General features: G+C 38.0%; 1 protein-coding gene across 3 annotated transcripts; it reads left to right on the plus strand.

Annotated features, from left to right (window-relative positions):
• Positions 1-56329: 56329 nt before the first annotated feature.
• Positions 56330-121454, plus strand: SLC12A2 (solute carrier family 12 member 2). 3 transcript variants are annotated; one of them, XM_074855381.1, is made up of 27 exons: positions 56330-57132; positions 74727-74846; positions 76781-76856; positions 77438-77533; positions 78881-79020; positions 80543-80653; positions 83674-83782; positions 84214-84341; positions 84430-84514; positions 88412-88560; positions 93326-93433; positions 97086-97209; positions 98564-98665; positions 99935-100090; positions 100694-100793; positions 104163-104274; positions 107272-107412; positions 107614-107720; positions 109674-109753; positions 111118-111255; positions 111940-111987; positions 113517-113636; positions 113792-113903; positions 114382-114468; positions 115984-116119; positions 117566-117633; positions 118535-121454. In XM_074855381.1, the coding sequence occupies exons 1-27, from the start codon at positions 56542-56544 to the stop codon at positions 118668-118670; spliced, it is 3480 nt and encodes a 1159-aa protein (XP_074711482.1). In that variant the 5' UTR covers positions 56330-56541; the 3' UTR covers positions 118671-121454. The 3 variants fall into 3 exon arrangements, with proteins under 3 accessions (XP_074711482.1, XP_074711483.1, XP_074711481.1); XM_074855380.1 differs by having other exon boundaries at positions 56331-57132; positions 111115-111255; XM_074855382.1 differs by lacking the exon at positions 111940-111987 and having other exon boundaries at positions 111115-111255.
• Positions 121455-121896: the final 442 nt, after the last annotated feature.

A 121896-nucleotide genomic window follows, 5' to 3' on the forward strand; every position in this document is an offset into this window, starting at 1 on the left:
AAACTCCTTCTTGCGTCCATCTGCATCACTGGGCCAAAGTTGTCTGCCTACCTGCACGGCTTCTTTCTTATTACCATTTTAGAACACAAGATGTACACACTGGATAACCTATCTGCTATTAAATGAGTCCTAATGAAACCTATTAGGAGATGAGTCTTAATTTTCTGAAAATAAAGCACAAAAATAAAAGGTAGCCCTTGAGTGAACTGGATAAACAGTCTGCCACCGTCTAGTTCAAGCAGGTTTTTGGGACTGCATTTGCCTTTCATGTATATATTACATGGACAAATTAGTAATACTAATGTAGTGTGATGTGTTTACTTATGCATGCCTATAGCAAGTTATTGTGTCATTTGCCCATACAGTGGTTTTGTCTGCGTACAGAATCATTATAATTATATTTTCAAATGAAGTATGTACTCATTGTGCACATGTGGGATAACTGTATACACAATTTTTTTACTATTTGGACTATGCATTTTCTTCAAGTGAACATTTATCTTATTCATTTATCCACCCAATCCGCATAAGTCTTCCTTCTGAGTGACAGCTACTGTAGCCTGCAAATTATTTTGTTCTTACCTGCACTAGAAAATATGTTTGCTGGCATTTGTACAGCTCTATCTATACACCAAGTTGTATAATCTGGTAATGTCAAAACACTCACACCTTCTCTTCATTACATTTTCTATGTGGTTAGAGTGCAAAGCCTCCACAGCTGAGATATTCCCTCTAGCAGTTTAGCTATGGCAGCACAGTCATAACAACCAATCATTTCCACAGCTTTTGGGGTAGTTTTCCGGCTGACATTGAATTCAGTGTTACTGTAGGTGAATTTACAACGGTTAACATCACCACTTCAAAGCTAGCCAATTTTTCCTTACTCTATGCCAATCATGATACTGTAGACATATGCAAAGACAGGCAGGGAAGAAAAAAAAGGGAGAAATTAATGTCACTGTGGGCATTTGGGGATTTGTTTGTTTGCTTTTGGTGGGATGTTGGTTTGTTGGGGTTTTTTTCTTCTTTTCTGAGAAATTAATTTTGTGGTATAAGATGCTATGTCAATGGCAAGGAGAGAAGGATAAAAATGATAGCTGAGGTGAATGTTAAAGTAGCATTAAATTGTTTTCTCTGTTGTGTCAGAGTGGAAGAATCTGTTACTTGTAGATCCATTACATAGCTGCAAGTGGTGGCAGGTTGTAACTGCAGGTAGGTGGTCTTAAACCATGGCATAAACCCGTCTGTACAGGCATCTACTGTTGATGAGTCATGTGCCACCATAGCTCCCGTTTCCCGTTACCAGGTGCTCTTAGTTTCTATTCCATATACATAAGCAGTCTCACTACTTAATGTTTTCTGCTCAGGGAGCAGAAGCACACCAAGACAGGATCAAGCAGGGAGCACAAGCTCAGCAGAAAGGGAAAAGTTATTGAGGTATTTGTGTAGCAAGTAGAAGACTGAGGGTTATGAGACACATCCCAGATTGGATGAAGCTAGAAAGGGACAAGAAGTTGAGAGTGTAAGAGGAGAGTGATGACAAGTGGGCATAGTATTGTAGTGGGGAGACTGAAGTTGCATGAAAAATAGGTACGAAAAAATTGACGTATATTCCTTTCTGTGCACTTGTGTTAACTAGTGTATTTTAAAGGATTGCAGGTGCATGACTACCACTCATACCATATAATCAAAGTATGGTGTGGAAGCCCTGGTATAGTACTCCTTGAGGTTCTTCAATGGAAGGAAATTTGGTAAAGAACTTGGGAATTATTTGTTCACAGTAATCGAATTATCAGACAGCAGTAAATACTTCAAAGTCCCCAGCCTTTCAGAATCAGACTTGGGAAAGAGAATATGATATTTAGTGTGCTGAGTAAGGAAAAACACTGCATTTATTTAGACAACAAGAAAAATAACAGGAAAGTCATTCTCTCATAGGCCTGAGAATCCTTAAGGATTTAAAACAGGGATTGTCTTTCCACAACATCATATCTCAGGTGCAGGTGGAAAGGTCATTGAATGAGAGTCACAGACTAGATTTTTCTTAACTATGGACAATGCGAGAATATATAAGTCAGAGGGGCTCCCATATGATTTTAGCATAGTCCTGGTTTGGATTAGATTGGATAGCCTGATACCATCCATTCCTATTTTACCAGGATTCATTTAACTGTTTATTCCTGAAAAGTTAGATTTCCAACTTACTGCTTATGTCTCATGTGGGGATGAGGGACTACATGGAACAAAAAATCAGCTTAATTTACCTTTGTAGATGTGTACTGATACGTTGCAGGTCAGCATACTAATGATACTTGAGCAGGGAAAGCAGCTGCTGAAAGCTGCACTTCAACTCTGAAGCTACACAGGGCCGTTGTGGGAATCAGTGCTCCCCAGAGAGGAGATGCATACAGTTTCAACATCTTCCTTTTTGCTGTGGAAAAGGGAGTGCCATAGAAACTACTCTGTCATTCCTGTTACTTTCTGTTGGTTCTTTATCTGAGCTTCAGAACAATATTATTTGAGGAAAAAGGTAGAGTTTAGCCCAATGTAATTCCAAAAATTCACTATGTATGGTGCCTCCCAAAAGTCTTGAATACTGAAGATCATCCTGCTCAGAGTGGACTTCACAGATTTCAGAGGACTTTTCTGAAGAGGGAGATTTCCTTTGGAACCCTTGCCATAATACTGCCTTCTATGTATTACTGCTGCTGATTCCCAAAGTAACTGCGTTACAGTGGTTCTGTTTGCAAAATTTTAAAACTCTTTTGGGATATAATAGCTACACAAACATTAAAATACATTTATTTTTAAAAAAGTGGAAATCATACAGCTTTGTAATGGTAATAGACCCATTAAACTGGACTTTGCCTGCAGCTTTCACTGGGGAACAAGAGGATGATCAGAGGAACTGGATTTAAGCTATGCATTCCTACAACAGCGTGTCTGACAGCTTGTTTTGGAACATCGTCTTATCATTTTTAATAAACAAGGATTAATGAGAAGAAACAAAAGCAGAGTAACAGTATCTGCAAACTCAGACATTAAAGGATCTGAAAGAAGATAATTTGTCCAGTGAGGAAGTAGTGATGCTGTGGGTTTCTGACATTGTATTTTTCCATCAGGCAGCAACTCCTCTCTCACCTTCATGAAGTCACATATTGTGATTGTCTTGGAAATACAGTCTCCATTCTGTAATGATTGGGATGCTTTCATGTTTAATTTCTCTTTCAATAGTCTTCTCTTTCATGAATCACTATTACCATAACTTGAGCATAATCATGTGGGGGAAAAAAGAATTTTGGTCTAAAAATCAGAAGAATGTGGAGCTTTATGGTTCCAGGTTTATTCTCTTTTATTTTAAGAGGAGAAACTTTATTTGAAATTAGATGAATGAGAGAAAATCAGGGATCTTACATTTTTAGAACTTGCTGGGGTCCTTTCACAAACAGCAAGTTAGTTGCTAGGAGACTCAAGTATTATTTTATTTTCAAGTTGTTATCAAGTGTATTGCAACTAATCCCATGATTTATTATCTTTACCACTGGAAATAAATAGCCCTTCATTTGCTGCTTCAACCTTTCCTGAAAAAATATTCTTTGGATGAACCATAGATCAATACAGAACCACTGTGAGCTATTTGATGAAATATTTTCATTGGTTTCAGTGGAAGATTAAGTGAGGCACTAAGGACAATTCCTGAAAGGTTCTTAGCATGAGTTCTGTCTGATATTCTTTCAGTTTCATAGTGCTTGGTGAATGTACAGAACCTAAACTAATTTGGACTGTAATTCATGGTCCTGGTCATAAGAAGGATAAAATATATTCCTGCCTCTCAGTTTACAACATTATGTTTTCAGGCGTTTTTATAAAAGTGATATAGCTATCTATGTCTCAGTATTTGTAGTCTGATCTGGCAGAGGAGTGTCTTTATGCCAGTGCATAGCCTCTTTAATTCTCTTGTACCATCAAATTTTGAGAGAGCAAGAAATAGCAAAGAAACATGTATTTCTAAATATACATTAACTTCAATGAGGCCAAGACATTTAACGTATCTTAACAAATCTAATATATCTAATATGGTAATATTATAAAATCATTAAGTGTTGTCCTAACTGTGGAAATAGTAGTGGTTATAAACGTTTCTCTTTAGTTTTTAATTTAAAAAGTTTGTTTTCACAAGTTAGCACTCTACCTCTTTTTTTTTTTTCCTTTGGGAAAGAACTAAATAAATCAGGAAGTTGCATTTTAGCTTTCTAGCAGTTTGATGCTGTAGGAGTATTGCTATCAGAACTGCCTCTGAAAGTTCAGTTTCTTATTTTAATTCTCCTGTAAGCTGTATTTTTTTTTTTTTTAATACCATCAGGTAAAATTGTAGTCACCTTAGTATATTTTCTATTAAAATCAAAGATAAATAGAAATATGTGACTTAAATATTTATATCAAAATATTTTCTGGTATTTGATTTAGTGCAGTCAATATAATTTTTCAGTGTTGTGCTGAAGAATAAGAATTAAAAAAAATTGCAATTGTCTGTTTTCATTGGTCAAAAGGAAAATCAAATCACATAAATAAGAACGGTAGTTTTGTCTAACAAAACCATCAAACTATAGAAATAACTTTATCATATAAGTTTTCTTTTTAATTATTAATTGTGGAAAACATTACAGCTTTTTTAGGGCTTATCAAAAAGGTATTTTTCTGTCTTCTGAGCACGCTTGCTAAAATTAAGGGATTAAGTCATTGCTAAAATTGCTAAATCTTTTACAGAGTAACTTTAGAAGTTTCACTTACACTTTCAACTAATTTGATTATTTTGACTATTTTTTAATTAACTAACCAATCCAAACAGTGTCAAGTGCTGTGCAGTCAGAGAGCTAAACATGAATCCAGTCCTTCAGAACTTGCAGTTTTACAAAGATACAAATTCAACAGTTGAGCTAAAATATGATGCATCTGAATCCAAATTTCAGCTGGTGACCTTAGGGTAATATTTAGTTTAGTAGGAATAAGTCTGTTGGTACTGAGAAGAGAGACATTGTATTCTTCACAGAGAGCACAAGGCAGTTTAGAGTCTCACAGAGGTTGTTGAAAGTCATCCTGCTATGCTCAAGCATTGCAGCTGATCTGAAATTTCTATCACTGGATCTCTGGTTAGTGGAGTAACGTACATAATATATAGTGCTACAATGTCAGATGCTGTGAGTGGCATATTAATGACACTAGAAAACTTGGGTTTTTTTATTTGTTTGGTTGATAGGCCTGTTATTTTAATGTACTGTAATTCTTTAATTATTCCTCTGCATTACTATGCATTTGTGTAACCACAATAAAATGCAATTATGAAATGTGTAACATGTAAAAAATTATTTAAATATGCATACTGATTCAAAACACACAATGGTCTCTTAAATACAGAAGATAAAAAAGAATATTTAAAAAAGCCAAAAATCCTCATGCATCTTCCACTATTTCTATTTCCTGTAGAAAGTTTTATATGGATCAGGCTGAGGCATTCTAAGGAATTGGATTGTTCTGCTTTTATAGGTAAGCAAAATTAAACATATTAAGGATTACATTTATGATTAGAATGTTAGTGCACTTTGGTGAGTTACCCATATATGCAAATAGCATACAGTTAAGGGGTTCACAATGGGATCAGCAGAAAAAATGTAATGCTTTCAGTAACACTGCACTATGGAAATGAGTCATTTTATCAAAAGGAACCAGCAGGAATACTAGACCTCTAAAGCTAATCTTATTTTTAAGACGTGATATGTGTATGTCAGTAATTTACCTCAGAGTTGCCTACAGTAATGAAATTTTGAAAGTATTATAAATCTGATGTGGAGACATTGCAGAGGTTAGGCATGAATTAACCTAGAAGAATTGCAAATGACCTCTGTGTGCACCCTAATTTGCCTTATTGAGCAAGCTGTGGTGGGGGGACTGAACACTTAACTCTGTCAGCAACCTAAATGAAACATTACATATTGCTTTATCATCAACAGCAGACATACAAGGGTTTTTCACATTCTGCTATACTTCTCTAGTACAATATGCTGTAAGAAGTTACACCCTGCTTTCAAATCCAGTATATGCAGTAACAGCTGCAGAAAAACACTGATGTGGCTCCACTGCAAAAGGATAAAAGCCTAAAGCAGTGGAAAGACTGCTTAAGTGTTTGAGCAGTGTAGAAGCTAGTTTTTCAAGTTTCTTGGCAGTGTACAAGGCAAGCTACTGATAAATATAGAGTCCAGCAGTAGTGACTACACGGTCTCATGAACAAGGACTTGTTTTAAACATTGGGTGGAAATATTTTTCATAGTGTTCAATCTACGTCTTTCACTGCTTGATGTGTCACAAGGAAGGATTCCTACCTTATATAAATGCCATCTTCCTCTGAAGAATATTCAGGCTGATAGTATTAGAGAGCAAATAATGTTTCTATAATATCTTTGAAGAACAAGATACCAAATCCATCACAGCATCAGGAAGAGAATTCCTTATATTGCCCTTTAATTTGGACTCTAAACTCTTTTTGCTCATGTTTGCACAGCAATATTTTAATTGAAAATTGGAACTCCCAGATGCTCTAATAATGCTAGTAACAATATTTTGAAGGAATATCCACAGTGATAATTCTCTAATTTGGCATAAAAGCAAGGGAAAGAGCTCAGAGGTTCTTAAACAAGATTAGCAGACAAAAACAATTTTCTGTACGTGACTGAAAGATTTTCTCTCTTTTTCATGCTAAATAATACTTGTTTATTAGTGATCACATTCAGATTTCTCTTAATAGGGAGGTTATCCCTATTAAAGAACAATATGGGATGTCAAAGACACTCAAGATGTAGGAAGACTTGAGGATACTGATAGATGAAAAATTGGACATGCATCGGCAATGCGCGCTCACAGTCCAGAAAGCCAACTGTATCCTGGGCTGCACCCAGAGGAGTGTGGCCAGCAGGTCAAGGGAGGTGATTGTTCCCCTCTACTCCACTCTTGTAAGACCCCACTTAAGAGTACTGTGTTCAGCTCTGCAGCCTCCACCATAAGAAGGACATGGACCTGCTCAAATGAGTCCAGAGGAGGGCCACAAAAATGATCAGAGGGATGGACCACCTTCCTATGAGGACAGGCTGAGAGAGTTGGGGTTGTCCAGCCTGGAGAAGAGAAGACTCCTGAAACACCTTGTTGCAGCCTTTCTATATATAAAGGGGGCTTATAAGAAAGATGGAGAAAGACTTTTTATCAAGGCCTGTAGTGACAGTACAAGGGGAAATGGTTTTAAACTGAGAGAGGGTAGATTTAGATGGGATATAAGGAAGAAATTTTTTACAATGAGAGTGGTAAGACACTGGAACAGGTTGCCAGAGAACATGTGGATACCCCATCATTGGATATGTTCAATGTTAGGTTAGAGGAACCTTTGAGCAACCTGATCTAGTGAAAGATATCCCTGCCCATGGCAGAGGGGTTGAACTAGATGATCTCTAAAGATCCCTTCTAGCCCAAGTCATTCAATAGTTCTATTCTATGGTCATTGTCTGCTTCTCTGTTCACAAGATTACAGCCTGTTTCAGTTGTGATTTCCTGTTTGTTCCTTCATAACTTTGGCCTGGGAAATTGATTTGACCTGAAAAGTGTCAGATGAGTTACTGCTGCTGAATAACAAGATGACTTGCCAGACTATGCTGCGTAAAGACACTTACCTTATTTAACTCATTGATTGTCTGAATAATAAAAAGGCTGAAATAATCAAGTCTTTACCGAGCAGCACTGAACAATATGACACTGAGTACATGTTTTCAGTGTAAAATATCACCTGAAGATTACTTGCCTTCTAACAAAATTGATCACAAATCTCAAAACAAAAGAAAATGCTCATTGACCTTTTTTCTTGACCTCAGAGAATGTTGAATTGTACAGTTGAAATGAAACAAAAACTGTAATTTCACATTTATTTTGGGGTTCATAGGATATATAAATGTAGCACTAACTAGTTTCACCAGCTTCACAGCATTCTTGTGCCCAGATATCAGCATGAGGATGCTTTAAAGAGCCACAGAACCAGAACTGGTTTCTTCACTTTTCTCCAGGTAAGGAATAAATAAAGTTGTTTTAAAATAATCAGGGAAGTACAAACTTTAGAAATCCCAAGTCCCAACCAATAAAAAAACTCACAAAACTTGCTATGATAACCTAAGGGGCCATTTTTCAAGGTGATTCAGATGTTTCAGGGCAGTGGGGCAGACAAAAAATTACGTTGCTTCCATTGGTTTAAAAACCTGGCTTTCAGTCATGTGTACTGTACTTAGCTGTGAGAACACCTGCGGCCACTATTTTTCAATCTACATTTTTTCTGAAGTTCTTTAGGATATATAATTGCTGTGAATCCTGTACTTACCACATTAATATGCTTCCTTCCCACTGTCTTCCTGCTTTTGTTGTACATCATTTTCAGGAACTGGGGAAAAGCGTGATTTTTCAACAGTATGGAAAAAAGTTGGATACATCTTGGCATTTGCCATTGTTTAAGAAGCTAATAAATCATCAGATATTCAAACTTATTCTATGGTAAGCCCCAGAGATTTTTCAAACTCTATTCCAAATTATTCTCTGTCAGTGTCATCATAGTTGCTAGTTGTTTGCAGTAGTGATAGCAACCTGTATTCACACACTTGGTATCAAAATACTCAGTGGTAAAAAAATTCAGAAAAAAAGGGAATTAGAAGTCTTCAGATACAGCTGGTCTAAGTTTAACTTCAGATTTCTAGCAGGAACCTGCACTTGTCAGCATTGGTTACAATTCTTTAACCTGCTTTCTTACTTTTCTAAAAATAAGTAACAGAGTGACTAGAGGAAAAGGAAATTTCTCACTTATTCCAAGTGAAATTAGAATTGAAGAAACCTTTTTTAAAAATTTATTTTAAAGGAAAGCATGACAGAAGAGCTCTGTAAAGATCTCAGACCAGTGGGGAAGAGAGACTCAAGTCTCACCGTAGCGTAAGATGAAGCAACTGGAACAAAGTTCAGAATAAAGTGAAAAGAAGATGCAGCAGCTGGTAGCAGATTTTAAGTCCAAGGCTATTCTGGTTGCTAAAATCTCTTAAAAGTATTTATCAAAAGTACCAAATGGCAATAATGTCAGGATAAACCTCATGGAAACTTCTGAGAACTGGAACTTTCTCAATTGAAATTACCAAGTTTACAATGTGATGTCAAATCAGCTAACGTCTACACAGTTCTCAGAAGCAAAAGGTAAAATAGTATGTTTTCCAGAAATAAATATAACTTCTTCCTGCTTCATTTTATCATTTGGAAATAGAAAACCAACAAATATCAAAGCCAAATCAGAAAATGGAGACTTAATGATAAGTTTAATCATATAATTAGCAAGGTATGAATAACCTTGGATGAGGCAGACACAGTATCAGTTAAACTGGAAAGAATGTGGCAATCACACTCATTAGAGAAAGCGCTGAAAAATAAACAGAAATTCTAGAGTTCAAAGTTATTAAGCAATTGCATTTAAAGGAAGAAAATCCAAACTATGTGTTTCTCTTTGGGAGTTCTAGTTATTGAACTGACTGCAAAATTACTGCTAAGCAATAAATTAGCCTGAGAAGTTTCTTTAAATATTCTCTCAATTTTGTTGCCATTGGTTTTTTTATTTTTTGTCTGGAACACATTTCATTAACACTTAGTAAATGTTTATAACACTAAAAAAGACAATCTAGGCAAATGTGGTGGGATAATTCCAGTCAAGTGGGCAAATTCCCTAAGGATGTTAAGATTACAAAACTACATGAGAAAGCACAAGATCCATACTTTTCCCATGTCTGTAGTTGACTGAAAAAATAAATAGAAATATTAATTAATGATCTACCTTGCTCAGACAGCTTGGTGGGAGTAATCCTTGGGAAGAGAAGATTTTTTAAAAGGGAAAGAGAAATTCCAATAAATCTAGAACCACACTGTGTCTGACCCCTGTACAGAATGCTGATGAGCTGAACAACAGCCTTACAAATGTTATGGGTCAGTCAGAGTTGCAGTCTAAGCACTTTCCTTCTTCTTCCTCGGATGATTAAAACCCACAGGCTGGGCAGAAGTATGGTCCTGATCACAGTTCCTCAGCAGCTTAGGGCAGAGGAAAGGGGAGGCATGTTACTCCTTGCAAAGCAAGGTCTTTTTGTACATGTCTGTGGGCTTGGGGAAGACTTCTGATTCTTATATGATCTATTGTTTAGTGGCACAGTATAAAACACTAAAATATGAAATAATATTCATACTCTGCAATCTGTAAGGATAGCTTGTATCTTTACAGATAGCAATCCTTTTTCACAATGATTTAAATGTAGTCTTTCTGCTATAAAGATTCCAGATGATGTAGAATCTCTCCTACAGACTGTCCTAGAGACTGATGTACAGTCTGTCCTAACTACCACTCATGATTATAGTTAAGTCTTTTTTCCAGGTCTACAGCTTCTTTAAGAACCATAAGTTATTTCATTTAATGAACCATTTATTCACAGTATGATGAAGAATGTTTAGGTAGACTTTGTATCACTTTAAGGCGTAGAAAGTGAGTTGTATGAAGGACATTAAGAGATATCAAACCGCTGAATGGATCCCATTATGTAACAGTTTCATTTTGTCACATGTCATGAGATGATATATCCGTAATGCCCATTGCCCCCTTTGGACTTTGAGGCTGTTGATAGTGTATAGAATCAAACTCAGTGTTGGTAGAAAAAATATGTATTCAGTTTGCCACTAGAGAAATCTGCTGTGATAGAAACTTCTTTGTTAAACAAATCATAGCAGTTTTGCTCTAATTTTTTTGTAAAAACAAAAATAAAAATTGGAAAATGTTTAAAAAGTATCCAAAGGCCCGTTTTCATTTTTTAAATGTAACATTTATCAATAATTTCAAAATAATTACTTGCTTTTGAAATTTATTACAGTGTTTCAAAGGTATTTGAAGTCCAAATGAAATATTTCACATTTATTAAAGAAAAATACTTATGCTGATCCAGTTTGGTATTTCCAGACATGTGAAATTATTCATGAGCTTGAAAAACAACTTACTGACAAGCCACAACTAAGATTGTGATAGAAAATATGAATTCATAAACTATAATAATTAGCAAGACTTATAATCTTTCATAAAACAGTGAGTAACTTCAGTTAGTCACAGAACAAACACCCTGTAGTCATGTAAGAATTCAGTAAATTCACAGGAAAGTAAAAGCTTTTACAGAGTCAGCAAGTCTCCTTCTGGAGTGATAAAGCACTATTTTCAAAGCCACCACCATCAAGATATATGCACATACTCATACTAATGAAAGGCTATAACCTGCAACTTCATTTGATGGATGTTGTACTGATTTCACTGGGAGTCTTGAATAACTATGACCCAAAGTAAGTGAAATGTACAGAGCAAACAGATCTTTACATTTCTACGTACTTTACAAAGACCAGCAAGCATTAAGATTCTCACTGGGCAGATCCAAAAAGATTATGACTTTCAGTAAAGTTACACAGGCAGACAAGCAGTTATGAAGCTGGGGGAAGAGCTCTGTTCTGACATGCTCTGAAAGCCCTGTCTTCCACGTTTCCCATCAGAAATTATGCAACTGTAGGAGGGTTGAGGAACTGTTCAGAACAGCCTCTGTCTGATTTTTGTACAGCATACCTATAAAAATCCCAAAGTGCAATATTTTTGACTTTTAGAACGACTGGATTATTGCTGGTTATCCCCTAGGTCCTGACAAAGCAAAGAGCTTAAGCATCATTGTTAACCCCTTTGACTTCAATGAGCTTTGAGTCAGTTGCTTTTTTGTATGCATACCCTTTATTGTAAATGTTTTCTGATGCAAAACAGAGTCTAAGCTGGTTGCATTGCCTACTTGCATACAAATTCTGTAGTTGTTTTTTCTTCATGGTTAGTTACCAAATCCAGAAGCATGGGACCTGTTCAAAGTATCCAAGCCAGCATCTTATCAGCTAGCACCCCATGTATGCAATATAATATAAGTGATGATGTGATCCTGTGAGGAATTTGGTACCCTTACACATCACCTCTTCTTTGGAGATAAACATTGAATATCTTTGGAGCGGTTATATGAAAGAAATGCCCTACTTAAATGCAAAAAATGTTCATTCTGTTAAAGTTCTTCCTGTGATTTAGAAACAAAATGTATGAGTTTGTGACTGTAATTGCTTCTGCAATAGAGTATAGTGTAGTATTTGCTTTATTTAAGAAAATTTCAGCAGGGTAAGCTAAATGTTTAGTTAACATGTACAGTTAAAACCCCCCACAAAATAAACCCTTTCATTTGTACTGTACCTATAGAAAACATAAACTTCAATCAAGAAAGACATTTAGAAAATGTCTTTTCAAAGTATTCATGAGGAATTCAGCTTAAAAGTTAAGCTGACCACTTCCGCAAGTCTACCACTATTTTATTTCACAGCTATAAATAGCTGAACACATGATATGAGGTTGTTTCTATTTAGGATAAGCAATCGTTCTGATTTCACTCTACTCCTAATCATTTAGTTCCTTTTTTATATCACTTTGCCTCAGAAATGTTTAGTGTGAGAGGAGATCATCCCGTATGTACAGACATGCTAATAACTAGTTTCAACATTTGATGAAAGAAAATCTCAAATAAAAATATTTCACAAACAGAAAAGGCTTTGCCAGTAGGTCTTATCTACAGCAATGTAGGTATGAATGTATTTTGGAGGAAAAAATACTTTTCATCAATACTTGACTTATGATTGTAATGTTTTTCACATTAATTTCATTCCAAGTTGTATACAAGGGAGTGAGAACGAGAATGAGATTGAGAGCATTTTACCAGTGACCTTGGAAATAAATTAGAGTACTCACGGAAACTATTTCTCTTGAATTAAACATAGTAAAAAAGCACCATTTCCCAAAGATGTAACCAAATAAACAGTATGCAGAGGGGATACATGGGAAAAGCAGTTGAGACAGACAAGCAAGTAAAAGAAATACAGATGATGTATGAGTCCCTGAAACTTAGAAGATGTCTGAGTTGAAAAGTGAGCATTGTCGTTAATACTAAAGTCATAAAACAGGTTGTCAGATATGTGTGAGGACTATGGAAAAAGTAAATTACTAAACTTTTCCTAAGCCTTGAATGAAAAAAATTGTTAATTTTTAATGAATATATCACTGAAAGAATGTTTGTACGAGGATGCAAATAACTTTGCACTTTACTGTGTTTTGGTTCCTTCTAAAGAATGGTATAATGAGTATATACCAGCTGTGAGAAAACAGAACAAAACCAACATAGGAAAGAAGAAAAAGGGCCTTGAATACAGTCTCTCTCCCAGACCATTTCCAACTTGTTTTAGGAGCAGGAATGCTCTTCTGGATGAAAGCGTTTGCAATAATTTTCTGTAAGTGTAACCCACTCACTCTTGTATCTATAAAAGTAAGCATCTCTTGTGGAACTGTCAGTTGAATAGTCAATGAAATAGCTTAAATCACCCGGATTTTAGCCAGCTTTATTGCTGGTTTTCCTTCAAGGCTATTGTCACTTAAGGATGTTACAGTTAGCCTGCTGTCCCCATGCCCCTCCCCTCTGCCCCCTGCTTTCATGGAAAGCATCAGGGTGGCACAGTGTGAAGCCAGCAGCTGCCACATGCTGAATTCTGTATGTAGCTCTGAGTGCTCCATATTGAAAAGCAGTAGGATAAGAAAAGGTTCGTATAATCCAAACAAAGCAGATGATCCACCACCAGAAGTGGCATGGAGGCAGGAACATGTACCCTGGAGCTCCTCACTTTGGAAAAGTCTGACAGTGGTCCATAAAAGTCAGAAAGGACAGGGAAAAGGCAAGTAGGCAATGACTGTTGATTGCCTCTTCAAATACAAGAATTAGGAACCATCTAACAAAACTATGGTCTGACAGGTTCAGCTAAAACAAAAGTGAGGTAGGTTAGGTAACTTCTTGCCCAGGAAGCAGGGAGGGATGAAAATTTTCATGTATTCAAAAAGTGACCATAAAAACTTAACAGAAGAAAAATCCAGCAAGGCTTATTAAATATACGGGAGGAGTCCTTGGAGTGGCAGTTACTGGAAGCTGTGACTTTTCTTGGAAAGTATTATTACTAAGTGATGTTTCTGTCCTTTGTTCTTATTTTAGGCATCCAATGTTGGTGGCCATTTTCTGCACACTCTCCACTACTCCAGTTGTTTCTGTTGTTCAGCTACTCCAGTTGTTTCTGAAGATTTTGAAACTACAAGACTGATACTGCTTGTTGCTGTCATTTTCTTAAATTTTTGCAAGTATCACTGCATCTGTCATGATGATTGCAGTGCTCTGCCACTGAAGGTATAGCAAATATCTAACTCTTTTCCAAACAGGACGGATTCACAGAATCACAGAATCATCTAGGTTGGAAAAGACCTTGAAGATCATCCAGTCCAACCATCAACCCAACACTGACAGTTCCCAACTACACCATATCCCTCAGCGCTACGTCGACCCGACTCTTAAACACCTCCAGGGATGGGGACTCCACCACCTCCCTGGGCAGCCTATTCCAACGCCCAACAACCTGTTCTGTAAAGAAATACTTCCTAATATCCAGTCTAAACCTTCCCTGGCACAACTTGAGGCCATTCCCTCTTGTCCTATCGCTTGTTCCTTGGTTCAAAAGACTCATCCCCAGCTCTCTGCAACCTCCTGTCAGGTAGTTGTAGAGGGCGATGAGTTCCCCCCTCAGCTTCCTCTTCTCCAGACTAAACAACCCCAGTTCCCTCAGCCGCTCCTCGTACGACCTGTGCTCCAGACCCTTCACCAGCTTCGTTGCCCTTCTCTGGACACGCTCGAGTAATTCAATGTCCTTTTTGTAGTGAAGGGGCCCAAAACTGAACCCAGGAATCGAGGTGCGGCCTCACCAGTGCCGAGAACAGGGGTAAGATCACTTCCCTGTCCCTGCTGGCCACGCTATTTCTGATGCAAGCCAGGATGCCATTGGCCTTCTTGGCCACCTGGGCACACTGCTGGCTCATGTTCAGCCGGCTGTCAATCAACACCCCCAGGTCCCTCTCTGACTGAGAGCTCTCCAGCCACTCCTCCCCAAGCCTGTAGCGCTGCTGGGGGTTGTTGTGGCCCAAGTGCAGCACCCGGCATTTGGCCTTATTGAAACTCCTCCAGTTGGCCTGAGCCCATCGCTCCAGCCTGTCCAGCTCTCTCTGCAGAGCCTCCCTACCCTCGAGCAGATCAACACTCCCACCCAACTTGGTGTCATCTGCAAACTTACTGAGGGTGCACTTGATCCCCTCATCTAGATCGTCAAGAAAGATGTTAAACAGGAGTGGCCCCAAAACCAAGCCCTGGGGGACACCACTGATTCCCAAGAGTGCAGGTTTGATTCACTGTAGCCTTTTGGCAATAGCTGTCCTTATCCCTCAGGATAATTTGGAAGTCCCCATTTCTCTCGTCCATTTTGGTACACTGAAGTGATACTCTAAATTTGACTGCTTTATGCTTAATTAGCAAAATCAGTGAGCCTCGCAGATAAGAACTGTCATTTATGTAATAGTTTCCCTTCACAATAAATCAAGTTGAATTTCTTTAGCATATTTATTCTTACACTTTTTAGGGATTATTTAAAAGATTCCATGCAAGTAGCCATTTCTTTGTACGCATTAGATAGTGGTTTTCCTCCCATTTGCAGGTAGGGTGCAGCCAGAACTTGGCTCCTTGTGCCTTGCTGGCAGCCTCCTCTCCTCACGCACTGGAGGACCACAGCTTGAGAGGCTACTATGGAATTCAGCCCAACTAAACTTGGTATTTATTGTGATGCTACTAATTTATTATGCCAAGAAGGTTAAGTGAGCAGTTTTACAATGAGCTAGGAGGTGGGCTGTGTGACAGAGCAACTGTAAGTAGAAAATTCTGCTTATTGCTGGTACTGACTTCAGCTGAGTGCTTACATGAAGCCCTGGATCCAATGGAAAGAGGAAGGCCCCAAGAGTTGGATTAAATAGGGCTGCAGCTGTCAAAATAAGCAAGTCAGGTAGCTTACCTGGTGGAGCCTTGAGCACTTCCCATATACAGACATCAAAAACTAGTGAGTTTCACAACTCAATCAGATGGATCACAGATCACAATCAATATCACAAACAGGAGACACACAGATTTGTTTTGAACTTCCCTGCAAAAGACTAAGAGGAAGTTTCTGAAACTGTCTGAGGTGTCTGAAGAGGGTCTAGATATTTCAAGCACAACATGCACATGTCAGCATCTGTGCTAACATGTGGTATATACAGTATTGTAGCCTAACTATATGTAACCCTGAAAATTTTCTTGCCTGAAGATCAGTGCTTTGATCTTTTGGAACAGAAGTGAATCCTACATTTAATACTATGTAACTACATTTAATATTACGCAACTCCTCAGTTGCTATTTTCCCATTTTTCAAATTTTCTTTGCCATCTATGAAAATGGTAATCAAGCTGATCACATTGTATTTGTGCTTTTTGCATCTCCTGAGCATATGAGGAAAAAATGCACCAGCTAACTGAGTTAAAAGAGTGAACCATTCACTTTAGTTGCCAGGGGGAAAGTCAGAAAAGGCTCCTCAAACTTTTTGTTTTTTAAAGGGAGGAGTTATTTTTCCACATTCCTGTAGGTAGAGACTAATAGCACTCTCTTACACATTTAATAGAGGGGCACAAAGAAATTTCCAAGCACCACTGAGAACAAGCACCAGAGTTTTGACTGACTTGACAACCCTGTTCAAACTAACAGGAAACACTAAAAAAACTTCTCGCATACAGATTATTCTGTTCCTTTGATAAATACAAATATAAATAAATATAGTAAAACCACCACCATTTATAGGCGCAGTTTTATGATTCCAAAAGTAGCTGTAAACAGATCCTCTAGGGCAGGCATATTCCCTACAGGACTGAAGCAAAATTCCTACCGTGTGATCACAAATTATCTTGTGCCTCAGAATAACCTCATTTACTGTGGAACTCTTTTTTTCAGCCTTGTTCCGTTGTTGAGACAGCCAGTCATGGGAAACAGCAGTTAAAACACTCCTCCTAACACGTTGTGGGAAGAGTCTTTTCAGTTGCTACCATGACTACAAGATATAAGCCAGAGTCATTGTTTGTTACGATTGTAGCTGTGCTGAGCCTGTTCGGTTTTTTGGTTTTTGTTTTTTGGGTTTGGGATTTTGGGTTTTTTTGGTTTGGTTTGGGTTTTTTTTTAAATCAACAGCTGTTGCATATGAGTGAAATTAAATCATGTGTGAGGCAGATATAAAGTGTAGGATTTTTCTAATTCAGGAGTATCATGCTGATATTTCTATCTTGTCTGTGGTCCAATCTCTGATCTTTGTTATCACCATACTCTAAATACAGAGTAACACCTCTAATTGTCCTGCGTCATTAAAAAGGATATCAGAATGTGTAACTTCATATGGATAATTTGAATTATACTGGGAATTACAGAAGTGAGTTAAGTCTTCACACTTGCAAACTTTGCCTTGGTTTAGAGATGCATTTTCTAAAACTAATGACATTTCTGGCAATCTGTATTTGTGCTTTATTTAAATCATATTATCCTCTGAATTAATCAGATTTATCAGATTTATTCTGTGTGGATTTGGTATCAGTCATTCACAAGCAATTTCCAAAATAAGATCAACAAAGAGACGTGGTGTAAAAAATAAGGACCTTTCTCTTTTTAACTATAAGGTTGATTTGGGTATCTTTGTTGATATTTCTAGTTTGAAGAAGTTACTTTTAAGTATCTGGACTATAAGAAAATCTGTCATGTATTTGAAGTGAGGCCTCTGTACCAAGGACTACTTCCATATATCTGGTTAAACCATAGCATAGGATGCAAGAAGTTGGTCCAATGCTACCTTCTTTTTTTTCAGCCCCATTTGGGCAACAACAGAGGTAATCCCAGTTCCTAGGGTAAGTTAAAGCAGATCCAGTATTCCTTTATTGTATATGAACTGAGATTATTTCCTCAAATAGTTCTCAAGTGACTTAATGCTTATGTTGGTTAATACTGCTGTTAATACAGTCTAGCAAGGGTTTTGATCCAGAGCAGAAGCCAAGGCAGTAAATGTGATATGGTGTGATATTGGATAAGACAGTAACTTCTTTGAGGTAGCTTTTCCTGAATGTAACACAGAGAACTGAAATATAAAAAGTACTATCAGGTAATATTTTGCTTTTTATTTTCTTCCCATTTCTAAAAGCTGCTTTTCATGGGTACATTTTCAAAATACACGTAACGATAGTTCTGACAGGTATTTATCACAAAAAAAAAAAATATGGCCAGTATGTGTATTCCTCTCCAGAGAATTTTCCATATTTCTGCATTCTCCTTTAAAAATGGTGTAAAACAACATGCTTGGCATCCCTAGATCAAATATGATTAGTCTCTAAACATCCACTTCCTTAAAAAAAGAAAAAAATCAAAACTCTGCTTATCTTCCATTTCATGTGAACAGTCATGTAATACATGTTCTTAAATGCATCCATGACCTTAGTTAAACTTTACAGTGCAGGCTCTTATTTTCCATTTTTTCCTTTCTGACAGTGCTGACAGTAAGCCAAGTGAGCAGAGAGAATCCCTATCTTGATATTTACTGAAAGGTTCATTAAGCACATCACTTTTCCAGAACTGAATTATTCAGTTTCACAAAAGCATATGGAACAGAATACTTCTGAAAGAATCTCCAAATATCAGTTATCTATTTACTCGCAAGCCTTAGCATATTTCTGAATGTAAACAGACTGAAGATTTGTTAGTAGGGAGAATACTGGATGACAAATTCTTGGGTAAAATTATTTACAGGAAGATAGGAAATGAGTCAGAAATCGCAGGAAAAAATAGCTATCTTACAGACATCTGAATAAATGTCCAAAACCCTTTTTTTTTTCCAGATAGAGAAAGGAAGGGGAAATGTATCAATAGGAGTTACAAATCACAAATTCCTAACTTCCTTCTTAGCTGCATACCAGCTTTGTCTTAAACTTCTAGTGCTAGGCACCAATGGGTAAAACAGGCAAAGGAGAAAAATTTGCTTTATTTTGTATATTAAAGACTCCTTGATGCAGACACTGAATAGAACTTGAATAAGTAATTTGCTCTGCGTCTGAAATTCTTTGGAAGTTTCAATAACACTGTACAGAAAAGGTTTCTGAAAGCTGCTTCAGGAGCTTTTGATATGCTATGCAGAATGCATTTTCATATGCTAAGCAGAATATCAGAACAGTTGGTATGTAGTGACTACAGTTTTACATGCTAGGAGGAATCCAAAAGGTTCATGAAGAGAATATTTACTTATTTCTAGGTTTTATCTTGGTAAATAAAATGTAGAAAATATGGAGAGTTAAAAGTGTGGAGGCAAGCTTGAAGACTAAAAAAAAAACCAACTTTATGCTCTTCCATTTGCTCTAAGAAAGATATCGGGGCACACAATCCCTAAGTAACATTGTTTAAACTTACATATTTCAATAAAATGTCTTTCTAGTTGAGGGAAAGAAGATTTTAATAGCATCATCCAGTACATTCTTTTGGGATGACTTGCTGTTCACATGAGGCAATACATGAGAAGGATGTCTTCCTGTGTTCTCAACTCTCTCCCTCTCCTTGGTATCCAAGAGATACTAAAAAGTCTGTGAGACTCTTGATTAGGTCAAGGGGAGAAAGTTCCTTTCTAGTCAGAAATTTCAAGTGTGTAAAGGACAGGGGAATACTGAGGATACCTTTGATGATACATTTTTCTTTTTCTAAACAGGTGAGAGGGACTCTTACTTCTAAGATGTAAGTTTGCAAACAACATCAAGTTGGGTGGGAGTGTTGATGTGCTTGAGAGTAGGAAGGCTCTACAGAGGGATCTGGACAGGCTGGATCAATGGGCCAAGACCAACTGTATGAGGTTCAACAAGGCTCAGTGCCAGGTCCTGCACTTGGGTCACAACAACCCCATGCAGTACTACAGGCTTGTGGAAGAGTAGCTGGAATGCTGCCCGGCAGAAAAGGACCTGGGGGTGTTGGTTGACAGGCAACTGAGTATGAGCCAGCAGTGTGCCCAGGTGGCCAAGAAGGCCAATGGCATCCTGGCTTGTATCAGAAACAGTGTGGCCAGCAGGACTAGGGAAGTGATCATCCCCTTGTACTCGGCACTGGTGAGGCTGCACCTCGAATACTGTGTTCAGATTTGGGCCTCTCACTAAAAGAAAGACATTCAGGTGCTGGAGCATTCCAAAGAAGGGTAATGAATCTGGTGAAAGGTCTAGAGCACAAGTCTTATTAGGAGCAGCTGAGGGAACTGGGATTGTTTAGCCTGGAGAAAAGGAGACTGAGGAGAGACCTTATTGCTCTCTACAACTACCTGAAAGGAGGTTGTAGTGAGGTGGGTGTTGGTCTCTTTTCCCAGGTAACAAGTGATAGGATGAGAGGGAATGGCCTCAAGTTGTGCCAGGGGAGGTTTAGACTGGATATTAGGAAAAACTGCTTCTCTGAAAAGGTTGTCAAGCACTGGAACAGGCTGTCTATAGGGAAAAGGTTGAGTCACCATCCCTGAAGGTATTTAAAAGACATGCAGATGTGGCACTTAGTGACATGGTTTAGTGGTGGACTTGTCAGTGTTAGGTTTACAGTTGGACTCAATCATCTTAAGGGTCTTTTCCAACTTAAGTGATTCTATGATTCTATGTTTCTATGAACATGAACACAGAAAGAAAGGGCTTGCTTCTCCAGATAGTATAATTAAGTAAAAAAAAAAAAAAAAAAAAAAAAAAAAAAAAAAAAAACCAACGCATTTGTTCATACAGTCAAGTTTTACTGGCATAGTATAGTAGAGTTCTTATTGCCCTTACAGAAAAATTGGTCAGTTCCACCATGTAGAGGAGCTTCCATGCTGCAGAGAGGACCTATTTTTAAGGTCTTTTCCCAGATTTGGAAGATAGGAGGGGTGTGGATCTTTTTCAATTGAACTGTTGTAATTTGTTTTAATAATCAGCCCTTTAACAGTAATTAGATCCACTCTGACATCTTTATTTCCATTTTAGCAGGTCAGTTTATAGTGTCACAGTCCACAGATCCATTCTATTAAAACAACTGAGGAACATCTCTTTCTCTTAGCCCCAAGAGAGCACCTACATCCACAGCTCTAAACCATTACTCTCAACAAAGCAAGCTCTTTGAAAAGATGCTGATTCCCTGACCACTCCATTATCAGGAGTAATGGAGCAAGGCAATCTGACTGTAAATTAATTCACACAGATTGAGAATAGATTGAGATATATTTGGAAAAAGAAGTACATGTCAATCAAATCTCACTTAGAGAGACCTTTTTCCCCAGAGTACCTATAACTTATTTTTATTGTAATCCTCAGGTACACATACGTCAGCAGTAAAAAAATCCAGCACAAATGGCAGTACAGGCTTTAAAGAACAAAACCTGCTTATATACTAAGAAAAAACATACACAGATGAGTAATGAAGTCTGGTGTTTTTTTTAACATAGGCCTGCTTAGGTTAAATTACTAAGATTATATTTGTTGCTGCTCCCCAAAAGCAGCATCAATAATTGAGTTACATGCATATTTAAATCCAGAGATGCTCTTGCCTAAAATTAACTCCAACTTTGACTGTGGCAGAATAACTATCTTCCATTGTGTGATGGTCCCGGACTGTGATTTGGCAAAACAAGCAGAAAATTACCTAATTGATTCTCTGTACTCTTCTTCATTTATTTCAGTCTTCCCAAAACTGCAGAAAAGTATTTCAGGTATGTAACCTATACTTTAGATAGTCTGTGTTCCCTTAGAAATATTACTCACTGAAAATAAGTACTTAGAGTATTTTCATATCAGAACAGCTCAAGCCCTTCTTTTATAGTTCCCAGAATGGATGATCACAAAATGAATAGCCAGGCAGTATTGTTATGGTATCACCTGATGTTAGACCTTGTGCATTATTTACTGTCCATCACTGCAATTATATTGCACATACAGAAAGATCCTAGATCTTCCTCTAACAGTCTCATATTTTAGGACTTCTTTTAATGTGATTTAATCACCTTCCAAGGTCCTCTGTGTATTTGGTCTTGCAACTTTTTAATATGACTATTTCATCTTTGAGTACTTATTAGCATTAATGACCTGCCTCTTGGTTGTTTATAAATGTTGTTTAATAATGTCTGGTGAAGTTAGTTAGTAGTTTTCCTAACTGAGGAGGAGGGTAGGAAAAACTTAACTTAAAATTAATTCAGAATTTACAGTTTTATAATATTCAACAGGCAATTTTTTTCAGAATATTTAGGATGTAATAGATCATTGAGAAGTCAGACTCTTCATTTCAACTGCGGCAGTCATTGTCCAAGTCTGCTGCAGATCAGACCCTAAGTATTTTAAGTTCAGCTCCCAGAATGCAGAAATGCATAGCATCTGAGAAAATGTGACTTGGCCAGCATTGCATATCATGTTTTTATTCAAGGTGACATTCAAGTACCATGAACATGAAACTGGTTTTTTTTTTTTCTCCCTGGATTTTATTTTGCTTGATTTGTTACCTACTTTTGCTTACATGCAGCAAGTTACACAGCAAGACTCTAGATTTCTTATAACTTGAAAGGCTAACACAAGTATATGATACTAGGTATGTAATGTATGCATTATGTATTCTGGTACAGATTTACTATTTGTTGAATAAACATTTCAGATGTTAGAATTTTTAACTTTGAATAAAATTTACAAATTAGTTCTGCTATTAGGTTAGTTATTAATTATTGGAATGCATTTGAAAAGTTTGAGAGTCCAGTCACTGCCTATGGATTCCTAGCAATGCATATTATTTTGATAATGTAGTTTGAATACACTTACTTAAGCTTGCACCTCTAATTCTGTGATGTATGATTCCTAAATACTGAAAGTGAGTTAATGTACATATGTGTGTACATCTGGACACAAATGCAATTGTATGGAACCAAAGTTCTGGTGTCTGAAATACCAGTTTAAGCCATGTATTTCACAAACTCTCCTCCTAAAATTAATGTAATGGATTATGCTGTTCTTCCAGACATGTAGCTGAAACAACAGTAGGCTTCATTAATTAATGAGAAGGAAAAGAGAGAAAAGAATCAGCTTATCAACAAATACATTCAAGAGTTTAGTCATAATAAGGTGCTCTTACCACCACGTGAAATTTCAGGATACAGGATTGAGCAAAATGGGGTACAGCTTTCATTTTAAAGGCTGGGTACTGTTGAAATTTCTCTTCCACAGAGAAGAGAATTTAGTTTACCTTCTGAATTCTCACCAGGCTGAAACTTGCCAGCCAAATCCAGTTCAAATATCTGATTTTCAGGTCCCATTAGTCCAATATGTATGCCTTTTTAGCTGTTCATTGGTGAAAATCTATGGAGTTTTAGAGTAATTTCTCTAAATTGGATAACTTCCATGTGTAATCATAGTTCAGTCTTAATTGCTATAGGTGCCAGCCTTCTCTTTCCACCTTTGAATCGAGTGCATGTTCTGTTTTACAGTTTAATTTAAAAGCCAGAAAGCCATTTAAAACATCTGATAATCCCAACAACTGTATACAGTTTAAAGAGGTGGTGAGGAGGGAGGGGTTGTAGAGCTATATTGTAGTTTTAATGATATAAATAAGCACTAGTACAGTTTCTTGATTCATCTTTGCTTATAGTGATGGGGTTTTTAATATTATAACAGCATTTGAGGACTTCAAGCAGGACTGAGTTCTCATTCTGTAACACCTTGTGCAAACAGTAAGAAACTGTCTACTGAAAAACCTCTGGTCTAAACTGAGACAATAGTAGAATCATGAAGAGAAGATAAGAAGTCATAGAAAAACTGTGATATCTAATTGTTATATAGCCAACTGTTGATTATCTTAATGTGTTTGTATACTTCTGATTAGCTTTATTTTTATTTATTACACCTTTCTGACAACATATAATACATGTTTGAGTATTATATACACAAAATTTGCCAATATGATAATATATACACAGACTTTGCCAATACACACAGAAGCCCAGACTGCATCGTCTATATTACAGACCATCTCTTGTCATCAACGACCACCAAACTAAGCTGTTTTACAGATAAATCATTGAAAGATGCTTATCCATGCTTCTTACAAAAAAGCCTGAAAATATTAAGAGCAAGTTTAAAAGCTGATCTTAATAAGAGTAGTACTGTATGAGTTCTGCAACATGCCTTAGCAGCTAACTCTCACATTACTGCAGCATGTTGACTGGAGCATGACAGTTCAATTTCTCATACAACGTAAACCAAGCAGATCTGTGCAGCTGGTAAAAATTATAAAAAATAAGAGAAGTGAAAATCCCTTAGGTTGTCTTTGGCCTTCTGTCCAGCAAAATAAAGAGAACCCATGATTGACAAAAGATGTAGCTTCATGTTTTATTATGCTTGTGGAATTAAGACACTCTTGTCTCAAAAAAGAAAATGTGATATTCTTCTTGATCCCCTGCACAGGGAGTTACTAGAGGTATTTGTTTTCAGTGACTAAGCACTGGGTTAGCAGAGCAAATCATCTGTTCTGGTTGAAAGTGTTTGGCTTTAGCCTGTAAATAACCAAGCACATTTTCAACACATAAGAATCCTGAATTGCATTAATTAATTCAGGAGACATCACAGTTAAAGAAAATGTGTCCTATTGATTAAGTTCTTGGATGGGAATCAATGGCTTCATTGCTTGGACGTATTAATTCCTAAATATCATCACTGTGGCTTTCATTACAGGGAAATTAATAGATTGCACATGGCTGAGTGAGATATACCCAGGAAACCAGTCACTTAGAATGAATGTACAGTCCTTCATGACTTCAGCTGTCCTGCTGGTGTTCTGCAAAATGGGGGAAAAGAACATACCTGAAGGCCCTGATTCACAACTGACATTCAGTCTGACCTCTCTTCCACACAGCATGAAATGAATATGACAGGCTGTGTGTTTGTATGGCTTTAGAATATATGCTACTGTGATAAATTGACAGACAAGATGATCAAACCGAGGGGAGAAAACAAGGAGATGCAGTTTTGGTAGTTTTAGGGAAATCAGATGGTTTGACAAAAACTTTTTTCACTGAAAAATGGGAGATTTTTGAAACTTAACTAGAAATGAGTTGTCAGATATATTTTCCTGCTCTCTTTTCTTCTTTCTGTTTCATCCCATTATTCTTTTTCACCCACTGAAGACAATGTAATGTAGTATTTAGGGTTTTTTTCCCCTGTTTCCATTTGAATGTTTTTCCAAGTGAGGAAAGATTGGCGAAAGAGAAACAGATTACTTGTATTTTTAACTCAAATTTTCTATTTTTATAGCTTGGGAGTTACCTATTCTGCCACACGCAGTTGCAAAAGAGAAAGAAAAGAGGAGAAAACTTAATTTGCATTAAAAAAATCATAGTGTTCTGGAATGAAAATCAGAAAATGTTTTTACTGAAAACCATTCCCTTTCTTTTCTTTCTAAGCACTCCAGTTACAGGAGGTGTGGAGTTTCTAGAATGTAACATAAGTATGAACTATGCAAAATCTTGAGACACTGGACTCGAACTAAATGTTGCCTTCATCTACAAAGAGGAGAGCTCTTTGGTGATGTCCCTAAACCTGGTGGTAACACTGATGGGGGCACTTGTCAAGTGGGCTGTTATTGTGGAATTGCAGTGTGTTTGGGATGCTTCAAAGCTACAGTGTGTTAGCATACCACACTACCTTGTTTTGTTTAATGAGTTCCTTGGGTTTGTTTTTCTTTTCCTATCTCTTCTGTTCCAAAAACTTAATTGCCTCATGTTTTTATTCCTTCTTTCAGTGCTTTTCTTCTAAATTTTTGTTCTGTAAGGAGAAAAAAAAATCTTTCTGAAATAAAGATGAAACTGGTCAATAGTTACCATTCAGGAAATATGACTGACTCACTATACAATCACCTATGCAGCGGCTACTGCCATCCTATTCAGTATAAACTCAGTGACAGAAATTCTATGTTGTTTAAGCTGGTAACGGCTCCAAATGACCATGCAGGCGCTTGCAAGCTCCTGAACTATTCCCCAGAATGACCTCTCTTGGTGCACCAGTGGGTTAAAGTACAGGCTTCCTTGGAGCAACAGCCTACCTGTATCAGATCTTGCTTCACTCTGTGGTGGGTGTAGTATGCAGGGCACCCAAGAGCTAGCACTACCTTAAAAATGTAAGCATTGCAGGCAGATTCCTTCCTCAAACACTCTGCAAGCACAGTGTACCTTTTTTACTGTTTTGTGCATCAAGAGTAAAAATTAGAAGAGCAAAGATAACATTATATATTTCCTAAAGTATTTAAAATTCCGAAGACTGCCATTTCTATATCATCCTATATAGCCTCCAGTTTCCAGAGTTAGAAACAGTTATTCTACTTGACATCATTATTTGGTAGCATCGATGAACACATGGTTGAAAATGTTTTTTCTCCAACTAACAGGGAGCTGGATTCCTGATGTTCAGAGTATGCAGACTGTTGAAAAGATAAATAGCGCTGCTCTATTAACATCTCAATGAACTTACTGAAAAGCCCATCAGATGTCTTAAATTCACATTTCACATGTGCTGAACAGTTTTGTTTCTTTTACATTCCTTTGAAGTCCTTATATGCAAAAGATCATCACAGAATTTTTTTTTAATCTCAAATATTAAGAGCAGTTGCATGTCTGACTCAAGGCATGTTACTGACTGCTGATATATGGCATACCAGAGAGAAAAAAAAAGTACCAGGCCTTTATCATAAACACCACCTGTTTCAGAAACTGTCAGTCACCAGCTTTTTGAACTTCTCATTTCATTACAGACATGGCATTGAGAAGGAGGAAAGGGAGCTGGGGAAGGACAGAAAGATTTCAAGACAAAAGCTCCAAAAACAAACTGCAGTTTCCTTCCAGCCTGGGGTGTACACCAGAAATATCCCTGCCTGAAACAAAGGAGGGAGGAAGGGTGACGTTGAATTTTGTGTTTTAAAGTCTGTCTCGATTCCACATGAGCATTTATTATAGATCAGGCCTGAAACATAGTTATTTCTGCACCAGCACAGATGAGACCAACTTGTTTCAACATTTGTTTCATAAAATAATTTCGCAGTTTCAGAGGCACACCCTTAGATGGACCATTTCTATGGTCCATTTAATCTGTGGGATTTATGACAAATATGAAGGAACTCAGTTTTCAATCTAAGTCCCTTTGACAGGGATTTTGGTAATACCTTAAAAAACTGTGTGGGAACTGAGTATTTAACTCAGATTTTCAAAAATTCTGTCCTTATATTGTAGTTTCAGGAACTGAATTCAAAACTCCATAACTCCGTCAGACTCACTGATTAATAAAGTGAGATGAAGGCATTTAATTTTTCATGGTAGCTGTTCAGATGGGATAATTATCTCTAAAATGATGTTAAAGAAATAGCTCCTTCATGATGTCAGTGCAGAAGGCTAAGAATATTTTATGGAAATTTTATCTTATCACACCAAGTTATGGATCCTGGAAATATTAATACTGTGGATTGGCATTTTCGTTCACAGAACTTCCCATGGGTCAAGCTTGAGAGCCATAAGCAATATTATTACTTACTCTTGATTTTTTTCTGGAGCAACTTAAGTGGTGTACATGGGTTGGAATACTTCTCAGATGGTTTTTTGCCCTCTCATTCTGGATATATGGATGGAGAGGCATTTACTGAAGAGTTCTTTAAAAAAGGACCTTATGAGCTGAGAGCAATCTCTGCACCTTCAGAAAGTCCAATGAACTGGGGTGCTAGAATTCTGGGACAAGAAATAGGAGTGGTTTAATTGCTTGTATCACTGTTTTCAGTGTGCAAACAAGCTTTATGACCAAAGACTGTCATATCACTAAACTGTTTAATAATATAAGAAATAGTATCTTAAGGACACTTGTGCTGCTTAAGAGGAAGTAAGTACTGTAAGGCACATTGAAGGCCTTAAAAAGCAACATTGGTTTGTTATGATTATAATTCATATTTATGTCACTTTAGTTGTTATAGACTCAGAAAATCCAGACAAAATGAGTCATCCTGGATAATATTCAAAACCTCCCACATACAACTTGGAAAAACCTGTACTTTATAAATATATATCTATATTTATATTTTAAATATTCTACCCATTTTGTAGAGTTACTGTTTGATATCCTGTTGCCTTCATGTTGCAAGAGCCTCAAAATGGGTAGGAGTACCTTCCTATTAATATATACATTACTGAGAAAACTAAAAAATTCATAGGAAATCACTGGTATTCTGGTACATGGTGCAGACTGGAATTCAACTTCTGATGATATAAGCCCTAAGTGAACAGGAATGAAATATTCTAAAGTACTTAATACATCCCAGAACTGCCACTGAGCTACAACCAGTAACTCCCTGTGAAAAGTGGGTACAGTGACATAGGCTCAAGCTGAACTCGAAGAACTCTATGGACATCCAGTAAAAATTACTTACATCTGTATCAGATATTGAATCATACTAAAAAAGCATCATTTAGTTTTTTGGATCAAAGCTGGAGAACCCTATGCTCTGCTACATCTTTACTGTTCTTGGCAATGTTCCTTTAGTTGGTTTTTCTAGAATCAGGAATAGATGCTTTATTTGTATGTTTCCCCTGTGCATATCATGGATGATAAAACCTTCACTTGAAATCATCTGATAGTTAGCTGATTTGTATAGTATCTAAGACAGTGAGCTTTGTAACTATACCACTTATTGCTCCCTCATTAGGCACTACTGACTGCCAGTCTAACTTGTGACTAAAGGAATTTTAGTTTAAAGGTCACAGTGTTTGGATTTGTTTTGTTGATAATCAGAGGGAATCCTGTGTCCAAATACAATACTGGGACCTTGGTAAAACTGTCACATCTAACCTTATCACCACTGTACCAGTTTTCACATGTTATTTCTGGTTCTGAACGCTGAATAAAATGTGCTGTTATGGTATCTAACAGACAATGGAACCTCACAGCAGATTATGAACTGCTGGATTCTTTTAAAAATTATGCTGGCAAATATTTAAGTGTGGAGGGTGCCCTTTTTAGAAACTTGTTTACCCACCTACTAGATTCTCATAATCTGTCTTTTAATTTCTGTATATTTATTGGATTCTGACAGAAAGTTGCAAAACATGCCTCTGACAATTGCATACATTCAAACACATTTAGATTGCACTTGCCTTAAGCAATTCAGTGCTGTGAAGTTATGTAAAAGACGAGAAAAAAACCTGTAAACTAAAAAAAGAGACAATGTTCTGTCAACTTCAGAAACACACAGTCAGTCAAACACTAATGCCAAATATGCTAAAGCAGTGGAAAGACCCCGAGCTTTATACGTCAGCATTCCAGTATCTTTCACAAATGGTTCTTGCAGCTTTGGACTCATGGAACAAGAAGACACAAGACATCAATATTCTCCCTAACTATAACAATAAAATCATATGTCACTTGGAATATGAATTTATTTTCTCTGTTTTATATGCAGGATAAATATTTCCTAATGCATTAAAATGTTTGGAAATATATGTGGAGCAGTGCTGTGTCAGTGAAAAACATATTGGAATAGTATCATAATCATATTGATCTAAACGTAAGTGAGAAGTAAGGTATGTAAGGTTTCTCTCATATTTTATTTAGTCAGCTGGAAAAAGATCTGCACAGAATTTTCTAGCATTTAAATAGTTGACTTGATTGGCTTAACAGGACATCATTTCCTTTTTTCTACAAGAAGATAACCAGCATTCACATATCACCTTGCCATGATAATTAGTATTGGCACCTGGTTCCTTCTTACTCTAACAGTAGAAGGCATAAAAGAGGCGCCAGTTATGCCAAGAGGGAAAGATAGAGTATGACAGAAATTGTAATTTTAAGGAAAAGCGGGTGGAAGTCCCTAATATGATTAAAACAAGGAATTACTTAACAAAAGAAAGTACAGTGACCTATTTCTATCATAAGTATTAATTATGACACTGGTGTTTCTCAAGCAGAGCACTTCCAGTGCACAGAAGATTCTCCTTGCAAAATCCATTGAATAAAAGGATGAGAAAGTGTGGAACTGGCTACCCAATAATTTGAACAAGTGTGCCTTTTCTCTGCATGCTGGCATGGCTTCTTGCTTGAATTTAGTAATGCAGAAGATTTAAGCTGTCAGTTACATGTAAGGGTTAAGAACTCCAAAAGGATTTATGATCTCTGTGCAGTCTCCAGGGAGAATAAGCGGACTGTTCCCTGCCAAAACACTCCTAAGCTGCCCTGCAGTGAGGAGTGTTACAAGAAAAGTACTGGAGTTAGACAGGGGGAGGGGGAATACCAAAGGAATAGGGAAATGCAACTGTCAGCATCTTACCTGTTATGTCTATTCTCCATTTTCCAGTGTACTTCCTTGTTTCTTTCAGGAAATGTATTGTAAAATTGACTAAAATTTAATGTTATGTTTACTTAATTCAAGTTAGAGAGTATCAGTATATCTTCTGCTGCATACAGAAACTTCCTTAGAATAATGAACTTGAACTTAGAAATAATGAACCACTATATTACAGTCTTTCAGTGTCTGAAAATCTGCAAATACAATTTGGTTTCAGCTTCTATCATTTCGGTATTAACTAAAGAAAAAGCTTCTGGAATTATCACTGTCTAGTCTCTTGTCAAAATATAATCATACTGTCTGCCTTCCCCTCAGCCCCAGTAACGTTTGCACAAATTTATCAATCAGCAAAGGTCTTTCAATCACTAATTTCTCAAAGGCTTTGTGAATGGGTTGTTGAGAGGACAGAAACCCCAGCAGAGGAAAAAACCTGTGATTTGATTACAGATTTGCAGTTGAGACAAACTTTTTATGTGCCCCAGCTGTGTGAAGCCTCCAGCTGGAAGAATACATATCTTTTTAAACATCAAAATCAAGCACTAACCATAGTTCATTCATCCTATTGCTTGCTGAGCAGTTTGCTTTTCTGCAGCTGCATTCAGATTGTGGCAAAGGTGAGGGTGATGATAAAGGTTTACAAGAGTTTAAGCTAACCCATATGTTTATTCGTGCAATTCATATGATTTGGGTTAGCTCTTTAAAAACAGTCCACTCAGCATTGAATCTGCTGCAATAAGAGTATGTTCAGTAGGGGTCAACCCAGCCTTGAAAGTAAAGGGGGTGTTGTTTCTCTTTGCACAGTTCTTCCCCATTAGTGATGATGAAGCAGTGTTTTGTCAGTCCCAGAAAGAGAGGAAAGCAAGCCAAAGGGAGGGTTTCACTATCTGATGCAGGGAAGGGCCAGGAGGACTTCACCTGAATAGCCTTTTCAAGCATGATGTTGCGTGTCCTCACTTGTGTAGCAGTTTATATCTTGTTTGCATAAGGTGTGTGAACGAGATGCATCTTTCCTATGAAACAGGAGCATTTCTGTACAGTTATGTAATAAAGGTATTGGCATGTCTGTCTGCATGCCTAATGCCAAAGGAAAAGGAGAATTGTGTCTGAAACTGGAGGAAATGAAAAAGCATAAAACTCCTCTATAACTCCACATTAAATTTCTGTGCATCTTTGGTCAAAACCGTTTCACATTATAAAACATTGGCAATAGGAAATGCAGTCTGGTGCAAGTTATGCACAAACAACCTGACTGTGACTTTGGATATGCTATGCAGCCCTGAGTACTGCTAAAATTGGGTAAGCAGGGAAAGAATTTGATACCTCTGTACGTTAAATTGGCTCCAAAACACATCTTAGTATATCTGTGAAGTAATTTTCTTATTATTTCATTGGGTGTTTTAAGAAAACAAGCATCCATGTGTAACAATTCATAAATAGGGTAAAAAAAAATGATCACAGATTACCTAGAGACTCAGTTTTACCTGAACTCTGTGATCTGGCACGGTTTGGGTTAAAGTAGCTGTCCAAATGACTCATTTAACCTGGACCATTACATTGGAAAAGAACTGTCCCAGAAGGATATTAATGTGTTGAAGGTACGATTTAGCAAGACCCAGGATGCTTGTTCCAAGCAAATAGGCAGTTTCTTTATGGAACACATGTATTTTTGGATAGACAGTGCCATAAGGAACTGTAGGAGGATAGCAGATTACAAGCCAGGATCTCAGAGAAAGTCAGAGGCGGGAAACAAGCAGAAGAATTCATGGGGAATCTGTCTATATCCAAAAGCCTCTTTGGAATGCCTCTGAAGTTAAAAACTGAGAAGATAGAGAAGAAGAGAGACAAGCTAATATATTTTCAAATTACATGATATTTTTATTGTTATCCCCATCCCTTCCATGTCAGAGGTAACAGCTTCATAAATTTTACAACTGTTTTTGTCAGGAAATTAACTGAAGCAGTACTGCAGCATTCCCTTTTTCTTTTAGTTCCAGTGCTGAGCCTCAGTGTCAGTCCTGTCACCCTTCAACATCTGACTCAGCTCCTCTTCCAGGCAATGCAGGATTTTTTAGCCTTGTCTGAATCCCTTTATAGCATGGTTCCTCCTGTAAGTGGGCCAGAAGTCCACGGCAGATGGCTGATAGCAGCTGACTGCATTGTGTCTCTAGTCACTGATGGAATATGCATAAAATTTAAACTAAGAATATGAAATATGAAACAGTAAAGCAATCACAAAATTATGATGAATACAGTTCCTTCCAGCATTTCACTGATAGACACTAATATCAGGGTATTTATTAAAGAAAGATGGAAAAGCATCTTAATATTTCTTCTTTCCTCAAAGATACTCTCAGGATTTGTTTTTTAATCTAGTGCTTTAGTTTTGTCATCTCAAAATCAGATGACAGTAATTTTCCTGTATTTCCTGACAAATTCTCCTATAGTCTTCCTGTTCTGGAGTATGGCATTTCTTGGGATTTCTTTTCAACTATTTTTACCTTTTGAAAGTTAGATGTCTTGTATAAATGAATCATCTAGGTGATGGAAAGACAGGCACTTTCCATCTAAGATTTCTATCTTAAAGTGACAATCATCCACTTTCAGCACTTAACTCTCTCCATTAGCTTAGTGTGAGAATAGACAAGTAATTTAAACTTGAGGTTTAAATTTGGATGGCTAAAGTTAGGGGTCATAAATCCCATCCTTAGAGACTTTAACAGCAACTTAAGTGACAATTCTCTCTCTCTTATTTCCAAATGACTACGGTTTAGGAGTATTTCTAATTGCTGATGCCATACACTTCTTGTAAATGATCCCAAAGCAATCAGATGTGAAACCAGTTCATAAATATTTGTTGAGAATAGAAAAAGCAAGCCAAACTTTTTTGTTCCCTTGAAGATTTTAATGGTGTTCATGGATAGAAGGGAAATTTGTTACTAATTTGCGGCAATTTCTTGTAACAGAGGAGGATACTTTAATCTTCATTGGCATTGTTTTGTAGATTGAATCTCTTAATAAAATTTAGCAGACCTGATTGCTGTGTTACAGAAGAGGCCATGTTTTCAAGCTGCAGTCACTAAATCTATAGTAGTTTAGTGTCAAAGAAGTATGTGTTTAGAGCTTTGGTTAGAACTCAGTTTTGCTGAAGTTAATTATGGGAGAGCAAGCCTAATTTACAAACATATTATAATATTGAATTATCAGCAATTCAGATAAATCAGTCTGTAAGTGGATAGCTTTTGTGATCTCTCAAACAAACCATTGTGGTCAAACACTGTTTCTTAAAGGTATTTATCATTAATTACATTAATGTCCAGAAGATGTTCAGAACACGCAAACTGACCTCACAATATTTTTTTCTGGTCAGTATTAGGATATTCTAAATATTCTGCCTACATTGGCAAGAGTTAGAAAGGGGAATATAAGAATTTTTTAATCAAAGCTCTGTTTAATGGTAGAGCTCAGTTTGAGATGCATGCCATTTAATTTTCCTAAGCTGAGTTCTGATACTGCTACTGAAGTGCAACGGGAGCCTCGATTATCACAGGAAAATCTGTTCCTAGATATCTTTAATTGACTTTGGAGGATCGGGGGATGCTCTTGAAAGCTCTGATATGAATGGTTATTTGAAGTTACCCTCAAAGACAGCAGCAAATCTAGAAACAAAGCCTACTTATTCTCAAGCTGCCGTTTCAAGTATTTTTTCTGGTTTCTAGGATTAGCTTTGTACCACAAAATTGGGGCAATTATAATTACAAAATACCAACATCTTGTGCCTTAAATGCATTGTGTATTCAAGGGAGTCCTGGATGCATAGATGAAATTCCCAGAGACATTCACAAATCAGTGTAACACTTAAGTTTTGTTTACTTCCATAGTTCTCTTTTTTGTAAATCACTAACTGAAATAACCAATTTCTTACCAGTAATGAAAAAAAGCAAACATTATTTGATCATGACTTTGATTCATGACCTTGCTCAGAGAACAAAACAAAAGCTTAGAACTACTTAGCTAAAACATGTACTCAAAGAAAAGAAAGCTTCACAGAGCTTTCTTCATGTCTCTTTAGAAAGTGGCTGGCAGGCAAAATGTATAAGGAAGAGCCTCAGCAGTGAGTTCTGCAGTATGGCCTTTCAGTCCATCTAAAAGCATGTGCTTGACACAGGTTTCCCCACATTTTATAAGGCAAGAGCAAGAGAAAGGCCAATTCCTTGAGCTTAGCTGATCCAGAGATTGCAGCAATGTTTTTCTTCTTGCAGCTGGGAGGATGCTACTATCATTTGATCCCTAAAAGTGTACCTAGTGAGAAAGCACTATAACATTTAGGAAATGTCTTTCTTTAACAGTTTTGTTTGTATTACTTCGGAGATATCTTCCATCTTGCTAAACAGTGACTTCATCTGAGAAGCTTGCAACAAGTCACAGCCAAGTGTCAAAGAATACAAACAATAAGACAGAGAGTGTAGAAGTTCAATATTTACTTAGTGCTTTAAAATAGAACATCTATTCCAACATACGTAGGGTTTAGATGACACAGAAAAGGCAGAGCACTCATCTGAGAATCAGTGCACTATGCAGCTATCATTACCCTGTAGCTTTCCCCTTTCTGCTTTAATGAGATTTCACAAGCAATTGTGTTTTCAGGTCTACACATTGCCTTATACTTGTCAGAGTCATGTTTTGGTCTGGAATGTTATTGAGAGGAGAAATAACTGGAGGATGTGTGTAACATCAAACATTGCAGATTTGTATAAAGTTAATTGATTTATTTTTTATGTTTCCCATGACTGACTTACAGAATTTGGAAACGGGTCCAAATCAATACAGTTAAATATATGTATTGTGTAAATATGGCCACATCCCAAAGAGAAGCATTAAGTGGGATGGCACTGGGCACTAAATAGATTTTTGCTGATGTTCTGTACATCAGTACATCCTGTAAAAAGGAAAGATAATTATATATGTGGGTACTTTTATGGCCCGTTTTTCAGAAATTAGAATACTAACAGCTAGTAGGTTTCTAGTTAATCTACTTGAGTGCAGGTTTAGAGCTTTGCTTTAGTCTTTTATTGCTCAAAATCTTGGCCACAGATATTCAGACGCTGTTTTCTAAATCCATGCCTTTATGTTCCAGACTGCAGTTCAGAAAAAGGATAGCCCAAGCCTGCACCACAAACTCCAGGTGGTCCCACAGCCACTGGTGTTTCAGCATTTTGCTGGGAGGTTCCTATACACTACTTGGGAGAGTTGGTTCTCAAAGGAATGGCATTTCAGAAGATAAGTGAGCACGAGCTTGAAAAAAAAGCTTAGAAGGGTAGCTTATGACTAATCTGATTCAGGCAGCTGATAGGCATGTCTCTTTCCCAAGATAATCAGCCTTCAATCCTTTCCTGGTGGTAATAATCATTCAAGAAGCTTAGTCTGGACCTGCTAAACCCCCATACCTAACATTCACTCACATTGGCTTTCTCCCATGTATTCCTTAAATTACAAGTGTTTTCTGCAAGAGTCCTCTGTTATCTCTCACCTATTAGAGACCTGTCTTCTCTCATGATACAGTTAAGTTATAGTTACCAGGCATGTTTTAAGAGTGCCAATGGTAAGAAAAGGCTGCCTGGGGCTCATGTTGCAAATAGTTAAACTGTGGCACCCGTAACAGTCTATCTCACATGGCCCTTTATGCTACAGTGAAAGCTTCTGGGTAGTCCTAATCCTCAGGTGTGCCAGGAACTATTTTATTGTGAGACCCAGCTGCAGAGTCAGCCACATCCAGTCCAGCCAACACCCTAACTAAATCTATTGGAAGCTCCTGCCATCTGCCTGTAAACTCCCAGTGCTCTTTCTTTTAGCACCTCCATGTGTTTTCTGATGTCCAAACTTTGCAAACAATTTGACGGATGGTTCATAATATCAGGAAGATTGACTTACAGAACTGTGCATTTTCATCCTAAATAATCCACTTCAGGGGCCTTGGGACTTTTTGAAGTTCAGTTCTGCATAACGTTTTAGCCCTGGGGAGGCACACAGTGGTTTCTAAATATGAAAAGGCAGAAAAAAAAAAAAGTGGTAGCAGACAGTCATCTGAGTAATTATGAGGTTTTGTGCTGGATCATGGTGGGAACGAAACCTGAAATTGCTATCATAACTTGCATGTCAGCTTCTCTTCATCTTTTTATTAATTGTGTTTGTTCCAGTAATGACTAAAGAGCAAACATGAACAGGGCCTCACTTATCATTGTACAAAGTTAAATACATAGAATTGTATATTGTTGCTTTTTTAGTGGTTTATATCTAAAGTTCATTTGGAGGCTCTCTGAAGTACATGTTGTCCTGCTTGCAGCCAGCCAGTCAGCAAGCTGAACAAGCATTCTGTGCTATGCAAAACTGATATTCTGGTAACATTGCACCTCTAAACATTAGGCTGAAAGCAATTTACCTGTGTACAAACCTGCCTGTCCTCAAATATGAAAGCTCATGTCAATGTGGAAGTAAAATGATAAGAAAACTGGGACTAAGTCAAAATTACTAGAATCATTCTATTCAACACAGGTGTTGTGGTTTAGCCCCTGCCGGGGTCTGAGACCACGCGGCCGCTGCCCCTCCCCCACAAAGGGAGTGAAATACAAAGCCCCAAGACTGAAATAAGGAAAGGTTTAATACAACAGTGCAATAGCAACACAACCAACAACAACAATAACAATAACAGTAATAGTGATAGCAATGAACAGAGCAAAATAGCTACCAAATACAGCAGTTTGAAGCACGATGTACAAAACCACGAGTGCACCGCGCTCCGCGCCAGGAAAATGTGACCTGCCAGGATGTGACGTCAGCATGGTATCTGAATAACCCGGCTAGAGCTCCCCCCCACTGCTGGGGAAACTTAACCCTATCCTGGTTAAACCAGGACAACAGGTCAGCATAATTCAAATAAATATAAAGTTTAATAATGCTCAGCAACACCTTGTGTGATATGATTCTCCAGATCCACCTTGTTCATATCAACACTTGATTGATCCTCTTGGGAAGGGTCCCTGCAACAGGAATAAAAAATCCACTCACTTCTGCTCAGGCAAATTTTCAGAATACTTGTTTCTACTTCTGCTTCATCTATTAGTTTGTAGGCCTGCCATAAGTATTTGAGTGGCCCTGTCCATGTGCACGTAGTGAGAATGGATTCATGGTGCTCGAAAAGCAGACAGTTACACAAGTACAGAAATGTTGATATTGGCAACTGTCTGCAAGGGAACCATCTGTCCAAGGGGGCAAGACCCTAAGACCGTTTTATTGTTAATAACACTACCAAAATATGAGTGTTGTTTCCAACTCCCCCACTATTGGATGTCTTCTGAATAGTTCAGTACCCTCAATATTACTACACATATGGCTTCAAAAGATCTCAGCCTAAGGTACATTCTTCTGTCTCCCTCTGTAAATGTTTAATTACTGGCTCACAGCATAACATCCAGTTGACAGAAGTATGCACACATCCTGGTGTCCACATTTCCATTACCTTATAGTCACACGATATTTCATGAATGCTGAGTTAGAAGACATTTAAACATTTTGTATCACAGGTAAATCACTGTGTAGCATATTGGGTATTTTCACAAAGATATGCAAAAATTCACACAATTATCACAATCTTTTAGTGTCTGATAATTAAAATTCCATTTAATAATACTGTAAATATATTGATATTCATAAAAATAATGTAAAAAATAAACTTTCAAAATTCAGTGATCCACTTTATAGAAATGTGACATACAGAAAAGATATTCCTGCATTATAAAATGTAACAATGCATGGAAATATTTATACTGCATTTACCTTAGACAACGTAACTCTAAGTTCTGCTGAAGCATGTAAGATTTTATCAAGATATGTCAAGTAAATTGTTCATATTTGGATCACAGTAATACAGCAAATCTAACCCAATATTAAAACCACAGCAGAACGCATATAAAATCTTAACAATTCTGCCTGATAGATATTTGTAAGTGGTTTGTTTGGATGTGTGATAGTTTGCTGCATTTTTAACATTTTTAGTAGAAAACAAAGAAGCTCTACACTCCAGAGGTCAAAAGAAATGTGAAAGCGCTTATCAGTTCATGAACGTGTGGAAAAGACGGCACCGTCTCTAGCTTTGTTATTATTAAAATCAGTGTTTCTGTAGAGAGTCACTTAGCCGCTTGTTCAACAAAGTGCTTTAGCATATGTCAACATTTTAGCACCAACTAATTCTATTCCTTCTCACCAAAACATCTATACAGTTTTAACAAAATTTAAATACGTATAAAAATTATAAGTTGAAATGTTTTGCTCAAAGCAACTCTTCTGACAGAGAGTTTTACATCACCTGAATGGACATGTCATAAATTGAACAGAAGCAGACTTCTTTCACTCTGGGGATATTTTTGATATATCAGTTTTAAAATAATTTAACTTTACTCATACAGCATTTAGTTTGATGTTACGCTACTTCAATTAATCAGTTTTGCTATCAGTTATTCATGAGGGTTAGATTTATATTTTAAATTTAAAAAGGAATAAAAATCATACTTCAGTCCATGTCACAGTGAATGCTACACTAAAAAAACAGGTTTTGTCTGATGCATATTTCTATCTTTCAACAATGTAGATTCTAATATTTTAATCTGATTTCCACCAAAACTTAATAAGCAGCACATTTCAAGCTCCAAGGAAAATCCTGTATTCCCCAAAATGCAAGTTATCAAAGTACTTCATAGACCTAACAATAGCCTTCTGGCATTAACAACCTAAAATGCAAACGACATCCGTTGGCTATTTGTTAATTATGTTTTTGAATTGCTTATGGCTCCACTGGAGTACATATTCCAGGCTCTGATTTCTATTAATAGATGCCTGCTTTGGAAAGCATAAAAAACCCTCTGTACTATCCAGCCTTTTTATACTTAAGACAGCAAGCCCCCTTCTTTTAGATCATCTACTATCAGTACAGTACAGCAAACTGCAGCTTTCTTGTAATATATATGGAATATCCCTGTGAATGCACAATGTGTAGTCCTCTAAGCATTGTGAAATCATTTGTGAGCACTTCAGAAATGTGGAAGACTGATTAATTTGAGACAGCAGTTATATTTAATGCTTTCATAGACTTCAGTGTTCTGTAATCCTTCAAGAATAGGTTAGGTTCAGTTCACAGGGATGTTTATCGTAGCTATCTAAATGTCTTGAGATTAGACTAGAAGGTAAATAACATAAAGCGAGCTTTCTTACTAGACATCTATTAATTTCTCTTTTGATCACTCAGAAACAATTCAAGTGCAATCAGAGTCTGAGCCAAAACCTGCAACTGTGGAGCTATAACATTTACACAATGTTTTGATAACGAGTATTGAATTTCAGAGAGTTCTGACAAAAGCTCAGGTCTGCTTTTGTTTTACCTCTTCAGCTTTACTGAACTGACTGAATCAAAGAAGGGCCATAAGTATCTAAGTTTTCTCCTCAGTTTTAGGACCACTAGGAATGTAACCGCTAGTCCATATTACAGGAGCTCATATTCTGTCCCACCATCACTGTTAAGTCCCTGTCTATTTCTACATTCAGGGGAAGGAAGAGAGACAATGAAGTACCTACTTCCCCATGAATGTTTCCAATAGAAAATGTAACATATATTTTGAAAAGTAAGAAGATGAGAGCAACAATGGTTTAATTCTGAAAATGCTGTGGAATGATCTCTTTAGGAGATGGAATATTGCTACGATAAAACCAGATATTTTAAAAATTACAGTAGTTATTCATAAACTATTATTATTGTGGTGTAAGAAATAATATTAAATTAATTTATCTTTTTGCGTAACTAGGAGATAGTCCCTTAAGAAGTCTTATCATGTATTTCAAAAAATGTCCTTGAAAAGTATATACTCACTGCAGACACAAACATTTACATGTTGCAACTCGTGGTACAGATTAAAAAAAATTCCATAAAAACATATTACGTACATATTGACAAGTCGGATAAGAATGTAAAGACCAATCCAGGAATATGTATCTGCTACTTTTGGCATGGAATAAGCCTGAAATTACACCTGCCCTGGCTAGGTGAAAGATTGTCTAGGTATGAAAAGGCAGAGCAAACACTAACAAAGAAGCTTTCATGTGAGGAGCTAGTGAACTATGTGGTATGAGGGTAGGGCAGATAGAAACATCTGCCCAAATGAGCTCTCCAAGGGCAGAGCATCAAAGCTGGTTAAACACTAGAAGAGAGCGAGCCGGTGGAAAGTCTACCGTTGCTGGTTTTATTATATTAGACAAACATGTACCATGAATGTCATTGGTGCAGCTGATTTGTCTTACTCCAAAGCAACAATTACACACCTTCTCAAAATCTATTTTCCTTCCTCCCCACCCTGCCCATTATTGTTCTCATGATCATAGTCCACTGCATTATTTTCTTGGTCAAATTTAGCTCCCTAGGTCATCTTCAGTCGCTGGAACTCAGGGCTATAATAGCTCTACTGCTTTCTTCCCAGAGAGAAAAAGAATCAAGAAGAAACCTGGACACACTAACTCCAGAGGCAAAAGTTTCATTCTCCATTGGTAGAATTCTGTGTAAAACAGCTCTCTTCTCACAAACTGGGTAACAAAAACGTGCCCTCTCCTATCCTTGCCTGACAGGCTCTGCAATCCTGAGTCTTGATCCAAGCACCAACGTAACTCTTCGGTTTGTGTGCCAGCTACCTAATTTTACAAACTTTAGAACTTAGCTGGCCTATGTGCTCTCCATAGCTAGTAGAAGGAGTCAGGACCCTCTGGGGGTGATTAGACCTTGGCTAGGCCAATTGCCTTCTAGAAGTGCTCTCCCCACCAGTTTCAGGCTGACTCTGGGAAGACAAGACGCCTCAGCTGAATGGATTCATTCATTTCATGTGAATTGAGGCTTCTGTGCAGTAAAATAAACGAATTTCCTCAGAGAATGGGATTGCAAAACTAAAGGGCTCTTGGAGTTAACCTTTAACTTGAATAGCTAATCCAGTGTTTTGTATACTGGGGATAGGCAAGTTCCTAGTGTTCCCAGGAGAAGGAGAAGGTGCTTTGGCACAGCCAGGATGTAGGATGTTGACAGTGGGAGGCAGTTCAGATGGGAACTCTGGAAGAGGCTTTTCTGTTGCTGTCTTTGGGCAATTCCCACACAGACTACTCCTGCAATGCAGACTACCCACAAGGATAAACAAGGAATAAAAGCAGTAAATCTATACACAGAGAATGGCTCTTTGCGTGCTAAAAGTTATGTTTATGATGATGGCTTGGTAAGCCTGGTGGTGGGGAGCAAAAGAAAGACCTGACTCTTACTGACTGTGGGGAGGGAGAGAGGAAGCAAAGAAAGAAAAGGGACCACCTTATCCTGGCAGGAAAACAGTGGGATTTTCCCTGCATCTTTTCCCAAGTCAGAACACCACTGAGGAAGTGTCTGTTTAATGTAGTTCTCTGAAGGTCGTCTGCACCCTGGAATCTTTGATGTACAAGGTGGTTACACCTGTATTTACCAGGCATGAAAAACCAAAGTACAGCATTTCTTTTGTGAAATTAAGAAGGTAACAAATGACTAAGACTCAATTAGCCACGCAGCTTATAACATTTTTGGCAAATATATATGTGTACATGTGTAATTTTCTAATACTGTACTGCCTAAAACAGAGTAACTGTCATAATTAATTCATATTTAACTAAAGATTCCCTACCTTTCTGCATAATATTTTTTTTTTTTTCAATTTGCATTTCCAGCAAAGTTTTAATGCAAAAGTGCTGATGTTTTATGCTCCTTATTTATCCATAGTGTTGATGAATTGCTGGGATATATTTCAGTTAGTGTATTGTTATGATGAACCTCTACAACTATTTCTGAAAAATCATTATTTTGAAAAAATGCTAGTTTGTATTTAGAAAATAAATCTGGCATAAAGATATCAACTTACAGACCCACTAACCAGATTCAGAACAAGGCAAAATGATATATACTACTGAACCAGTCTCCAAACCTGACAAGAACTTGAATAGAGGTTATAAAACTTCACAGAGAGGGCAGGACTAAATTAAACAGATTGATAATAAATTTTGACCTTAGGTTTTGGTTTTTTTAAAATAATAAATTAGCCAAGGATTTCAGCACTATTCAATTTTTATAAATTGGATTAAAAAAAGTGGTACAACATAAATGTAGGTTAGAACTGAGATAATCTCACTACAGAATAACGGAAAAAATAGTCAGCAGAATCTATGTTTTATCTCAGCACTCTGTTTTTGACAATATCTCCAAAATTACTCCACTGGTAACAATAGTTCTGAAATTTGACCCATGTCCAAGTCAGAATGCAGGTGAAGAAATAAAGAGTGCCTTCAATTGCGTGTGCGAAATGTTTAATGTCCAATATGACATTAGCCAGACTAAGAACATGAATTTTAGTACATCTGGATAGTACAGAAAGAGGGACAGCACAGCTGCAAAAAATTAAAACGTATTATGTATTGTAACTTTTTGTCCTGGATTTCTAAACTTTCTGCCTTTGGCCCTGACCTTTCCTTCCTGTGCATACTGGATAAACAAAAACCAAAATTTGTACTGCAGAACTCTCAGCGGATCATATTCGTATTTATAAGTCAGTTATCTTAAAGGAATCTTTATTCATCCACCAAATGAATATTTTTTATCAAAAGAATAATTTTTTTTCCAGAAACGTAAGGGCTACATTATGCAAAGCATTCACAGCTTTCACAACAGTTTTAATGTAAATTTGTTTTCTAATGTCATTGTCCTCAGTGCTAAAATCATTACATTATATAATGTTTTAAAATCACTCTGGTTTCTTTGAGAAAAGTTATCACTTTTCCTTGAGAACAAATTGATATATTGGGGTTTTTTAATTGAAAAAAAAAAAAAAAAAGAAATATCATGAGAAATCTGATTAAAGAGAAGATGTGCATGCATGCAAAATGATTAGATTATGGAGTCAAAGTTGCAGTTTTCACAGAGTATTGCTAGAAAAATAAATCCAGGGAAATTCAGTGTGTCATTACTCAATTCTATCTACAGTTTCTATTAAAGAGCAACTAAATAAATAACCTTAGTGAAAACATTTAAACATGTCCAGTGAGAAATGAAATATTTCAATCCGGAACTATAAACCTCCTTGTTAGGTTCCTTTTTTTCCATGTACCGAACGGCAAAGTAATGTTTAATGAGGGATTTCTTTTAACAATCTACCTCTGTTTGCCACAGCTCTTAAACAAACTGCTTGACCTTAGTGGGCCTGGACAAGTTTAATGCTAAATACACTCTACACTCTTCAGTGCCTTGCTGAATAGCAAAGGAGATGAACACATGCTTACATAATTTGCTAAACTGGGTGTTGAGCTATGTATATAATATAGCCATTCAATTGAGCAGATATATTATACATCCATTGATTTCAATACAGTACAGGTCATTAAGCAGTTTTAAAATTCAGTGGCCTAGAGGAGTACTGAAAACTATAACCTGGGATCCGATAGCTTTCAGCCTGCTAAGACCCAACCGGTAATACTGGACAAAGACCAAGAAGAAAGACAGAAGCAAAACAAGATAAGAAATATAAACCAGAATACTAACAATAGCTTTAGGAGAAACAATCAGACAGGGATTCAAAATTTCGCTTGTAAATGAGACAAGACAGTGGCAGAATGGAGGCAAATTCTCTTCTAAGGTGTGTCTTTGCTATGGAAGGTAGCTGGTCACACAAGAACAACCTTGTGAGGTTTGTCATTATGGGGCCAACCTGTAATGTTGGCCAAAAAGTAATGAAATGTCGGCCAAAGTTGAACAAAAAGTAATGAAGAATCAGTTATCATTTCCATTACAAAACAAAACAAAAGACAAATTTAGATATTTTTGCATTTTGACGTTCTAGTTGAGAAGGATAACCAGATCTCACAATTAGAGGATGTGCAGAGACAGCTGCAGGAAAGTATTTCTAATGCATTTCCTTCCAGCCCATTCTGAAGATTAAGGAGTGCCTATGATATTAATTCCTTTTGACATAAATGGGTGATGACAAGACTGCAATGTGTAAGGGTGATGCTTGCCATATGTTTTTTGACACAGTTAAAGTAGCTATTTTTGAAACTGGATAAAACAAATTTTACAATATTACATGTGGGGTAGAAATGAGCTATAGTTATAGCAGAAGTTCTTCCTCTTGGTCTAAATGAACTGTTTACAGGATGCTTTGAAAATATGTACCGGTTAACTGATCAAAGCAGGAGCAAGTTGGTATCTGTTTTGCTGGAGTTTTATGTACCTTTCATCAAGGAGGAAGAAAATCAAAAGAGTACATTCCCTTTTGAACATTCCTACCAGAATTTGCATCAGATTTTGTGCCTCCAGTTTAGTTTTCCAGTATTTATAAAGGTACCTGATGACCACTTTTGCCACCAGCTGCCTCTGAACAAGGGTGTTTTCCTAGGAGCAAAAGCACTATATAAAGTAAGATAGTGCAATGTTTTTATTGGTCATTTGAATGGCTACTCCTTTCTTCCCACCTACCTTAGTCTATGACATCTACATCAACAAATTAATTATGCTGTATTTATGGTATATAAATATAATTACTTTTTAACTTAACTGATTCTCCCACTCTAGTAGAAAAGTAGACTGTAGCTCCCTATTTTCCCTCTTCCATTGCCTTCCAGCATTTTGCACACGTCTACTAAGTCCCTTTCTACCTGACCTCTATAAAGAACCACAGCCTTTTGAGACTCTCATTTCCCCTCTTCTAAGTACTTTTATTCCTCTAAAACTGGAAACCTGTGTCTATTGTTGAGTTTTTTTTAATGCAGACTAATCAGTTAGAGCTGTCTGTGTGATTTCAAATGGAGATGAGTGACAGACTGAATATTATAACAACTTGCTGGGTTTTTATCCCTTTTTTAACTGATGCTGCACCATGACAGGGGTTTTCATTAGCTGTGTTAACATAATTTGGTTTTTTTCCCTTTGAATCATTCATGTTTATTTAGAAGTACCATGTACATGCTATCTTTTCCAGTGAATTTTCATCAATGTTAAATTTCCTTAGCTGTCCCAGGGACCAGGGACCCAGGTTCACTCAGGTCACCCTGAACTTATCCTAGGAAAAAAGTTCAAAAATCATTTTAAGGATAGGAAAAAAAAAAAATGTTTGGATTCTACCCCATTTAAAGACATGGGGCTACATTTTTTTCTAAAACTTTGATGTAATGATTTTCAGAGGTTAGCAATAAACTCTTTGAAAGGATGCAGGTGAGTCACTATCTAAGCATTTAAAAACTTCAAGAACACATACAAAAATACCCCAAGAAAAAAGAACACTTGACCACAATATTTATCATTGTTCAAGAATACAATAAATTATACAGCAATTTATCCTGCCAACATATCTTAAAAAGCTACACAAAGGATCTACGACTAATGTCTGTATTGCAAATTGTAGTTCTGAGATAAGTTCTAAGACTGAAAGCAAGGGAAAAACAAGTGCATTACTACAAACCTGTGCTTTCAGCTCCCACTACTTATAAGATTATAATGGATTTGACTACCTTTGGTATTAGTAATTTCCTCAATGAATCTGTGGGTGGAACAAAAATGTGGAAATGAAAACTGAGAGGGTATTGTATGTTCAAAATATCCACCTCCACTCACACACAGTAGATTTGATTCAAGACATCTTCTTTTCATGCCTCATTTTTCCCATTTGTAAAGTGATTCAAGTCAGAATATGCTCCTTTACCACTATTAAGCCTCTTCTCCCACCTTAGTTCCCTTGTGTTTCTATATGCATTTCCTCTTCTGAGAATGAAAGGAGAGAAATCACTATTAAAACTGCTTATGAGCAAACTTACTTGATTCCCTCCCAGAGGCTCTGCTCCTAGTTGCTATCACTCCGAAGGCCAGATACGTGCTGGGTGGGACACAAGTCCCCTATGCAGCCATCCTCAGTGATATGGTAAAGGTCTATCTTCCTTGATCAGTCACCCAGGATCTTATCCTCTGATGCCCACAAAACATCATAAACATCACAATTAGATACCATCCCTCCCCAATTATTTGAATATGAATTAATGTTAAATGAGTAAGGGAGGATATTTGTGACATACAACAGAAGTAGTGTAATCTTCCCTTCCCATAACCTTAACTTCCCAAACATGCAAACCCCTTAAAACAACATGAAAAAAATATATAATGAGAGGATAAATAATATTTTATGCTGTTGGCATATGGGAGATGTTTAGTTTGTCATATCAGAAGAGGGTATAAAGATTTCCATTCAAACAATTAGACTTCTCCCTCCAGCCTGAACTACTCAGTTTTAAGCATTTATTTTACTCTACTTTGACAAATACCTTTGTGGCATATACCAGCAAGAGCCTGGAGCAAAATTCTGCTTAGATTTCTAACCATCTTAAATAGTACCCTAGAATTAATTGGTATCCATTTTCCTGACATAAATTTGGTAGTAGAAAGGAATGAAAAATTCTTGCATTGCAGAAACATGTAGTGCACACATGAACCTCTTTGGCAGTGCCTACTCAAGTTCCCACTCTCGTTAAAATGCATGTTAGAACTTCTGTTGATGAGTGGTAGATCTGAAATCTAACTCAATTTGACTTAACTTCTGTAAGGTCAGTATACAAGACTTGGCAAGTTTAAGCTGCTGAAGTCCTACATATAAGGAGTCTATTGATTCCACATTAATATAATGCAAAGAAAGTATCATTGAGATATGACTGGGATCAAGTAACATCAGGCAGTAACCATGAAAAACTCTTTAAGAAACACTCAAGCTAGTAGTTACACTTTAAAGGCAAATGATGACAGTTTCAAACATGAGAAGTAGTAAAATTGTCAGAACAGCCATAGTCAAAAGGCATGGAAATAAGTCTACACAAACCTGTCAGCATCACTTGGACTACAGAGGCTGTGAACACAAAATGTCATCCTGTTAATTTCTATACTTTTCATTAGTTCTGGATTATTTTCAAGGATAAGCTTATTTTGGAATACTCAGATTTTCTTGTTTTCCTGAGAAAACCGTTACAATCATACAGATGTACAACAGTTGATCAATATTTAAATCATGTATTTGACTTATTTTTGATCTGATGAAATAAAAATCAAATCATTTTGGACTGAAGGGGGTTGATGCCCAGGGCTGGGGGACATGTTGTGAGTGCAAGGGAAGAGCAGCTTGGGATCCCATAGGATTTATTATGGGATGTTTGGGGACGAACCAAAGGTGTGAAAAGGGGGTTGAGGTGACCTGTGGAGGACCAGGAGTGGGAAAACGAGGGGCAAGGGGTCAAAAAGGGCCAGTGGCAGGTAAGTAGTTGGCTGGTGGGTACACTTGTCAGCCATGCCCTGCACCCAGCCAGCGCAGCCTGTCCCAGCTGCTCGCAACAGTCCTTCCTCACTCTGTTTTGTGTGTGTGTGCACGGGTGTGGGCGTGGGTGTGTGTGCATGCGTGCGCTCAAGCACGTAATGGTCTGTTGCAGCAGCTGGCATGGGGCTGCAGCCTCAGGGGCTGCATGTCCTGGTGCCAGCAACTGGGGAGACGGATCAAGGGGCAGCTGCTGGGCAGGCTGAGGGTCTCAGACAGTTGCCAGAAGGACCTACCTCATTCACTTGTGTGCATGTTGCCACTTGTGGACCCCCACCCTGCTCTGCCAGAGAGAGGAGCAGAATGAGGCCCTTGGTGCTGTCTGAGTCCGTGTGAGTGCTCTGGGTGTCTGTGTGATGTGTCCAGATATGTGTACAGGTATGTGTGTGGTGTGTACGTGTGCTCTACGTGCATCGACCTGCTGGGAACGTGTCTCCAGCCACGCTGCTGGTTGGACCTGGGGACGTGGAGCTGAGCAGCCTCTCCTCTTCTGGGCTCTTGGATCCAGCAGGATGTATTTGTTCACATACTTTTTTTCCTACTTTTTTTTTTAACTTCTGTCACTTCACCAACCAGTTGCTAAACAGTAAGTACAAACAGTGCCGAGATATCTCTTGGAAATATTAGATGGTTTCCCATAAGAAAAACTCAGAAGACAAAAATTCTGAAATAATAGATTATAATAAGGCAGAACAAAATCTAAGAGTTTTCCAAACACTGAATGAAGTAGACAAGGTGAAAAAAAAAAAAAAAAAAAAGGATGACTGCAGCATAAATGATTGGTAACATCCACTCAATTTTGATAATAAGGGTTTATAGAACATGAAAGAAAAAAGAAAGAAAAATAATTTAATGGGCTGACTGTCATAATGCAAGTAGAATTAAAAGGACTGGAAATTAATTGTATGAATAGAATGTAGTTAACTGGCTTGAGCTTCAGGATATATAGACATCCTGTCTGTGGGCACTGGTGCGCTGCTGGCCAACCCATTTAGGCTTCTTTATACAGTGTGTGTCTGCTCCAAAGGACATCTGTTTCAGAAGCTCATGAATGGGATACAAAGATGTGTAAGTTATTTTATCTTCAAGAAACATGATTAAGTAATCAAACAAAAAAAATATCACTTTGAAAAGGAAAAATGAGAAACAGGAATCACTTAGATTCACCCCTGAAGGGTAAGGCAGTTACTCTTCCCTGTATTCTGGCTATCTCACGTCTATATATGGAAAACAATCTCCAGCAGTTTAATGCTTGAGACGACTTCTTGCACATAGTTCTAGAGAGAAAAGAGATGAAGAAGGAACTGAATCATGCAAAATGGACTTAGTTCATGCAGAGATGTCAGGAAGGAAGTATCAGAACAGGTTCCTCGCTCGCAGAGAAATTAAATAGGAGGCTCTCTGCTGACAGCAGCTGTGTGAGCTCTGTCCTGAGCTACTTGGCTGCAATCTGCATGCAAGGTTTGGAATCAAAATTAGTACTCTGTGATCTGGACTGAACAGTTACTGAGCACTCAGGCTGTCCACTTTACATTTCAGCAGCGCCTCGGTGCTACCCTGCAGCTTCGTCTACTACAAAATTCCTTGGAGACTAAGACACATAGAAATGACTAAAACCAGAAACATAAAAAAACCAAATTCATGAAGAGTATAATTTTGCTTTGAAGATACATTGGACTGAACAAAAATCCTGTTTGTTTGCTTGCTTATTTATTTCCATTTCCAGAATTGTTGCAGTATGTTAATCTATATTCTCAAATTATTCTTAACGCAACTGCCTATAACCACAGCAATTTAAGATTACAAATTCCATCTCCCCTTTGAATAATTTCTTCTTCCTCACGCACGTATGTACACACTGCAATTTTTCAAATGCTGGGCAAAAAAAAAGGAATGAGTCAGACGTTAAGTGCTTTAGATTATATGTGATAATTAAAGTTCATAATTATAAGGTCTTCACATTTAAGCTCAGTTTGTCACACATAGACCTTGGCAGTGATTTCTAGAGCCTGTGGGGGCTTCGCTGGTCTTGACTGGATGGATATGGGCACAGGATGAAAGGCAGTCTCTTGGATACTAAGAACAACCAGAACTTTAAAGATAAACCAGCACCCTAAAATTAGATATGAAATTCACAGACTCAGGGCAGGGAGCAGGTGCTGAATGTCCTTCCTCCAGCTACCAAAAAAGCACAGCATCTTGCAAAACTTTCCATTTCTGGATGGACATGAGATTACCCTCTACCTTACTCCTAAGTAACTGCATGCTAAGAAGAGTATTAAAAATTGAAGTCCTTTGAAAAAGCTATCCAAAAGCTACCTTACATGCCAGTCTTCAGACTGAGAATGTTAGAAATACTCAAATATTAGAAATAACTAGAATCAATTATGGAGGTACTCTCATTACCACTGGGTCAATAAAAACAAGGCACTGTGTGTTAGGGCAGTGAAATATTAAAGACACACACGGACACATCAAAAGCATGGTTGGAACAAGAAAGGCCCCTGAAACAGATTGTTCCACAACCACATTCAGCTGCCAGCAAACGGGTTTTATTTCTGAGTGTCTTAATCATAGGATTTATCTGGCAGCCTTTCAGAAGTGTTGCTGAAATTACCTTTTTTTCTTGTAAGCTAGGATTAGTATAATACAAATACAGGTAAGTTGCCACATGACAATACAGTATTTGTTAGGACTTCATCCAGATTTCTGGGAAAAGAAAGACAGTATTACTTAAACATTGATTCAGATGAACACCTGCAATAATTACAAAGGGCACAATAAACAGCACAGAAGTAGAATACAAATATTAACTGTGCCTCTATTTGTTACAGAACAGGAAGGAAAAAAGGAGGAAGGAAAGAATATAAAAGAAGAAACAAATGAAGGAAAAGAAGGAAAGAAGAATCAGGCTGTGTGCTGTCTGGGAAAATGTGACATGGGATCATGATGCAGAAACAACATTTTTAGATGCTAACGATGACTGTATCAAGGAGCAACTAGGTAAGTGGTATACAGAGGGGCAATAACCCTCACTGTGGTTCAAGAAATGCACACATGGGACCTGTTCCAAAATTTTAGCACTGAAGAACTGCATTGCAACGGTGACTGTAGCTTGCCCTGCAGAAACAAAAAGTGTGCAAAACCCCCAAATCCACCATACCTATGCTCAACAGAAAAAAAAAATACAAAATGAGGAAGCTGATCAAAGCCAAAGCTGGAGAGGAGACCAAAAAGAGTTAGGTTCTTACAGATGTTGACTGCTGAAAAATATAATTTTGGAGAGACAGAGCAAACTTATACCACCAATCAAGAATAACTTGAGGGGAAGCTGGTGCAACTAAACATCAGGAATAAGGCAAGTTACTAGAAGAAAGAAGTAATCCTTTGAAAAGCTGAAGTTGTGTCCAAATATATTAAATCAAAAAGAAAACAGATCATAGACATGACATGACTGTCCAAATAGAATATGCACAAAAAAAAAAAAAAAAAAAAAAAAGAGTAAGAAAATGTCCCTTACATGTATCTGGAACAGAAGCCACTCAAGAGTCTGAACAGTAACAAGGCACTAAGCTCCAGAGGACCTCAAGGACGAAACTGCTGAATTAACTCTGATGCACAGCATCTTAAAAAGAGCTTTGCGACTGAGGACATGAACTTTGGAGATACCTATTTTTGACGATTTGAGGGGAGATATGTCGATCTACAGGCTTGTAAGTCTGGTGCCTGTCATGATGCAAACCATGAGAAACTATAACAAAACATAGAATCAGTGGACACATAGGCAAATATGATTTTTGGAGTGTCAGCATAGCTTTTGTATATTATGAGTGTGCCAGAGTTCTCTGAAGGTGTTCAAAAGCAAGTAGATAAGATTTAGTTGAAACTCTTTACATGGTTTTCTGAAACACTTTTGACAACATCTCTTGCCAAAGGATTTCAAGGAAACTAAGGATCAATGAAGTAAGAGGGAAGGTCTGTGTTTTGATAAATAGCTGATTTAAACACAGGAAAAAGAATAGGACTAAATGGTCTGTTCACACACTAAAAAGAGATCTACAGCGCACTCACGAACTGAACACTGTGTGCGCATCTCAAAAAGGATCTGGTGGAACCAAGAGAGGAGCAAGGATGTGTGGAACCGTGGCTACAGGAGCAAGTTATTCTGCTAGGAAAAGAGGCAAATGGGAGAGAGATCTAGTCAAGGTCTTAACAGCCATGATAGTCACAATGTCATAAAGTGGCTGCATTTTCCAGTGTTTCATATTGGGTATCAAATGAGCACTATGGAGTATCCAGTGAAGCTGACAAATAGCAAGGTCAAAGCAGAAAAAGATGGCAGTTCCTCCATACCACATTTACATGTGGAAGTCCCTGTCACATGGCATAGGGGAAGCTGCATAATGTCAGGGACAAAACAAGTTAATAGAAGAGAAAGCCCCTCTGGTTTGCTTAGTCACACCCTAGCTGCAAAATGTTGGAGGCTGGGAAAGTACTTGTAAGACCTGTGCTTGCCATGTTCTTAGGCAGACTTTCCTTGGTGGCCACTGCTGCAGGCTCGTTACTGGACTAAACAAATTCTTCATCTGACCCAGAAGAGCTGTTCTGTTCTTATCTTCTTACCATGGAGGTTTGTAAAGATCTTAAACTCCTTTAACCAATGCTGACAGTCATTCTCAGAGACCCTTCTGATGCACTCCAGTGCCAAAAGGATAAGTCTCGTGATGAAAGGTACCTCTGGTAATGGTAAGCCATCGAGCCAACTACATCTGATATTTTCTCTGGTAAGTGTATGTATCATAAATGTATAAATAAATCTTAATCCAATGTTCCCTAGTTTTTAAACTACCAAAACCAAATTTGGGATTTTCAGTACTGCTTTTGCATCTCTGACAGGACACTGAAACTCACCACAGCAACTCCCTCCACACTTTGCAAAGAAAAAAATTTGTTAACGCTCTGTGGTAAATAATCTTAGCTAGAACTTATTGCTTGCTTCTATTACATTTTTGTTTTGTTCACCAACACCCAGACTCTACTGTGTTAAAGCAGTGGTATATCAGAAACCATTTAACTAAGAGCTTAAAGTGAATTTTTTTTTTTTTGGTCTTCAATGTGTATTTTTTAGTATCAATGGCATTTTACTTGGCAGTTAATGGGAGTTTGTGTGTTTTTTATTCTCCTTTACTGTTACAGATTCTCTCACCCTTCTCACAGGCCAAGTGAAGTCCCAGGACCTTTATGAAGACTTGGTCCATTTTCCTCTTACTCTTGTCAGTTTCCCATGCAGTGTTATTTCTTAATCTCCTTGATCTTTTTGGTTCTGAGAGGCCTTCATTTTCCTCCTCCATCTTCTTATTCATAGAGTCCTCTATCTCCTTGTCTTTCATGGGCTCTGTGGTAGCATCCTCAGTTCTTTGCTTTCTTCAAAGTCAGTTATTTAGCATTATCTCACATTACATTAGATGGATGTACATCACAAAATATATTTGCTACAAATGCCACACCTTGTCTTTTTCTTTCATTTCCATAAGGTTCTCCCTTGTGTGGAATCATGTGCCCCTACCGTCTTTCCACTAGGATGATGTACTCTCCTGTCTTAGGGCTCTTCTGTGCCCCATTTTCTTTCCATTAGCATACTCTTCCCACCCAGTTCCCTTTTCCTTCTTCTAAGAAGGATCCTCTTCTTGAAGCCTGAAGTGCAAGGGCTCCATCTGCTACCTGTTTGGCTCAGACTGGTGCTTTGGCCGTATGAGCGAGGCCAACCTGATCACTTATTGTAGAATTGCAGGACAGGTTAAACGTTTGAGCATTGCACTGCAATAATATAAACAAAGACAAAAAAGGAACTGACATCAGGCAGGTTGTGGGCCTCGCAGATGTAGCCAATACATGTCTAGCCACACATATAGAATGCTGTTTGATTTAAAATACCTAAACACCATAATACAATCCCACCCTCACCAACTGTACCATGGGCATAGAATTTCACAGGCTGCTTCCAGAAAACTGACAGAAATGACCATTTCCAAATATAAATTGCTTTCAAAGACCTTGCTATATGACATTCTATGCAGGTGTTGACCATGCAGTGTTTATGTCTCTTTATGCAAAATGTACAGTGGAGGATTTTCTTTGCACATCATCTGCTGTTCTAGTGCTGTTTGCTTTCAATTCTGAACCAAAATCTTTTATTCTGACTTGTTCTCTTTATCATCCACTGTTTTTCAAGTCCTCGCTCTCTGGCAAAATTAAAATTTTCACCATGGTTTAATCTTTTATTTTCCAGCTCACTCATAGATTTTTGTTTATTCTTTACATTCTAAACATTTACTGAATCCTGTCTTTTTTAATGCTACTCTTGGAAGTTTTGGAGTCCATCAACAAATTTCTCAAAATTTTGAAATATATGATTTTTGTTCTTTTTCTAGAACAGTGTTTGAACAGGAAAGGATCAGTGAACCGATCTTTTCCATCTACTGAAGTGTCCTCAGGTATTTTATGCATATATACATCCTTAAAATTGAAATATTCTTCCTGTAATTGTTAAGAAAAAGCAAGCTTTCAACTCCAGTCCTCCTCTGTTGGATTATGTCACTGCATTTCTTGTTAATTAAAACAGTAGAGATGTGGTCAGCTAGAAAACAGATGTTGGCACTCAGTTTGCTAGACAGAGGGGAAAAAAAACTGCTCATCTTTAGGAAAAAAGATTCGGAATGAGAAAGTACCAACCAAAGTGTTTTTGAAATAAAGAGATGCCATTGCCTGACAGGACTAATGAATGTTTGCTTGATGATTTCTAGCAATAAGGTAAAATTGTTTTAGCAGCTGCTGCCCAACTCTCCTGCTATTCTGTAAGCTACTACCTTCACGTGTAAAGACAATAAAAATACATCATGACAAAGTGATGGTGGATCCTTTTCTAATTTCTTACTATGGAAGCAGAGGGATTTTACGTTATGTGAGGTTTCTTTTTTACTGCCTCAGAGCTAACCTCCCATGCTTTAATGCTTTAATCCTGCCACTTATCCTCCACTAGGATAGGGGAGGCAAAACGACCACGTTTTTTAAATTAATGAACCACGTATATTTTTGGAGAAAGAATACGATTTAAGAGAACAGGGATGAAGAGTTGCAACACAGGACACAGAAAAAGTCTTATTACTGACACTAGATCTATCAGGCAAGGAGAAAATGATTTTTACAGCACACTCCGAAGAGATCGGGAGGCTGGAAGATGAGAACGGCGCTCCTCGTTTTTCTCTCCTTCAAGGTCACCGCGGGCACACTTTGCCGTGCATCCCCGGCACCGGCGGGCCCACGCTCCCCCGCAGGCACACCCCTCACGGCTACACTCCCTCACCCAGGCAGCGCATCCCGGCCCTTTCTTTGCTCCGGGCGCTGCGGCGGAGCAACCCGGTGCCGTGCGGCGCAGACCGAGCGCAGGCGCCTCACAGCGGGGCTGGGCGCTGGTTTCACAGGGCCGTGAGCCGGCCAGGGGCCGCCGGGCAGCGCAGAGCCAGAGCCAGAGCCAGAGCCAGAGCCAGCGGCCGCGGCCCCCGAGCGGCCCCGAGGCTGCCCGGGCCTCGGAGCCCCGCGGCCGCCGAGCCTCCCTCCCGCGGAGCGCTTCGGGCAGCGGCCGGAGGCGAGGATGAGGAGGGAGAAAGAGAGCGAGCAGCCGCTTCACCCGCCACGTGCGGCGGGACCGCTCCGCCTACCGCGGCGCCGCCGGGGGCCGCGCAAGTCTCCGCGCATCCCCCGCCGGCGGCGCTGCTCTCGCGAGATGTGGCGGCGGCCGGCGGGCTAAGAGGCTTTGACAGACGGGCGAGCGCCCGGCGCTGCGGCCCCCCCCCACCCCCCCGCCCCGGCCAGGCGCGGCAGCCTCCCCGCCCCTCCCTGCAGGGCGGATGCAGCAGCCGCCATAGCTTGGGCCGGGAGGAGCCGCCGCCGCCCTCTCCGCAAGCGCCGCCGGCGGGCCGGGGAGCCGCTGCCGCCGGGAGCGGGCGGGGCCTGGGGAGCGGGCGGCGCCGGCGGTCCCCCGCATCTCGCCTCCGCCCGAGCGGGGAAGCGAGCGGGCGCGGCGAGGTGACGCCGGCCGGTTCCCGCCCGGGCTCCTGTGTCCGCCGAGGGGGGATCAGGTGGAGCGGCCGGAGGGCGGGGGCGGGGAGGCGAGGGCACCGGGGGCCGTTTCTTTCCCGGCTCCGTCGCCCCACGCCGGCCGCGGGCCCCGCGCCGCTCCCTCCCGCTGAAGCCCCGGTGGGCTCGCCCGGCGCGGCCGCTCCTCCCCGCGTGGCGCTGTCAGAGCGGCGGGCGGCGCCTTCGCATAGCGGGCGCGCCTGGGGGCAGGCGAGCGGCGGCAGGAAGGCGGCAGGGGCGGGGGGGGAGAGCGGCCAGCGCGGGGCGAGGGGGCGGCGGCGGGGCCGGGTGCCGCGGCGCGGGGGCGCGAGGCGGGGGAAGGGGGCGGCGGCCGCTCCGGCGGCATCATCACCTGGCGCTGCGGCGGCGGGCGGGGCGCCTGGTGTTGTCTGCGGCGCGCGGCAGCCGCGGGCGCTGGTTGGCGGTTTAAAGCGGCGGAGCCGCCGCCGCTGCCGCGAGGGGTGTTCAGAGCCGCTGGGGCCGCCGCCGCGCGCAGTGCTCGGTCGGCGAGGGGCAGCATGGAGGGCAAGGAGCGGCAGCAGCAGCAGCAGCAGCAGCCGCCGCCGCCCGTCCCCGCAGCGCTGGGAGCCGCAGGCGAGGAGCGGCGCTCGGAGGAGGGGAAGGATGCGGCGGCGGGCGGCAGCGCGCTGGGCAGACCGCTGGGTCCCACGCCGAGCCAGAGCCGCTTCCAGGTGGACCTGGTGGCCGAGGGCGCCGGCCGCCCGGCCGAGGAGCCCCGCAAGGCGAGCGCGGAAGGCGGCGCGACGGGGAAGGGCGGCGAGGAGGCGAAGGGTAGGTTTCGGGTGAACTTCGTGGACCCGTCGGCTGGCGACGAGAGCCCCGGCGAGCCGGGTGGTGGCAGCTCGGAGGGCGGCAACGTCAGTTTCCAGAACGGCGGCGACACGGTGCTGAGCGAGGGCAGCCTCCACTCCGGCGGGCACCACCATTACTACTACGACACCCACACCAACACCTACTACCTGCGCACCTTCGGCCACAATACGATGGATGCCGTGCCCCGCATCGACCACTACCGCCACACGGCCGCCGACCTGGGCGAGAAGCTGATCCGGCCCAGCCTGGCCGAGCTGCACGATGAGCTGGACAAGGTGAGGGGCCCCGGCCCTCGCGTGGTGCCCCGCCGGGGCCGCGCTCCGCGCTCGTGCGCCGCGGGGCGGGTGCTCGGAGCGCCTCGACAGCGGTGGGAGGAAAAAGCGAAAAGCTCCCTGAGCCTCGAGGAGGCGCAAATAATGCAAATGCATCGGGTGCCTTGCGTCTATGTCTCTTTTTTGTTTTGTTTTTCCTTCCCTTCATGACGCAGTGGGGTTTTTCCCCCCTATACTTTTATGAGGCGGTCCCCGTGGTGGTGCCCCGTAGTTACAGCTGTAGGTTAGCGGGGCAAATGTTTTCTTCATATCCGAGAGAGGATCCGTTACAAACGCAGTGTTTTTCCACTTCTGGTCTATATCGCCTTCAACAGATAGGGAATTCGGGGTCTGCGAGAGGTATTAGAGAAAAGAAACGAAAATGTTTGGAAGATATGCTGGGGGGGCGGGGGAAGGAAGGGTACGTTGGCTTTTAACGGCGACTAGAGGTTTGTCTCCCAACCAGCGGGAAACGCGTGCCTCTCCCTGCGCAGGCAGAGCCGGGCCGAGCCGCCTCCTGGCGTGATGCTGGCGGCTGCTCAGACACAGCCGCGGCTCCTGCTCCTGCGGGAGCCTTCCCAGCCGTGCTGAGTAGCCCTGCCTGTGAGGGCGTCGTGATCAAGGCTTCAAAAATTTTGAAGCTGTGCATGTCAAGCTTTTTCTATTTTGGACTAGTCGGTATGTTACTGGAAACGAGTTAGAGTGAAAATTTATTTGCATTATTTGCGTTGTAGGCTTTTTTATAAAAAGGCAAGCTTTAGCTGAACCTGGATCTAATTTGATGTATATTTTAGATCATGGTTAAACTATCATGACTAAACTAAAGCCACATCAAACTATCGCAATGCTCTTTTCTTGCAGTCTGAAAATTGCCTCTTGTTATTTGACTGTGCTCTAAGAGGTCCAATTCTAGGGTTTTTTTCTGCTGGTTTAGGGAAGTAAAGGAAGCCGTGGGCCACATCCTAATGAAGTAAAGAATACTCTGTTTCCAGAACTTTTTTCATCCCCCCTTTCACTCCTTATAGGTGAAGTTCCATGAGGAAACGTTTGCTCTTTTGAGACTGTCCTGTTTCACAGCATTATTAGGCAGCTCAGTGCATCTGCACTGATCTGTGGGGTTTTTTGGGGGGTGTGGTGATTCTTTAAGTGTGTGGTTTTTTGAAACTGACTCTTCATTTGTTCTGACAGAAATAATTGTTTGGTGTGCTATAGAGATACTTCCTTGCAACATCTAAGATTAGATATCAAAATAATTGCTAACCATAACAGCAAATTACTCTTGCCTTTCAGGTTCCTTCTTGATGGAGTTAAAGGATGTTCTGTAGTCTGATTCTAAATTAGTAAGGAATGGAAGTTGGCAATTACTGTCTCATGCCTGGAGTTAGACATGCTATAAATAAACCGTGTAATATATGGGTAACCACACAGATTTTTTTCTTTCCGCCCTGCACCCCCTGTTTCTGACTACTGGTCCATAATGGGATGACCAGGTTGTTAGATACTCTGTTCTGTAAGCAGAACATTACTTGAATTTCTAAGCCTAGCAGAAAGGTTTTTGTTGTGTTTATATTTCAACAGTCAAGAAAGCTCTTTATGACACCATTAAGACATTTCAATGTGGAATCTAACTACTTACTCTGGAACTATAGTTTCTAGAAGCAAGCAATTTTCCTGGTATGCTGTGGCATACAGAGGCTGTAGACATCCTAATTACAGGATCATTATCAGAACAGTTTCATTGTGAGCGTTAACTCAAATTATTAATTTCTCAAATGTCATTTATTTGTTCTGCAGTGTGGATAGGTGTCTATGTGAAGGTTTTTTAAAAGTCATGTCCTGTCTGCTGTGCTGCCCCCCCTCGCAAAAAAGGGGGCAGGGTGGCCTATGCAATTTCAGTTATATTTGATATTATACTTCAGTATTAATTTTTAAAATTGTCATGGTATAAACTTTGGAAGTTAAGTTGAAGTTCTACATAGTATTTTAGCTGTTCTGCTGCAGGATTATTTCCAATGCAGTTAACATGTTTGCAAGCATTTAGGCTTATATGAAGAAGGACAGCAATTATTTTTGCTTTGGACTTATCAAAACAGTTTGAAAGATAAAGTTGAGAGCACAAAAGCTTTTAATAAGGGTGTGTCATGCATACTAATAGCATTGGATACCTATATTTCTCCCAATCTCTGGAGTATAAAATATACCGCATCTGTGATTATGTACTTGGTTTCTGGTCACAGAGTGCTGATAACTTTTAAATCATGATGGCGCTGTACTTTCATATAAAGGATGTTCACAAAGCTATAGTGCTTTTTTTCACTGTGTTTCCAGAGGGCTTATTGTCTCCATTCCCAAAGTGACTTCAGTTCCTGCTGACTAACAGTAACAGTCTCGAGTGTTGGATAATACCATGCATTAGATAGTTCACTGACTTTTACAAACTTGTAAAATTAAGCTGGCTCTTTAGCTGTGGTTTTTATACTAAATTTATACAGAGTATATGCCAAAGACTTAGTAGGGCAGCTGGTATAAACATTCTAGTACCATTACAAAAAATTCATGCTACGTGAAGACCTATTGTTGTGCCCCTGCTTCTTGACCCAGTGCATCAATGTTGGCAGTTACTTTGTTCTAAGACTCGGGCAAAAATATGTTCACCAACAATGTGGTTCGCTGCTTTGAATGTAGCAATTTCATCTTGAAGTTGAAGTTGGTGATATTCTTTTTTCCTTTTAAAAGATAAAGGTTTTGAGGCAGTATTATAGTAATGTTGATGCTAGTACCAATTATAGAACAGGGTGGGTTTTTTTCTTAGTTTTGTTTATGAGCTTCATATGTCTAATTCTTCCACTGAATCTGTTCTCACAGAATAGCACTGTTGGAGGAAGATGCACATACATGTACAAAAGGGGTACCTTTTGACAAGGGTTCGTTGTACTGTCCTGGCAGGATAGGTGTCTAACCACCTCAGGTTTCATGTGGTTATTCCAACAGTGTCTTTCCTAGTAGAAAAGAAAGGGATTGTGCTTGAAACTGGATGTGGAAACGCACTTGGGTGATGCCTCAGTACTCTGAAGTGGGTGAATTGCATACTACTGATGTTGGTCTGTCCTGTTAAATTCAAGAGAGGGGTCTTGTCTACGTATATCGTTGGCTGTAGATAGCCAAGGTGATCAATCTGTTGCTTAACAAATTGGTGTGCATTAATCTTACTCTGCTTTAGAGAGATGGTAGAGGAAATTTGGTGATGCTGTTACAGTTGCTAATCTCGTAGATAAGGTGATGCTTTGTAGGAGCATTAGTCTCCAGAGATGTAGAAGTGAGAGGATGGATATTAACGAAGAAGTGTGAGGAAAACAGCATACATAGGTTTTTGTTGCAGTGGTGTCTCCCACCCTCTTGAGGCGTCCCCCACCTTCAGACAGTAGGAAGATTAAGTGTCCTAGCTTTTCTTAGTATTTTGTTTTTCTATCTTACAGTTTAGGAATGTGTTTTGCCTAGGTCAGTTACATCTGTAAGTAAAGCTCTAGCCTACAGAAGACATTCTATCTGCCTTTATGTCTTCCTGAATGTAAAAATGACTATACTATAATGTCATAGACCTTATGGTTTAAAGTATTCAGAATTGGACTGTGTTTTAGTATTCCACTACTATGCATTAATTTGCAGTTTTTCTGGATAACGTTGCCTTAATTGGGGAGCTTATTTTTTTTTTTAGGATGAACTCACACAGTACATGAGTGGTTCTGGTAAGTCTTTTGTGCAGTCCTTTACCGCTGTGGTAAGTAGATGTTATGTGAGCAAAGCCCTCTACTGGTAGCTTTGTTCTGTTTGTTAAATACTCATTGAGAGTACTAGTTGGTTCCCTTGACAGACCAGAAGGTAGGGACCTCGGAGGAAGACTTTTACACCACCTCTTCTCCCCCAGCCGAAATGAAAAAACGAAACAAAAAAACCCCAGAGGCATTTAAAAACACAAGTGTGCCTTGCATCTTCCCACACAGAAATCCATGCACCTGTCCTCTGAATTTGGAGACAGAAGTAAGAAGGAAGACATTACTGTTAGTCTTGATGCAGAATGAAGGGGTTTCTGTTTGTTTTTACTCAAGATGGATGACTAATATTTGTAAACTATCTTTCTGGCTTTGATTTGTGACTTTGCATTTTTTTCTCTTACGTGATAGGTTAAAATGTTTAACTTAAGCGCAGTGAAAAGGCTGGATATGGCACTGCTTTTTAGCAAAGAATGTATTCTCTATTGAAAATGTTAAATGACTGCTACACCTCTAACATTTGTTTACAATTTTTTTTTTTCAGTTCTTGGTTTGTGTCTCCTTAGCCTGTAGAGAAAACAGAGCTCAGCTGAAGATGCATAAAAGGCCAAAAGATGATTCTGATTCATTCTAGGCTATCAAGTTAGCTGACCATGTTACGTAAGGTCTATCTTTAAAAACTCCTTCCTCCCCCTCTCCCTTTGCTGGAAGGCTGAGACCTTCTTGCAGATAGTTTTTTATTGTACTACCTTGCTGAATCTTGGTTACAGTCAGTAGGTCTCTTAGTTCTTGAGTCAGTGTGGTTTAATTTGGATAGCTGCTTCTCCTTCTTGCTCTCCTTTGTGTTTGTAAGCAGAACTTAAATTTTCTTTCTGAACTTCATCGTACTAAAAGAAACAAGATAAACTCTTTAGTCTCCGTGCTCTCAGACATCCTAGAAGCCTTTAATTTGTAACTGTTCTCATTCATCGCTTCTGAAAAACAGTGAGGTCAATGCACCTGTACTCAGATGAGACTTCAGCATCATGCAAAGTGGTGTTTTTATGCTTTTTCAGTCTGTGTGGAGAATCTTTACTTTGCTTATCCAGATACCCCATTTAATTACCACCATCTTTATCAAGGGGAAAAAAATTAATGTACTGCTCTGTTTGCAGCAGTAAATCATATTAGTCCGTCAGGGTTTGTATTTTATAAGGACCATGTGTGTTTTGTAATTTTACATTGCTTGATGCTTGAATCTCTCTTATCTAATCTTTGTGGTAAGTCTTTAGTCCAAAACACCTATGGAATACTGAAGTCCTTGAACTGCCTTCAAACTGCTAATATTGCTCTCACTACTTTGTTTTTGTTTTGTTTTGGAGAAGCTGGAGATAACAGCACTCTTAAGTTGTAGTTTGACAGCGCAAGTGGGGACTGCTGCTGAAAGGTCTAAACTTTTCTGTCTCTTGTGGTGATGTTTGTATTTTTAAATTGGATCTGGGAACTGATCTGGTTTACAGAAAGCAAACACTCCCCCCACCCAACTACAGAATCTTGCATTGGATGTGGCGAATCAGTTCCCTGATCCAATACACCAGTGATCTCCACAATCTTTTGACTCCACTCTTGTATCAATAAAAAAATTTTCGAGCATGCACCCCTAATAAACATTTATTTATTTACTTACAAATTGTATACCTGTACTATGTATTGTACAAAATAAAAATTAAAGGATGACAAAAGATGAAATAAACACTTTCAGTTTTTCAGAAACACTTTTGTACTTTATTAACATTACACAAAGTATTTTCTTCCCATGCTCCCAATGGTGCGTCCCTTGGAGACTGCTGCAGTGCACTATGAACCCCTTGAGTGCTCATGTCAGAAGAAAAGGCATTGTAATTTGCCAGAAGAGTACAACTAAGGGAGAAAGGAAGGAGGGAGTGCCTGTTTGGAGGAGCCTGTTTTTTTTAATAAACCGATCTTAGAGGACATTTTGTCAGTGGGAGTGACTAGTTCAAGACCAGAACCTGAAAGAATAGCAGTAACTTCTCTCTCTCTGGGCAGATTTTCTTTAAGCATAAGCTACTTCAGAACTGGTTTAAGAGGAAGATGCTGCAGAATTAATCTTCATCTTCAGATTAACTTTTTTACTTTTGGTGCTGCATTTGATTAGACCTCAGATAATTTTCATTCCTGAAGAACATTCTTGCAGAGGAAGAGGTTGGCAAGATCAATATCTAGGAGTAATTCAAACCAGTGTGCTACATCTTCTGTTGTAGCCTTCAGATTTTTTCCTAAAGCCCCATATAATATTCATACGTGAGCAACCACAAAACTATTTTCTCCTCCTTTTTGATATAGGTAATAGCAATCACAATATGTTCATTTGCCCACTACTGAGAATTTTTAAAAAATATTTGACTTAGAATTGCTTGCCTTTCAGTATGTTGGAAGCTATCCAGTTCTTGCAGCTTGAGTGCATGGAACATCTTTGATATGCTTCAGCATGTTGGTTGGGCCTGATAAACTTAATAAAATTTCTTTTTATGCATAAAAACTAACTAAGATGGGTTATCTGTGTCTGATAAATCTAACTGACTTAAGGATGGGGTAATTAAAAAAGTGAAAAATTCCTAAAATTCCATTCTAATAAGGAAGCTTATCTCTTGCATCTTCATTTTGCTAGTTAACTTTCCTCCTTCAAATGAACTGCTTCTATTTCAGATTATTCAGGTTTTTTTAAATTCAAAGAAAATAGCAGTCTCTGTTTCAGCTGTACAGAAACTGTCATGCTAGGTTAATGTTTCAACTTATTCTGAGGGTTTACATTGTAGAGGGACTCCTAAGACTATTCTGAGTAATACTGCTCTTGAGCTGTAAGCAGTTTGACAGCTTTGGTTTGGATGTAGTGCTGTGCCAGTACAGATGAGTGCTGTGCTGCATGACTGTAACAGCTCTGCTCAGTGCTGGCTCAAGGGCTGTGCCTGTAGCTGTATCCACCACTGCATGTATGATATTAAAAATTCAGGCAGTACTTAATTGACTTTTAATATTATTTCAATGGGCTGTTAAGTATGTTGTAAGACATTAGGTTAAATGTAATTTTTCATGAATTTACTACACTTAGAGCTAGACTTCTAATTAAAATGCAAAGCCTTATTAAGGTTACTGCTGCATAGTGTGGTATACTTGCTCCCCATCCCCCACCTCTTGAACGGAAAGTGCATCATTCTGTTTTGCAGAAGCGGATGAAAACTGAAAGGTGTCAGGAGCAAGAATGTTTCAAATTAATCTCTTTTAGGGGGTGGAGTATAGAAGAAGACTTGGGAATTTGCTGTGTTGAAAACGTTCATGAGCAGGACTGAAGTGAATTCTCTTTTGTACTTAACCAAACATTGTATTTCTTGGACTATACTGGAATGTGCAAAACTGCTATGCAAGAGGCTTGCTAATAGGATTTAATTCAGCTCTTATGCAATCAAATGTTGCATCTGCTTCATTTTGGAGAACAAGAAAATTATATGAAATACTTAAAAGGTCTCTAACATTAGAGATGTATCAGGATTATGTTTGTCAGGTAATCAAGTAAAAACTACCTGTGTTCAGAGCCTGGATCTGTTTTCCTGAGAAGTGTTATTTCTATTTTCATGCCAATGGATATCAAAAGGAATATGATGGTCAGTGTGCAGTAATGAATAATTACTTTGATAATCATTTACAGTACAATGGTTCTTCTGGAAAGGATCTAATACATTGGTGCACTAGGGAAACTCGCAGTTTGGTTCTGGAGAGGGTGGGGAAGGACCAGTGAATCAAAACCAGAACTGATGTGTATTCTTGAGGTGTGAATGTATTTCTTCCTCTTAAACTGGATGGCTTGGTTGCCCCTTGTGCAGCAAGTCATGCCTCCTTTTTTGTGACCAGATGTTAATGGCACAATTTCCTGTTAACTAGAAGTAGAGAGACTGGCAAAGGAGGTTTGTGGGTTTTTGTGGTGGCACATCATGCTGACTATTCCTTGACAGGAAAGACTTTGTCTCCCATGTTTCTGGGAGTGCAGACCATAAGTGTTGTGGGTCTGCCGTGGGGTAGCTACACTGCATTAGCTGCTGAACAGAGGTCTTTCCTCATTTACCTGATTCTCATCAACTTTCCCAAACTATTCATATCATCCTGTGCTTATGGAGGCATGTATGAATCAAGATGTCAAGATGTAGAGAGTTTTCTTCATCTTGATGCTTCTGCAAAATGCTCTTGTTCTTTAAGTAATGTTTTTGGTATGGAGAGAAGAAATACTACTTTTATTTCAGATAGGACACTGCTCTTGCATACCTGCAGATGTCAACAAAACTTTGCTGCCATGTCACATGTAAAAACTACTTGAAAGGATTCTGTCTAGTCACACCATACTGGCTGCAAGCTTTCAGATCTCAGCCTCTGCATGTCTCTCAAGACTTTACTGCTTTCCTCTGGAACTTTTCTGTAAATATGGCTAGTCCTTCTCTGTTAGGAATGCAAAGATTTGAATCTGAACTTCCTATGCTGATGTTGTGACAACTAGATCAAATGGTGTTGGCACTATCACTGTTTCCAGAGGCACTGATTAGTAATCTACCTTGAGAGAGTCTTTATTTTGATGTTATGCTTAGGAAAGCATTGAAACTTTTTTGCTTATAAAGGGCTGAAATCTCAAAATTCCTGGTTATTCAGTAGAGAAAGCAGGTAGAGGAAGGGATGAGATCACCCTTGGAATATTATGCAATGTTTTAATGCCTGGATTACTTAAGTGACATGACAATTTGGTAGCTGTGGACTACTGCTATGACAGTCAAGTTCATCAAGATCAGTTAAGGACCAGACTCTGCCTATTTTCACCAGTTAAAGTACTCTGAAGTATGGGCATTTTTACTGTTTCTTTATTTCTGAATTGATTCCAGACCTTTTCCTTCAAGCAAAATTCTACTAGATTATAATTTGTATCCATCCTGTATTAGGAGGGGAGGAACATTGTCACCTACTTTAAAGAGAAAAGTCCATAGCCTTCACGTGGTTAGTAAGATTAGAGGTCAGTCAAAAAAACTGTATGCATGTAAGACATTAAGTGGTGGTGAGCTTTATAAACAAGGCTCCTATCTATCCTTTGTAAGTATACCACCTTGCAAGACAACAATCGATTCCTAAGCTGAAGTCAATTACCGGAGTAAGTTTCCTGATTAACAGTCTTGCTAGCCTGGTTAATGCATCATACTGGTAAAGCTGGGAGAAAGAATACATGATTCTGTATCTCTTTAAAAGAATTAAAGTAAAAATGCCTTTGAAAATCAGTGTATATATATATATATACACACAGAGAGAATATGACTTAATGTTTCTCTGTTAAAGGCAGTATTGAGTTACAAGACACTGATGGCAGACACATTGTGGTGGTTTAGCCCCCGCCGGGGTCTGAGACCACGCGGCCGCTACCCCTCCCCCACAAAGGGAGTGAAATACAAAGCCCCAAGACTGAAATAAGGAAAGGTTCAATACAACAGTGCAATAGCAACACAACCAACAACAACAATAACAATAACAGTAATAGTGATAGCAATGAACAGAGCAAAATAGCTACCAAATACAGCAGTTTGAAGCACGATGTACAAAACCACGAGTGCACCGCGCTCCGCGCCAGGAAAATGTGACCTGCCAGGATGTGACGTCAGCATGGTATCTGAATAACCCGGCTAGAGCTCCCCCCCACTGCTGGGGAAACTTAACCCTATCCTGGTTAAACCAGGACACACATGTAGTTGGCTAATTCTTCAGTTGACATGTTAATTGTAACTATAAATTTCTTCTGTTTAAAATTATTCTGCTGTAATCGAGGTACAACAGACTTTAATTTCAGCTTAAGATAACATTAATGTTCTGTGTTTGATGCAGTCTCTTAAAATATTTGGAAGTGGATGGTGAAAGCATTTGCTGCTATATTTGAAATTTGTAATTGTAGAGAAGGTAGTAGAGCCAAAGCACTTAAATTTTGGTCTCTTGGCTGCAAACCTGAAAAGGATTTCCTTTGATTGAGGCAAATAACCAGTGGTTAAAGCTGTTCATGTTTGATTCCAAGGAATCCTGGGTTTTAAGAACAGGTCATGTTTTATCTGGGTAAATTATCTCCTGTTGCTGTAGGTAACTGCTTGGTGCCATTTAATGGGTTAGTAGACTTTTTTTAGGTTATGACTGTAAAGATACTGGAACTACAGTACAGTAGCAGCATTTTACATGCGCTTCAAGCAAGGAGTGGGAATTGTAAATTCTATTAGCAAATTTGCTGTAATTCATTTCTGGTTTAAAACTAAGCAATCAGCTACCTAGTATGACTGCTGAATTTTCTGAACTGCTGTTAATGACCAGCAATGTTCCCTGAAAGTATGTGGGTTTTGAGTTTGTTTTTTAAAGAAAATGCTAAGAAGGTGTTCAGGCAGACTGAGATAGATGTCTTGAACATGTCTTCTGCCACTTTTTTTTTTTTAATGTGCTACCTGACTGGGTTTTTTCCACTGGTAGCAATACTAATCACTCAAGCTTCCCATCTCACTCTTGAAAAACCTGAACACTTGAATCTGTTTTGCTGACTTGGCAAGTTTGTTTTTAACTAATGAATTATCAGGAATTTGTAGTCTGTTCTAGGTGTCTGTGGAAGCTATTGGCTTTATGAGTAGCAATCTTTAAGTGAAAGGTAACTGTTCACTTGGATTATCACCCTGTTTGAAGTACCAGAGATTCAGACTATTACATCTATTGGTAAGATGTAAATTAGTGATGTAATTAAGATGTAGAAAGTGATAACCTACTTTCAGTTTTAGAATATGCACTTTCACTGCTCTTTCATCAGAATGAGGGCTATTATGAAGCATTAACTGGGAGTTGGGCACACTAGTTCTTAGTTTCCATACTGACTCGTGATTATGCTATCACCATCCTTACCCCAGCAGATGACTGTTGAGAAAGAACTAGAACTGCATGCAATATTCAAAGTTCAGCTGTACCACAGATTTATTTTTTTCTTGATTTACTCATTACAGAATTACTTTTCTGATTTTGTAATCTTTCCTCTTCAGCTGTTAGTGTGTAACAAGGTGATAAGTTTTCTGAAAGTATTTAGGGTAGGCAGGAAAAAGAGTTCTTTCAAGGGTAGACAGAGATGTAGACAGCATATGGTTTTTTTTTCCTTATTGCTTTGCTTTTGTAGGCATGGAGTTTCAGTTGTGTTAATTTCCAGCTCCTAGGTCTAACAAGATTATTCTACATCATTTGATAGGTCTAAATGGGCAAATTACCTTTCTTAAGAACTGTTTCAGTCAGGTTTGGATATTGACATTTACTGTATAGTTCTAGGGTTTTAGTGGGAGGGAGGCTTAGATAAGTTCATTGTGGCATAAATAAAAACTATGAGGATATCTAACAAAGCTTTAGGGTTAGCAGTTCTGAAACTGATCAGTATAGAGAAGAAAATAGCTGTTTGTCAACAGCAATGTTGCTAGTGTTACTAGTTTACAAAATAGACTGTCCGTGCCAGTACTGACCTTTAAGAGAGTGTTACATATTTTAAAAGTAATTACCTACAATACCTACTGCCTTTTAGAGCAGTTTATTTTCCTTACAAAAAACACTTGAAAACTGTCAGACCTGCCAGAGGTGTTTTTCAGACTTAGTATTAAAAACTCGCTGTGTTAGTCTACAGAGCAAAGTTAACAATAGTATCTCAGCCATTTTGAACAGTGGTTGTTTGAAAAAATGGTTGCAAACAATAGTCAGTGTCACCAGAACAAGTCAAAGACTGGTGAGAACTTATTTTTCTTCTTGTATGTTTAAGTACTGAAATACTTTGTACTGTCAGTCAGACAATCAAATTTGAGACTTTTCTCGATAAAGTGTTGATCACAAGACGATCACAAGACTCTTGTGTCCCTAGACAGCAATATGCTTAAAACCATTTAGACATTTTGGAAAGGAAACTCGGTGCTCTTGGTTCTTTCACCACTGGTCAGATAAAAGCATTAAAACATAAAAACAGCTTATCAAAGACCCTTAGGCACAAACTGGGGATTGTGTGACTGTAAGCATTAGCATACTGCAAAAGCAGTGTTTAAAGAACAGATGTATTTGGTACAGTTCAGTGTCCTACAGTCAATGTTCAAATGCTGGTTTATTCTTTGTTAGTAGAGTATCACACTTAAATATATTTGTACCAGTACAAATGCAAAAGTTGTCACTGTTGCATCAGAGATAAACACCTATGACAGGAGGATTATTCTGTGCAGTTATTCTATGCATACAATATGTCTAGCACTTTCTAAACCTTTTATTCAGATCATGAGAAATGTCACAGGTGAGGTGGAAGGAGGAATCCAAAAGTTCATTCCAGAAGGGAAAGTGGAAGGCTTGCTCATCCAAGGAGAGATCTGTAGTCTTTAAAATTCATGCAAAGTGTTACCATCTTTTGGGGCAAAAAGTTTACTAATTCTGCTGCTGTTTGATAACTTTCTGTCGTCTGTCATTTTTATCCACACTCAGGCTAAAGTGTGCTTGAATTAGAAAAGCAAGACCAAATGTTTAGAAGCTTTTCTTTGTCTGTTTTGAGCTGTGTTAACTCTGAAGATCTTCTATACTGTCAAGTTTTGTGCTTGAGTAACCATAGTCTTAACTGTATGCAGCTATAGAGTTGGGCTATTTAGGAGTATAGTCTCTACAAGTTAATGATTCTTCCACTGTTGAGACAGTTGGCTTGCTACGCCTGGATCAGTACATTTTAGCATCTGCTTCCTTACACAAAAAGGAATTTCTTAAAAATGGCGATGCCTATAAAGTTATCCTTTGGGAGGTGGAAACAAGAAATTTGTATGGTAAGCTGCAGTAAACAGCTTGGCAGTAACACTGGAAGGTGCAGTGAAGGAGTGCAGATGTGTGCAAGTCTCTTGCTCTTGTGAAGGGTTCCACTGTCTGTGATGACTGGTACAAACATCTCTAACCCCAAGGCTCCTAGCAGGTAAAAGCCTGATCCCGTTGTTGAGGCTTTGACTGTAGCTGGTGAGGACAGAAACCTACTACTGTATAGAATTGTTCTGTCGGTGCCTTTGCTGGTGACAAATGTTTCTCAGATGGCTTCCCTTATTTCCTGTCTTCAGTAAGCATCTTAAATGATGAGAGCACCATGCTCAGTTTCAGAATATGTAAGTACAAGGCAGTTTTAAATATAAGCAGCTATTCTCTAGGTTAAATGTAGTAGAATGCCATTTTTATATTTCCTTTCAGAAATTTGAGCTTGAAAAGATGAGGCTCTTGATTTTCTTAAACTTTTTGATAGTATTAGCTATTTAAACCAGCTTCAGTATTGTATCCTACTAAGACAAGAAAAAACTAGTGTTATGAATCATTTCTAAGGAATTTGTATTTGTATGGCATGTGCTAAACTCGTAACTAGTCAAACTTGAGGGATGGAAAACGAACAGTTAAAGGCTCTAGTCTCAAGTGCTTCTTTGGCCGCCTCTCTTTGCACAAGAGTAATGGCAATAGGAAGGATTACCTGAAGAAGTTACTACTTGGGACATGCCAAATCAGACAGACTGCAAAGAAAGCAGTCTGCCTGAAGATAAACCATGGAGTCTTAGATACAAACTTGCTGGTTGTCTCATCCTTTACTCGGGTCTTCCATGTTGTGATACTTGAAAAGAAGCAAGAGCAGAAGAATTCATGTGCATTTATTCTGGTACCACCTCATACAGTTCAACACAGCTTAAGTATGTTGCCTTTAAGATGGGATCTAGATAAGTTCACCACAAATAAATGTGCAGCTTGACACACCATTCTCAAGAACTCTCAGTAAAACTAAATAGCAATTTTTACCAATGAGAAACTTCTCCATGCACCATTGTATTTCAAACTCTGTGTGAAAAATCTCAGATCTGTTCTGGCTAACAAGTCTTTTCTCATTTCTAATCCACTTCTAATAAATGTGAAGGCTATTCACAATTGGCACAAATAACTTATTGTTGTGATCCAGTACTGGAGATGAAATAGTAGATTATCTGTGCTTTTCAGTGCACTGTGATACAGCAGTGGAAATTTCTGTGTAGGAACAGAATTTAACTGTTTCTTGCCTAAATTTCTATCAGTGTCTGATAGAGTTGTTAACAGGTAAATGTATCGTATTTTTCCTTTAACAGTGCAAGTGAACATCGTAAGTCTGAGTATTCTTTAGACTGGTTAGATAAAAGACACTATTTGGATTAAAAAGTTGTGCTAATAAAAGTATTTCTGATCTGAAATGCTAAAACTTTCTCTTTTCTTTCCCCTTTTGTTACACCTCCTCCAAATCCCCAGTATGTTAATGCTTTTTACTGTTTACAGAGATCTTATCGTACGTGCATTGCTGTTCTAAAATAGTGCTAGTGTGTTTTTTTTCCATTCAGTATGTGGCTTGAGTAGAAGCATTGTTTCCTCATGAGCACAAGCATGAAAAATACTACGCCCGCTTTATTTACAGCTGAGACCACAGTGGAGCTTTCTTAATCTCACATTGGAGGGCTGAACTTGAAGCCTTGTGTAGTGGAATTCTTTTGTGCCCACACTCTGTAATGTCTGTTCTCACTGGTGCTTTACTGGGCACCCACTAGCACTGATAACCAGCAGTAACCTTTCAGTTATTACATTTTGTGTGTGCTTCAAAATATTTTCCTAAGGAATATTGCATAGTGTGGAGAGATGAGACATACAGAACAAAACTTTCTTGTGTTCATAGTGTGCATATCTTGAAGCTGATCTGGTAACTGATAACTCAAAATACCAGTTGTGAGCCATTATCTCCTTCACAACAGGCTGAGCTATGGGCTTGTTTGAGCACTATAGTAAAATACATAGCTATCACATGATGGTTGAGGTTGGAAGTGGCCTCTGGAGGTCATCTTGTCAGTGTATGCAGGTTCTACCAATACCTGGCCAGCCATGATCATATGCTGAAGTATATAATTGTCTCTTACACTAGATACAAGGATATTCTCCACCTTCTCTTAAAACCTCAATGTGCAGTAAATGAAAACTTCTAGCTTGTTTAAAAGAAAAAAAAAAAAAAGTGTTGTGACTCATTAACAGCATTAACTACTTTAGTTGCATATAATGTTTCAATATTTTAGTACTCCTCACAGGAGTGATACAGATTTCTTCTAGCCCTTCCCTGGTCCTCCCTGACCAGTATTTTCAAAGAACAATTTTATTATTTCTTATTGGAGACATGACATGCCTTTTTGTAATACCAGAAGATGTTATCAAATGTTGGCAGTTTTCTTGGCCAAAGTATAAAAACTACTTACATAATATAAATGTGACTCCCTTTAAAATTCAGTTTGTTTCAAGTATAATGTGATGTTTTTCTGTGAGAAATAAGAATGGATTTTATGTGAAGGAATACTAGTAGACAGTCAATAGTTGCATACTTGATTGGAGGTTTTGTTGTCATGGTGGTGAAGATGTTTATTAACCTATCCTTGGTTTTAATGTATCTTTTTTTCTTTTTTCCTCCCCACTTCTGAAGGTGGGTAGGGGAGAAGTAGAGAGAAACTTCTGGTAAGTGCTTCTGGAAACAGCAGAATCTGATGAAGGAGACAATAATACCTAGAACGAGTTTTGAGGTTTATTCCTGCATTTCTAGGAAAGTCATCTGAAGGACGAGTGCTCAAGGGTGTTGGGGCAGGGCAGTAGTTAGGCTCATTCTTTTATGTCATGAGCTTCAGGTGTGTCTGAGTTGGGTGAGGAGCCTGATTAGAGGGCTTTCCATTTCCTCAGTTCTGGTTTAGGCAGGTCAGCATAGGCTCAGCAAATGGGTGGCTTGTAGCTGTACGTATTAAATTAAAACTAGTTAATATTACTGTGCTTGATACAGAGATGCTAGAGCTAATTCTGTGTAAAAGCTTAAATGTAGCAGCATGGTAATTCTCTTTTTCGGTCCTCACTGTTCATCTTGCTGTTCTAAATGGATCACACACCTTGCTTGATTTGGTTTACGTTTGCGTGCCTCAATACAAATAATAGATTGATCTGGTCAAAGGCTGTGCAAATCTCCCAAGAAGTTACAGCCATTAGTTCTCTTCTATCCAGAAGAGCTGCTGTTCAGCAAGTTGGGTAATTCCCAGTTATGTTCCTTTTGGTTCTCTGTTTAATATATATAACACATTATATATATATACACACACATACATATTAAAAAAAATGTGTAAAATACTTAGATATCTATCTTTTTTTAATCCCTTCTGGAGACAAGAAAACTTAATATTTAAGAAAGCTATCTGTTAAAGATAATGATCTGCAAACTGATCGTGATTCTGCCTACTGGTGGAAAGCTTATGCCATACAGAATCTCCAGATGTGTTGCAATACACCTGTTTTTGAGAACTTCATAATGCAGAGTGAGAGAAGCACTGACATGAGTCTGTGCTAATGGCTTTTGGATAAGGTTGACATAGTCTGATTTTTTTTTTTTTTAATCTGTTTGTATGTTTACTGCTGATTGTAAGGGGATATGTATGGCACCCTTCATAAGTGACAGTTCTATAAATAGTTTCTCTGGACTCTGTGCTGATGGTGTCAGGCAGAGGAATTTATTAAAGTATCTCACAAGAAACTTTCTTTCTTTGTCACTTCAGCATGTAACGTACTTCTTGAAAGTATAATTTTGGACCTCTTCATTTTATGTCTTATTTAGTGAATGGCAGTTTTGCTCTTTACCTCATTGGAATTGAACCTGTAATTGCCTAAATGTTTTCTAAGCCCTCTGGGATGCAGGCTCCTTCTCAAATACTTCTTGAACTGATTTGTTGAATAGTATTCTCTGAATGGTGTGGTGTTCAGAGTCTTTCTAGTATATTCATTCTTTGTACTTGTTGCCTTGGATAACTAACATACTTTGCTTAGAGTGCTTCTGGCAGATTTCTTACAGCAAGTATGGGGAAATACTTGTGTTTAAATGTTTAGGTGTTTGCCTGGCTTGGCAAAACAAAACTGCCTCTTGAAAAGTGAGCATAGAACAAGTATCTGATTGTAGACAAATTTTTTTTTAATATATAGCAAACGTTAAGATTTCTGCATTGTAAGGCTGACAGTTGAATTGTAAAGAAAAGCCACAAGTTGGTCTTTGTCCATGGGACTAATGTTTTCTGCATCTGTCATCCTTCCCTTTTAAACAGGGAAGAATGTTTGGGAAGAGACTTCTCTTCCCTCCTTCTCCCTGAAATGCCACTCTCCCACCCTCTTTTCTAGCAGCATTACCTTACAATGAATAGTAGAATACTTTGCAGGGAAATGAATTATTTATTTCCTGAAAAATTGATCAAATGACAGCTAAGCCTAAACTACAGGAAATGCTATAGCGAAGACCAGCGACTTGTGGTAGAACAGTATACGCTTTTATACAGGTTAAGAAGTAAAACTTCGGTGATGTAGAAGTCACTGCATTTGAAATATTGTAGCTCTTTTTCTAAAAGACCAGATGTTTGCTTCTTATTTATTATTTATTACTCTGACTGCTAACAGTTTGCTCTAACTGAAGCAGAATACCAAAGTTGTCTGTGTATATTTTATATTCCTTGAAATCTGAGATGTGCCTCATGCAAGGAAAAGAAAGGAAAAACTTAAAACTTCTGCCATGTCATTCTTTCATTTTATGTTTGCACAAGTAGATGGTTTTTTCTTTTTTTTTTTTTACAACGTGAGTATCAAATGCCCCTTCTACTCTGTTAATCACATAAAAAAAAGATAAACTTTTTTTTTTCCAAGGAGCCCTTTGAAGATGGCTATGCAAATGGTGAGGAAGGCACACCAGCTGGGGAAGCAGCTGCCACTTACACACCTGATAGCAAAGGGGTGGTGAAATTTGGCTGGATAAAAGGTGTATTGGTAAGTTTGATGTATTGTACTTCTGTTTCTTACAGATATGATCTTTCTAATAACCTTCTTTTTTGAGAGGAATTGTGATAGCACTGTATAAAGAAAAGTTTATATGAGGTGTGAAAAATTTTAGGAAGTGTTGCTCTTACTTGTACTGAATTTTAAGGAAGTAAATACTTCAGGATTTCAGGTTTTGAAGGGATCATGCTGTCTTAGCACAGGTTTTACAGTTTTGAAGTTGCATACTTTCCAAGAAGAAAAAAGATTATGTAAGTATTCCTATGTAGTAGAAAAACTACATGTGAATCTTAAGTGACAAAGACAAATGCAAATGGAGAGAATACACTTAATGTGTTTTCCGTATGGATCTGTAAAGTTTTGGTCTGAAGTGCTAGGAAACTTGAGTTTTATTTATTTATTTTTAGAGGAGCAAAAAATAATGTGTTGAGGAGAGTACCTACCCGTATATGGCAAAACTTGAGCAGGATTAGATATTTAAATTGTGTTGAACCTGTTATAAAAGTCATCTTCTCCTAAGCTGTGGAAGTCTTAACACTAAATACAATGTAGTCATGGTGGAAAAAACTGAGTCTGTCCTCATTTGGCATAGTGAAAAATTAAGGGTGACATGGGGAATCTTATTATAAGCACATATTTATTTTTAATATTTTAGCAAAGAGAAACCATGATTAATATGTACTCTCCAAAGCTAAAAGAATTTATAGTCGAGGCTGCAGATGCAACAGTTGGTTAAAACATGCTGAACTTGAGCATTCAGAATACCTACCTTTAGTGTTCAGCAAGCTTCCACTCTGTGTAGCAACTTTCTTACAAGTCTTGAATTGGCCATATTCTCTACCTTGGGAGAAGGAGAGTACCTGTGGTAGCAGGTATTACGGACTTCTGTTGATATACCCCAACCAAGGACAGAGTTGTTCATTTTAGGTCATGAAGCTGACTTTGAATTTCTCCAAACCCATATTCTATATTGGACTATTTCTCTAAGCAGCAATTCTAAGTATTAAAGAGTTACAAGATAAATGTTGCTGACCATTTTTGTCCAAAGTCTATTTAATAAAGTTTCAAGGAGCATGGTCCCCTCCTTTCCAGTGGTTTGAAAGTTGCAGTTAGTATTTCCTAGTAGGCATAAGCCACCTGGGTGAATATTTCCAGCTCAGGTGATTTACATTTTGCAAAAGACTTTTTAAATCTTGGAGAGGTCCTTGTCTCCCTTGTAGTACTAATGACCAGCTAAACTTTTTGTAGGATTGATATTGTACTCTTTGGGTAAGAGAGAGACCTAAGACCTTCTGTTAGTCTTCTGTCTAAATTCTGTACATTGCAAACTATTTTACTGAGGACTAAGAGTTTAAAATAACAAGGATGAAAAAATAAACACACCCACCCCCCATCCTGTTAGTGTGAAGCCGTGTTGTAAGATACAAAAGTTACAGGACTGGGAAATTGTGGGGTGGTTGGTTTTTTTTAAAAAAATAAATTATTTACTAGGGTATTGCTTTAGTGCATTTTTTTGGGAGATTTGTGGGAGATCTGAATGGGAGTTGTAGACCTCACAATCAGTGTAGACCTTACAATCTTACTTTTAGTCATGTATTCTGTAGTTGAATTTCGGATCCTAAAGGTTCGGGTAAAAATTGTTTTTATTGTTTGGTCAAAACATACTACAGGTGTCAGATACTGAAGTACTGAAACTTTATCTATGTTCAAGATAGTAAATTTTTATTCATATTTAGGTTCCCTTTTGTTATTTTAAATCAAACCTAGACTTACCTAATGAAAAAATCTATTCTTGTGAAATAATTTCAAAAGTGGTGAGGAAAGACTGAAAGATAATTTTGACAACATTAAAAACTGAAGTGAAGAATTAGTGGAAATGACTGCAGATGTAAGACCTAATCTGTGTAAAATTTGTTTTATCTTAGGTACGATGTATGTTAAATATTTGGGGTGTGATGCTCTTCATCAGACTATCATGGATTGTAGGACAAGCTGGGATAGGTATGTGTACTAATGCTATAATTTTATTTCAGTGACTTTCAAATGTGATCCAAAGGAAGTGTGATTCTGAACTTGCACTTTAATCAGGGGTAGAAAATGACTTAATATTGCCAGTTTTTTAAGGTAACTTACCCTTTTCAAAACTTTAAGCAGTATGAAGTTACTTAGACTTCTTCATTTAGCTATAAGATACGTAATTTGAAATTGATATTTGTAAGTCTTCAGTCAACTGTAGAGGTAAACTTTTGATCTCTGGTTATTAAAATCTACATATAGACTGCGTAGTATAAAAAAATTTTTCTTCAAAGGCTTAACCTAGTACTGGGCTGCAGAAAATCTGCAAAAGGCACGTGTTTCCTTGAAGCTCTAGGATACAGCTTTTACCCTGCTGATTAAAGAGAACATTTACCCAGTTTTGTTTGTATCCTGGAAACTTCTCTGTACAAAAGGGGAGTGAAGAAGCCTTTTTGTGAATTTGTGTTGTATTTGCAAGACTCAATTCTTTAAACAAAGTTAAGTTGAAGATTTGTACGTTTTAATAGTGCTACACTTACACCTTTTTTCTCCTCTTTTTCCAAAAGGTCTGTCTGTCTTGGTTATTGGAATGGCCACTGTTGTGACAACTATTACAGGCCTGTCTACTTCAGCAATAGCCACAAACGGGTTTGTAAGAGGAGGTAAACCTACTTTCATAAAGCTTTTAAAGCTTTCGCCACTCTGAAGTGTACACTTTAAGGCTGGAACCTCTAATTTATTTTCCATTTTTTTAGCATTAGGGAAAAAACAGTATGGATGAAATGGAGGGAAGAGTCAGTTTTTGGAGGAGCAGAGACTTCCTTATGTTCTGTATTTGGCTGAGCAATCATGTATTTAATGAAAAGTTAATAGTTAGCCCACTAATTTGATTTTACTAGTGGCTTGCTTTTCCACTCTGAAAGAAACATTATCTATTCGTAAGTTTTGGAATACAAACATTTTTAGAGATACATACCCAGGAATGAATAGGGTCTTAATATTCTCCTCCATCTGCACTTGTTGATTAAGTGTGTACATGTGTTCTTGCATGTGTTCAGTCCTGAAATAAAAAACTTAATGAAAAAATGCATCCTGTAAAAGGATAAGCTATACCTATATGAGAGCATACAAATGGGCATGTTCTTGTTCTGTTTCTTTTTAATATACAAAAATAAATTCTCCAAACTTTTGATTATCTCCAGCTTCCCTGAGGGTGATGGTTTTCATTCTCTTTCACAGTTTGTGTTCTGTTGTCAGCAATTCCTACAAATTATTTTATAAGTGGTTGATGCCTTTGACATACTCTTAATTGCTTCATGATATTACAAGACTGCTGCTAGTAGAAAACGTGGTGTAATTAAAATAGAAGATTACAAAATTCTCTTGATTTAAGAATTAAGCAAAAAACCTCACTATCACAAAGTAAACAGTCTCAACTGGAAGGATCAGCTATGAATCTTAGCATTATGTCAAGCCTAGTTTCTAAATGCCCTTTCTTTTTTTTAAATTGCATTATATGTACCGGATTTTCCTGTTCTTATGAGAGCCTTTTTCTATTTTAAGAATCATTGCAAAATAATACTTCATTAGAAAAGCTGAATGGGAAAAACTGTGGAGTAAAATCGGAGTTGTTCCTATGAAAATCTTACTATGAACTACGCACAGATGTTTTGAGTAGCTTGAAGTAAAAAGCCCAGTAATACTGCTGCTTGTGTTTTACAATTTGTTTTTTAACCACAGAATTGGTTGCATAGCTGAGTAATACAATGTGGTGCATGAGTCAGGTGATATTTTCAACTGGTGTCTCTTCTTAAAAATTGAAATGTATTCCTGCAAATTCCATGCCTGTCCCTAAAATGCAGAATTTTTGCTGTTTTCTAATACATCAAGGAAGATGCAAGAATAAATAGCATCTTGTCCATGTAAACTTTAAATTGCTGATGACTGTCTGTTCTTAGACTCCTTCATGTAGTGTTTTTTTTGTCTTTTCTACCTTTTTTTTCTTTCAGGAGGAGCATATTACTTAATTTCCAGAAGTCTGGGGCCAGAGTTTGGTGGCGCCATAGGTCTGATTTTTGCCTTTGCCAATGCTGTTGCAGTAGCAATGTATGTTGTTGGCTTTGCAGAGACAGTTGTGGAGCTGCTCAAGGTATATGGACGGTAGTGGTTATATTGATTACACTGTCCTTTGATCTGTCGTCTAATCATAGAGTCACAGAATGGTTTGGATTGGAATGGACCTTTAAAGGTTATCTAGTCCAACCGCCATGCAATGTGCAAGGATATCTTCAACTCAGTGAAGTTGCTCAAAGCCCTGTCCTACCCAACTTTGAATGTTTCCAGGGATGAGGCATCTACAGCCTCCTTGGGGCAATCTGTTCCAGTGTTTCACCACCCTCATGGTAAAAAAAGTCTTCATTATATCTAGTCTGAATCTACCCTCTCTTAGTTCAAAACTGTTACCCCTTGTCCTATCCCTACAGGCCCTGTTAAAAAGTCTGTCCCCATCTTTCTTATAAGTGCCCTATAAATATTGAAAGGCCACAGCAAGGTCTCCCCAGAGCCTTCTCTTCTCCAGGTTGATCAATCTCAACTCTTTCAGCCTTTCCTCAAAGGAGAGGTGGTCCATCCCTGTGATCATTTTTGTAGCCCTCTTCTGCCTCTGGACTTGCTCCAACAGGTTCATGTCTTTCCTGTACTGAGGACTCCAGAGCTGGACACAGTACTCCAGGTGGGCTTTCACCAGAGCAGAGGGGAAGAATCACCTTCCTTGACCTGCTGACCCTGCTTCTTGTTACGCAGCCCAGAATATGGTTGGCTTTCTGGGCTGCAAGCACACATTGCTGCCTCATGTCCAGCTTTTCATCCGCCAGTACCCCCAAGTCCTCCTCTGCAGGGCTGCTCTCAATCCCTTCATCCCCCAGCCTGTACTGATTCTGGGGGTTGCCCTTACTAGTCCAAAGACATGGAATGAGGTACAAGGTTACTACTGGTGTCAAATGGAAACTTACCATATTGTTTATCTCCCTGTGAAAATAAATTACATAATTTTTGGTAAGGTCCAAGCTGACTGTTGAGAAGAAGAGTAGCAGTACATATACATGATGCAGAATCATAAGTTTTTAATGCTGAGATTCTTACTGGTGAACAGTTTCTTGTAAGTGATAGTCATTTATCTTAAGCTAATTTTCAAAGGAGTTCTGCTTATTAAAAACAATCCCATAAGTACAACCAAGTATTATTTGTGTGTTGAATTTTTTTGATTAAATGTAATACTGAAAAGAACTCAACCATACTTTTTGTAGATGGGAAAAAGTTTGGCATACACTGAAAGCATTAATAGTAATAGTGAACAAGAAGTAAAATACATATATAGGTGCAAGATGGTAGCAGTTGCTTTGCTGATTAATTCTCTGGCAGTTGAAGACAGGCCATTCTCTCTGGGGATGACCTATGAATAGGAATGATCATTTCCATTTAGAAGATTCAGTGATGTAAAACAAGGCAAAAAACAAATTACTTGTGTCCATACAGGGAATTTAGGAAATGAGTAAATTTGTGCTATAGAGGTTAACTCTAATAATAAATTATAGTCAATAAAATGCTATTCTGCAGTAGGGAAGAAGCTGTTGATAAAAATGTATGACTTTTTTGTTTGTTTGTTTTGTCAGGAAAATGGATCGTTGATGGTTGATGAAATGAATGATATCAGAATCATAGGGGCTATCACAGTGGTTATATTGCTGGGTATTTCTGTTGCTGGAATGGAATGGGAAGCAAAAGTAAGGAACTATCTCCTTTTCTTCTCTGTTTCATAATCTTGATTCCATTTTACACCTCAGCTGTTTGATTTATCTTTAACATATTTAGTGCACTCAGAATAGCATGCATGGTATGTTAGAAGTCGGTCGGTGGGCAGTTTTTATGTAATAGTTCTGTTTAGCACTAGCATATGCGGTCTGGACAGCATTTCAGACCTTAGACCACTTTGCACCACTGGTAGTTTAAGCATCTGTGAGAACCTAAAAACCGGCATAATCTACTCTTAATGACGCTGTCAGGTGGGTTAATGGTATTATCCTCTTCTGGGCAACTACAGCACAACAAGAAAAGGTAAGAGCATTAGCATGGGAATTTTCCCTCACTGGGAACTTCAGATGAGCTCTGTGGATGGAAAACAGAGGGCTGGAGCTGAAGCCAATCTAAAGCCATGTAGTTTCTTCTAACTCAAAGCCAGTATTGTCACCTTCCCTTCCACTGTTTTCTGGTTTTGTTTTGACTTGGAAACAGCCAGCCAGTCTGAAGTCACTAGGCCCAGCATTGAGGAAGGCTGTGAACATTGGTGGTGATGAATATGTTGGAGAGGGGGAACCTACTTTCCTCATGTTGTTGTGGCTGCATGGTCTTAGGTCAGCTCTGATTGTGGAAACAAACACGTACAGATCCTAGGATACCTTAATATAGAGGTTGCCTTATTAGTTTTCTGTTCTGTGTTAGTAGGCAGTGTAGTTTGCTCACTGTTTCCTGCACCTGGTAAGCTTTTTCAGAATATCCATCCAGTGTGCTCAAACATAATTGAGAAGAGCCTCACTTGGTCTCCCTTCCCATTTGATATTTGCTTCACAATAGCACCTGTTTTCTGCAGTGAGAGGCAGCTGAAGGAGCTTCTTCACGTAAGTGTTATAAACTGTTATAAAACAGTATCTTATGCTCCTGCATCAAGGTGATGATACACATAACCAAAATGAGAGTTTTTTCTCATTGTTGCTTCCAGCCCTAGAAGTAGGGATCGTAGAAAAGGTAAGAGAGGATCAAGTGCGTTACTTGGATCTACCACAGGGAGAAAAGAATCTACAGAAATTGACTTTGGCGTGTACTTTTAAATTGAACAGTGCACTTCTGTAAAAATTGTTTACCTTCCTCAAGTAGTCCTTCACTGTAACTTCAATCAGTAATAGTATCTTTATGCATCTGACGTCAAACAGTACTGTCCTCCTTAATCTCAACTGTTTAGTTTTTCTTCTGAATGAGTTAGTTATTATTAACCCTCTGGCCACTGTCACTTAAAGTCACAAGAAATACCTTGCTTTTGCTCTGTAGCATGAGCAATTCTGTAACAATAGCTTGCATAAAAATACCCCTTTTATTTAATGTTTCTGTATCAAACCTTAAGTGTGGTATCACTGCAGCATCATCCTTATTAAGAAATAGGTAGCTTTCAAAAATCCCATGCTCAGTGCAGAAATCAAGGCTTGTTGCCTCACTTTCTGAGTCACAGAAGGCGGCAGGTAGGAGCGATAGTAAGCAACTGAACTTGTCAAACAAGCACTTCATGTGGGTTGACATACAACTTAGCATAGCAAAACACTAATACTTCCCCTTGATTAAAGTATCTATGATGTTCTCCTGTGCCTTCCACATGACTTAGAGAATGCCATGGAAAATGGGACAAGGGGAATCTAAAATAATGCGTTTGAAGTAGATCTGAAAGTTAAGAGAGACTGGGATTCCAAAGAAGCCTGCTTAAAAAATTGCTTTTCAGAGTTTGTGATCTCTTGCCACTCAGTCATGTTGTTGTGTTAAAGTCTTAGAAGCCCATTCTTTGAGACTTTTGAATATAAGGAAGATACTCAGAAAATGCTCTTAGCTTCAGGGAGAAGCCTACGTTTGTTACTGGATAAATCCACTTGTGGCAATTGCTCTGTTATAACTCAACACTGAATTCTCTGGGCTTACTGAAGACTTTTGTAAGCACCCAATTGCATCCTTACATCTGTCATCTATTCTCTAGGCTTGGCCAAAGAGGGATCTAAATAATAATGCACGAAGTGGTTTCTTCAGGTGGTCTTCTAACTCTGCTCTTGTCTGTCATGCTATTTATCACTGTACTACTGTGTTTTGCGAGACTGTGTGAACTGAAAACTTTTACATATTAAGTTCTGATCCTAGGCCTGAAAAAAAAGTCAAACTACGAATAACTTCCCCTGAGCCACTGGCATATGGCTCTATAAGGAAACATAACACAAAAGATAACAGGGCAGTTGTGGTAGCTTATTTAAATGCAAAACCTGAACCATCTCCTCAGTGCTTAGATTTATCTTTACTCACACTTTTGAGGCATTGAATGCCTCAGGTGTGCATTGGATTGTTCCAAGTGTAGGGTTTTGAATGGTTTTATTGAACAGTCACTAAAAATCTAGGTTGTAATGAAAAAAGTCTCAAGAAAGCTAGAAATTAACAAGTAATTGTGGTAGTCTGCAATTTAATTTCATAAATAAGGGTTGAGAACAGGAGAATGTAACAAAATGATCTAGTCCGTTACATAAAGTAGCGAATAAAAGCTTTTTGATTCCTGATGTAATAAAATTCTTAGTAAAGTAAATATCACGTACTAAAGTATACGACAGAGTATTATGATTGTGGTTAATAAGGCAATACGTTTGTGTGCATTTAGCTGTGGGTTTTTTTTTTTTTGTGAATGTCTTCAGTCTATTCAAATCCATTCCTTCTTGAAAGGCTTATAAAGAAAATAGTTCTTAAGTATTTTGTCTTTAGAAGTATGACTTCGAGGGGCATGGTAATAACATTCTCTTTTGAATGGATGTTAAACTTACAAATTATTCCTATTTCTTTGTTAAAAATCTTGGTACATGTTCTCTCCAGCTTGCCTTATTTGTGGAAAACAAACTGAGAACACTAAGCTGAATTTGGAATCAAATATTTACATTTTAGAACATAACATTGAAGCTTCCAACTGTGAAAGAGCAAATTCTTCTGTTTGACTGCAATCATTATGTTTCAGGCACAAATAGTCTTACTGGTGATCCTCATACTTGCTATTGGAGACTTTGTCATAGGAACATTTATTCCTTTGGATAGCAAGAAGCCTAAAGGTTTCTTTGGTTATAAAGGTATGTTGGAACAATTAATATTGTAAACAATATCTTTGCAAAGAGGAGACATGCTGTCATAATTAAGTTAAATGTCTAAAATAGCTTATAGTCCTATTTAATTATAGAGATTTTTTTTGTCCTGAAGTTTGTTCCTTAAAGCTATTGGGCCAAAACTTGGTCCTGCCTGCTTAATATCCAATATATTCAAGTTTAAAAAGCCAGATGATACTGTAAGTACTTTTTCTGTTTCTAAAGGCTATTTAAGTTTACTGTGTTGACTTTTATTTTGAGTAGAAGTGATGAATCAGGCCTTAAATGTTGTATGCTTAATTTTAAGAAGGTTGTACAGCTGTTGATTTTCAGCTTTTTCATGGAGCTGATAGTGGCTGGAATGGGCTAACACTGTAGATTCTATATGAATATTGATAGATCTAAATCTTTTTCTACAGCTGAGATATTTATGGAGAATTTTGGACCAGATTTCCGACAGGAGGAAACTTTCTTTTCTGTATTTGCTATTTTCTTCCCTGCTGCAACTGGCATACTTGCTGGTGCAAATATCTCAGGTGATCTTGCGGTAAGTAGTGAATTAGCAAATGTTGTTCACAAACACTGGGTGTACATTTATGCCTCTCATCAGTGTCCACTTGACATTTTTCTTTCAGGATCCTCAGTCAGCCATACCCAAAGGAACGCTGCTGGCCATCTTAATTACTACATTGGTTTACGCAGGAATTGCAGTATCTGTAGGTAAATAGAGAGTGCTTTTTAACTTCATCATTTCACATTCATTCTGAGGGTGTGTTTTGATATGGTTTATGTAATTCATCGTGTAAAGTCATTATGTAATTGACTTTCAAGCATGGGAACGTAATAGCCAGAGATTCCTAATTTTTATTGGTTGGAGGTGCAATTTTCAGCTGGTTTTTATAATTTCCTAAAATTAGTGATATTTTTCTAAGGCTAGTGACTGCCTCAGACTAAAGATGACAGTAGAGTTCATATGGATGTTTCCTCATTTGTTGCAGTAATTTATGTTAAAAGATTTACAATTTAGCAGTGGGATAATCCCTGGATTAGAAAAATGTGGTTTCAGGAAATACTCACTGAACAAACACCTGTATTGGTTTGAAGATGATGGTAGTCAGCTACTTATCTGAATTGAATCATGGGATGATCAAACAGCTCTTTGGTGAGGATGCAAAAGCAGTAATTCCCCAGTGGAGGGAGGATAGGGAGTAGTACCTTCATCTGGCCAGCCCACTTTCAGAAGTGTTGTCATGTTCAGAAATGTTGTCTGTAGTTTTTTTTTTCATGTGGAAAGAGGAGAAACAGTCATAGACTGATATGAGTATAACCTTTCTTCCTGGTTTTCCCCACCCCTGTGACTGGAAATGTTTTTATTTGTGTCACATAAATTAGTTTCTGGCAGCAGTAGTCAAGTTTTCTTACATGAAAAACCTTGCCTTATCTTAGCTCTGCTGCCTTTTGAATGAAATTCTGTACCATTGAGCTTACCACTAATGATACTTCCTTTCCAAAGATACCAGTCTTGCTAGTCTGCCTCTGTTGGCTAACATTTTACTGTAGCTCTGCCAAATAGTTGCTCTGTAGTGATCGTGCTTTATGCAGCATAACGACCTACACTTATTTCCTAATTAAACTGACCGCATAGACCTCTGCTACCAAATTTGAATGCCTTAGAATTTGAACCCACATGAGAGGAAAATGCTCGTTAATATTAATTTGTTAATGGAATACTCTGATCATCTTTCAAACGTGAAAAACCTCATTTTTCACATTGCGAAAGCAACAGTTTGCAAAACTAACTGAACATGAAATTGTTTGATGCATCAGAAATGTCCTACCTTAGTTGTCTCCTATAACTTACACTTAGAATTCTGCTGGTTAGAAAACACGAGTGCTATTGCAGAAGTCAGAGATTGTGATATGAGTGAAATTTGGGTCTTTTTGAGGCATTGAATAAAAAGGATATTTTTATTCCTTTCCCCACACATTGTTATCCACTGTAAGTTTCTAGAGTAGTAATAAGCCATTAAAACTTTGAAGGGGCTAGTAAATGTCACTGAGCAGTCATGCCTGAAGGGGAAGATGATGTTTTGAATTTAGCTCAGTATTTGCACACTCTGTAGTAAGAAGGTTATGAAACTAAGTAGAGGAGGATTGGAAGAGGAAAATTGCTAGTCCTACTGCTAGAGCTAGGCAGCTTATTTCAAAAAGCTGTGTGAAGAAAGTGTGCAGTTTCATATTTTAGCAAGGGACTAATGCAGATGTGCATCAGGATGAAGACAGGATGGCAGGATGAAGATTGTATAAGCAACTTTTATATCAAAATTTTTGAAAGACATATTTCAAAGAACAGTATTTATTGCTTTAAAACCAAGGGAAGCTCTAACAAAAAACTTCTGAGTAGGGTTAAGACATGCTTTCTGTAAACAGGGCAGTAAAACTAATTAATGAGAGCCTAATTGTGGCTGCATATAACACTGGAGAAATTAAGCATTCTCAGCTGCAATCTGAAGCATTTAGGGTAGTGCCTCTGGAATTCTTGCTGATTGCATGTAGTTAGGAGATAACTTGATATAGATGGTCTACTAAATTTAGGCTTATAACATGGCAAAACTTATATATATGACTTTGGCAGGAACGCCCTTATAAATGCCTATGAAAAGGTAAAATCCTGTTTTTACAGGAAAGAAGACCTATAGGTCTTCCCTATTTCTTAGGGAAAATATTGCCAGAATATTATAAATAAATAAAACTTTTCTGAATGAGGGTTAAATAAAATGTCTGGACTCCTACTTATATCTAAGTATCTTCTGCTGAGAATGGAGCCTGCCCAGCTGGCTTCTGTTCTACATTTTCTCACAGTAAGGCTCACATTAAGTTTGTTCATAGCGCTGTTGTCCCTTTCTGTCATACTTTGACTCTGTGTGTGAAAGACCTGCCAGCCAGTTGGATCTGAACTATGAAAAAAGGAATGAGGAAGAGGAAGGCTGTGATAGTGCGTTGTAGCTATTTAATGGATTGCTTGACTTAATGGGTCTGCCACTGCAATCTATTACCAACAAAATGTTATTTACAAATAGTTCAACTAGTAAGTATATTGTTGCATCCATTATATACTGCATGAATGGCTGGGGCAAATACTTACGTTGTGGAAGAGAAGAACCTTTGTCTCATACAGAGCTTTTAATCCCATTTAAGAGTGAATAACAACAACAGAAAAACCCAGCCCCTCCACATTCCCACAGGAAAAGCATAAGACAGGTGATCAATATAGGAAATTTACTGAAATTTAACCAGTTGGGCTTAATAAGCAACTGAAAAATAAATCTGAAAAGTGGAAAGATTAAGTGATGTCCACCTACCAGGACCAGCTGTTATTGTGGACTGTTAATCAAGTTCTAATGGCTCAGAAGCAATCTAAACATAATACAGGTATTTAGGAATTCATTTTGCCAATGAGACACAAATTACATAGATAACAGGGATTGTTGTTGGAGAAACTTAAGCTTGCAGCACATGTATGCCCTCCTTACTTGCAAGTAGTTTAGGTCCTCCATAGTTACATGGTTCTGTTCCCAGGACCTCCTTGTCTTTTAAGTTCCTAAAAGACCAAATTAAGGGAATTCTATTGGCTACTGCTCTATAGACTTCCCTCGTCTCTTCCCCACTCTTTATTTAATTCCTCTTCCTGCAAGTATTTGCTGGTATCCAAACAGTTCGACTTCCTCAACTGTTAAACCATAGAGTGTTAAATAATACTTAGTCTGCTCTAGTTTGTTTTGTCCTTTATGAGACAAAAAGCCTTGAAATAGAAGACTTGCGGGCTTTTCAGTACTTCCTAGTTTTTCTTAGTACTTAAGGGCTGCAGTGCTGTGTCTTCAGCATTTTCGTGACCAGTGAAATTACAAATAATCATAGATTAACTGACAACAGCAGTTTAAGTTATAAAATTAATTATAAAAAATGTGGTAGGAATGGGACCGTGTGGCTTTGTTTTTCACCAAGAAACCAACTTAAAATATCACATAGGAGGTGGCTTGTTTAAGTGTTGGAAACTGCCTTGCAACAGGTTTTCATGACAAACTATTTTTTCTCATGTCTGAGCCATATTGACTGGAAAAGAAATAACAGCAACGCTATGCACACCTGTCTACATACATACATCTATATATACACTACAAAAATGCATTTCTCTAAGAAAATTGACAAAAAGAGAAATTATAAAATCAGTGGTGCATAATACTAACTTAAATTAAAGAGCTGTGTGGAAACTTATGATTCAGGGAAATATGTTGAGCTAAAATTGTGCTGTTAAACTTTTGCAAGTCTGTTGACGTTGTTTTCCTCTGTACTAAAATTTTCCTGTTCTTACTAGACTCGGATTTATTAAAAACCTGAAGATCATCTCAGACAAGAAAGCAGTTAGTTTGCTTGTTTGTATTTGTTCTTTATAGTGAAGATGTGCTTAATGTTGAAATGCATTAAAAATGTAAATGACATATTTTAATGTTGCTGTGGGAGAGTATGCTTACATTAAAAGGGAATTGAGCTTGATATGTGTCCTGAAATTCAGGTTCGGTCTGTTAATGACTTTTTTTATGATTGTGTCCACTCTAGGTTCTTGTGTTGTGCGAGATGCCACAGGGAACTTCAATAACAGCATTGTCACCGAGCTGACAAATTGCACTACTGCAGCTTGCAAATTAAACTATGATTTCTCATCCTGTCAGGCAGGGTGTCAGTATGGGCTGATGAATAATTTCCAGGTATAAAACTTCCTCCTAAATTCATTTATTGTCTTTTGTGTTTATTCTTTTTTTGAATTGTGTATTAAGAAAAATCATAGGCTAAAACCGCTCATCTTCATAAATAGAAGGTTTATCTGCAGTAGTTAAATTGTACACTCTAGCTAGTATGTTCAAGAGTAATGTAACTATGTTAAACTTTTGGGTGTTTATACACAGGTGGTATAAATATTTACTCTTCTTCCAAGTAAACTGCTTAAGTTTGGTGGTGGAACTGCAGCTTTCTCTGTTTACATATATGAATGTCATCATTCAGTGATGTGGATAGTTCAGTAGTAGCCTCTCTCAATAACTTGTTCCTTAATTTTTTAAATTTCTCAGAAAATATGATGACTTCTTAAGAATGTTTTACATATTTGTCACAGTATCCTCTTCAATGGCAAGAATGTTGTGAATTTTCATAAAACCTGATGTTACTGTATTTAAAAATCCTCTAGAAGTCATGAGGTAATTCAGTCTTCCACTTATACTTCACAGGTAATTGGAATGTCCATGAGCTATTGGTAAGGGTTTGGAAGAAACCAAGGAAAATATACATATTGATGATTAACTTAAAATTGCTCTGTGGTAGTCCATTTTTTCCCTAAGTTTTTCTAATAGGTGTACAAAAAGTTGGCTAGATATTAAGCTGAAATCCAGTAATGAAAAAAGGGTCTGGCTTGTGGGTTTTGATCAGAAGTACATGTAGTACACGTAGTCCTTACATGTACTATTTACTACTTAGGCTGACAGCCTCACTTGAAAAGCTGGGTGCAGAAACTGTTTTGTATGTGCTGAAATAATGTTGCAGTGCAGACTGGTCTATGAAGAGTAAAATGTAATTTGAGTGTCTGTGTGGCGTTACTTTGTTCTGGTTTAGAAAAAGTCTCTATTTAGAAACACTTTAAGAATTGCTCATGGGAGAATAATTTTTCTAAAAAAACTGATTATGTTCTGATTTGTTTAAGCTCAAAAGAACCAGTATATCATCAAACGTACAGCTGAGACTAGCATAGAGCTGGTTTCCTCTGATTGCGTCTTTTTCTTAAGTCATAACTTTGGTAAGGTTGCTTACTGTGTTGCTTGAACTTCTAAGTTGTCAGTCATTAATGTTCTAGTTCCTACCGTTTGGTCTAAAGAGTACTTCTATCTCACAGATTATTCTTGCTTCTCTCTGTGGAAAAACTCATGTGTTCCAAATACAAAAAGTCACTTTCAAGACCAGGGGCTGCACAGAGAAAGCAGTGCCCCTTATGCCCCCTTTCTGTTAGGGTTTTGAAAACTTTGTCATGGATACTGCAAAACATCTCTGGGCAACCTGCTGCAGTGCTTAGCCACCTTCTCTGTGGAATTTTGTTTTTCTAATACCGAGTTGGTCTTTCCCTTGCTGTTTGCTTTTTCTCTTTTCTGCATAGCTTTTGCAGAGTCTGATTTCAGCCTTTTCAGAAGATGTCAGAAGGAAGTAGTTTGCAAGAGGGGCTGTCTACCTCTAGATACATGTTGTCAATTTTCTAACTGAACTGCCCTCAACTCGGTAGCTTTGAATGGTAGCTGTAAAGAGATTTCTTCTTTTATATGCAAGTCTCGGGGGAGGGAGCGGGGGGGCTACCAAGCTTGTGTGCCTCTCAAACTCTTCAGACAAACATAACTTCTTTCTGTAGGTTAAATAACTGAGAACAAATAACTTCACAAACATAAATTAATCCCTAAAGTGAGCAAAGATTGTTGTATTTGCCTTAGTTTGTAAGCATGCAGATTCAGATGTTGGAAGTGCCATCTTACTCATGTGCACAGCTGACTTCATCACTTCAGTATAATTTGTGCTGTATTCGGTTCTTCTGGCAAAGAATTGTTTTGAAGTTAGTGCTTAGGTAGCTCAGGTTTTGAGTGTTTTGGGGCAGCATGTAGATGACTTGTAGTACCTGCGGAAAGCTTAGATGATACTAAAAAACTTAAAATGAGAACAGTTGGTGAGACAGGCTTGGTCAGACTTGCACAGAAAGATCATCTTTAGTTTCTGTTGTAGTTAATGCAAATGAATTATGTGTCCTCACAGGCTTCAGACAATTCTCTGCTCAGTGTCAGTGACATTTCTGTGCCCAGGCTGTCACCTGGTAGAAGAGTAACTTCAAAAACTTGTTTTGGGCTCTCTAGCCTCAGCCTGGAACTTCCCTAGAATAAATAACAGCTTTGGGTAATTTAAATGCAGAATTTGGTCAACTTTGGATGACAGTTGAAAGTAGCATGAAACTCCATTCCAGAAACAATATAAAAGTTCTGCTAAAACATTCCTCCTACGAAGGAGGGCAGCTGTAAAATATTTGAAGAAAGTTAGGGGAAGGGGGAGTTGAACAATGCTTCCTCCATATTCATTATAAAAATCTAACTTTAAAGAAGCTGCTGCTTGTTTTCATTGTGGCACTTTTTTCTGCTCCACAATGGCTGGAACAAAGAACTGAAACTGTAGTCAAAATATGATATTTCATTATCCCAAATGTTTGAAGTTTAAGAAACTGTCTAAACAGTAAATGCCAAGCAAACATGAGTCCTGTATCAGCAGTAACTATGTATCTGTCTCAACACACCAGTGGTAAGAGGGCAATTCTTATGAGGTATCTGTCTTTCTGATTCTGTGTGTTCTTTCAAGGATGAAAACTTTATTGCTATAGCTAACTGCATATGGGGGCTTCTTGGTTTTGTGGTCATGACATTTGGATTATGGTGTGTATGCTGGGGGGTGAGGGGGGGATGTTTAACACTGTGGCATACGAGTTCTACTGGAACTGGTTCCCCTTTTGTTCCTCCAGTTTAGAAGAAGTTTTCTTACTCAGTTTTCTCTCAAAAACAGGTCTAATATTCAAAAATAGATAGTGTAAATAAATGGAGACAATGAACAAAACCTAGAAAGAGAATGTAAAATCTGAGTAGACTGTAAGAACTAAATTGCAAGAAGTCAATGCAAGTGTAGTAAAGTGAAGGCCTCGAAATAACAGTTTTAAATTGGATGGGAAGAAAAGTGATGGAGAGTTGTACATAGATTCTTTGTCCTTCCAGTAAAGATTGATCAAGCCATCCTTGCAGGGAAGACAATTTTTTTCATACTGCTTCTACAAAGATAAATCTATGCTTGTTCATTATGTTGCTACAGAAAGGGTTTCTTTCTAAAACATTTGTCAGTAAAGCATTTACACCCTTGATTTCTCTTTTAGAAATATAGTGTAGGGTTATTATAAACTGGCATTTACAACTGTAACTTTTTCTGTTGACTGTAAAACTAACTTGAACCTGAGCGTAGGAGGGAGAGTTTAATGCATGTGTCATTAGTTTTATTTATCTATGAATAAAGTCCTAACTTTTTTTGTTGTCAACTACGAATGTGCATCAGGAAATTCTCTCCTTCATTCGTTACACTACTATGACAGCTACTTCACTCTCATCTTACACACCTGCAATTATTTAATTTCTCTTTTTAGGCATGGCATGCCTTGAACTGACCAGTGAAACCTCATGTAGAGGCAAGATTCAGCTGACTGTTTGAGAGACCCAGCAGTTTTTGTCAGTCTGATCTGGAGAAAAATGCTAAATTTTGTCATTAGTTTACCCCTAAGAATATAAATAAAACTTCATCACTGACCCATGTCCTACCTAGTAAGATCGCTTTAGACAGCTAGATTTTACAACTTCAGGTGACAGTAACTTAAAAACTGGACACTTATGCATGATCTTTCTTGCCTTCCTTTAGTCCCTTTCTTGATACTCTCGGTGATGAGGATGAAAAAGGCAAGTAATCAGTGCAAATGATGCAGAACCTCATTCTGACACACTGTGCTTGAAAGGCACCATGCTGGGTTTGGTCCATTGACTTAAAACAAGTTTTTTCAAGGTGGTATTAAATTCTTAAACACTGGCTATCTTCAAGCAGCTTAGGCTTTTGTTTCATAAAGAAAAGTACTCTATTAAACCATGATTGTTTTTTAAATACATAGTTCTGTATCTTAATTTACTTGACATATGCAAAGCTGGATGCAGCTATGGTACAGAAGTAGAAGAGGGTCTTTAGGCCATATGGCCGTTAGACAGAAACTGCTTTGGTTCTAATGTGAATTTTTTTTTAATGTCTTATCAATATTGTTCTTTTACACTTAGCTTACTGAGCATTTACCATTTATCCAGTTTACCAAGAGTTGCATATTGTATTTCACTCACTGGGGTTACAAAGATGTTCTAGAATGTTATCTTGGGGAGATAGGAAGCAAGTTTGCCCTGTCCTTTTAGTTTTAACTGGGAAACAAGCCTAACTTAGAGTGTTGGAGATGGTGAGAAAGACAGTCAGCTTTCCCAAGGTGTTCCCCGATTTCAGTTGTTTTGTCATTTGGGCTTTCTGAGAAGATTGTTATTCAATGGTAGGCTAGTCAAAATATGTAACAAATTCCAATGTATTTTTCTTCCATGACTTATTTTTAATCCTTCTATGAACCCGAGGAGACTTTCACCATTAATTGTTTTGACCTGAGAATTACATGGTTGGACTATATATTGTGTGGAAAAACCAGCTTCGCTTGTTCTGAAATTTGTATCACCTGATTTGTCCCTAGTTTGTTCATTGATATGAATATATGATATTCAAACAGCTTTTAAGTGGAGGGTACACAGTATTTAATTTTTCTGCTTGTGGAGTTAATGTTGCCATCCAATTGCATAGTATACTTTTTCATACTCTTTTAAAACATAATTACTTTGCTTTCAGGTCATGAGCATGGTATCAGGATTTGCACCACTGATTTCTGCAGGTATTTTTTCAGCCACCCTGTCTTCTGCATTAGCATCTCTTGTGAGTGCACCTAAGATCTTCCAGGTAAGTATGGAAGCAAAACCATGATCTTTTAAAGAATAATTTCAATTAACTTTTGAATCAGAATTTTTGGAAGGAGACTCTGACATACTGCCATCATGATTCATATCAGTTCACATCAGTAATTGATCTAATATTTACCTGTTGCTTAGAATGTTATTGTTACTAAAGACAGCTAGACTATAATTTGTTCCAGATCTCATGTGTTTCCAGTTAGTTTAGAGATTAGTTGTGGTGGAACTAATGTTACAGGAGTCTACAGTTTCCTTTAGATGTTTTTTTTATTGCAAGTAACAGTGGAGTACATACAAAGAGAACAGATTCGTTCATTTCTCAAAGTAATCTCAAAGAAGGAGACATCATGAAGTAGAACCTGTAGCTGTGGAGCCTTAATCCTTGCAGAATACATTGTCACAGAATCACAGAATTGTCTAGGTTGGAAAAGACCTTGAAGATCATCCAGTCCAACCATTAACCCAACACTGACAGTTCCCAACTACACCATATGCCTCAGCGCTACGTCGACCCGACTCTTAAACACCTCCAGGGATGGGGACTCCACCACTGCCCTGGGCAGCCCATTCCAACGCCCAACAACCCGTTCTGTAAAGAAATGTTTCCTAATATCCAGTCTAAACCTCCCCTGGCACAACTTGAGGCCATTCCCTCTTGTCATATCGCTTATTACTTGATTAAAGAGACTCATCCCCAGCTCTCTGCAACCTCCTGTCAGGTAGTTGTAGAGGGTGATGAGGTCTCCCCTCTGCCTCCTCTTCTCCAGACTAAACAACCCCAGTTCCCTCAGCCGCTCCTCGTGCGACCTGTGCTCCAGACCCTTCACCAGCTTCGTTGCCCTTCTCTGGACACGCTCAAGTCATTCAATGTCCTTTTTGTAGTGAGGAACCCAAAACTGAACCCAGGAATTGAAGTGCGGCCTCACCAGTGCCGAGTACAGGGGGAAGATCACTTCCCTGTCCCTGCTGGCCACGCTATTTCTGATGCAAGCCAGGATGCCATTGGCCTTCTTGGCCACCTGGGCACACTGCTGGCTCATGTTCAGCCGGCTGTCAATCAACACCCCCAGGTCCCTCTCTGACTGGCAGCTCTCCAGTCACTCTTCCCCCACCCTGTAGCGCTGCTGAGGGTTGTTGTGGCCAAGGTGCAGCACCCGGCATTTGGCCTTATTGAAACTCCTCCAGTTGGCCTGAGCCCATCGCTCCAGCCTGTCCAGATCTCTCTGCAGAGCCTCCCTACCCTCGAGCTGATCAACACTCCCACCCAACTTGGTGTCATCTGCAAACTTACTGAGGGTGCACTTGATCCCCTCGTCTAGATCATCAATAAAGATGTTAAACAGGAGTGGCCCCAAAACCGAGCCCTGGGGGACACCACTCGTGACTGGCCACCAACTGGATTTAACTCCATTCACCACAACTCTCTGGGCCCGGCCATCCAGACAGTTTTTTACCCAGCAAAGCGTGTGCCCATCCAAGCCTCGAGCAGGCAGTTTCACTGGTGTCAAAGGCCTTACTGAAGTCAAGGTAGACAACATCCACAGCCTTTCCCTCATCCAATAAGCAGGTCACCCTGTTGTAGAAGGAGATCAGGTTTGTCAAGCAGGACCTACCTTTCATAAACCCATGCTGACTGGGCCTGATCATCTGGTTGGTCCCGCATGTGTTGTGGGATTGTACTCAGGATGAGCTGCTCCATCAGCATCCTGGACACCAAAGTCAAAGTGATAGGCCTGTAATTTCCCGGATCATCCTTCTGACCCTTCTTATATATGGGCGTCACACTGGCCAATTTCCAGTCTGTCGGGACCTCCCCGGTCAGCCAGGACTGCTGGTAAATGATGGAAAGCGGCTTGGCAAGCACCCCAGCCAGCTCCTTCAGCACCCTCGGGTGTATTCCATCTGGTCCCATAGACTTGTGTATGTCTATGTGATGCAGTAGGTCACTGACTATCTCCTCCTGGAATGCAGGGGGGTCGTTCTCCCAGTCTCTGTCTTCTGGATGAGGAGGCTGGATTCCCTCAGTACAACTAGTCTTGTTATTAAGGCAAGAAGGCATTAAGCACCTCAGCCTTTTCCTCATCACTTGTTACCATGTTTCCTCCTGCGTGTAGCAGGGGATGGAGGCTCTCCCTGGTCTTTCTTTTGCTGCTCACATACTTATAGAAACATTTCTTGTTGTCCTTGATTGCTGAAGCCAGACTAATTTCCAGCTGGGCTTTAGACGTCCTGATTTCCGCCCTGCATAGCCTCACAGCCTCTTTGTAATCATTGTGAGTGGCTAGTCCCTTCTTCCAAAGGCTGTAAACTCTCCTTTTCTCCCTGAGTTGCAGCTAAAGCTCTCTGTTTAGCCAGGGTGGTCTTCTCTGTCACCTGCTTCTCTTACAGCACCTGGGGACTGCCTGCTCCTGTGCCATTAACACTTCCTTCTTAAAGAGTGCCCAGCCTTCCTGAACCCCTGTACCCTTCAGGATTGTCTCCCATGGGTCAAGCAGTTGCCCAAACTAGTCAAGTCAGCTCTTTTGAAGTCCAGGATGTCAGTTCTGCTGCCCTGTCTCCTGGCCTCTCTAAGAATAGAGAACTCTATTATTTCATGATTGCTGTGCCCTAGTCGTCCTCCAACCGTCACATCATCCACCAGTCCTTCTCTGTTCACAAAGAGGAGATCCAGCAGGGCACCTTCTCTAGTCGGTTCACTCACCAGCTGTATCAGGAAGTTATATGCCACACATTCCAGGAATCTCCAGGACTGGTCCCGCTCTGCTGTGTTGTATTTCCAGCAGATGTCTGGGAAGTTAAAGTCTCCCACAAGAACAAGGGCAAGCAATCGTGAGATTTCTCCTAAATGCCTATAGAATATTTCATCCACCTCTCTGTCCTGGGTGGGTGGCCTATAGTAGACTCCTACTACAACCTCTGCCCTGTTGGCCTTCCCCCTGATTCTAACGCAAAGACACTCCACCCTGTCTTCACTACACTTGTGCTCAAAGCAATCATAACAGTCCCTGACATACAGCGCCACCCCACCACCTCTCCTTCCTTGTCTCTCCCTCCTAAAGAGTTTGTAGCCATCAACTGGCGCACTCCAGTCAAAATAATTGTGTACCAGTTCTCGCTTAAATTATTTACATTGATTTGGTTGATGTTCCTGAATGTGTTTTGCTTTACCTTCTTTTTAACCATTTAACCAAATTCTTTGTCTTGCAAGTTCTCTTCATTGGGTAAAACTTTTGGGTCCTCTAATGCCCTTCTTTCCCTAAAGTTCAGTAGGAAGTCAAACATAGAAGGGATTTTGTTCAAGAATAGAAGCACAAGTATTGATGCAGAAAACTAGTATATACATTGGGCAGACTTTCCACTTCCTGAGAAAATATCATCTCTAAAGAAAGACTCTTTGTGATTGTAAGACACCAGTAAATTAAAACAGTCACTTACAGAAAAGCAAAGCTTGTTCTTAAAATAGAAATTACTGAAGGATAGAATACTGGAAATGGAAAATGTCAAGATACAAAGACAATTGAAAATAAAATTAAATACATGGTCACTTCTTTTAGGAAGATAATATGGAATGGAAGACAGCATTAGTAAGGATACATTTTGCAAAAAATGCTTGCTGACTCTTGAATTTTATTTTTTGTTAGGCTTTATGCAAGGACAACATTTATCCAGGATTTCAGATGTTTGCTAAAGGCTATGGGAAGAACAATGAACCACTGAGAGGATATCTTCTAACATTTTTAATTGCTCTTGGATTCATACTAATCGGTTAGTTTGAAATTATTATAAATCTCAATATCCCTTTGTCCTCTACAAAGCGTTCTATTCCATATCATGACTTGGTGGTAGTGTCCTAGAGGTCACAGTTTAATTCTAAGCAAGCATTCTAAATCTGTTTGAGGGCTACTTTCTACTATCTTATAAATATAACTGTCTAGAACGGCAATAAATTTGAACTGAACTGTAGAGTACTGCAGTAACTGCAGGTATCTGTCTTGAGCTATCAATAAAAAATACATCTTTTGCTTGAGGTAGAGAGATGTTGTATCTTGTAAATATGACAGTTTATTTCAGATTTTTAATAATTACAAATGACTTCAGTAAATGGCAAACTTGCATGAACACTTTTTAGTGTGTTTTCTGTTAAGTTACAAACACTACAGATGAGTGCTGATGCTGCTGTTGCTAAAGGTAAAGATAGTCTAGGTAGAATTACATGTGTTCTGTGTAGATGGCAGGCTAATTGTGCTGTGTCCATCTATGAGTCCTGTACCAGTGCATTTAAACTTCTTTTCCAGTTTGCTTTTTCATCCTTCCCCCAAATCTGCTTAAGGTACAGGTATACCCATGATGTCCCTACTGTAGCATGCTGACTGGAAGCTTGATTACAAGAAGTAGAAAGTGACAGACTAACATGGCACATTCTACATTTTGATCGCTTCTTTTTCTGATGGTGAGAGTACACATATAAATGTTTTGTACCATGCTGCCTCAAGGAAAGGAGAGCATCAGGTACTACCATCTCTTTCACTAAAGAAGGTGTACTCATCACTGCTGTGGTGGTATTGGTCTGTAATAATGCACTACACTAGTACCATTGATGCAACTTTTCTTTTAACATGCAGGCAGATGAACGTGTTTGTCACATTGCTCACACTAACTTTGTCTGCTGTTGCTATTTGCCATAGTTGATTGTATCTTAAACTTATTACTACCTTGTTCTTTGAGAACTGAGCTAGAGATTTACTACAGATGTATTAACACTCTGTCTGCTCTTTCTGACATTCTTCAGAACCCAGTGTATTGGGGCACTGTTTAATCAAGCCATGGTGGGAAAGAAATATTCTCAATTATTTTGAGAAAGTACATAGTGCTTCAAAAGTGAAACACTCAGTAGTGTGGAAAAATATTTGTATTTTTAAAACTGAAAGTTATACTTCCTGAGTTAGTAAATAAGAGACTGTTAAAATTATAGCTCTGTGTTGAACAGAAAGGACAAACTCCTTCTCCTTAGAGTACATCAGAAAATAAAGTTATTTGTAGCAGATTTTTTTATTCTGGAATCTACAAAGCCATTTGATACTATCTTTCATAACAACCTGCTTTGTTTTTGGTTTTACAGCTGAACTGAACGTCATTGCTCCAATTATTTCTAACTTCTTCTTGGCCTCATATGCCTTGATTAACTTCTCTGTATTTCATGCTTCTCTTGCAAAATCTCCAGGTAGGAACTACGTTTTGGGGGTGAGAATTTAACCTGCAATTTCTTTATGCATAAATACAATTTAAAAGGTATTAATATAAATGAATGCTTAGTTTAATTTAGTTAATAAATAATCTATTTGAGTCTCTTGATGCATCTGAGTTGCAAGCATAATATGGTGTGTATTTGGGTCTTCTGAAATTGTGAGGACTGAGTGATCCAGTAGAGCCTGGAAGCTTCTAATTTTGTCATCTTTGCTGAGGGCACACAAGATGTTTCAGTATTTATTCAGAAATTCTTGAAGAAAGCTTTCTTGCTAATTCAGTATCTGGTGTTCAAGTACCACCCTTTTGTCTTCTTTGGATTTCTCTGTTAATATATTTCATCTTGCAGTCCAGAAGAAACGGGAATTGCAGGTGGTATTGCCACATTTTCATAGCTTTTACTGCGGGAGGCTAGTTAGATTATAGGAATAAGCCAAAACCCAGTACTTGCAGAACAGATGTATATAATATCCAGTCCACTATGCATTTGTACTGAAATAATGCCCTTAAAAGCCTCTTAAGTTTATGAACTAGTAGATATCATTATTTTGCCAGAGCATGTGCATAATTCTGTTTACACCACAGTTCTATGTCTAATGCACTTGTTAATCTTGGGTGTCTTAGTGGGGTGTGTGTATGTATTTACTTGATTTTGGATAAACTTGTGACAGATAAGGATGTAAAACAGTGAGAGTCCAGTATTTTGACATATTCAAGTTCTGCTTGAATATTCAATATACATATTCAAGGTGTACTTGAATATATCTGTCCTTTTCATGTGGTGAAAATTTCTGGCCATGTGAAAATAGTAAAAATACACAACTAGAAACAGTATGAGAGAGTGAGTCACGAGCTGATGATTCATGTTATACTATGTTTGAAAGCAAAAATCTATTGTCAGGCAGGCTATTGGCAAAGGTTCCTGTGGCCTGATTCAGTAGACATAACTGGCACAAGCATCTTTAGACTTTCTTTTTGAGGTATACTTTCAAAGGGCAAAATTAGGAGCATTTACATCTCTAGATAAGAAAGATGCACTCAAAATTAATTTGAAAGGTGTTGGAAAAGTGAAAGCATAAATGTGCCAAAGTCTTTATTTTATACATAACTGAAACTGTCACACATTCACATGAAATGTGATGTAGAACACTAGGGAAGGAAAAGAGGAGTAGTGCCTTCCTTATCTTAGGGTAGTGATTAAATTAATTTCCCCCCTTTTCTGTCTTCCAAATTATATTTTGACTAGGTTGGCGCCCTGCTTTCAAATATTACAATATGTGGATTTCTCTTGTTGGAGCTATTCTGTGCTGCATTGTGATGTTTGTCATTAATTGGTGGGCAGCACTTCTAACCTACGTCATAGTACTTGGACTCTACATTTATGTTACTTACAAGAAACCAGGTATGTATAAGGGGATTCTTTTGGCTGTGGTGGGGGGAAGAGGGATGTAGAAGTGAAAAAATAATGGCCTTTAGGAAAAAAAAAAAGGTTACTTCCATTTGGCCAACTAGTTCAAACTTTTGTTTCAGGCTTTTTAGTTGTAGTGAAATGTAATTATGTATAGTCACTGTATAGTCACTGCTGTTGTTCCCCCCTCCTCCCAAACTATCAAGATGCATGCCTTGCATGTAGACATAAACATTTGAATGAAAACTTGAGGAAAAAGTGTATATAGAAAGAGCTTGGGTTGCAACAACAAAGGCACTAGGAAAGCATGTTATGTTTTAACAGGAAGTGAAAGAGGATGCTCCCTTACCTTTCCAAATTGAAAAGGCATTTGAGTGGTGGGGGTTTTTTTCAGTAAACCTTTCTAAAACTTTTACAGAAATGTTATCTTTAGATAGAATAGCTGTAGGGTTTGTTGACTAGTATTGTGTAGAATGTACCAAGATGTAGCTTATATCTTCTGTGTTTTCAGTTGGTATTCAACATTCATTTTGTGATCATGTAGTTTTACAATGGACAGCTTTAAATAAAATATTGGAATTTCAAATCTTCCAACAGATGTGAACTGGGGATCCTCAACGCAAGCTTTGACTTACTTGAATGCACTACAGCATTCTATTCGGCTCTCGGGAGTGGAAGATCACGTGAAAAATTTTAGGTAACAGTTAACATTAAAGACAGGAAATTAATTCTACGTATTCAGTAGGGTACTGTCTTGATGTTGGCTATCATGGTTTCTGTTAAATGCTTGTTCATCTCCTGTGGGTTATAACACCATTTCAGCACCAATTTCACCACCATGCATGTCTTCTGGACATATTTACATTAGCATTGTATTTCTGATGGAGAGTGCACTTCAGAAGCAAGTCTGTGGATGATGCCTGTTTATTGTTAGATGCCTCATGGTTTGCATCGTGAACTGTGAATTGCATTCCTCTTTGATGACAAACTCATTTGGAAGATGTGCTTCAAACTGCTAATGAGCATTCAGTCCACATGTTTGGGATAAAACTAATCTAACCTAAAATCCCCAAGATGTGTATAATGTGGATGTTGTCCTCACCACCAGCTATTTCACATTAGACATGTTCTCTCATTTGCACTTCAGTAATAGCAAACAGGCTACACGAGTGTTTTTCACAGAACTGAAGAAGAGGACTGGTTTGTTGTCTGCCAGCATGCTACCCAGGAAAGTCCTACTCAAGGAGGCAGTTTTCTATTCTGTAGTATTTATGCCACTTTTCTGGAATAAGCTATTGTAGAAGAAAGATGCTTCAAAAAGTTTTAACAAAAAGTATTGACTTAAACTAATTCCTCCAAATAAACAGAATCATAGATTGAACATGACTTTACCATGTGGTCTTGTCCAATTCCCAATTCAACTGACTTACCACAGATCTGGCTGCACAGTTAGATCTAACTTTGATGTTACATCAGACTGCATAGGGCCATATCCAGTCAAGTTCTGAGTATTTCCAGGGGTGAAGGTTCTGTTGACCTGTCTCTTTTCAAATAGAGCAAATTGCCTCCTGCATGCTGCCTATGCCCAGCACAGGATTTATAGTGATGACACTTAGTCTAGCAAATCTATCATCCCTTGCAGTAAGTGTATTATTCTGTTATGCTTAGCAAGATAATATGACTACTAAAATCTTCTGTTGTGCATGAAGGGAGACTTAGGGCAGAATTTGATAATGAGTGAGTTCAGGGAGAGATTCTTGATACAGATACCATTCTTTGAGGATATGTCCAGAATGCAGAACCTGTCAGCAGCACTGTTTTTCAAAGAAAAGATCCATGGTGTTCCTGTCAGTTGGAAAAGTACTCCAATTCAGACCCTTAGCCTCTCTTGGAAGCGACTAAATTTTCTTGAACTACAGAATAGGTGCTTAAAATGTCTGTGTTGCATACATACAAACAGTTGAAGTTAGATGTCAACCCATCGTGATAGGTACCAGCACAACCTCAAAGAATATGACAGTAAAACTAAATTACAAATGTATTAATATGAGTATTAATGGGCTTTCCACTTCCAAACTCTTTTCAGATTTGGCTGTTGTAAGTATAAAGCACAAAATTTGCAGTTTAATTATGAAACAGCTCTTCCTTCCGAAGTCCTAAGGCCTAATGTGACATTAAAATCCCTCATTTATTTACAAACATTGTATTACCTATTACATGAGACTGCATTGTTAATAGGAAAAAACAGTCTACATTCAGAAACTTGTTTGTTGCTTAGGTATCAAGAGCAGCAATTTTCAAACTTTTCCTTAATGTAAATCTAAAGGCTGGCATTAAATAATTTGCAATACCTAACTATGATTAGTATTGCAACCTCACTTCTGTCTGCTGTGAGTCTATTTGGGTTGCAAACTTCAAAGTAGAAACAAGCTTTATAGGAAAATTCTTACAAAGTGTAACTTTTTGCTTGTAAATACAGTAAATAAATGTTCTGCTAATCAGTATGTATTTAGAATTGAATTGAAAGTACTTAAGCTATTTTGGTTGGGAAGCTAGTATATAGTTTCTTGAGTTTTAAACTTCTTTAATTGTTATCCTAAGGAGATACAGATCTTAATGTAAGCCAGTTTTGAGCATAGTGACTTTAGGAGAACTATTTTTGGCCTGATACTGGTTGCTAACCTATGGCAAAAAATGTTTTGAGTTCTATAAATACATTCTAAAACAGATAAGTTCAGTATTTATTTATTATTTATTAGTTTGCAGATGACACCAAGCTGGGTGGGAGTGTTGAAGCGCTTGATGGTAGGAGGCTCTACAGAGGGGCCTTGGACAGGCTGGATCAATGGTCTGAGACCAACTGTATGTGGTTCAACTAGGGAAGCGATTGTCCCCCTGTACTCAGCACTGGTGAGGCCACATCTTGAATACTGTGTTCAGTTTTGGGCCCCTCACTGAGGCGGTTGGAGCGTGTCCAACAGACACTGAGGTGCTGGAGCATGTCCAAAGAAGGGCAACGAAGCTGGTGAAGGGTCTGGAGCACAGGTCGTACGAGGAGCGGCTGAGGGAACTGGGGTTGTTTAGTCTGGAGAAGAGGAGGCTGAGGAGAGACCTTATTGCTCTCTACAACTACCTGAAAGGAGGTTGTAGTGAGGTGGGTGTTGGTCTCTTTTCCCAGGTAACAAGTGATAGGATGAGAGGGAATGGCCTCAAGTTGTGCCAGGGGAGGTTTAGACTGGATATTAGGAAAAACTGCTTCTCTGAAAAGGTTGTCAAGCACTGGAACAGGCTGTCTATAGGGAAAAGGTTGAGTCACCATCCCTGGAGGTATTTAAAAGATGTGTAGATGTGGCACTTAATGACATGGTTTAGTGGTGGACTTGTCAGTGTTAGGTTTACAGTTGGACTCAATCATGTTAAGGGTCTTTTCCAACCTAAGTGATTCTATGATTCTGTTCTATGATTCTAATTATGGAAAATGAACTGGAGCCGCTATAGAGAGCAAGCGAGATGACTTTAGGTGGTTCTTATGATACGGAAGATGATCTCCTGAAATTAATTCCGAAATCTGGACACTTCAGCTTTTAAAACTGGTTAGAAAGTTTTCTAGAATAACTTGCAGTTGTTTAGCTCCACCTTCTGAATGGTAGTAATTTTTAAAAAAGCATATGATTCCAGTTTTTTTGTTGGGCACAGAAGAATCTAAGCTGGAAAATGCAAAGGGATATGTCTTTACAAATGGGGGGGGAAAAAATAATGCCTCTGACCTAGTCTTGTCTAAAATCTGTTTCTGATTTTTTAAATGTGGAACTCTTCAGATTTAGTGGGATTACCAAATTTGGAAGTAATTAATCATAGGTCTGCTGACAGTTGTGGAAAAATTGATCTTTACTTAATTTAACATAGTCTTGTAAAAGTAGACGAGATTACTATCTCTCCAGTGATGATTATGTTCTTATGGCCCATATTTGGAAGAAACTTCTTTATGTTAATAAAAAAACCCCACAACTCCAGAGGAAATGAATTCCAACTTTTTTTTTTTCTCCTTATTTCTTCACAATTCTAGACCTCAGTGCTTAATTATGACAGGTGCTCCAAATGCACGTCCAGCTTTGCTTCACCTTGTCCATGCTTTCACCAAGAATGTGGGCTTGATGATCTGTGGCCACATACATATGGTAAGTGTATTCTATCTTCTCTTTAAAGTTACCTTGTTTGCTTGGTTTGTTTTTTCTTTTTTTTTTTTTTAACCTATTTGCTTTTTGTTTGTGGTTCTTGTTTGTGTGGGGTTTTTTTGTTGGTGTGTTTTGTTTGCTGTTCTTTTTATTGAAAGCATCATTAGACATTGAGAATTGCAAAGAAGATTTACTGGTAGGATCCACTCACATATGGATCGTCATTATGCCAGTTAGGTATACTACAGGGGAAACTGCAAAATTAGTACCTTTGATAATTTGATGCTTAAATGCTGAGGAAACTTTGTAGGAGTAAAGTGAACATTGGATTACAGGGTGGGTCTTTTTCTGTCCTTGTGTCATACAGTCTCATGAACTCTTTCATGCTTTGGTCAGAGCAGCTGATCAAAATGATGCACAATATACAGCTAGATTTCTTCAGTGTTATTGTTTCAGGGAGACTGATTTCCGTGTAGATTTGTTGCAATGCTTGGGCTAAAATAAACCTCCTTGAGCAGTAAATTCAATATCAGTTTAGTCAGTCGTTAAAAACTGCTCTTAACCTTTCAAGCAGTTTTTTATTCCTTCAGTTATTGGATTCATTTCATTGGCAGGTGAAACAGTAATGTGAACAGGTATTTACTTTGCTATTTCCTTTCTGCCCAGCCCCTAGTATTTCACTAACTTTCCCTGATTTTTGTCGGGATGAGGTGTGGGTTTTTTTGGAGTTGGAGGTGTGTGAGGGCTGTTCTGCAAGGACATAATTTCAGCAGTTATTACTTTTTTTTTTTTTTTTTTTTTAAGTAGTATCCTGTATGGCAGACCTGTAAAGGTTTTAGGGTGGGGGGAAGGAAGCAAGATTCAAGTAACTGTTCTTCAAAATCATGCTTGTCATGAGTTGTCTTAACCGTGATATAAGGTGGGTGTCCTACTATTGTCTGTACCAGAACTTTAGTTAGCTACAGAGAGGCTATTGCATCTCTGATAAGCATTGGTAAATATGTTTTAGCATATTGGGATTGTGTAGTTTAGCTTCATATTTTAAGGCCAACCTTTTTCTGTGACATCACTAAGAACATTTAAGCAAGTGTAACTTTAAATGTGAAAATTAATTAGTCTTAAATATGTTTAAATTTACCACATTCAATATGTCTTGCTTCTGATCAAAGGAACAGATCAAGAGCAAGTTAAGTTAATGCAATGCATGGAACATATATTTGTTAAACAAATATTGGCCAGTTTTGTCTTCAGAAACTTCAGTTCTATTAATTTCTGTCTATACAAACTTAAAATTTCAGTGAGTGTGAAGGACAGAAACTGAGTAATACTAGAGAGGTGAGATATCACAGATGGAATTACTTTCAGAAGTATGGCTGCACTGAAAAGAATGAGGTGGTGTCACCCTTCTTTGTAAGAAAGCAGTTCTGATTAGAGATTTTCTGGGAGCGTATCTGGTGCATTTAAGGTGACAAATTAATTTGGTAAGAGATAAATCCCCTTGCGTTCTAGCCGATCCTCAGAGATTAGAGGGGCTAGAGGCGGCTGGACTTATCTCTTAATAGGTATGCCAGGTATGGCTGTAACTATAGGCCTGACACCAGATGCACAAACAGTCCGTATGCTGTAGGTCCGGTTGCACTCAAGAGAAGCAGTCAGATTCATGAATAGTCCAGTTTATTCTTATGCAACATCTACAGATTCTTTGAGACTGCCTACGATAAATGCACAGACTGCAGGTTGGCTATATAGCACTGCACACAAAAGAAAAAGGATTGCAATCACACACACACTTAACTCCCGGGTAATCACTCAGCATAGCCAAGGGCTCAAATCTTACCAAAAGGCGTTCCTTCTGGGGGCGGATGAGGAGCACAAACCCATTGATCTGTCCCTCCAACTTGGTATCGGATTATCATCCCTCTGAGTTAGATACAAACTCAGGGTAGTATTTATCTAAGTATGTCTGTGTGAGTGGGTGGGACTGTGGTCAAGCCATTGTTTCTTGAGTAATGACACTGCACATTCCTTGGTGCAAGGTGTGCGCTGGTTTTGTGGGAAAAGAGGAAGAATGAGAGATAAGGTCTGCAGAGTACTGCAAAACAGTCCTTGAGAGAAGAGGAAGAGTAGGAGATAAATGGGCATAGTTATGTCAAATGTTCCTTGAGAAAAGTGGAAGAACGGGACCGTGTGGCCTCCACCTCGCTTTGCATTCCTCCTTGGTACTACAGCAACACAAATCACTGCATCTTCATGATGTCCTGTGTTTGTTCTGGGCACCATCAGTTTTTTCGCTGATTTGCTTTTTCCATGCTTCCAACAATATCCTATCTGTATTTAAAATTGCTTTCCTACAAGAACGATGACACTATCTTATTCTTCACTAATTCTGATCGTTTGGTCAGAGTCTGTATTCTTTTGCAAACTGTATCCTTTTGCAAAAGCTAGGCTACTGTGTTCTTGATTATACCTTGTCCTGTATTCTGCATTTTGATGTCTAGGAGGAACACAATGATTCGTCCTGATGGAAGTAATAAAAAAAAAAGGTATTTAAAGAGGAGATGACTTTGACTGCAGCATAAAACTGCAGAAGTGACACTACTGTGACAAAGGCTTTCTGATTAGGATTATCTACACACAAAAGCACACTTGTACAGCTTGAAACAAATATTCCCATAAAGCCTAATACTAAGTCATCCTATATCTGTGTATGTTTCATTACAAAGCCCTTTACTTTTAAAACTACATTATGCTTTGGAGGACAAGCTTGAGCAACCCTCTTGCTAAAAATGAGAATCTGGTCCACTCTTTGCTGCTCATAATGCCTGGTATTTTGTTGTTTTGGATTTTTTTTTATAGTGTGGAAGCATGTTTTTAGGTTCTTCAAGTTTGAATTGGATTCTAGCAGTGAAATTAAAAAAAAAAAGGGAGAGTGGCACTTTATTATTACTTATACTCATAATTCTTGTTCCCTCTCCTCTTTTTATTTCCTTATTTTGAAAGGGTCCTCGGAGGCAAGCCATGAAAGAACTGTCAACTGATTTGGCTAAATATCAGCGATGGCTAATTAAAAACAAGATGAAAGCTTTCTATGCACCAGTACATGCAGAAGACTTAAGGGATGGAGGGCAATATTTAATGCAGGTACAGGTCTCAGGTTGTTTTGCTTTTTTTAATGAAAGGAGTGAAGATGAACATCAAAATTTGAAGTGTTTTTATACTTTGAAGTATTTTCATTTTGCAAAGCTATCTTAAAACTTTGATGAAAAAGACACTGTTTTCTGCTTAAGAAAATAGTAGAACCTTTATTTATGTTTTTAAAAAAATGGTTTTTGTTCTTCTTAGGCTGCTGGTCTGGGTAGAATGAGACCTAACACCCTTGTTGTTGGATTTAAGAAAAACTGGAGACAAGTTGACATGAGAGATGTTGAAACCTATATCAATTTATTCCAGTAAGTAAAAAGTGCGGAGGTGTAGCTCTTAGGTTCCATTTCAGTATATTTGGTAATAAGTCAAGAAGATCTTAGTCACGTGAAGCCTCTTTCAGATAGACTCAGATTTTGCTGGTCCAGCAGCCTTCAATATCTTGTTTTTTCTGATATGGAAATTAATAAACAAGTCTTTATAGTTTAAACAGAATAGGTTTCTATATAATAACTTCTGTGTATAGAAAGAGTTATGGCAGAGGTCTGAGGTTTAAGAGTTACTGTCTTTAGAGATGGAACTAGTGTCATATGTGCCAGTCTGCTGAATTCTTGAAAGCATAGTTTCTGTTGAAAGCAGGGTTTTTCCTACACTACTTCTGTACAGATTAAGTGTAGTAGAGAATGAATCAACTCTTATGCTGAAGACTTCTTAACCTTTGTTAAACCTTGCTGTCACATACAAGAAATATTCACTTACCAGATGTGTAAGTGACACCCAAAGTAATATAGTAGCCAAAAAGGAGATGGGAAAGGAAATCCCAGTGTAATTTCACAGTACTGAAAGGCAGACCAGTTCTGGCTGAAAAATTTAATAGAATAACTTGTGCTACAAACACTTAAGAAAACCAAAAATTGCTTCTTGTGTTAGGCAGAGTGGTTTTTATTTTCCTGATGTGCTGCTTAACCTGCTTCACTTGTGCTTTACATTTTCCATTTACTGTACACTTAAATGAAAGAGAGGATGGGGGATTACAGGCAGACATTAGAAAAGGAAAAAAATCATACCCTCCCACTCTCTCAGTTCCTTAAGAGAAAAGCAGGAGCACCAAATGCACTGAAAAATAAGGAAACATGTTAGTTCTTGGTTTTTCTTTTTCCTATTTTATTTTGGAATGACTTCAGCTGGAAGATCTGTCAAGGCCTACAAGTCATGTGGTTCTCCACATCCCAAAAGAGAAACCTCAGGAGGTAGTAACTGTAGGTCAAGTGTATTTCTGGAAAATCTCTAGAAAATTGAAAGCTTCTGAAGCATGCAATAGAAATACATCTAATCTGCACAGATTGAACAAATTAAATAATGAATTAAGAATATTTACAAATGGACAAAATGTTTTCTTCTTAAATCAACCTCAATTTTTCTTGCATTTATTAAAGAATATGTTGATACTTTGAACATTTCTAATCAAGTTTTACTGCTTCTAAAGAGAACTGTTTAATGAGTGAAATTTTGAGAAATTTCTGTCTGTGGAAATGACATGGGAGGGAGTTCTCTGATTTATGGTTGTTTGTAATGAGGTATTTATATTTAAAGGACTGATGATTAATGGCTAATGCAAACTGTATGATGTCGTTAAGCTCATGTTTTTCTGTCTTAGATCTTTCAGGATTTTTGTCTTTCATTTTACTCCACTTTTACTCAGCCATTTATTCAGGCTTTTTGCTTGCTTCTGCAATAATAATTTTTTTTTTTAAAGGAGCAAGTTCCTTCCCCATCAGATGTAATGGGAATAAGCATGTTACAGCTAACTTACAGCTAATTTGATTCTAAATTGCAACTTCATAGTTGTTTTTAATACCCAAATGTTTTGGAAAGACATCAGAAATTTTTAGGTCTCAGATCAAGATCTACTCAAATCCCTTTACTGATGGAGGGAGATAAAAATATAGATTTCTAAGTGTATCTTGTCATCATGTCTGTAAAACTTGACTGACCTGTTCATGTTTCTCTTATTTAATCACTGTTTACATAGGGAATAGAAGGGAGGAAAGGGAATAGATATCCTTTCTATGTGTTGTTTTTCATTTCACTGAGGCAGTTGATAGTTTGGAATTGAAACTGAAATTGTAATACAAATTTATGATTTGGGTGTTTAAATGGCAGTGTTTAATCACTGGACTTTGCTCAAAGAGGGTGTGTAAAGTAGGTCCTTTGAGAAAGAAAAAGTTGTAAAATATTTTATTTTTGTTCCTTTTGTTTAGTGATGCCTTTGACATTCAGTATGGTGTAGTTGTCATCCGCCTAAAGGAGGGCCTGGACATTTCTCACCTTCAGGGCCAAGGTAAGATTTGTTTTGTTTCATATGGTTCTAATTCCCTTTTAATACTTACTTTCTTAACATATTAAATGAAGAGAACTTATTAAAGAAACCCAAACCAAAACACCACTCTTCTTTTAGAATAAAAATCACTGAAATGAGCAAGTCTGAAATGTAAAATAACCCATGTTCAGCAACAGAACTTGGTTTTCTGTGTGTTTATACTTTCTGTATTTTGTAAGATGTATATAGTTGCTTCTCAAGTATTTACTATTTTACTGAAACAAATTAAAGAGGCTGCCAAATTGGTATCAAGTACTTGGGATCCAAGTCCAGAAATCATGAAAATCACAACAAATGTTGCATGATCCAAGAATGCTATGGGTCTGGTGTGCGTTGCTAACCCCTACATGCAGTAGTTTAGAGACCTCTGCAGTAGTCTGTCTCAAGTTTGGAAAGGTTTTCTATTCAATATAGAAGACTTGGTTATGCTTAGTAGGCAGTGATCTTAAGCCGAATACTGTAATTTTAGTTAAATTTCAAGCAGAATAATGAAGAAAGTCTGTGAGCTTTGGTGGCCACTATCTACTGAATTGATAATGTCTAATTTGTTTATAGCTTGCTTCATACAATGTTGCTACAACGAGGAAGTATGCTTGGGACACAAGCTCTGTAGGGAGGCATCCTCCTGAAAGAGGAGAGGGTTTTTTCTTCACTGGAAGCATATGAATGTTTTAGGATTTGCAGAGAGGCAGAGTGCCTATCAGTGTGTGCAAGAGGGCAGAGGAATATGAGAAACAACAAGGAGCGAGCCTGCAGTGTGAAAACAGCACTGCTAAGACTGGGAAATAAAACACCAAGGTGTCAGAAGAGTCTTGATATCCACTGGAGACTGTGAGTTTGCTTTAATTCTGACAGCTACCAAGTAGCTCCACTGAAGCCAGTCCTGGGAAGAAAACTTGGCTGTGAGACATACTTGATCTGGGCCTTGTCTAAGGCTCATCTTCCTCTTGGAATTAGAGTAGAAATGGCAAATGTTTCACCAAGCAATTTTTTTTCCTCCTGGTGGTACTTTCTCAGTATTAGCTAGCTCTGTTTTATGTTTAGCCTATAGTAATGCAATCAACACCCAAAATCTGGGAAGGAAGTGGCAGGAAGTTACAGCTCAGCTCAGAGGAGGAGGCTCTTTGTACTCTGAAGCAGTTCATACAAGAGTGGGTTTTTTTGTTGTTTTCTGCTTTTTTTCCCCCCCTCTCTCTGCCATAGCATAACAGTTGCAGTAGAGTTTAACCAACTGTGAACTATCTCAGTATATTTACATATCTCTATTGATACCATTTGGAACATTTAAGTGGTTTATGATGTGTTTCTTTGCTTTCTCAAAGAAGAGTTACTGTCATCCCAAGAAAAATCTCCATGTACCAAGGATGTCATAGTAAAAGTGGATTATAGCAAGAAGGCTGAGACAGACACTTCTATAGCTTTTGCTCCATCATCTAGTGAAAGAACTCCCACTTTACATAAAGGTAACTTGCTAATTAGCGATGAAATTTGAGTTCGCTCTCTCATTCCCTCTTCAGTTCCTCTCTCCCTTCACCAAGGAATTATTTAAGGGATTTTTGTGTCTGTGGAACAGAAATGTGTCATACTTTTCTAGCTGTTGTGTCTAATCACTTAAATATTTTGATTTAGAGCTTAGCAGTATCTAAAATAAATCTTCCATGTCTAGTCCCCTAAATAAAACAGGTGATAGACAATAACCTACAATGGATTTTCTTTGTTAATGAGTTTGACAGGCATTAAAAATTACTTGAGAATTGTGTCACATATCTATATATTAAGTGTGATTTGAAGGCTGCTAAATTTATGAAGGTTTTTTCACCTCAGACTAGAATATTATATGCATGTTAACACACACAAATCATTCAGGATACTTTGACATCACAATAACCAACCTTCCTCTTATTCTTAAAGTAAAAGCTTGGAGTGACTTAATAATTAAATGACCAATGTGATTTTTTTTTTTTTTTTTAAAGCACAAGTAAATCTCAGGATCTGGTAGACTGCATTTGTGTGCTTTTCTTTGTATGAAAATCCATTTCATTTTACATCTTTATTTTCTAATTTTTTTTATATACACTAGTAGTGTTTTTATTTAACATCACAAAGGAAATTAACCTTTTTATTTTGTATCTTTAAAAATCTTCCAGAGGAGGACGAGGATGGAAAGACTCCAACACAACCACTGTTGAAAAAAGGCAGGCATTTTCCACCTTTTTATGTTAAATCATTCTTTTGCATTGTTTCATTTTTCCTTTTGTGATCCTTTCTACACATATACATGAGAGAAAAATATCAACCATGGAATGTTAATTTGTTTCTTCATATGTGCTGTATCTTTAGGCATTAGGCTATGGAAAAATGCAACTGTGTGGAAATTCCCAGAACAAGTTGCTACTGAGAAAGGATTGTGCATGTGACTAAGATATGAATGTTGGATATATTGTTTTTTAACTCTTGTTCTTAAGTAACATTTGAAATGTGTTCAGGAGCTTGATTAGTTCTGTATCTCAGGTATCTGTCTGGGTCCTTACTTGATTTAGGAATAAGGGAAATATTATCTAATGTACAAGTGCTCCATCAGACTATTCAGTAGGTCTTCCAAAGCCATAGTTGTTGCTCTGTTATTTGAAATTGTTCAACAGCTTTCAATTTAAGGCATAATACAGCCATTCAGTGAGATTAACATCTGAAATAATGTGAAGTAGTCATTCAAATAAACAGCATTTTAAGAAATTAACTGAGCAGTTTGCACTCACTGGTTTATTTCAGACTTTGAGTTAACCAGTTATTTTTGTCTTAAGTAAGATTCATCTTAACTTTTTTGACATTTTCTTCATTATTTCAACAGCTAGAAGCTGTTGTGTTTTAATAATGGAAAGTGAGATTACATCTTGAAGCACAGCACGGCAATTTGGAAGAAGTCCCAGTATGCAGTAAAGTAGTATATTAATGTAAACCAGTTGCAGATGTTTTCTAAATTTAAAAATTCCTAATCAAGTAAGGGCTGAGATGAATATCAAACTCCTGGTTCTTGTTCACATGAGGTTTTAGTTAAGGGAATGGGGTTAGTTTTTTCTGTATTCTTAAAAAAATACACTTACCTGTATTAATTAATCTAAATGCCATTGTTGTCCTGTTCTCAGCAAATCCACTCAGTTTGTCACACAAAATACTCTATATTGTGCTTCAGAGCCTTGCACATGCAAAACAGTACTTGTTGCAAAAGATAGAATTCCAGTACGTAGAACTAGCTTTTATTTTCACCAGATGTTTAAAGAAAAATGGATTTAAGTAAAGAAGAAAAGTGCTTAGGAAATGGTATTTACTTGTAAATTAGCATCTATATGTTTTTAGGGAAGTTTTATCATATGCAAGAGGTAGCAACTGTACATGACGTAATGCTCTGAAGTATGTATGCAAGGTTAGTTAAATTGTCCAGGCAAATGACTGTATAAAAATCTTACAGATCCTTGACTTGTGAAATGTCTGCTAATTGACTCTGAGATTTAAATCTTTAACTGCTGAAGTTATGAGTTTGCAGACTCCCTAAGTATAACTCAGTTTATATCCATTCAATCAAAATCTGGAGTCGAGTTGGGATGGAAGAAACAATTTTTATTTTAACTTAGAGGTATCACAAAATATTAAGAAGTTGCATTTGATGAATTTCAGGGTGAATAAGCATAACATTTCAAAAATGAAATTTCATCATGTTTTTTTCCAGATACAAAGAGCCAATCTCCTTTAAACTTGGCTGACCAAAGGCTTCTTGATGCTAGTACTCAGTTTCAGAAGAAACAAGGCAAAAGCAATATTGATGTCTGGTGGCTCTTTGACGATGGAGGTAATGTGCTTTATACTTCAAAAATAAATGTTCAAACAAAATTATTGACATAATTTTGAATTAATTGTTAATAGATATCTTTCAAATTTGTACTATTAAACTCTAACATGATGCTATGTTCTCTGAATCATTCCCAAATTCTGGTCAAAATGTAGGTTTGACACTGTTGATTCCGTATCTTCTTACAACCAAGAAGAAGTGGAAAGACTGTAAGATCAGAGTGTTCATTGGTGGAAAAATAAACAGGATTGATCATGACAGAAGAGCGTAAGTTTACCTTTAAAAATTTCATATCAAATGCTAATAGAGCATGTTACACAGTAGATGACTTTCTCTTCTTAGTAGCCTTCTTTCAGTTGTTCTTTGGTTGAGTTGTAATCATATTCTATGCCATTTCTCAAAAAAAAGTTCCGTTTTCCCCAGGTTGTTTTGGATGAGATACCTCAAGTTAAACTAACTTTACTGCAGCATTGTCCGACACTAACGTTTTCTTTTGCAATTATTTTCTGAGGTTGTCTTTAAGGGAGAGTTCTCTTAGTTTTATGGTTTTAAATTTTTGTTTTTCCAGTGAATGTTGTTGATTTATAGCTGTATGCCAGATCAATTTGAATTTTTTTTTTTCCTACCACATTCAAGTTGCCTTTTTTTTTTCTTAAAGTAGTGTCTTTATTACCAAACATCTATCTGTTTATCCTGTGAAATAATTAAAAATGATCATGCATAAAGACTTCTTTTTCTGATACAGGATGGCTACTTTACTCAGCAAATTTCGGATAGACTTCTCAGACATTATGGTTCTTGGGGATATTAATACTAAGCCAAAGAAAGAAAAGTAAGTCTCAAAAAAATGCATCTTGTTTGCTAGTTGAATTCTTGCTGTCTTTCATGAATTTAGAATACTTCATTCTTTCTTACATGACACTTTGATAGAGTAGTTCCTATGAAATCCAGTGTTTCACGAAAATGCAGGAAACAAATTAAGCAATAACTCCTATATCCAAGAACACAGAATTTTATATTTTTAAAATCTCTGGCCCTTAAGCTGTAATATTAATTTTAGAAAAATACAGTTTAAAAAAATCCAATTTGCCTGGAGCAATCTTCTTTAAAGAGAGAAATGCTCATAAAAGCTTAAGTATCATATCTGGAGTCTTAGTTTAATGTAACAAAGCTTGGTCTTCAAATAGCCTGATCTATTTTTTCTTTTTTTTTTTTTTTAAATTGCTTGGATTTTTGATTTACACAGGAATAATCATACCTCTGATATTTCTGATTTTCAAGTTTAAAAAATATTAATTGTAGATGGCTTTCAGTACAAATTTGTAACAGAATGTGTAAGATCTAAAAATAGAAGTCTTTAGTATGTTGAAGTTGCAAAAATACCTTTTACATGGATATGCATATATCTGAATAATTTGACACGTCATGCAAATTAGGATATATTATTTTACAACATACATAAATGGTAAATGCTAATATGCATTCTTTTATACCTGCTTTTTAATTACCTTTTCTTAAATGTGTAGAATGTGTCAAGTAACTAAAACGGTAGAGTACTTTTGGCACTCTGATGCTTTTGGATGTCTTTGCTCTTAGGAGCCTGCTAGTGTAAAATGTGTAAATGTAGAAGTAGCACACATTTATGCATAAAAAGTTGAGATTGTAGAATTACATGGAATTATTTTTATTTCGTAGAAGTGATCCATGAGTTATTTCTTCTGAGAGCATTTTTTCTATCTCTGTGAATACTTTACCCACAATATACCCAAAACTTTTCTAAGATACCAGTTGGCATTAACAATAGCTGTAAACTAAGTGGAGAAAGATGGTTTATTTTTAACAGTTGCTGTGCTGTATAATAGAATATTGTTAATACTTCTCCTTTTTGTTCAGCCAAAAAATAGCAGATCACATCTGGTTTTTCCCTTTTGATGAAGGTGAAGTCATTGTATGTGTTGGATGTGTAAACTTCTTGCCTTTCAGATTTAATTCTGAAGAAGCTACTGTTAGTTACTATACATTTACTGAGGTAGTACTCTTCAACTTCCAAACAATTGTAATAAAACTCTAGCAAAAGGTGCTTGTTTCTTTTTTGTTTTTAAACTGGCTAAAACTTTATATTTATTTGCATGATGAACAGTGAAAGCTCCTACAGATGTTCCTGATTGTTGAACTCTAATGCCTGCATATACAAGTAGCTGATTTGATGTTCTAAGTGCAATTGGCAGTGAAAAAAATTCAGTTCATTTTATTTACATGGTAATAAAACATTCTGATACCATCAAAGTAATTGCTGACATATTGACTTGTACCTGTTTTAATATGGGTGTTCACTTAATCGTTCCAGTATTGCAAGTTTTGAAGAAATGATAGAGCCTTTCCGCCTTCATGAAGATGATAAAGAACAAGAAGTTGCAGATAAAATGAAGGAGGATGAACCATGGAGGATAACAGATAATGAACTTGAGCTTTACAAAACAAAGGTTCTGTATTCTTTAGGATGTTATATGTTAAACTTTTTTCTCCTACTGCATTTGTGGATGTAGACCATTTAGATGATGCACCAAATAAAGAAATGTTTCTGCACTTGGGGGGTGGGGGGAGGGCAGGGGGGGCTAAACTGCCTTCCTACAGCGTTCAGCAGTTTATTTAGAATAATACAGTCTCTATTCAGCTGCTTGACTTTTTTTTTTTTTTTTGACCAAACTACCATTTTTCGCTTTGTTATTAAAAAAAACCCCAACAAACAAAACACACCACATCTAATTGTGGTGTTAAGGAGCAATTAAAGGTTTGACATTTTTCCCAAGCAGTTGTGCACTATAGAGACATCAGAGGTATTCTTTCTTAATTGGGTCTATGGAGGAGACTCAGGTAGCATCCTTATAACAAGAAGCAGATACAGACAAGTATCTGAAGAAAGCCTGGTTAAAGTTTTAGTGATCTGAAGTTCTTTAAGATGGTACTGAGTATATACCACCCTTATCTTCTTTTTCCTGTCTGGGTTTTTACAACTTCTGTGAGGATTATGCAGTAGAGAAGAAATAGGAATGTTAGGTCATTCTGCATTCTAAGTGTGGGGAAAAAAAAAAAGGGGGGGGGGGGGGGGGGAAGGAATTTGATAGACAGGTAGATACAGATTAACTGGCAGCTGCTGCTGAGATCTCTTAACTGCTCTTACCAAGGGGCTAGGGGGAAAGATTTTATAAAGTACAGTTACTTTATAGTTAATGAACTGCTTGATGCCTTGCTGTTCCTCATGCCTACAAACACTTTGAAAACTCATTTCAGTGAGATAACTAAAGTGATTTATTCTTTGTCTGCTGATAGCTTAATTGTTTGTGCAGACACTAGCCCTAAGGCTAACCAGACTTCAGCTCATCTGAGAACAACAGAACTGTTTAAGAAGTGGTTAACACAAAATGTTTGCTTGAAAGTTAGTTGATATAAAACAGAATTCAAATTACTGAGGAAGTTACCACAGATGTTAAGACAGGATCACGTAGTAAAAAAAAGGAGGCCCATTATGGAGATAGGCTTAGCAAATGAAGATGGGGCTTCACTTCTTTAAGACCTGCTCACCATGAGCTTATAGGATATAGTTAAAAGAACCTGGAAGAGAGAATAAGGGGCTCTTGCTTTCAGGAGGTGAGGAGGAGGGTATCATTATTAGAGTAACTCTCTTAAATTTAGTTTTCGTAGTACTTGGTTTATTTGCACATTTTAAGCTTACTGCTTGGTTCTCTCCCAGCCTTGCAACCAGACATATTTTGGAAAAGTGAGTAAGTTGCCAAAGTGAGGCGTGGAAGTACATGTTTTCTATAAATGACTCATACCAATTAATCATAACTGTTTTTCATTTTTGTTGAATAAATGAACTTTTTGTAGTTTTATGTAAAAGATCTTCCTAACTGTCACTTTAATTACAGACTTATCGCCAGATTAGGCTAAATGAGTTGCTGAAGGAACATTCAAGTACAGCTAACATAATTGTCATGTAAGTAAATTATTTGTACTGTTATCCTAATTGGTATAGAAATGTAATTTGAAATATAAATACATGCAAATACAGGTTAGGAAAAAGCCTGTGCATTGGCATTAAAGTATAGAAATACTGGAAATATGCTGCCGCTGTACTGATGAATGAAAAATGGCCAGCGTAGTTTCATGCTTCTGATACAATGCTTTAGGTGATTAACTCCACATTTATAGGAGCTCAGGACTCACATTCCTTCCACTCCTGCATGCCAACTATTTTCCTCTCTTTCAGGTCCTTCCTTTCTAGGTCCTTTCTTTTTCTAGGAAATCTCTCTAGATAAAGTTAGATCATCATCCCACTGTGGATCTCCATGGAATTACTTTGGTGTAAACAAGCAGAATGCAGATTGTAGGTTTCTTCGCTTTGTTTTTCTTTAGGAGCCTCCTTCAGAGCTCCATGAAGTAGTACTGCAAGTAAAGTTTGAGTAGGGCAAATAGAGTAGTTATTTCAAAAGAAAGGAGCGTGGCATGTTTTGGAAAGATTATGAGAAGGAATATTAGATCACACCAGCCTGACATCATAAGAAAAAGCTGTATTTTAAAATCTTGAAGAATCTTTCAAGAAACTGTCTTCAACTGAGGAGAATCCTCCATGAAGCTACCTGCATACAAAATGGTGTAAGAGGCCAAAAGTGAGGGGTGAATAGATGTAGAGTCTTGTACAGTCATGTGGTGCTTAAGATACGAACTCTCAACTCATTAACTGAATTTTGAGGAAAAAAACAAAAACTAAAAAGGTTAGGAAATTTGACTTAATATCTACCTCTTTGCAGAATCATGCTTTCATATTTTTGTGATGTGACTTGTACTCCACCAGGTTTTTTTAATTCTTGAATGCTTTTTTTCCTTGTGAATTGCAGGAGTTTGCCAGTTGCACGGAAAGGTGCGGTTTCTAGTGCACTCTACATGGCCTGGTTAGAAGCTCTTTCTAAAGATCTGCCACCAATTCTCCTTGTTCGTGGGAATCATCAGAGTGTTCTTACCTTCTATTCCTAAGAGTACTGCACATGGGACAGCGATGGTGAAATGGTACTTCAGTGCCCAGGGGAGAGTGGCTGACATGGTCTATAGTTTATTAACATCACAAAGGCAAAAAGTGACTCTTCTTTCACTATTTCACTGACTTGAAAGCACACAAGGAAAGTCACTGTATTTCTAAAGTTGTGACATCTTCAGTTTTATTCTGTATTTTCTGTAATTTTATCTTGCTTAATGGGGGAGGATTCCTTGTTAGATGGAAGAACAAGACAAGCTTTTTGTTTGCTATTTGAATAGCAGCAATAAAATGTTTTATTTTTGATCAATGAAAGGATTATAGATTTATAAAAGCCTTTTAGCCTTGAGGTGCCTTCTGAAATTAACCAAATCTCATCCATACATCCTATTTTGTAAATTTATATAGAATGTCAAAATTTGCCTTCAACTAAGAGTTTAGATCAGACGTCCTTTAGTTTCTAGTCTCTTCCATATTACAATAAAAATGAATGCTGCTTTTCAGTCTTCCATTGAGTTATTAGTTCTTAGTACTGTATGTTTTGTATTGTCAGAAAGTTTTTGGTTTTTGATTATTATATCTGTTAGATTTAAAGGTGAGAATTGGGGCAGGTCAGTTGAACTAAAACAAATTCCTTGTTATTTTCAAGACATCGTGCTACTAAATTTTGTAACAGTTAAAACTAATTCTACTAGCAGAGAGGATCCTTTTCTCAAATTTGGTACTAGTCTGATATATAGAGCTAACATTAGCCACCTTGGCAAAGGATACTAGCCAATCTCTGCTCTGTAGCTCTAATATGAAACCGAATTCCTCTTGCTGGCTGAGGCTTTTTATCTTACTGCAAACTAGAAGACCTGTCCTAGTTCTTGGCCTGTTATGCTTTGGTGTCACTTTCAACTTATTTTGAAACAAAACTCAACTTAAGGCTTGAATGGGGATAATATAAGCAATGTGATGCTATCTAACAGAAAACAGTAAACACTATGTGGAATCTTGCTATCCAATATGAAATGTTGAAATGAAAAAGCTACAGTTCTCTCGCATTTTTCAACAAATGGTTAAAAGGACCACTAGTTACTAGGGGAGGTGTTTTTAGGTTAATTCACTCAGTTGTCAGAAAATACATTTAGTCTTACTAAATAATGCTCAGGTTTGATTGTCTAGCAATTTAGATCTATTCCATACATCCTAGTTTATACATTTTCTATGTTCAATAAAGAAACTGCCAATCTTGTGTGTCCTTCCATTGTATATTTTGAGAACTTCATAATTTAGTCTATGATGAACACCTACACAAGAAATTTCACTTGAGCCTTTGTATAAAGGTTAGTAATGTGAACTGTTTTTTAGATTCCTGATATATTTTGGATAGAAAGGATTGCCTAAAAACATTTCACAGGCTTTTGATATTAGCATTGGACATGCTACTGGATCAGTTTACCAGTGATTTAGTGACTTTCATTTAAGGATGCACAGAAAAGGTGTATTTTTATGCTAAATACAAGATCAAATTGAAATGTAACTGTTGCTTTTGAAAGACAAAGCATAATCATTGTGTGGCAAGGTAGAGCTTCAAATTGTTGTTAATAAAAATATTCTACACAGTGCAGTATACACTGTTATCAAGTTCTTGGTAAACTGCAAAACATCTTTTTTTGCTGTTTCTGTCAATTGGATTTGAGACTGTTGAATCATTTCACTTAAAAAAAAATAAGAAAAACAAACATGCATGTTTTGCTGCTAAGTGTGAGATAACTGATGCCAGCATGAACCCAGCTTGTTATGATAAACATTATAAAACAAGACAGTTTGCAGTAAAAGTGCAGTTTCCTTCCAGGTGAGGGGGTGGGGATCAAACTTACCAACATATCTATTACAGGTTTTACAGTGGTTTTTAGGGGATAAGGATGTCACATAGTGAATATGGACTCATTGCCATGTTTCTTCTTATTTTGTGGGTTACATTATTTTGAACAAATGGACAGTAGGACATTGACTTAGTGCTGCTATCTTAAAAAAAAAAAAAAAAGGAATAAAATGTGCACAGGTACACTTAGAAGGTTTTTTGCCCATTCAGGAAACCATTGCTTGTGATCTGTAACACAGAAACCAAATGAAGTGTGTGTATACGTGCATATATGTGTATAAAATTATATAAAATATATCTAAATATGCATATGGGGATAGTTAAGGTAATGTCTGTGAAATAACATAGGATGCTTTTCACATGCACTCTCAAGTCCACTAACGCTAGGCATGAGGTCAAGTTTCAAGATTATTTGCTACACTAAAACTTCAACAGTGAATGGTAATTGTTTGCAACAGATGTCAGTTAGTGGCAGTCACTCCAACTTCTGCTTTGATTTTGGCGCCAAATTTAGTTATGTTCCAATCATTATTAATTACTTGAAAAATGAAATCACTTACACATGGCAATTCATACCTTCTATAGATTAGGTTTCTTTGTATGGGTTTAGAAAGAGAGTAATAGCTGGAGAAAATCAATTATTTATTTGTTCACTTTTATTTGTATTTAGGTTTCCTTTTACATACATTCTTTTTATATGCTTTTTCTGACATTACATATTTAAAAATAACTGAAAATAATTTAAAGATTTGAATGTTAGTGGGTAAAGGCCCACTTGGTTTGAAGATGTAAAATTTGATACTGTACTGTAACTGTCACACACAAATGCTTTTCTAATGTTTTAACGTAATTATTGCAGTTAATACTTTGTACCAGGGGGATGTCACTGCAATAAAAGGAAGTGAATTCAATACAATTGCCTTGTCTAACAAAGCCTTTTTTATTGGTGGGGGACAGGAATTAATGTGCATAGTTTAACAGATTAATGCTGAGAATAGTTCCTGATATGTGAATATGCTTATTGCATGCATCTGATACTTACCTTTATTGTGGAATTTGGATAGGACCATGAGTAGAACTTAGTCATCCAGGTGTTTTGTGTAAGGAGACGAATGTTTTGTTCTTGGAGGAAAAATTTGTTGCTACTGGGTTAGGAACAGTGGTGGTCGTCACAACATAGTTTTTATTTTTAAGAAGAATAAACTTTGTTTCGCACTCTGAAATTTGTCATGACTTGCCAGATGATGCAGACCAATCCACAAGATGTGTTATGTTTAAGCTGCAACATGAGTATCTGAAAATGTGTTCCTATTATATTTGCAACTTGTTTTGCCACTAAATACGGTGAAGGACTGTTT

This window comes from Strix uralensis, chromosome Z, assembly GCF_047716275.1.
Source record: "Strix uralensis isolate ZFMK-TIS-50842 chromosome Z, bStrUra1, whole genome shotgun sequence".
Classification (NCBI taxonomy): Eukaryota; Metazoa; Chordata; class Aves; order Strigiformes; family Strigidae; genus Strix; species Strix uralensis.

Bases quoted from the DNA above. Each gene is read 5' to 3' on its own strand.
- SLC12A2 (XM_074855380.1), top strand. From the start codon at position 56,542: ATGGAGGGCAAGGAGCGGCAGCAGCAGCAGCAGCAGCAGCCGCCGCCG. The intron at 100,794-104,162 runs GTAACAGTTAAC...TCACAATTCTAG, and splicing joins GATCACGTGAAAAATTTTAG to ACCTCAGTGCTTAATTATGA. The intron at 111,256-111,939 runs GTAACTTGCTAA...AAAATCTTCCAG, and splicing joins AACTCCCACTTTACATAAAG to AGGAGGACGAGGATGGAAAG.